Below are 144,179 nucleotides of genomic sequence, written 5' to 3'. Positions count from 1 at the left end.
CTTTTTTCATTTTAACAAGGCCCTATGGAAACATTTGGAAATGTACACCACAAACATAAAGTAGACAACCAGTAGGCATGAAATTAAGAACGTATAGCTTTAGCATTTGTACCTCATAATGAGCTAGCTGAGCCCTTTGGCTTACTCTTAGACTTACAATCCTACAGAAGAAGTGAAAAAACAAACTATGTTTCTAGTTTACACTGAAGACCTTTGGTTTGGCCACATGAAGTATTTAGGGCACAGCGGCCAACCAGGTTCCACATAAAATTATGGATGTCTACAACAGCATATTAAACCAGGAAGCAAAATCCAACAATTTATTCGAAGAGTGGCATAGCTCCTTGCAGGACACATTTTGAAGGAGCCACGGTAACCTGTATCAACTGAGTGAAATTTAAAAAAGAAAACTGTGATAAGGGTCTATGCCTATAACAATCCCTAGCACTAAAAGTATGCCCTAAACCTTTCATACAAACTAGAAACATACACTAAAGTTTGAAGGAAAATCAAGCACTACACTGCTGAGAAATCATAGTACAAACACTACTCTAACTTACACCACCCAAAACACAATAAAATGTTTATTTTATTTTTTTCCTGTCTGTGAATACTAAATCATATTAGCTATGACAGATGCAAATAGCAAAATAAAATAAACTGAAATACATACTTTACATATTTTAATATTAAGCATTTACTTATGAAAACAAACATGCTTATTATGCATAAAACCCAAACTACAACAAATTAGAAATAGAAAGGGAATGAGATTGCAATTAGAAATGTTTTCCAAGAAAATTAACTAACTCTAGCTCTAATCCCACTTTTATCTGTGGAAGGTGCTTACAATCGAGGTGGGGTTGTACTGAGTGCTGGTGGGTCAAATCTATTAGTCTACTTCCAAATCCACTTTCAGTAGAAAAGTGTATATATTGTGGGGTTGCCAGATTTACTATTCTAACTGCAATCGCACTTTTATTAAGGGAAAGTTGGATGGAGTATCAGGGGCAGATAATCTTTACTATTCTAGCGCTAATCCCACTTTAATTTGAGGAAACAGTATATATTTGAGGAAACAGTATATATTTGGGAGGTGTCAGATTTATTATTCTAACAGTAATGTCACTTTTATCTGGGGCTGGGGACAGTACATATAATTGAAGGAGTCATATCATATCATGTCAAAACCACAACACAAAAACAATTCAAGTATTATCACAACATTACATGATTGTATGTACATAGAGCAATGTGATTTACTCAGCCACCTTTGATGGGGAACACATCTTGAATGTAAAAAATAGCAAACACAATAAATACAACACATTTGTGAAATGACTAAGGTTAACATTCTGCAAGGGTAAAAAACTATTTTTTACAGTCCGATCTGAGAATCTAATAAAATAGCTGTGTACAATTTAAAATACTTGGGGCTAAAATATCATCAGTTCTCTTTTAGCAATGGCACACTTTAGAAAAGAGCAAATGCTGATACAGAGTAAGAGTATAGCTGTTGCAAATATGCCAAAGCATCGCCAATTCTTCTAGTTCCACTCTTTCTTAACATAGGTATTAAAATGTCTTAGTGCCAACAATATAAAACTGACAGAAAAGGGTAAAAATGAAGCAGACTCTGGGGGGAGGACTCATCGCATGGGCAAATTAGCACCTTGCTTGAATCAAACTGGCCAGCCAGGAAACACAGATGCCACCTCACAAAGCTGAGTCTGAATCTAGTTAGAAGGACTCTATCCCAATTACTTGGCTCTTCACCTGATCCCCTCTGACCTTCACTTACTGTTCCCTCTCTCCCCGCACCTTGAGACCCTAGCAGGTGAATAGCCGCGCTTTACAAATGCTTTGATTGATTGATTGGGGTAACAGGATGGCTCTGGAGATAAACATCTTGTGAAAGTTAGGGTCACAAAACACAGTTAAGGTTTTAGAGTGGTTGGTGGCAAGACCAAGTGCCCCCATAAAGCTAACAAATGTCTTGAACAGGAGCTTTAGGCCTTTAAAAGTTCTCCTAAGTAACATAGGGGGTCATTCTGACCCTGGTGGTCACCGACCGCCAGGGCCAACGACCGCGGAAGCACCGCCAACAGGCTGGCGGTGCTTCCATGGGCATTCTGACCGCGGCGGTACAGCCGCGGTCAGAAACGGGAAACCGGCGGTGTCCCGCCGGTTTCCCGCTGCCCCAGGGAATCCTCCACGGCGGCGCTGCTTGCAGCGCCGCCATGGGGATTCCGACCCCCTTACCGCCATCCTGTTCCTGGCGGTCTTCACCGCCAGGAACAGGATGGCGGTAACGGGTGTCGTGGGGCCCCTGGGGGCCCCTGCAGTGCCCATGCCAATTGCATGGGCACTGCAGGGGCCCCCTAAAAGGGCCCCACATTGATTTTCGGTGTCTGCCAAGCAGACACTGAAAATCGCGACGGGTGCCACTGCACCCGTCGCACGCCTTCAACTCCGCCGGCTCCATTCGGAGCCGGCTTCCGCGTTGAAGGCGCTTTCCTGCTGGGCCGGCGGGCGGCCTTCTGGCGGTCGCCCGCCAGCCCAGCGGGAAAGCCAGAATGGCCGCTGCGGTCATTTGACCGCGGTGCGGTCATTCGGCAGCTCCCGCTGGGCGTGCAGTTACCGCCGCCGGCGGGAGTCGGAATGACCCCCATAGTGTTAGACCTGACAGCCTTAGGGTAGTCACCCCTAACTTTTTGCCTGCCTCCCTCCACTTTTTGGACACTGTTTTTGCTGGTTTTTAGACTCTGCACACTTTACTACTGCTAACCAGTGCTAAAGTGCATATGCTCTCTCCCTTTAAACATGGTAACATTGGATCATAACCAATTGGACTATTTAATTTACTTATAATTCCCTAGTAGAGTGCACTATATGTGCCCAGGGCCTGTAGATTAAATGGTACTAGTGGGCCTGCAGCACTGATTGTGCCACCCACTTAAGTAGCCCCTTAACCTTGTCCCAGGCCTGCCATTGCAAGGCCTGTGTGTGAAGTTTCACTGCCAGTTCGACTTGGCATTTACAAATACTTGCCAAGCCTGAACTCCCCTTTTTCTGCATATATGACACCCCTAAGGTATGCCCTAGGTAACCCATAGGGCAGGATGCTGTGTAGGCAAAAGGCAGGACATGCACCTATGTAGTTTACATGTCCTGGTAGTGGAAAACTTCTAAATTCATTTTTACACTGCTGTGAGGCCTTCTCCCTTCATAGGCGAACATTGGGGCTGCCCTAATACATTGTTTGAGTAGTAGCTACTGATCTCAAAGGAGTAGAATCTAGAATGGTGATATAAATCCTGCTGACTGGTGAAGTTGGATTTAATAATACTTTTTTAGAAATGCCACTTTTAGAAAGTGAGCATTTCTCTGCACTTAAATCTTTCTGTGCCTTACAATCCATGCCTGGCTGGGTTTAGTTGACAGCTCCTTGTGCATTCACTCAGACACACCCCAAACACAGGATACTCAGCCTCACTTGCATACATCTGCATTTTGAATGGGTCTTCCTGGGCTGGGAGGGTGGAGGGCCTGCTCTCACACAAAGGACTGCCACACCCCCTACTGGGACCCTGGCAGACAGGATTGAACTGAAAGGGGACCTGGTGCACTTCTAAGCCACTCTTTGAAGTCTCCCCCACTTCAAAGGCACATTTGGGTATATAAACAGGGCCTCTGCCCCTTCCAACTCAGACATTTCTTGGAGAAGAAAACTGGAACCAGAACCTGCATCCTGACGAGAAGAACTGCCTGGCTGCCCAAAGGACTCACCTGACTGCTTTCTGTGAAGGACTGCTGCCTCGCTGTTGCACTCCTGCCTTGCTGCTCTCTGGCTGTGGTGAAGAAGTGCTCTACAAGGGCTTGGATAAAGCTTGCCTCCTGTTCCCTGAAGTCTGAGGACCAAAATGACTTCACTCTTGCAACTGGACTCCTTGTGTGGCGAAAATGCGACGCATAACCTGCTGAAACCGACGCACAGCCTGCCCCGTGGTGAGAAATTCACTGCACGCCGAACCGGAACTAAGCAGCATGACTTCGCAAGGAGAAGATCAATGCGGCACCTGTGTTGTGACCGGAACTTTGACAAATGGCCCACCGGATCGACTCACAGCTGACCTGGGACTATGCAGCCCGACTTCCCGAGGGGAATCGGCGCAGCGCCTGCCGTGCGGGAGAAAATTCCACGCAATGCTCACCGGATCAATGCAGCGCTTGTGACTTCGCTCCGCAAGCCCAGGATTCCACGCACACACCCCGGGCGTCTGAAAACCCCGCAACCCAATGAGGCTCCACGACCGAGCGCTGGAAATTGATGCATAGCCGTCCCTGCACAGAAACTAAACAGCGCATCGCCGTGTGCAGCCCGAGAAATCGACACACAACTGTTTGTTTCCACGCTTCTCATCCTGTGCGGCCTTTTAGGGAGATTTTTCACGCGAATCATGTACATTGTGCTTGAAAGAGACTTTGTTTGCTTTAAAAAGACTTAAGACACTTTATATCACTTTTCAGTGATATCTCTACATTTACTTATTGCATCTTTGATTGTTTTGACCTGCATTTCCCCAGATAAATATTATATATTTTTCTAAACACTGTATGGTGTATTTTTGTGGTGCTATATTGTGTTATGGTATGCACAAATACTTTACACATTGCCTTCTAAGTTAAGCCTGACTGCTCAGTGCCAAGCTACCAGAGGGTGGTCACAGAATAATTTGGATTGTGTGTGACTTACCCTGACTAGAGTGAGGGTCCTTGCTTGGACAGGGGGTAACCTGACTGCCAACCAAAGATCCCATTTCTAACACATAGCATAATTCACATACAGTAATGCTGGGACCTTTTTCTTGCCATTTAAAGGATCATCCACAGAGCTAGCGGAGAGGGCTGAGCCAGGGCCATTTATATACAGTAAAAATTAAATTGGAGCCAAAACACAGCCCTGGTGCACCCCTTTTCCCAGTTTGAAGCTAGCAGTGTGCTCACCCAAGGGCCAAACTTTACAGAAGCTGTTAATTCATAATGCAGGGCCAACAGGAAATCAACAAGCCCTGCATCCACTCCCAAATCAGTCAGGGTTCTCCAAAATGTAGATCTTACTACACTGTTAAAGGCACTAGACAGGCCCATAAAAGTTTGGCAAATAGAGCCCTGCTTAGCGATGGTATACTTGCTTACAAGCAAGTGCAAATTTAGGCATTGCTCCACGGTACCTAGCCCCTCCCAAAAACCATTCTGCACCTCCGGTAGCGCATTCGACTCTCTGACCCATGAGAGAACGCACTCCAGTACAACTCTTCCTGCAGTCTTCACTGTGGAATCTAGAAGGGATATTGGCCGATAGCAGTATGGAGATTGAAGGTCTCCCTTTTTAAAGATAGGGACAACAATAGCAATGATTCTGCGAGGCCAGTTTTAGTGAAGATGTTAAAACAATTACATAGCAGAGGGGCCCAAAACTCCGATGAGGATTTGTACGTATCCATGGGGACCCCACACAGTCCTGTGGCCTTGTTAAATGGGGACTTCATGATGGCCTCCCAAATCTCTTCAAGGGTGAACTCCACAGCTAGGGGAAAAACACCTCTGTCTCAATGCCCTCCAGGGACATGCCAAAGCCATATATAAGTTGCTAAAGTGGTTGACCCAGACCTTAGGGCTAATAGTGGTAAATAAAGAACTATTGTTCGTCTGCATTATGCCAATATCATTGACCAACTTCCAGAAGGCCCTTGGGTCTCTCTGCCTGCAAGCCAGGACCAACTCTTCCAGGAGACCATTTGGATCTCCTTACATCTAACTAGCAGAGCAGTTTTCTACTCAGTTCACTGTTGGACCTTACATCTATCCCTTGAGGTCTCCTTCAGGGCCTTAAGTATGTCTACTGAAGCCTTTCTACACACTGAGTCAAACCATTTTGCCTCGCAGTTAGCAGATCCAATACAATATTCATTCTGGTCAGACAGGTGGGAACATTGGAATATGCTCAGGCAATGCCACCAGTATGATGGTGGCTTCCTCTCCGTGAGTTTGGCGGTCAGCTCGTCCCAGCAGCCAAACTCATACTGAGGCCCTTAGTCCCAACCATAGGTGTTTAGGGTTGCTAAATAAAGTTTCCTCCATCCCACCCCTTGACACCCATCCCATCAGGACTCTAGATACAAAAGTATAATCTATAATTGATCCATGGTCCCCCCCAACAAAGGTGGCATTTATGGAGCAAAAAGGGTCCACTGCTTCACAAGCATTGGTGAGTGGAAGCGTACTGAGAAAATATTAGAACATTTTGGTCCTGCAATCCATACATTGGGATACACCTACCGAGCTAACCCTCTCAAAGATGGCAGATACATTATCCTGTTGCATAGGCCCTAGTCTGATATTGAAATCACCACCAACCACAATTTGAAACCACTAGTTGAATATCAAGTCCTAATGTAAAGCCTAACAGCCTATTTATACCGGTACTGGGTCAGATCTAAACACCCATTGTAAAAATTAATAAAAATTATATTCATGCCATTAGCCCAAATAGATTCAAAAAGCTTGGGCTTAGGGAATATCTGTACATATCACACCAATTTTGCTCTCTAGGCCTACTCAACAATACACTAATATGCCTCCCCTTGCCCTGCCAAAAGGGGAAGCAATCACCGGTACCATATGGGCGACATACCCATCCAGACTGATGACTTCCATACCCAGGTTTCTTAGAGGAAAATAATGTCTTCATTTTGATTGAAAGTAACTCAATTTTCATTGTCAATTTTACTGGCTAACCCAGCAATATTCCATTAAAGTAATTTTACCTGATGGGTAGTGTCAATGATACTAACAGGGTTCCCATACCACCACCTTCAGAATGATAGAGAGTGAAGGAGGTATAATGTATGGAGTCCACACTAAAAACTGACCCATCTTCACGCAGACCTGGACTTGACTAGCTTCCTCGGAGACATACACATTCTTTATCTCTCCAGCACTAAGTCAGTCAATATTGGCCAGAGCCCCCCGGGGCGCTAAGTGGTCCTGAACGTGAATATTATAGGGTTGTGGCCAGGCTAAATTAATATCAGGGGGCTCTCACAATTTTGTGAATGATTGGCCAATAGTCTATAGAAATACCAAAGAGGCAGTAGCTTGATATCACCAAGCTTATGCTGGCCATGGGAGAAGGCCCTGATCAAACTCCCTGCTATACCCAGGTTTCTAAAAGTAATAATGATGTAGTCACCCAAAAATTCTTTACACATCTTCTCCACTCAGCCCACCCTTCTTACCATAAGCACTTCATTAAATATTTTGGCCTGACACCACAAATTTCCACGGATTCAAAGAACCAATTTCTGTATTAGATCCTCCATATACCCAACTGACTCTGGTTGGCATGTCAGCTAGCATGATGACAAAGGGGCAAACCACTGGTAGAAGATCACACCTGGAACAGAACCAGATTCTGGTCCCTGTTTACTCTTAGATGTAACTACATTTCCAGGTGCATTAAGTGTCCCATCACAGCATCCTTGCACCTCACGTGCTGGCAAAAGGTGTGTTGTGGCTAGATTAGGCTCACTGGCACCTTTGGGTACCAAGGTTCAGGTTGTTCCTCTGTGCCTCCAATTGATTAGTCTCTTGTGCCACACTAGTCATGGTATTATCGGCTCCCGGAGAGCTTTGATCACCTTACCCAGGTGGCCCAACTTGCCTTCAATGTAATCTATAGTAGGGCCGCAAATATTTAGAATCATGTTCCCCATACTTAGGGACTTAGTAGGAATGTTGGAAACCTCATTGAGGGAAGGAACACCTTTGATAGGCAAGGTTTCATTCAATCCCACCTGGGCTTGCTCCTGTCGACCGTGGATAGTTTCACGGCCATAAATGTCCTCTGCCATCTGGCTTGGGGAGCAGAGCACGATGAGGGCATAACACCACCATAGGTGGAGGCAAGAGAGAGCCTTCTTTTGACATTAAGAAATTCTTTATTCATAGCACCCACTGACTTTTCAATGTAGCCATCAAGTCTGCTAACCTTATTCTTTGCAGAGGTCCCCTCCATATTGGATTTAATTTGCACTTCACCATCCTTCAGGGCCTTCAAGATGTCACAATAGGACAGCCAAACAAGCTTACTGGTGTGGTTCACACTCAGAGATTTCTAAACTAGGGGCCTATTGGTTAAAAGAAAATATTGAACAATACCGTAATCCAAAGGCCAAACGTGGTGGCCCAGCTTAGCCTCTTCTAGGCTCTGATGGATGCAGATGCCCTCGCTCTTGGCCTGATCATCACCTGGGCCACACCTGGGTGCATCCTGCATGGCACGCTAAAGAAATGTGCTTTATAGCACTGCCCCAAGTGATAGCTCAAAGCAGCCTGGATGTTGGAGTCCGTTCTAATGCAGCTCTCACGGCAAAGTACACTGGCATTCTACAGGGTGCACTGAAGAAATGTGCTTTGTAGGGCTTCTTCAAATAGTAGCCAAAAGCAGCCTGGATGTTAGAGTCTGCTTCATTATGGCTCCCACGGCAAAGTACACTGGTGTCCCTGGAGGAGTCAAATTTACTGTTCCAACTCCAATCATTCTTTTATTTGGGGAGAGAGAATACATGTTTAGAGGGGAAGGGTCAGATTTCTATCTCTAGCCACCCTTCTGTTTGGGAAAAGTACATATTATTTGTGGAGGGTGGGCTGAATCCGTATTGTTACACCAACCCCACTTTTATTGTTAAAACTGCTTATAATTGAGGGAGTCATATTTACTATTCTACTCCAAACTCATTATGATTTGGGAATTCAGGAAATTGTATATAATTGTAGGTGTGTCAGATTTACTCTTCTAACTCCAATTTCACTTTTATTCAGAGGGGGTATATAAAATCGAGGGGGTGGGATTTGGTAAGATTTTCTATTCCAACTCCAATCCCATTTTTACCATCCAACTTTTATTTGGGGAAGTGTACATAACTGGGGAACAAATTTACTGTACTAACACCAATCTCACTTTTATTTGTGGATAGTGAATATATTTATGAATATATTTATGCATATATGTAATATTGTTTTTTCTATATAATTGTAACATTGTATCTTTTTGTTTAAAAAAATGTTTAAATGGCTTAAGAGTGGGATTTTTTTATAGGGGCATAATTTGGGAAGGTTATCAAATGTCTTTTCAAAATGTTTACGCTCTTAAAAAATTTATAATAGAAAAGTGTAATTTCATTACAAATGAATTTAAATTATTATTATATGTTCTTTTTGTGATACTATCAGTGTGTGAATGTAGGATTTATTTATTTAGAATTGCTTTTATGCAGAATATAGGGCTTGTAGGGAAAAAGAGTATGGTGTGTTTTGTGATTTTTTTATTGATTTACAATTTTTTTGAAATTTAATTTGTTTAATGTTATTTATTATTTAAAAAATACATGTATTATTATTTGCATTTCTATTTTCTATATTTATTTTTATTTTTACAAAGGAAATGTTTTATCATTTAAATTAGTTTGTATTTTTGTCTAATCACGTTAAAAATTATAAATTTTTCTTCTGTGCATAAAAGTATTTTTTAAATGTTTCTTATTTTTTCTTTATGTTGGTACCCTTATTTGTTATTTATTTGTACGCTTTGACCATTGTTAAAGAATGTGTGTATATATAGAGATATAAATGTACATATATATATATATATATATATATATATATATATTTATATGAAACAGCAAGTTCCGGCACCACACAGCTTCATCCACCATCGTGGGGTCGGTGTGAGTCATGGATGCTGGCAACCGCTAATTATTGTTAAGGGAAAGTGCTGCGTATCATCATTCATGAGCCGTGAGGAAGATCTTTGTGAGATTGAAAAGCTTTGCTATTAAACCTTTTTGCATCAAACTTTAGAGTGTGAGTTTAGTTAGTGCACCTTCCCTTGACAATATATATATATATATATGTTCTTATAATAAATAATGTTCAGTTTTATTTTTCTTTTGAATGAATCTAAAAAGTATATTTAGCTTAACATTATTGCAAATTGTAGGCATATCTAATTGTTAGTATTTATTTATAAATTATAATTGTATTTAATTCGCTAATTATAGTTTATATTTATTTAATTTTTTTATATATATATTTTTGTTTCCCCAAAGTAGCTGAGTGGGAATAGTAAAGTTAGCCCCTTTAAATGCCAACTCTATCCCCAATGTTGCTTAGCTATTGAAGGAGTATATCTAACCCTTCCAGAATCCAAAGGCTTTCTTGATTTTGCTTACAGTGGAGTGGGAATAGTAAATCTAACCCTTCCAAAGTCCCACACTTTCCCTCCTGTTTGTTAGATTAGAGTGGGAATAGTAATATAACACCTCTAAAGTCAAATACTTTCCCTGCGTTTGCTTATGTTGGAATGGGAATAGTAAATTATACCCCGTTCCAAAGTCCAATAATTTACCTGCATTTGCATTGGTTAGAGTGGGGGATAGTAAATTTAATTCCGCCAAAGCCCAATCAATTTCCTTTTACTTATACTGAAGTCAAAATAGTAAAGGAAACCTCTCCAGAGTCCAACCTTTCCCTGCTTTTGCTTAGATTTGAGTAGAAACAAGTAATATACCCATTCCCAAGTACAACACTTCCCTTGCTTTTGCTTACATTGGAGTGGGAATAGTAAATCTAACCCTTCCAGAGACCAACCCTTTCCCTGCTTTTGCTTATGTTAGAGTATGAATAGTGATGCTAACCCCCTCAAAAGTTCAACACTTTTCCTGCTATTGTTTAGAGTGGAATGGGAATAGGTAGTCTAACACATCCAAAGCCCATCACTTTCCCTACTGCTGCTTAACATGGAGTTGAAATAGTAGTAGGAATCTTTCTCAATGCCCAACCCCTTCCCCAATGTAGTTTAGAAAGGAATCAGATTAGTATATTTAACCTGCTCAAAGCACAATCCTTTCCTCACTATAGCTTAGTTTTGAGTGGGACAAGTAAACATTCCTCTTTCCAATCTCCCAGTTTGCTCCACTTTAGCTTAGATTGGTGTGCGAATACTAAAATGGAACCTAGTCAAAGTTCAATGCTTTCCCCATTGTAACTTAGATTGGAGTGGGAGTAACAAAAGTAACCCCCTCAAAGTCCATACCTTTCCCCAATGTAGTCAGTACCATCTTTCATGTCAAAATTATTCCTTAAAGTAGTTTAGATTAGAGTAGGAGTGGTAGATTTAACCATCTCAAAGTTCAATGCCTTCCCCGTTGTAGCATAGATTGGAGAGGGAATAGTAAATCTGACCCCTTCAAAATTCCAATACTATCTCCAATGTTGCTTAGATTGAAGTTATAATAGTAAATCAACCCCCGTCAAAGTCCAGATCTTTTCCCAGTTTAACTTAGACAGGAGTGGGAATAGTAAATATAACATCCTCATGCTCCAACCTTTTTCCCAATGTATTTTAGGTTGGTGTGGGAGTAGTCGATGTGGGATTGCATATTTAAACCATGAGACTTTGCTTTGATAACATCAGTTTTACTTTTACAGCAGAAACAATTTGTTTTTTCTTTATTACATGTTTTATACTTTTTCACAATCATATATTGTATGTTTTGTATACATTTTATTACATTTTTGCACACATTCATTTATAAAAAGAAATATTTTTACATTATTTAAACATTTCTTGAACAAATATGTTTTCAATATTCTCATGCTGGACAATATTTATTATATTTTCATATGAGTTTGATAAACTGAAGAAGTATTTTCTAGAAATACATGTTTGTAACATTTTACAAAGATATGTTTAGTTCTGATCTATTTTTTTAAGTACCGTAAATTAATACAACATTTTTTATCCATGCTTTTTAATATATGTCACTTTTTCATTTCATGTATTTTTGCTAACTTTAACAACACTTTTGTACATTTTTATAACTTGTTTTATACAAACAAATCTTGATATAAAAAAATGTGTTCATCTATTTTTTCTTATGTAGTGTTAGGGCCTCATTACGACTTTGGCGATCGGAATGAGCCGACTGCCAAAGCCGCTAGGAGGAGGGTGTGGTCATACCGATGGCCTCCTCCCAGTTGTTTTATGATGTTTCCACAGTGCGCAATCCGAGGGTGCTGGTGTGATACTCTGTTGGCCTCAGTTTCCTTAAGGGAGCCAAGGCCAATACTGTAGCACTGTTCCTGCTGGTCTAACCCCTAGGAGCGTCATAATATGATGTTCCCACTGGTCAGCCCGGCAGGAACATTTTAATACAACCAGGGGGCAGCTAATATGATGGCTGCCTCCTCCCTGTGGCTTTGGCGGTTGGAGTTTTCCGACTGCCATAGTCGGAATGAGCCCCTTAGTGCTGGATTTTGGAGTTGTCTCCACATGCTTTGGTTAGGATGGTAGTACCACTCCGGTATTTATGACTTTGGGAACATTTTAAAAATGGTAGTAATCATTGCTTACTCGAATTCTATGATTATTTTTGGGAGCTACTATTTGCTATCCTTTCAGCTAGTAATTTGTGGTATGTTGCCATTTGCTTGTTAGGTAAAAGTCCATAGACTAACAATATTTTTGTGTTGCACATTTGTGTGAATGATGGAATGCATGACTTAAATGTGAAGTCTGTCATCCATGTGTTGCTCTGAGGTCATCTTACCAGGTTTTATTGTATAAATAAAAAAAGTTCTGCCGATATAGGTGTTATACAAAAGAAAAGGATATGTGTTATAGTAGAGTTTCCGGGGATATTTATATCTTGTAAAAAAAATTAGCAGCTGGGTTTTTAGTTGTTACTGTTGTAGTTCTGGCTAGGAAAATATGCTTTGTTCCACTTTGTAAATATGGTGCGGGGAAAAGGAACCCTAGCGCCACCTTATCTTAAGTGGCGTTATGCCCTCTTAAATCAGGGCATATATTTTTTTTAATTTGTTCCTGTAGATTCTGGTGAACTTGTGCTAGTTTCTCTTAGGTCTTGTAATCAATTTCTGGCTTTGACTTCTGTAACGTTTGGTGTATAGTTTTCCACAGGTTCAGTTTTTGCCGTAGCCCTCCAATAACATGCATTAGAATAATACTTTGTGTGTTTAGTCACTGCTTGCACTTGACTGTAAGTATATCCAACATCAGTCAATAGCAGGTTTCCTTTCTGAAGCTTGATATATGCAGCTATTTCCAACATTTTATCTGTAGAATTATAAATTTTTATTTTAAATAACCATATTTTATGTAGTATTCATTATTTTTTAAATGTAATCTTATGGATTTTATGTTGTATTTTGAAATTGAAGAGTGTTGAGGTTTTCATTTTTATTGTAAGATGATGGTGCAAGTGCTTGTTGATTTCTGTTCTTAGTGTTAGATGTTTGAAAACTATTAATGCATTTTTAGGCTTTATAATACTTTACTTTAATTTTTAAACTATGCAATGTTTTCTTTTACACTAAGGGCCTCATTATGAGTTTGGTGGCTGCCAAAAGGCAATGACAGGAATGACAGGAATGTTAAGGCCAGCAGGCACTGACACTCACATTCTACTCAGCAACAACACTGTCCTCTGCTACTATGACCCTTCTCCCACTACTCAGCTTTTGAATTGTACTCACGTGAGGGCATCTCCACTGTATAGTGTGTGGGTATAGGATAGGTAATGACAGGACTGCTAAAGCCACCAGGCACTGTCTACCCAATGCAAAACACCAGCTCACTGTGCATCTGTGCTAACATCCTTGTACGTTAACTCGCAATGGAACTGTAATCACCTGAGAGGATGATTTATGTATGCTGTGTGTAGCATAACATGACCAGTCCTTTAACTCCAATGACCATGACAGTGTCTACATGACATTGTGTAGTTGTCTGTGAACTCACAAATGAAGGTTACATACCTGGGATGTACCCAGAAACAGATAATGCTACACCCTGTGATGTGCCTAACCAACTAGATCCATCTTGAGTAGCTAATCCAAGAGAAAAACAATGTGGACAGGAAGGACAGCCCAACAGGTGTGGCAATTCAATTAAGTACAAATCAAAGGTCACAAGAACCATCATCTACATGCATCTGGCACAACACATATCCACAATGCACTGACCACATGATAACAACTACGAGATACAACAGCAGGGTTACTAGTCTGCATTCATAACGGTCAGCTACGTCTTAAGATGACCTAAGCCACATCATGCCCAGACACTGTTTTTACTGCACTGCTGAAAAGATATGAGTCAATGGACAGACCCCCAAGTGCTAAGATACACAGACATCCTGTAGCAAGTTGGCTTTAAATGCCAATGGTCTGTTCACCAAATGTCAGCTCTAAACTGTTGATAGCAGGTGTGTCTGTCACATAAGGGAAAAATGCAAAGCCAATGTGTACATGGCCTGAAACAAATGTCACTGTAAACTGTTGGAGCTACATATCACAATACAACCTGTAACATTCTGATCACTCCAGAGACTGCCACTCCCCTCTAACCCCCCCCCCCGAATGAAGCCCTCAGTGAGAATAGCACCCCTGGACATGTGGATGTTGAGGACAGCCGTGGTCCATCTGGGGAACCAGATCAGATTACACGTGTCAGCATCACCCTGCCCACATTGACTCCTCCCAGCCCTGTTGGATCAATATTGCAGGCAACCGGTCACCCCCAAACCTGTGTCCTGAGGACAGTTACAACCAACTCATGCCCCCATTCAGGTACCGGAGTCACAACAAGACACCCCTGACAATGAAGGAGCTGGAGCCAGTGGTAGGTGGTAAGCTGTGCCAAGGATGCATGGGAGGGATGCTGAGGGTCAGTGGCATGAGGCTGCTGGTAATAGTTCTGGCCAGGACACCATCACCCAAGTATTGGGAGCTTGCCAACAATTCCAAGGCATGATGGGCCAGGTATTTACCATACTTGGGGATATCCAGAAGCTGCAGAGAGACAACCACCAGGATATTATGCAAAAGTAGGGGGCCCACAGTGCCCACATGGCCTCCCTAACAGAGATGCTAAGAGACATCAATATCACTCTGAACAGGGATTGTCAACAACACCAGACCTCTTTCATTCGACCAACTAACAACAGCCCCTTCTACGTCTATGGCAGCCAGTGGAAGGGAGGCCCTGCTAGGGGAAGGACCTGCCTCAGGCACCCGTGCCTCTTTAGCTGAAGAACCCCCCACAAGCGGGGATGTCCACCCAAACATCCATGATGTGCAGATTGCAAGACCACAGCCAGGAAGTGAGCTTTTACTGATGGAACCCCTCTATGTGCCACAGATTCACTCTGTTGACTGTTCTTCAACCACTTTCCATTTTCCATTATAGTATGACACTGGACTTTGGACTTCAAATGTTGTGGCAGCTACTCTAAAGATTACATACACTAGGACTGGCCCCTTCACTGTCTGACTTTTGTTTTTCACATTTTTATCCTCATGTCATGGGCACATGTAAATAAACACTACTAATACACATTCAATGTATACTACTCATTTTTGATCATTGTGAGATGTTCAATGGTAATTCATGTGATGCAAATGAGGTACTCATAAGATGGTAATGTGGGGAGGGATATGTCACCGGGAGTGTCATGCTGAGGATCACTACCAATACAATGACACAAGTGACACTCACCCCACAAAAATATTTATACTGTGCAGCACATAGGCTGCAGAAAGTCTGGACTGTCATAGCCAAGAATGACAAAACATTGTTGCTTCTGGCTAGATATCTCGAAGTACTATCCCCCTGACCACAGACAAAAGGGTTATGCCAGACCCTGTCCCATAGAATAGGCTAACAGATTGTTGGATTTTGTCACCAGCTTGACCCTTATCACATACCAAAACTATGTCTACCAACTTAACATACCCTATGACACAGACAGAGGACACTACAACATTTCCTACTCGGAGGTTCATCCTCTTACAATGTCAGCCATCTGTTGGCATGTTACACACCTATGCTAGTGTTGTGGCATAGGCATTGTGGCCTACAATGAGGTAACACATTCACAGCTGAATAGAGGGCAAACAGGATCCTTGTCAATAAAATGTGAAGATAGAAGAAATGGTTTGCATAAGATGATAAGTGACAATGATACATGATCATACACATGAGACCATTGGACCAACTTACTAGGGCAAACAGGTCTATTGTGTAGCTCAGATATCTGCCCTCCCACTGTCCGGGCAGCCTGGGCATGAGACTCATGCATCCCAAATCTGCATACAACAGTACCTGGATCTATCCATGTCCACTTCACATGTCATACCATCAAAAGTCACCTGCCAATGACAGTACTCTGAAATGCCCACATGAGGATGGCATGGTGAAGAGACCTGCAAGGAAAAAAGTGATAAACAATGACTTTAGGATGGTAACACATCTTCATGGCTCCATGATGCATAGCATCAGATTCTCTGTTTCATGGTGACAGAAATACACTTCCCCACATATCCTGCCCCCTACATTACCCCATGCAGTCACAAAAATCACAAAACATCACATACTTACACTCAAGTGCAGTACTGATTGATGAGGTTAACCTGCATGTCTCTACCATCATCCTTATCAATGTCATCCTCACTTAGCATTTCAGGATTCTCACCCGGTGGCACTGTCAGCTCCCCTCATCAGGAATGTATGGGATGTTTCTCCTCAGGGCAATATTATTGAGCATGCAGATGACCACAATGATCTTACACACTTTTCCGGGTGAGTAGAGGAGGGCTCCACCTGTCTTGTGTATGCTGCAGATTCTTGGCTTCAGGAGCCCAGATGCCCGCTCCACAACACGCTGTGTCCTTCCATGTGCCTCGTTGAGGTGGACTTCCCTTGGCATGGTTGGGTTCCTCACTAGTGTCAGGGACGGTTTGGGTATGCAGAGCTCCCTGTAAGGGAATGCGACATGTGTGCCAGTGAGAGCATCATCTTACTGGCAGCAGGCATAGCATACACACACACATGACATATATTACTTACCAACCAGCCAGGCCCTCTCTGGGTATAGTGCTGTTCCACATGATGAAGGCATCATGGACTGAACACGGGTACCAGGAGATACATGATTGTCTGCTGATCCAGGTATAGATCTGAATCACATATCTGTTCTCTATGGCCTGCAAGTCTATTAGTGTACGTTATACAGGAGGTTGTCTGATCCTTCTCCTCCCAGGATAACTATGTGGGGCAAAAGGAAGATGTGGCCGTCACTCATTGTGTCCCTTGCAATTTACAAAATACATGTCATTTACGAGCTGTGAAGTGTCATGTGAGTCAGTGAAAACATGATGCATAGCACAGACCAAGGCTAACAATAGCACATCTGTATGATGTTACCCCCTTGTCTTACAAAACATGTGCACAAAGCATGTATCTTGATTGCAACGTTATGTGCAACTAACTTCCAACTCTGCTTGTGAGTCAATGCCCAAGATCATGGATTGCCCGTGGGCAAGAGGGTAGTGACTGTACCCCCAAATATGTTGCAATATGTGCTGGACAACATAACAATATGATCACTGAAATGACTAACCTACAAGATTTATCACCCTGTCAATTTGCACATGATGTCTTCAGTGTCCATTTCCATACCAAATGTGTGGCATATCTGAGCAACAATAGTACTATCCCCATGACTCCAGTGGGACAAATTTCACATGTTGAAGTGTGCATTGTTGATATAGTTCCAGTGTGACATGAATAATTCCATGTCACCTTCTCCAGGCTACTATACTGTTGTCAGTAAAATGGCATGTTCTGGGAGCATCATTTCTTATTGTTGTGTTATTGTGTATATGACAAATAAATGTCTGCATGGCCTTGTGTGCGATTTGTGGGAATTAAGTTGGCATTGGGCTACTATTGTATGACAAAATTTAACTGAGGAATGCGCCATGAGGCAAACCATTGAAGGTGATGTGGTCTTCTACTTGTTCAGTGTTTACTGTGATTGCACAACCTCAGCCATGCACTTGTAGCTGTCTGAGATCATGATTTTCCTGTGGACAACTGTTGATAGTTCAGATGGCATGCATGCATATGGTATGGTACATGTAGGGGCCACTTAGGTGGAGTTTGTTGCTGGGGCCTACTTGACATCATGGTAATGTTTGCTAATCAGAGCTGTTGTTCAAGTGTGATCAGGAACATGTGGTGACCCTTTTCTGCTTTGTATTTTCAGCATCAGCCCAGGCAAATGAAGGAGACAGGACACAACCAAGTGGGGAAGCATCTGGCCAACATACCTCCTGCCAAGACACCATCGACACTGAGGTACCCAGTGGCCCAGAGGGTGAGGGGAGTGAAGAGGAGATTGGATCTACATCCTCATCATCAGATTCTACCTCCAGTGGCCCCTCCCTAGTGGTGGCTGACCCATTGGCGCTACTCCTGTACCATCTTTGTTTGCCACCCCAGTTCTATTGCCACCCTCCCTGTTGCTCCCCACCCAGTTGGCCATGCCCACTCACCCAAGAGGGCAGGCTTCTCCTTTGCCGCAGATACCTCCACCCCAATCCCTGTTACTCCTGCTGCTGTGAGTGAGGAGACTATTGACCTCCTGAGAAACATCTCTTTGCATCAGACTGCCATTGTGAATGCCATCCAGGGGTTGGCCAACCGATTTCAACAGACTAATACTTTCCTGGAAGACATTCACAGTGCCATGCCTGGCCTACAGAAAACTTTTCAGGCTCTGGCCTCCTCACTGATGGCAGCCAGTCACCCTCCACATTCCGCCCCCACCACCTCCCTCTTCATACTCCAAATCCCTCATTCCCCTACCTATACCAAGCACACAGACTCATCCGCATACACCCACCTCAACACACACAAGCAGCACACATAAACACAAACATCACAAGACACACTGGCACACAGGCACTCAACATACACCCACAAACACATCAGCCACCACTACAGCAGACACCCCCTCCTCTCCCACAGCACCACATCTAACATACCCACAGGCACTACCACAACAGCCAGTGATGCATCCACCACACCCACCATACCCACAGACACCACCCCAAAAGACACAGAGACATGCACCACATCCATCACACTTGCAGACACCACTCCAACAGACACACAGACATCCACCACAACCAGCATACCTGCAGACACACCCCAACAAGCACAGACATCTACAATATCTAGCATACCCACAGACACCACCCCAAAAGACACACACACATTCACCACTCCCAGATTACCCAGCAACTCCACCTCCCAGCCCCCAAAACACACAAACATCCACACTCACGCATGCAACAGCCACCACCCAAACAGAAGCATACTTCACACATACACACACCCAAGACATCCAACCCCTTCTTTTGACCATCCCCATGTTCCAGAGGAGAGTTTCCTTTTCAACCTTGCCCTTTCCCATAATCCCTCCACACTCCATCTCAACCCATTCCTTCCACATCAAAGTCTTCCACTATCACATCTGCCCCCCTGCAAGCACCCATGCCCCTCAACCCAAGAATAAGCCCACCCCTCCTAAGAAGCAGTCCACCCCCTGAAAACCCAAACCCAAGCCCATGAATCCCAAATCCGCCCCCACCCTTCCCAAAGATGATCCCTGACGTACCTGTCTTCCCACTTGATGCACCTTCCTGTGGAGGTTCCTTGACAGTGATAGGAGTCAAGTGTGAGTACAGTACTGTGCAGAGACTTTAAAATGGACTGGTCAATGGGCTTTGATATTATGCATTTTTGGTTTAATAAACCCAATAGTTTATTGGGGGATACACATTTGTCCTGCAATTCCTTTTTTACCTTTATGTTGTTCCTGAGTAATTTATGTTGTCTACCTACAGCTGTGTGTGTTTCATGTGTTTCAGCCTGATTGTTGATCCATTTGCTGTTGTAATGAACATCTGACTTTGTGGACAGCGCTGGTGTCACACAGGACAAGGGTAGATGTTGACTGTATGGATATGAGTTTGTTAATGCAATTGTGGTGACATTGCATTGTGCTCGGTTTGGTATGGTAAGTATTTCATCTTGTGTGGTCCAAAGTCAGCATATTTGGTGTTGGGTGTATCCCCCTGACTTGGATTGTAGATTCATCTCATGTGTGGCAGCTTGAGTTTTCTTTGTGCAGACATGGAGGGTGTTCAATTGTGCTAGCTTCCTTTGCAATTGACTGAGCATGTGTCTATTTTGCTGTGTACCTTGCAGCTACATCATCTATATGTATGTCCCATGCAGCTGCAGTTGTATTTGCTTTCTTGACTTGCACTTCCACGTTCTGCAGGTATGCATGTCATTTGTCTCTACTATTACTTGACCCTGAGATACATGTATGGCAAGTTTGTGGGCAAATGTTTTAGGGGTGTGTGCAAAGTGTGATGTGTGCCAGTGCAGCATTGAACTTGCCTCTTGTTTCTGAAGTCTCAGGGCCAACAAAGACTTCACTTCTTCAAGAAACTCCTTGTGCATCGAAAATCGATGCAACGCCTGCAGAAATTGATGCAAAGCCTGCATTGCGGCTGAGAAATCACCGCACAGCTGACCAATACAACAAAGCATCAACTTCCCGACTGGAAATTGGATGCAGCGTCTGCTTTGTGCTGGAAAATTTGATGCATTGTCTACCAGATTGACGCTGCACCTGCTCCTTCTTCCAACGCATCAAGGATTATCAACGCATCACCCCTGGACGTCAAAATATCCCTGCATCTCAGTGAGGAACAAAGATTGTGCGCTGAAAAACGAAGCAAACCTTTGCAGTGTAGTAAGAAACGACACATCGTCTGTGCCATGCCAGAAAATCCAATGCAACACCCCATTTTTCCACGCATCTCTTCCTCTGTGGTCTCCATGCGTCGTTATTTTTCAGGCATCCCAGGTACTGTGTGTAACAAAGAACTGTTAATTTCTAAGGTTTGAGACTCTTTTAGGCATTTTAAAAGTGATATTTCAACTTGTGCTTATAGGATCTTTGTTCTTTTGACCTTATTTTATTCAGATAAATATTATCTATTTTTCTAAACCTGTGTGGTGTATTTCTGTGGTGCTTTCACTGTGTTACTGTATGATTTATTGCACAAATACTTTCCACATTGCCTTCTAAGTTAAGCCTGACTGATCAGTGCCAAGCTACCAGAGGGAGGTCACAGGATAATTTGGATTGTGTTGTGACTTACCCTGATTAGGGTTGCGGTCTCTATCTGAACAAGGGTTTATACCTCTGACAACTAGAGTCCCCATTTCTAACACTCTGTTACATAGCGCCTCAGCTATCATCATGAGGTATAAAACCACAACACTAGATCTGATTCTCTGGCCATCAAGGTCTAGCGAGCAATGGCACACAGTGCAGCACCTTATGGAGCAGAAATATGGAGACCAGGGACACTAGTGAGCTGAAAATCAAGAATAATAATTTTATAATGTCTTTATTTGGTTTACCGCAAAGCACACTTACTATTAATTTATTACCTAAAACAGGTTTTAAAAAGGTTGGAGACATAGCTTTTCTAAAACCTCTCCTTTTCTAGGTTAAGCTGTGGTCAACTCCCGAGAGAGCACAATACAGGAAAGCTCTAGTAGAGAATATGAACCTGGGAGAGGCGCATTTCATACCCTGATTATTACATATAAAATTATATATCCTTGACCAAGGAAAGGTAAGTGTTAGACCTGACAGCCATAGGGTGGTCACCCCTAACTTTTTGCCTGTCTCCCTCCACTTTTTGGACACTGTTTTTGCTTGCTTTTAGACTCTGCGCACTTTTTCACTGCTAAAGTGCATATGCTCTCTCCCTTTAAACATGGTAACCTTGGATCATACCTGATTGAACTATTTAATTTACTTCTAAGTCCCTAGTAATGTGCACTATATGTGCCTAGGGCCTGTAGATTAAATGCTACTAGTGGGCCTGCAGCACTGGTTGTGCCATCCACTTAAGTAGCCCCTTTACCTTGTCTCAGGCCTGCCATTGCAAGGCCTGTGTGTACAGTTTCACTGTCACCTCGACTTGGCATTTAAAAAGTACTTGCAAAGCCTAAACCTCCCTATTCTCCACATATAAGTCACCTCTAATGTGTGCCATAGGTAACCCCTAGAGCAGGGTGCTGTGTGGGTGAAAGGCAGGACATGTACCTGTGTAGTTTACATGTCCTGGTAGTGTAAAACTCCTAAATTCGTTTTTGCACTACTGTGAGGCCTGCTCCCTTCATAGGCGAACATTGGGGCTGCTCTCGTACAGTATTGAAGTGGTAGCTGCTGATCTGAAAGGAGTAGGAAGGTCATATTTAGTATGGCCAGAATGGTAATACCAAATCCTGCTGACTGGTGAAGTTGGATTTAATATTACTATTCTAGAAATGCCACTTTTAGAAAGTGAGAATTTCTTTGCACTTAAATCTTTCTGTGCCTTACAATCCACGTCTGGCTGGGCTTGGTTGACAGCTCCTTGTGCATTCACTCAGACACACCCCAAACACAGGTACTCAGCCTCACTTGCATACATCTGCATTTTGAATGGGTCTTCCTGGGCTGGGAGGGTGGAGGGCCTGCTCTCACACAAAGGACAGCCACACACCCTACTGGGACCCTGGCAGACAACATTGAACTGAAAGGGGACCTGGTGCACTTCTTAGCCGCTCTTTGAAGTCTCCCCCCCTTCAAAGGCACATTACATTTGGGTATAAAACAGGGCCTCTGCCCTACCTCATCAGACACTTGCTGGAGAAGAAACCTGAACCAGAACCTGCCTCCTTCCAAGGAGAACTGCCTGGCTGCCTAAAGCACTCACCTGACTGCTTTCTACAAAGGACTGCTGCCTTGCTGTTGCCCTGCTGACTTGCTGAACTCTTGTCTGGCTGTAAAAGTGCTCTCCAAGGGCTTCGATAGAGCTTGCCTCCTGTTCCCTGAAGTCTCAGGACCAAAAAGACTTCTCTTTTTCATTTGGACTCTTCGTGCGCCGAACATTTCGATGCACAGCTTGCTCCGCAGCGAGAAAATCGCTGCACACCGACGCTGATCGACGCGACACCTTCGGGGCGACTGGAACATCGACGCACGGCCTCGCAAGAACAACGCCGCTCGACTTCCAGAGGGGAAATCGACACAACGCCTGCCGTGGGACCGAGAATTCCACGCACAGCCTCCCGGAACGACGCGCAGCCGGAAAACAAGTCGAAGAATCCACGCAGACCCCGGGACATCTGGTAATCCCGCGACCCACAGAAAGAGACTGTCTGCGTGCCGGAAAACGATGCACGACTTCCCCACGTGAAAAATAACGATACAAGTCTGTGTGTGCAGGGGAGAAATCGACGCACACACCATTTATCCACGTATCTCTTCTTCTGCTGCCCTTTGCGGAGATTTTCCACTTTAAACCAGGTACTTTGTGCTTGAAGGAGACTTTGTTTGCTTTTTAAAGACATAAGACACTTTATATCACTTTTCAGTGATATCTCTACAATTTCACAGTGCATCTTTATTCGTTTTGACCTACAATTATCCTGATAAATATTATATATTTTTCTAAACACTGTGTGGTGTATTTTTGTGGTGCTATATTGTGTTATTGTATGATTTATTGCACAAATACTTTACACATTGCCTTCTAAGTTAAGTCTGACTGCTCGTGCCAAGCTACCAGAGGGTGGGCACAGGATAATTTTGGATTGTGTGTGACTTACCCTGACTAGAGTGAGGGTTCTTGCTTGGACAGAGGGTAATCTGACTGCCAACCAAAAACCCCATTTCTGACAGTAAGTCTCTGGAATAATCCTTCATGAATAAACAGAGGCTCTAGGAACTCTGTAAAACTAGCATTCTGGAACTAAAAGATTGACTTGTGTCACAGAAATTCAACCCCTTGTAGCTTGACAAACAGATTGGTTTTTGAGTCTCAAATTTCTACTAGCACTGGATCCTTACACAGAAGCCATCACTCCTTGCCAGGCTAGAACTTTGTTCATTAAGCTTAGACTGGAAACATTGCTGGCATAATCCAGACAAATCTTCCCTTTACAAGTTTGTAAAGATACTATTGAGGCTACATATTGTTTTTTGTGAATTTTGAAAGTGGGCAAGAAAGTCGTGGATTATGTTGATTTGTATAAATTTGGGTGCCAGGCACTATCAAGACATCTCCATAATGTTCTCAAAAGACAATAGCCCCATTACAGTCTTTGCTGTAAGCCACAATTTACATGCTGTTTCGATTGAAAATAAGTGGCAGGAACTATCACTTTGACTCCTTGATTGACTGATTTTAATTTAACGTTATGTACCTCACTGGATTTTGGAGTTCTCTTCTTTCGGGTCCCATCAGCTGTAGAGGTCATGGCTCATCATAATTTAATTTAGAGATTTTTTAACAAGTGCTTTCTATATTTTATTGTTTTTTTATCATGATCTTATCTTGTCATATGTGTGTGCTAAGATGTGTTATATTGGGTTTTTTAATTAGTTTTAAAGGGGTATTTGCCACAAATAAACTAGTTTACTAGTGACAATGATATTCTGCATCTCTACATTTTTATTTCAATATTTAGATAGTTTAGATATTCTTAAAATTTTTATAGTCCATTTCAGTGTAACGTATACGTATTTTTTGTAATCCACTTTTGGTGATATTTATGTTTTTTTATACTGTTTTTCACTAGCTCCTGTCCTAGAAGCAATATTTTACATTCTTTACATTATTTATCATCATTGAATTTCTTTTTTTGAATTATTTTAATTTTTATAATAAATTTTATAGCATCATGATGCATAAATGTGCATGCATAGTGATTCATATGTGTGTGTGTGAAAATATATATATATAGACAGACATTATATTCAGGACTCTGTGTTACCTGTATAAGGAAATAAAATTACGAACTGAATACGAGTGCATTGGATTTATTGGTTTTGACGATTGGGAGATATTCTACGGGATCGGTGCAGCCGTCAGATGGCTATCAGTCCATCTGTTGAAGAATCATATATATATATATATATGTCTTCATGTTGGTGCTGCTGTATGGTCATGTCACATATGTATTTGTATACACATATGTGTGATGACACATGCACATGTAATCATCGTTGTACTATTTTCCTGTAGTGCCAATGCTATTAAGCATTGTAACTACTATCATAAAAAGGGAGCATGGGCTTCTATCTGGGAGTTACACTTATTAGCCTCTTGATGCATCACATAGATCCAATGATATTGGGAGAAGACACCTCATTCACTTTTCTTTGAGGCATGCTTCATCATTGGTGTCTTCTCCCCATCTGAGCAGGTAACTACCACTCAGATGAACTCAGCCATTTACTGGGAGTCCCTAATTGTTATTTTCATGAATTAAATTGAATTTAGAAAAGACTGGACTCTGATGGTCTGGAATGGTACAAGAGAAAGGCTACTCCTCATCATTAAAATATCAAAAGATCATTAGATGCCATACTATCAAAAATAAAGGCGAGTGAAGCAGTACTAAAATCACAGCTCTCAACCACTATTTTTGACAAATAGGAGGAAAACAAAAAATAACATAACTGAATTCAATGATTTTTTAAATAAAATCCTAGATCACAAATTTTCAACAGCATATAAAATAATTCTTGCTCGAGGAGACTTTGCCGCACTTGAGTACAAACTACCAACCCTGATGTTGTAGTAAATTAGACAGCTCCTATAAGGACAGCAACTCCATCAAATCAGAGTGGAGTGACAATAAGCAACCAAAACTGAACACAAGATGTAGACAATTTGAAAAGGGGCACAATGGTACACCTTACCGTATGGACCACCTGAACTTCCTAACCCTTATTTTGGCTGGGATCTGATTCACAATTAGAGCCACCCAGAACTACAGATGCCCCCACCTAACTTTCATGCTACCCAAACAAAATACCTTTTTGTTTTTGAGCAAGGGGAATGAAGAACGAACAGAGTACAATGGGAGGAACACATAAACAATAGAGCCAGGAATTCCACTAATAACCAGGGACAAGCAAGACTTCAATAATTACCCTGAGTAAACTAACTGTCTCTGATACACAAACAAAGATTCCCAACAACATCCTGGGCTTCACCACTGCTTCTAAACCAGATATGTTGAACCTGTGATTAGAACTGTCTGAGTTCTTCCACAAAGTTTATCTCGACATGTTTTTGTCAGTTAAGAAAATATTTGAGAAACTACAGAAAAAATACAGGTCTAAAGAAAAGGTCTATTTTGACTCCACAACCTACGAAAATGCCCCCAGAATTATTGGCTATGAGCACTAACGAATGAGATGGGACACATTAATGATAGCAAAACCTGCCATTACAATAATCTAAGCAAGGAAGGAAAACAGAATTTAGTAGAACTTCCTAACTTGCACATAATGGTAATCATATCAGCCCACAAAGGGAGCTCCTCTATGCAGGTCCACCTGTTTGCAGCTACTGCTGCCTCTGCTGCAAGTGAACAGAGAGTCTGTCTGACTCTCAGTTCGAGGCCCACCTCCGCCCACAGACCCCCACCTGCGCCTCATCTCTGGTGGCCAGCTGCATGTAAGTATCTTGCTGTCTCTCTTTATTCCTGCTTTTACTTCTGCTTTTTACTTGTTTTTTTACTTCTGCTTATTTTCTGTATTTTTTATTTCTTTTTGCTTTTCTTTCCTTCTTGTCTCCTTCTATCTCCTTTCACTCTTCCCATGTTTTCCTGTACCGCTGCTCCTGTGGCCCCGCCCACTCCTTCCCTGCAAAGCTCTTTCCCGCCATCCCGAATCCTAGCTGGCCGGACCCCCACCTCCCTCCCCTTCTTAATGGTGGCTGCTGTGCGGCTGAGCACAGCGGGTGCGCCACTGCACCCTTCTGGCCTGAATCACACCCAGCGCTCCATCACTGGTTCAACTCCAACACACTACGCACCTTCAACCTGGGAAGATCCTCAGCCTGTCACCTATCGGGCCCGCGGAACACTCATGTTTAGAGAACGTTTTTGTGCAGTGTATGCTCCCGCACCCTCCACTGACCACCACACGATACCGAACCAAGCACAGAAAACCACCTCAAGTGCATATTCCTCAACACATGCTCCCTCATCAAGCACGCAGTAGAAGTCAGGGACCTCCTCAACCCGACTGCCCCTGGACGACACCTTCCTCACGGAGACATGGATCACCCCCACTGTGGCCCAGGACATTGCCACGGCCATTCAAAACATCTACAAAATCATTGACAAGGACAGAGACAACAGGGCTGGAGGAGGCCTTGCCATAGTCTACAAGAACACCCTCAGCCTGACAACTACCAACGAGTCACAGTCACAGCCAACCCATGAACACCTACACTTCCAGATTCAGACCAACCCCAAATCCTCCTTCCGTGGCACACTCATCTACAGGCCGCCTGGACCGTGAACTCAATTCTGCAAAGACATTGCTGACCTCTTCGCCCCCCCCAAACACCTGCCTCTTCCAACTACATACTACTTGTTGACCTCAACTTCCACCTTGATATACATGATGACCCCAACACCACAAATCTCCTGGACAACTTCCGAACACTCAACCTCAAACAACTTGTCAACGCCCCTACCGACAGAGCTGGACACATCTGCGGCCCCGTCTTCTCATCAGTGAACAAAATCACCATATCCCACACCTCCAAACACCTTTGGACTGACCACAAGTGCGTCCACTTTACCTTCACAAAGAACACTGCATGCCACTACGCTCCTCACCCCCCTGGCAGATGCTGGGACAAAGTGACAGAAGCGCAACTCACCAATGCTCTCAGCCACTCCCCTCGCCGGACGCAGTGAACGCTAATGAAGTCACATGTAATCTACACCTCTGGTTGTCGGAATGTGCCAACCGAATAGCACACCTCAGGAAATGTGAAGGAAACCGACATAGCAAAACACCTTAATGGTTCACAACAGACCTACAAGAGTCCAAATGCTCCTGCAGATGACTGGAATGAAATGAAAGAACCGAAGAACACATAGCCTACAAGAATGCAGTCACCACGCACCACCAGAACATCAGAGCTGCCAAAAAAGCCACCATTCAAGAACACATGAGCACCAACACTCACAACAGCAAAGAGCTCTTCGCCATTGTCAAAGAGTTCATGAACCCCGGGACAGACACCTCATCCATCCCTCCCTCCCAAGACCTCTGCAAAGACTTTGCCACCTTCGTCCACCGAAAAATCCAGGACATTTATGAAATCTTCAAGAACCTAAACCCACCCGCACTGCCCACAAATACCACCACAGACCCAGCAACACACCAGATCCTGAACTCCTGGACCCCATCACCAAAGAGGACACCCAATGACTCATAAACTTTATCCACTCGGGAGCATGCTCAGATCTGTGCCCTCATCACATCTTCAATCTGGCCAGTGCCACCATAGCACCTGAGCTCTACCAAACTGTCAATCTATCTTTCAAGACCATCACCTTCCAATCAGACTGGAAGCACGCCAATATCAACCCGCTACTCAAGAAACCCACCATGGACCCAAGGGAGCTGAAAAACTACAGACCCATCTCTCTGCTCCCTCTCCCAGCCAAAGTAATGGAAAAGGCCGTCAACCAGCAACTCACCAGATTCTTCAAGACACACCAAATCTTAGACCCTTCCAATCCAGATTCAGGAGCAACCACAGCACTGATACAGCACTTCTAGCAGCCACTGACAACATACATCCCAAACTAGGCCACTGAGGCACAGCCGCACTCCTCCACGACCTCTCTGCTGCATTTGACACTTTCTCCCACTCCACCCTCTGTGTCAGAGTCCATGACACTTGCATCTGCAGAATAGCACTGGAATGGATCAGGCCTTTTCTCACCAAAAGAACACAGAGTGTCAGACTATCGCCTTTCACCTCGGAACCCAAGGTTATTTGCTGTGGAGTGCCCCAAGGATCATCACTCAGCCTGACGCTTTTCAACATCCACATGGCCCGGCTAGCCAAGATCATAAAGCAACATGTCTCCTGAACTGACAATAGCCAACTGATCCTTTCCCTGTCCAACGACCCTGTAAAGGCCAAGAGAAATTTCCACAATGGGATGACAGCAGTCGCCGCCTGGATGAAAGTCCACCTGTCTCAACTTGGACAAGATGGAGATCCTCGTAATCGTCTCCACCCCTTCCACCTGGAACAATTCCTGGTGGCCTACCACACTGGGAAATGACCCCACTCCCACAGACCACACACGCAATCTGGGCATCATCCTGGACTCCTCTCTATCTTTGACCCGCCAAGTCAATGCCGTCTCTTCATCATGCTTCCACAGACTCTGACTCCTTCAAAAGATCTTCAAGTGAATCCCCTCTCACATGAGTAAGACAGTCACCCATGCACTCATCACTAGAAAACTGGACTACAGCAACGCACTCAATGCCGGCATCACCAAGAAACTGCAATCAAGACTGCAAAGAATCCAGAATGCGGCAGCCAGACTCATCCTGGACATCCCCTGACACAGCCACATCTCCTGCCACCTCAGAGACCTAACCTGGCTCCTAGTCAACAAGCGCATCTCCTACAAACTCTAGATCCACACCAACAAGGCACTACACAACATAGGACTGGTGTACCTCAACCACCACCTCGCCTTCTACGTACCCAACAGACAACTCTGTTCTTCCCAGCTCTCCCTCACAGCCGTTCCCAAAATCCGAAAAAGCACATCAGGAGGAAGATCCTTCTCCTACCTTGCAGCCCAGACATGGAACATGTTACCTCTCAAACTCAGGCAGGCCGCATCACTGAAGCAGTTCAGGAATGACCTCAAGACCTGGCTTTTTAATTGCAAAGCACGTCCGCAAAAAGTGCCTTGAGACCCTACAGGTGATTAACCGGGGTTTAGAAATGACTAATTGATTAATTGATTGATTGTGTCTAATGAAATGTATGGAAATTAATGTCCTAGATTACTGAATGACAAGAGGAACTATAAAAGTACTTGAGAAGGACTCAGCACCTAACATAATGGAAGACATCACCTATGTGATGGGATTAGCAAATGTGAACAAATGGGTCACTGGACAGAAGGAAGTATTCCTGTCAGGAAAATAACCTTCAGTCTCATACTTCCATATATTACCTAAGGTTCATAAAGGGAAACATTCCCTTGGGTCGACCAATCTTGCAAGGGATTGGATTAGTCCTTGAAACTTTGTCCAAGGTCTTTGACCACTTGTTTGGAGACCATTGATCAAAGCTATGCCTTAGTGTTTATGAGACACAAAGGATATGATCAACATCTTTGAAGGAATCATATTTGACCCGACATCTGAAATACTAATGACCATGGATATAAAGAAGCACTATATACCAGCATTCCTTAAGAGGACATTTCTTGCTTGCTGAATTTGTTTAAGTTGGCTTTAGGACTCTGTGCACTTTACCACTGCTAACCAGTGTTAAAGTGCTTGTGCTCTCTCTTTCAAACATGGTAAAAGGGGCCTACACCTATTGGGAACATTTAATTTACTTACAGGTCCTTACTATATGAAATGTACTCAGGGCTTGTAAATTAAATGCTACTAGTGGCCATGCGGCGCTCATTGTGCCATCCACTAAAGTAGCACTTTAAGCTAGGTCTCAAGCTTGCCATTAAAGCCTTTATTGCTGTTTTAGACTGCCATTTTTAGCGTGGCAAAATAAACCTTTTACCAGACCTAAATCTTCCTTTTTAATACTAATAAGGCATCCTTAATGTAGACTTTAAATGTTGAGAGGGCAGAGTACATTGTATTTAAAAAGTAGGACATGGGCAGTTTTTACATGCCCTCGCAATAAAAATCCCCTAAAGTAGTTTTTCACTGTTGCAAGGGTTATTGCTCCATTGACTAACACTGGTTTACCTTATTACATTTCATAAGTACTAACCTAAGATTGAGAGCAGAAACTGAGATGCTGTTTACACTCATATGAATTGAAATTTAAACCCTCTTTCATGATAAAGTTAGATTTTAAGTTATAATTTAGAAAATGCTACTTTTAGAAAGTTGACATGTTATTGTTCCAACCATCTGTGCATTACGCCAGTGTCCTGGGTCATGACTGTAAATGGCCCTGCTCCTTGGTTTATTTTTGCTTCCAGGCAGTAAGACAAAGGGCAGTTAGGTGTGGTCAGGATGGACCATCCTGACACGTTGACTGAGATAGAGCTGTGTCTAGCCTCACTTACACTTAAAAAGGCTTTGTTCACAACACACAAAAAGCAACCTGACACCAGACCTGTCCTGTGTTTTGTCACCCCAGACAGTTTGGAGTTTTGACCATGGGAAGGGAAAGAACTTTTTAGACCCAGTCTTGGGGGTAGGTCAGTGTAACGCCCCACACAAAAGATGGCACCATGTACAAATACTGGACCGTATCAGAACATTCCTGAACTTGTGGAAGTTACAAAAGAAGGACTGCCTTGCTGCCAAAGGCCTGTCCTGCTGTATGAAGGACTGCCTTACTGTCTGAGAAGGAAGACTGGACCGGCTTGCTTTCATCCCAGGATACCTTAAGGCCCATATTTATACTTTTTTAGCGCCGCATTTGTGCCACTTTTTGATGCAAATACGGTGCAAACTTACAAAATACAAATGTATTTTGTAACTTTGCTCTGCTTTTGCGTCAAAAAATGACGCAATTGCGGCGCTAAAAAAAGTATAAATATGGGTTTAAGTGTCTCCAAGGGTAAGTTAGCTACAGGAACACCACAAGCTTCAGAGGCCTTGCTGCAACTGCCCAGGTGAACTGCTGCAACTGAACCTGCCAGGGCCCGCAACTGGACCTGCCTGCTGCTAGCCTCTGCTGTAGTGAATCGTGATCCCCAACAGGTGCCCCCAGATCCTTGACTGACACCAATCAGAGCTCCTCCTAAGAGAAAAGGTGGAAATCCTGAAATTTGGGCTCATTGCAACCCCGAACATGCCCATTTGTACAGGAACGCTGCTGCCCGTGATGACCGCCAATGCAAAGCGCTGATGAGACATGCTCTTCATGCCGACACCACCTGACCATGATGACTGGCAATGCAAGACCTGCATTTTGTGTTACAGCAATAACAGCCTACAATGTACCCTAACCTAGTGTCGCAGCAACAAGCATGTATGACGCCTGACTGGCTTTTCATTCCATAGTGTGTGGGACACTCAGCTTCCTTCTCTCAGACTCCTCTAGCACAAACAAAACGCCTTGTGCCTGATTTAGAAGCTAACTGTTCAGCGCGACTGACCTAGTCTCTGTATTTGGCCCACTCTCCAACTTGTGACTTTCCCCCGGTCTTAGTGCTACCCCATGACTGTGACTGGTGCTTTGTGCTTTGAGGTACTATGTTTAACTGAAACTTTGAAAATTAATATCTCCTGTTACACTGATTGGATTTTTTCCCTTCTAACATATTTTTTATTTATTGAAAGTTACTCTCTTTTTGTGAACTGGTTTTATTTTTCTTGGGTTGTGTTTCATTTTATTACTGCTTGCGTGCTGCATCAATAGTTCAAACATTGCCTCTACTTTAAGTCTGACTATTTTTGTGCCATGCTACCAGAGGGTTAGGCACAGGTTAATTCAGTCACTTTTTTGGTTCACCCTGACAATGATTATGGTTGTTGCTTTAGTAAAACATTTCATCAACCTCAATCAATAACCTGATTACTTAAAGTAAGGTGAGTGGAAAGAAAGAGCCTCATTAGGAGTACGGCGGTGGCAGTCGAGCCACTGCAACATTGGCGGTCTCGCCTCCACATTACAATGCTGGTGGTCGGACCGCCAGCACACCGCTGCCACCTCCAGGATCAGAGATCCCAACAGCTTGGCATTTGTGCAAGTCATGGCCCGCCACTGCAGTGCCGAGTTCGGCACTGCTGTGCTGATCCCGACTTTCTTTTCCACCAGCCTTTTCATGATGGTGCCATCAGCATAGAAAGGCTGGCAGAAAGGCAGAGTTGAGGCTACAGGGAGGCCCCTGCACTGCCTGCAACAATGTTGTGGGCAGTGCAGAGGCCCCCCTGTCACCACACTCGGAATGCGCACTGTCTGCCATGGCAGACAGTGCACATTCCGAATTTGATGTGTACGGCTGCATTGGCCTCAGCTCTGTCTGAGAGCCAATGCCGTTGCACTGCTTCCACCAGGCAGCCTGACAGAAACATCATAATACGGTGGTGGGGACAATGCCTCCCCACCGTCGTATTGGGGGTTCGGCAGTTGGACCGCTGAGATCGTAATGAGCCCCTAAGTTACAAATCTTCACTAGAAGGACTTTACCGAGGGTGATAACATATTCCAATTTTGAGGTGCCCCATCTGTTACCCATACAGATAAAGTTTCAATAAGTATAGTTATTTTTACATTATTTTTTTAAATTCAAAATAGGCTATTAAGTATTTTATAATTGAATAGAAATTAACTACTATTTTATATACTGTTGAAATCAATTCACATATATATATAGTTTAACTATCTGAAATAATTTAATTGTATTTAACATTATTTCCTATTGGGTGTTATTTTAAGTCCTGAATTCTATTATTTTCTACTTGGGGATGTTCCAATACCAGTGGTTGGCCATGTGTACTGCTGGATGTACCACAAATGTGTAGATTACTAAAAAATTGTAAGAATAAGGTTGTTAATATCGAAAAGTAGTAAACTTAATCAAAGTTGTATGTTACTTTTGGCCTACAGTATCTGGGTTGTGCTGACTAATTATATTCTGAATATCAAAGCACAAAATAAGATGAGAGTTGTATTACCAGGCAATATGGATTGAAAACAACTTTATATGTCTGAATCTTGAAATCTAAGAATCCATAAAATTAAATGGGGTTGTTTACACCAGATAGAGGAATGTGTGTCCTCACTGTACAAAAGTCCCACTTTGAAGATTGACTGTCAACATCTGCAGTCACCTGGTGACAGAATCTTTCACAATAGTGCAGGATTGACTGCAAATGTGTTTGAAATTCACAGTGAAATAATTTTGATCGCCATTGTCTTTTTTGAACACAGCGAAGAAAGAGCTTTATGTATCAATGCATTTCCTATAAACACTGAATGGCTGCAACCATTTAGTGCATTTTTTGCAGTTTTTCTATAGCACAAACCTGGCCCAAGGGTATTAGAGTGCTTAACAACACAAGCAAAATATATTACACTTTTTTAGGCACAGAAAAATTAAGTGATTTGCCAGAACGATAGGGTGTTGAGTTATTAGCAGGATTTAAACTTAGGGGCATGTTTATGAGCCCCTTGTGCCGCTGTTGCATCACTTTTTGTGACACAACAGCGATGGAAACCTTGAAATAACATTTATGAGAACAAGCAAAGCCACTTTCCATTGCTTTGAATAACCTCCTAGGTATGGAGAAAAGCAGGGCAGCGCAAATCACTGTGCTGTCTTACTCTGCATGAGGGAGACGTTCCATGGGCAAGGCAATGGGTGTTCCCATACAACATATATGGATTTTGACGCATCACCAGATTTACAAGACCTTGTAAACATGGGGATGCGCCAAACCCTTACACCTCCCTAGAGCAGGCGCAACGAGGCATTCTACAGCACACACAGAGGGAAAAGCCTCCTAGGATGTTTTTTTGTGCAGGAATGTTTTCCTGCCTGCACAAAAAGAATCCTGCATCCAACGCAGGCCCCCTTGCATCATGGTGCAAGGGGGCCTGCTTTGGCACTAGGCTGCCAAAACGGCACCAGCAGAGTGGGAAAGGACAGGGATGCACTGTAAGCCATAGATGTGGCACATTCCTGCTCTTTCCATTTGATGCAAGGCAGCACAGCTAAGTGACTTGCTGCGCTGCCCGGCGCCAAAGGGACAGAAACAGGGCCCTTAGTGCCTGATGTTCCATACGCGCTGCTTGCAACCCTAGGCCACATCTCGCCAAAAGTCCCTGGTTTCTGTACCAGTACTATAGGCTCTAATTTTTGTGGGCACCCTGGGGGCGCAAGGCTCAGATTTGTTCGGGTGGGTGGCACTGAATCCTGCCAAGAGTTATTCAACATGTTAGTGGTAGTTGCAGGGGTGAGGCAGGGCCAGGACTTAGAGTATTTAGGGACTGGACGCCACCAGTTCCCTTTCTTTTGCGGACTCCTTAACCCCTTGGCAGGTCAGATAAAGAAGAACGTTTCCTCACTCTCCCTCCATGGGTCTTTTGGCAGGTTTGAGGATACCCTCCTTGTCTTCAGTAGATTTGGGGATTTCATGGCATTTTGTGCGTTTGATAAACGAATGGAAGTTCATTTTTTACCACATTGGCCCGGGCTTCTGCTGATTAGAAGTTAGTTCAGAAGGCGGCATTTTGAGATGGAAGAGGAGCTTGTGCAGGCGTTTCTACACCTTGATGGGGTTGTAGGTGAGAGCTATGGTCAGACATTTGGGGATTTCGAGCATGGTAAGACGGGGTAGGTTGAAACATTAGAGTTTGTGCGAATTACATGTATGTGAGAAAGAACGGATCTGGGTTTGGTGTATGACATGGCTATTTGCGGGTCCGAGTGAGCTGTGAGGGACTGCTGACACTGAAGAGGTTTAGCAAACTTTGGAGTTAGATGTTTTCTTTGTGTTAGTAAGGCTGAAGGTGTATTCGTACATTTCAAAATCTTAAGTTGCCTTGCAGACGTATCTTAATAAAAGTGGTCTTTCACCCTATCGCTTGGGTCTGTGGTATTTATGTGCAGTCTCGTCCTAAGAATACTGATAGCGTTGATGTCACGATCCAACAGAAAAAAAGTGTCCCTGTAACGATGAAAGGACAAATAGGAAATGGCGGACATGGCTGATAGCAAGTTATCAGTGTTCAATGAGCTCACGAGGCTGAAGGCTGCGCCTGCTTCCCTCTCTCGGTTTCCAGCAGGTGTAGCTGTGATACAGCGATGTGAAAACCCATGGCCCAAACTGCGGCGAGATTCGACAAAAACATAAACAGAAAGAAGTCAATGCGATCCAGTCATAAGGAATTCCATTATATGGGCAAAGAGTGCCTTTAGTGTAACGTGTGTCCACACTATAAATAGTTCTGCGAAATATAAACAAGAAATATTTCCACCAGAGCTCTCTGCTGCCTTACATACAGTAGCTCTACTTTTCATTCAGACTTTTAATGCTTCTTTTAAGAAGAGGGCCTTTTGTGGCGTATGAAGGAAAAATAACAGCCACCTGTATGCCTGGAACTTTGTTTTTCTTAAACAGTGGTACGCAGAGCAAAAATTAAACTGTGAGGAGATGGCGTACTTAGCGGGCTGCTCGGAACAAGGGGTGTTTGTGCACAGATCCAGGCACATTTAGTAAGTGTCGGCGGATAACACAACATTCTTGAGTGCTTTTTATTTAATTTCGATGGCGGAAAAGACGCGGGAAGAGAAATAACCTCAAGCAGACCCGCTGTGAATGCAAATAGGCAACAGTCCTATGAAGGGGATGCATGAGAAGTCGCCAGGACGTTGTACTATTCGAGTGTAACACAAGTGACACTTTTGGCACTTTATCTTCTTCAAACATGGCAGACTATCCCAGTGTTTCTTACTTCATCGGTCTAAAAAGCTTTGCCAAAGCCAATAGGTCTGGTTTTGGGCCAGCCTTTTGGCTTTTTCAATGCTTGTATTGTCTTGTTGTGGTTTTTGTAGCACGTAGTGTTTGAAGCCCCTTGCATTCCTTGCCAATATAATCAATAAACATACACTGGATCAAGGGAAAACGTTCTCACAAAACATACTTTGCCATAAAATTCCCTGGTGTAGAAAGGAACTGCTATGTGCGGACCTCCTCTTTGTGCAATAACTGGAGAGCCCCCCCCCCCACACACAGTGACGGTAGCTAATAGTTGCAGTGGGCTTACCAACTTCCCTATACTACATACTGTAGTGGGCCAATGGATGAAGAGGGCTAGCTTAAAGCCCCTGTAGGTGTATTATGTATGCATTTAATTTTAGTAAAATCAAAAGGATTTGGCCAATGTCAGACCTAACAATAAAAATCTTCACTTACTGATATCTGAAATTATAATTTGCCTTTGACGCGGGGCCGCCTTGTTTTGACTCGATCAGTGATAAAATAGGGTATAATTTGGCGACTCCCGAATTTTAGGTGTTTTCAACTGATTTCCGTTCGCCATGTAACACTGATCATTAGGGACACATATTTCAAAGTCATACTAGATCATGGCTTAGCTACCAAGCTTCCCAGGTCTGTGCATGATGTGCACTCCAGCGCAGATTTTTTTCTTTGTCTTCTGGGGCTCGTAGTCCTATTTTCTAATGGAATAAACAAGACTACAAACTCCAGAATTCAAAGAAAAAACCTGGACTGGGGTATCATATACTGGGAAACGTGACAGGGCTGTCAGGGTACGCTGTTCCCTACACTTTTCTTACCTGGTGTGGGTGGACCTTCCAAGGCTAATTGTTTAAAGTATTGCTGGCTTGAATCGGGTGACCTCAGAGAGGTGTGGTCCTCCCCAGCTGTGAGGATTTTTGCCCAGCTGCTTCCGAATGACTGCGGAAAGGATTTGCCTGGTGGGGACCACTATTGCAAACCATTTCCCCTCAAGGCCCTCACAGAAGCCTTGGCAGGCTGCAGCCCAAATGCAGGCTGCTTTCTTCTGCTTCAAAGCATTAATAAAAACGTGTCCGGCATATACACCATTGCATACGTCAGATGGGACGCTTCCCGTACAAAGCTTTGTCAGTGCTGGCTTTACTGTACAACTGCATGTCATCCAAAGTGTCACTGCGTCACACGCAGCTGTGTTGTGTTCTGGACGGTAGATGAGTCAGGAACAAGAAAGTGCATCGTTTTTTAATTCAAAACAAGGATGTTACAGAAAATAGACACGAAATTTCAAAAACGTGTGCTATTTAATCGACTACATGTGAGAGGGAATTATTTTGGAAGGACTGCCTTTTTAAACATGTCAGGCAACATAGAGTGCAGGCGGCAAATGAAAAGTGTTCTTTTTTGACTTCCACACGAGGTGAAGTTAGAATCTAACACTTATATATTTAAATATTAAGCTAATTGGCTGAAGTAAAACAAATATGGCGCAGAAACACCGGTGAGCTTTCTAATTCTCCAACAGCATCCTAGAAGCAGCACGCGCTGTATAGTGCTACGTCGAGAGGTCACTGCCTAAGGGAGATGAGAAAAGCCAACTCTACTTACAAGCTACAGGCTAAAAAGCAGATGATAGGTAGACCTTAGCTCAAAATAGAGGGCGTCTTTTCAAAAAGATATTCTAAAACTTAGATTGTTAGGATTTACGGGGTAAGTGCGCAGTACCGTGCATCCATGCTTGAGTTCAAAATGTATCACAGAAAAGTGACGATTTTTATTGTTTTTTGAATCAGAAATGCCACTTTCTGCGTCGCTACCTAGATGATAAAAGATACGGATCGACCTTGCTGGTGTTTTCCACCCTGTGAACCGCAGGTTATACAAACGCTACTGGCACACCACGCTGTTGCCCAACGACAAACAAACATCAAAACGGCTGTCTGAACATCCAGTCACTGCAAAACTAATAAATACAACCTCCCCTCTAAAGCCGCATATCTAAAACATACAACTTTTTCACACTTTCATTTAAAATCGAGGGGATTTGTTGAGAGAAACATATTTTCCTTTCACAAAACAGCAGCGACCAAGCGACGCAAACAGACAGTGCATTGTAATACAGCTGGAATTAAACACTACCTGCACTCACTGGAAAAAAGCCGTGAGAATAGTTGTATTAAGTTTGTTTTAAAGCGGTGTGTGTACGGAGCAGTCATGTTTTATAGGTTACAAAGAGTGCATCAGGAGAAATTGTAAGACAAAGTAACGAAAAGTCTGCAAATATAAGCACTATGCATTTGTTGATTCATTTACTGCGTTTTGTTAAGCGCGATAGAGTCATCTTGCTATAACTTGGGAGCTTTGGTCAGTGATGATGGCTAAACTAGGACAAGTAGTTTACGAAATGCAAAGTAGTTTGGTGTAACTAAGCTGGCAGTCACGACCTTAAATCGATCGAACTCAGTCAAAATAAACTTCACATACATTGGCTTCAGATAAAAAGATCCCTATATTCTTTCGGATGGTAAAATATGTGTTTTTGTAGTTTGCCTCTGTCGGAAAATCCAGCTGACTGCGGCGGTTTCCAGGTTTAGACAAATGACGTGTTGGACATTGTATGACCAGCGGAATAAGCGGGTCACAACGCTGTTAAGAAGTATAACATGAATGTAATAAACAAAAATAGAAATATTTTCTGGCTGCGATTGGAATCAAATGAATTGTGTACATATTCGTGTGCCATATGTCGCAAATCCAGGTACAAAAGAAGACGGCAATAGATTTTCTTTAGGGAAGAAGTAATCACTAACCAGGGCTAATCTAGCCACGTTACCGCTTTCGCATGTTCCCGATAGGCTTTGCGGGCTGATTGGAACTTTTTTTGCAAGGGTTGCTTTTGGTTTCCGTAGTGTCCTGATCACTAAATTCTGGTGACTGCTGATTGACCCGTTGTCTCTATGGGAAGGAGATGCTCCACTCTGAGCAGTTTAGGATTAAGATGCTTACAAATAAGAAAAAATAATACACTGATTAGTAAATACATAAATGAATAAATTAATATTGCGTTTATTACGCTGTATCTGTTTAGATTAACATTGCATTGGCGAGTTAGCTTCTTCCCTACCTCTTCCCTCACATCACACCCACACCCTGATTTATGACTGACATTTATAATTGTGCAAATTACACTGTGTTTATCAATGTAAAAAAGCTGTCACCGATTAGTGAATCAAGAGTGCGTAATTTATATAATCGTAAATTATGGCCCTTGTAGTGTTCTCTTTGGAGTTCACAGAGTAGTGTCAGGGCGTGGTTAGGAAAATCCCATACAAGAGCTCACCCATGCCGGCGTAACTTTCTGGGAATGCAATGAAGACGTACGTGCATTTCCCACACGCATCCACGCATATAAGCTACAAGTGGAAGGATGTTGTGGCAAGCACCACCATTTATCCTAGTATTCACAACAGGGAGGAAAAAGGAGAAAAAAATGACAAAATAAGGAAACTATGTAAAAAAATTACAAGGATTTCCAAACTTAAATTATAATGGGGAAAATGTATAGTTCTAAACGGCCTCCCATGCATTCACCAAAGAAGCAAATTTAAGGGCGTGAAAAAAGTTCTGGGTGTCTTGTTTTAGTAAATTCCATAGAGTGAAGACCATTACCTAAGACAGTCGTGCGTTAGACCTGTTTGGGAAGGGAAGGGTAGTAAATATCTCCAACAGGAGTCGCTTAAGGGCAGATGTAGGCATAATGTATGAGAGTCATATGTTATTTTTATTTTGGTAAATCGTCTCCCTTTTTCCTTGTCCATTGCATCACGTTCTTCCTTTGTGATACTCCTTGTGTTTCCCCTCTCTACTTTTGCATTATTTTTTATTCAGGATATGAGTTGCCTCAAAAGGCAGGTGACCCCTGCACATAGGTAAAGGCACAAGGAGCAGATAATTTTGAAATAGGATTCTAAAAACATACTCGGGGACATTGAATTAAAATTAAAAATACACCCTCTGGGAGAAGGTAAACGAGGGTCATTCAAAGTATTTTGTATGTTTCACAGTATTAGTATGGTGATTGGAGATAAAGATCAGTAAACACCATCTACTACATGAATACCTGGGTTCAGCCAAAGGAAGAACCAGAGGGTATCAGAGAAGACAATTGGGTCAGCGTGAGGGGCCCCACACCAAAAGAAAGATGATGGAGTAGATTGGTTTTAAGAGACAGGAAGAATCACCTATGGCAGAGTCGTTACAAGAACACAGAGGATTTGTTTAAAACAGAAAAGGGTTTAAATCCTTCTGGAAGCAAAGGAGTGATGGGGACAGACATAGACAGAAGAGCAGATTGCTTCAGAGTTTGTTGTGTAAATATGAATCATTAAAATAGTCTTACACTGAATACTACCGCTCTTCATCTTAGTATAACTTGTGTGAGGCATGAGCATCTCAGACCTTTCTTGTCCTAACTTTAAAAAAAAACTTTTCTCCCCAGACCTAAAGCAGGGTAGAAATAGTCCTATTTCTCTACACAAAGTTCCATAGTAACTTCAGCAGTTATCTATACATATAATTCCCAAACCATTCCGGCTCGTCCAACAAGACCGAGGAAAGCGTGGTCTATCAAGGATTTTATGAGGGAGAACAGGGGGGAGTGTATTTAAGGTTAAGTTATCGAATCAGGACATTGCTGCTTCTTGCCTTTTCCATTTCACAGTCATAAGGTTATGAGGCTGTACCAGGTAGGGAAAGAGAGTGAGATTTTAAAGGATTCAGAAAGCTGGTCTATGGGACAGCAAAGCCACAGTCTTGAGGTGACATTTGACTGAGCTTCCACTATTCCTAAACAGTGTGACACCCAGAAGTGTTCCTCAGGAGACTCCCTGGCTCACCCTTGCACAAGCAGCAGGGGCTTCCTAAGTGATAATGAAAATGAATGTTCATTTGCAACAACTAGTCGACGCCCAAACCATATTAGTTGAAACAACTATAATGTAGCATGTGGCATGCCACAAAAACGTTAGAATCATTTATTGCTTAAGACAACTGTATGCAGCAAAATGAAATAGTTAACTACTCACAATGGCCGCATGTAGACAGTAGTATACTCATTTGTGAAATAAGCCCTAATCAGTCCTTTAAGATGAAAAATGTCTTTATAAAAGAAAAGGAGATGTGTTTAAAAGAAAACTAAACATTTTGTTGATTTACAGCAGTCTTACCAACTCCACAGAAAAGTTTCTTGTAGCACTGCTATCTTGATGAAAATACATTATGGCGGTCATTCTGACCCTGGCGGTCAAAGACCGCCAGGGCGGAGGACCGCGGGAGCACCGCCGACAGGCCGGCGGTGCTCCAATGGGGATTCCGACCGCGGCGGTAAAGCCGCGGTCGGACCGGCAACACTGGCGGGCTCCCGCCAGTGTACCGCCGCCCCATTGAATTCTCCAAGGCGGCGCAGCTTGCTGCGCCGCCGAGGGGATTCCGACCCCCCCTACCGCCATCCAGATCCCGGCGGTCCGACCGCCGGGATCCGGATGGCGGTAGGGGGGTCACGGGGCCCCTGGGGGCCCCTGCAGTGCCCATGCCACTGGCATGGGCATTGCAGGGGCCCCCGTAAGAGGGCCCCTAAATGTATTTCACTGTCTGCTGCGCAGACAGTGAAATACGCGACGGGTGCAACTGCACCCGTCGCACAGCTTCCACTCCGCCGGCTCGATTCCGAGCCGGCTTCATCGTGGAAGCCTCTTTCCCGCTGGGCTGGCGGGCGGCCTGAAGGCGACCGCCCGCCAGCCCAGCGGGAAAGTCAGAATTACCGCCGCGGTCTTTCGACCGCGGAACGGTAACCTGACGGCGGGACTTTGGCGGGCGGCCTCCGCCGCCCGCCAAGGTCAGAATGAGGGCCTATGTCTTCAGGACTAGCTCTTCTGGTCTCAGTTCATTGTTGCAGTTGTTCAAGGCTTTTGGAAATCATAATTCAGGACCACAGTAACTTTTCTGGCTCCAACAGGTCCCCTAAATATCACTGCTTCCACTTCCCTTGCCCACAGAACCTTATGCACCTTCCAACTATGGGAGGAAAGCTCCACAGGATCCAGGAGGTAAAATGTCCAGTTAATTCACCGGCTTTCTTTTTCTGACAAGCAACAGCGTCCTCTGGCCTTTCTTCACCCTCCAGCCACAGGTGGGAAGTTCCAAACGAGTAAACAGAAGTTTGTGGTGAGCTATACCCTCTTTAGGCTTGTGAGATCAGCAGGATTCACTGCAACACATAGGGATATTGTGTTATCTTTTTTAGTTCCAGTTAGTTCTCTCCCAAATGATGGTGATAAACTGGAAATCCTAATAAAATTCCCATGCTACCCACTTACATTTTACAATGCTGTGATGCATTTCTTTCCCTGGGAGATGTTTTCGGGGCACCAAATGTATCCTATAGTTCCACACACCACAAAACAAAATGGTTGGCCAATGATCAACTATGTGGAGCTCTCCTGTCTCCTCTGCGCCTGGCATGCACAATTCATCCCAAAAAGCTTCAAAGGAGATTTTGCTCTGCCCTGCCCTGAGCCCGCATCTACGTGTATATGCTGTTAGGGAGTGTAGGAGGACTTATAGGGCCTAGATTTGAATTTGGTGGATGGGCTGCTTGCACCAAACTGTCACAAACATGACAAGTATCCCACCAATCTAATAACTAATGTCACAGAATACAATGTATTTGTGTCTCAGTAACCCATCCGCTAAAATCTAGGTCTGATTCACAAACTGCACTTTGTAGGACATTTTGTAGTACTTCAAAGTGCTCCTCACAAAGTGCACTTTTGTAGAAACTTTCACATTTGGGTAAGTTTACTACTTTTTAGTATTCACAAATTGCACATTTGTAGTAACAAACAGTTTTGTAGCAAGTTTCTATCTCCATTTTATTCTACAGGAGGGTGTTGCAGTACTAGTGGTTGGCCATGTGTAGTGCTGGACGTACTTCAAAAGTGTAAGCTACTACAAAGTATAAGATACTATAAATGTGAAGTTTGTGAATACCGAATGATAGTAAACTCACTCAAAAGTGTAGAGTTACTCAAAAGTGTAAGTGTTATACACATTGATATTATACTATGAAGCCCTGGTTGTATGGAAACATAAAACTTGCAACCATATGATATGAATTAACTTGTAGGGAAGCAAAAACATACACTCTCATGAATTAGCTGCAAGTGGGAGTCATTTCCTTCTCTCCGACATTCTAGATCTGCATTAATAGTTGTGTCAATTTAGATATAAAAAAATCAATTTGAACAGATCACTCGTGACTATTGCAGAAGTAGCAGCATTTAACCTTTATAGGCTTCAGATTTTCAGAGCACAATGTGGGTGGAGTTCAAGCTATTGCAGGAAAGATGGATCTCCCTATATAAACTCACACAGAAAACATTAGGACCAGTCTTATTTATTTATTTATTTGTTTCTATTAAGAGAGTGAAAAGAGTTAATACATGAAATTAAATATTTCAGAAAATAAATCATGATACATCTTTACAGTTGTTATCAATAACATATGACTAATTTCTTTAAATATCTCTGATGCTGGAGGTACCTCTATTTTCTAGATGTTATTAATTAATTTCATCATCTGTTCCTACCTAAAGATCCAAATTTACTGAATTGTTCTTGGTCTCCGGGCCACTTGTTCTATGAACTGCAGACTCTTTAGCATAACATTCAAACACTTTAGACCTGCAGTGCTGCAGATTAGGGGGTTCGTTCAGAGTTTATCTATTTTTTTGTTATGGACTTGCGTGCGACAACTAACAAATGTAAAGTGTTCCCATTACTTGTGTATGCTTGTATCATAGCCATAGATAATTGTTGGTGTTGAAAGTGTGTATTTTGTTTTTGTAACCTACTGAAGATAATATATTTTTGACCAATTCTGTTGTAAACTCTGGCACGTTGCAAACATATGCCTTAAGCCTATACCATAGATACCATAACATGTACAACCCCATTAAAATAATTTACACTAGTGTATGGTTGAAGTGTAGCTTTGTTGTCATAAAACACTGCATCTTTAAATTTGCAGACTATGGAAGTGATTGGCCAAAAACAACACTACGTTGGAATCGCGTTCCACTGAAGTTATTAACCCACTTCCCAATTTTATAATCCTTGTGTGTGATCACATTATCCTGATACCTTTCCCAACAAAGTATTCATTCAGCCAATAATCTTTATTCAAATCATTAAAAAACCATAAAAGCATATAAGCAACATTATTCATCAGATTTAACAGGATGGCATAAGGTTTCCTTCAAGTCCAAATAAGAACATAAAGTGCAGTTTGAAAGTATGTGTTAGTCATACAGCACCTTATTTATAGTCCTGGCCCCTTATAATACCTCTGTAAAAAAATGTTGTCCAGAGATTTTCATTTTTGACTTGTGTTTTTGTATCATTAGAGAAGTAGTTTAGTTTGGGTAGATATACCTAATCCAGACAGTTTTTTTCTGGACAACATTTTTAACAATGGCAGATGTGTTGCAGTGATGATGTAATATTCCAGGAACAATGATACCTATGTACTTCATTTTGATTTCAAAACATAGGTTTTGTGGGCCAATTAGTCTTACAGAGACAGAAAATAACTCCTCAGAGCAACCCTTCTGCCATTTTCCACAATGGAGCCTCTATAATGATGTGTTATAGCCGTCATATTAGTAAATTATATGAATATTGCTTTTGTTTCAGGTTGTCCGTTGATTCAAATTCATAAACATTAGCGAAACAGGTGGTAGTAGAGGATCTTTACCTTCTGACAGAGTGTTGCAAACTACAAAATCTGAGGACTCCTTCAACAAAGAAAAATTTGTCATATGCCAAATTAATCTGAAAGAAAAGCTAACATCAACTGCGACTGTACAGAGGAGAGTTCGAGATGTTGCAGGAACACAGCAAGACAAAGTCCACAAAAGATTGAAACTGATAGGTGAAGCGGATCAAATATTTAATCACTGTAACAGGTGCCAAAAGTTGTATATAATGGAAAAAAGCCTGGACCAACATTTTCAAAAAATAGCAGAAACCAGTGAATCACAACAAGAATCTGAATCTTCTGAGTAAGCGATGACAACCAAACCCAATGCCCATTCACTTAGCAGATCGATGGCTACCCCTTGTCCACCTCCAACAACTGATCAGAAAGCAGAGGATCTTCAATGTGTTATCTGTGGATTAGCCAGAACAAGGACCAATGGGATTGACGAAAGAACAAAGTACAGAGTATGTGAATCTCAAAGGGCAAACATGTTTTTATCTGAAGCTAGTTTTCTCCAAGTTGAAGTTTTCAGCGGAGAAGCTGATCTAAACAGTAAGGTGAATGTATTTGCAGCAGATTTGTATGCCCACCCGAACTGCAAGCATGCATACAAATGAGCTGCGAGCAGCAACGTAACCACCACCCTTCAGTTAAGTTTGCACCCTTTGAAAAGGAAAATTACGTTTTAAAACCACTCTTGAGTGCTGGCTACAGGTTCACACTCAGAGAGATCAGAGAAATAATGGTCAACATTGATGAAACTGTATTGATCTATAATGATGAAATTAAGATTTTTCTGGTGAGAATGTACAATGACAGAATTCGTTTTTTGTCAGTCTTACAAAAAGAATGAGCTACTTATGATGTTCTCAGCTAATTTGACTATTGAAGTTCTTGCTGCTTAAATAAGATCACAGGATGCAGTTAAGTCAGAAGGAACCAATTTAAGAAACGTCCTGAAAGATTTAGATTTTGGACTTAATGACAAATTTTGTGATGCCCCAGAGCTCCCCAAATCATGGGAGTCAATAAGAATGGCTGATGCTGTCTTAACATTTTTTACATCATTCTTTAATACCACCAAAGCATAAGTGTTACAAACTAAAGTTTTTGAGTTCAGAACAGAAGCCAACAACATTGATGATGGCTTTGAAGATATAAGCGAAGAAGTGGAAGACAATCCCATGAACCAGCAGCGTTATGCTGTGCAAATGTACTGTCTCTTCCAAATCATGTTTTATGAATTCTATCACAGCAAAAAGAAAACTCTGTTACACGTGATGACAGCTCACACAATCTATGACAAGTGCAAAAGTAGAGAGCTAATAACTTCAATGAATAAGATTGGTGTAGCAACAAGTTATAATGACATAGTACGGAACTGGAACTTGTTATCAGCTCATGCTGTAAAATCTTGTGAATTTGACAGCACAACACTTCCAAGTCACTTTACCAGGAAAATATTTACAACTGCTGCTCTTGATAATTTTGATTTTGAAGACAGCTATTCGTTGTCTGGAATATCCAGCACACGTTACTGCCATCATGCTTTTTCAAGACAGTACCAATGAAGTAGGTGCTGGAAAACAGACTGTGTCAGCTGAAGACATAAACAATTGAAGCTGCAAACTTACAACCCAACTACCTTGCCAACATGTGCAAAATCACTACAAGTCATCAACATGTCCCACTCTACCAGAAAGTTTCAAAGTGGCTGAGAACATGCATCTTCTACCTGATGCTGCTGTCATCAAAGCTGATTTAACTGAACGTTTCATATCGCTTATTCAGTGTGGATTGAAGGATGAAGAAACACCAGTTCCTCCGTGGGCTGGAATTCATGCTCTGATCTCTCAGAATAATGGCCACCAGAAGAGGGTTGAGTTTTTACCATCTCCAGTCACAAACTATGCAACAGTATACAAAACTGTAAAAAATTTCCAAAATGTGCGTGCTCAGCTTGAAGACCAGCCTATCCTGCCAATTGTCAGCGATAAAGGTGTTTTTCAAATTTTATGAGCAATTCAGTAGAATTTGATGATCTTTATCAAATGATGGGCATTTTCACATGACAAAAGTTGTGTTGTAGTGTGCAGGAAGTTATATCAGTGGATGTGGTATAGACAATGCACTTATTGAGGCTGGAATCTCTGGAAGCAAAAGCAAAACTGTCCAGTCAGTATTGAGCGGAACTCATTCTATTCGCTTGTTAGAAGGTATGCTCATCATATCTGAGGCTATGGAAACATTGCATTGGGATGCTTTCTGGAACAAGAATAACATATTATGTTATGCATATCTTCTCTTAGAAGTCAAAAAAGGCACAGGGTGCTCTTCACTCAAAATACACAATGAAAAGCCAGGCAATGTTCAATACACTCAGTTCAAAATCAGGAAACCTGAAAACCAAGTTCATAGAGTTTGTCAAAGAATGTGAAAAAAACAGAACTTTCCAAGTACAGGGGAAATGTTTTACACATGATAGCTGTAGTGTAAAACTTGGTACATGCTGATCATGAAGGTGATTGGGAGCTGCACATGAAAACTGTGGAGTCACTGCTTACTGTGTTTTGCAAATTCTGTTGCATAAACTACCAGAGATATGGGTCCTGGTATTTGGAAAGAGTGAAGAAACTAGAGGTGGTAAAACCATACCTCTACCGAAAATTCACCCAAAGGCATTTTGTGGTGAAAGACATAGGGATTAAGTTCAATGTTGTTGCTCCAGATAGGAAACTGGAACAGACAATCCAGAGATCACAAAAAAGCTCCAAGGGCTGGTCAAACACGTAAAAGTGAAAATGTTGCTCAATGGCAGCTAGTTTACCATGAAGTCTGTTCTATTTGCAATGTTTTCAAAGAGATGACAAATTCAAAATCAATGGACCATTGTGAAACTGTTGCTCACCTCATACTTGTGGGAAAGAGAGAGGAATGTTTTAATAAACATGTTGACAGCATTCTTCATTTCATTCAGCAGCAAGGAAATCCCTTTGAAATGACTGAGCCTGTGCGATTACACAACTTCGTGACCAAACAATATGTTAATAACCATTTAAAGACATGTCTACTATATGTCCTGGAACATGGAACAAACCTATACGCAATACTGAAGCAGAAGAGATTTTTATTGAAAGGGAAAAAGCTCTTTGACATATTCACTAAAGCTAAACTTTCACGCTTTCATTACCATAGTAAAACTTTCATCCAACCAGCCACCTCAAAACAGGTTACAAAAAAACAAAGTTCGCAAGCACATAGAGAGATGGATGTAGCAAATGAAAGGGGTGACTTTATCAAAGACATTTTATTGCATGAACTTCTTCAGACAAACACATTATTTGATGGAGATACTGCAAACAAACCAGTGAAGCACAACTTGTAGAAGAGCTAAAATAAACGTTTCACCTGAAGAATTTAAATTCGACAAGGTGTCTTCATTGAAAACTGCTGTTGTCGTCGACTATATGTCACAATTGCGAATGGTCAAGATTTCATCCATACAAAACTTCGGAGAGGTCATTCAGACTGTTCTACAGATATCAAAGTCAGTGCGCACCTTGCAAGAACTGCACATTGTCTTTGACAGATATCTTGAACTAATTGTCAAAGAATGTGAGAGAATCAGACCCATGTCTACAAGTGGAACAATTGACCTTACCTGCATCAAAAATTCAATATGTATACCTGGCAACTTGATAAATTCTTGTCATCCACATTGAACAAGATGAACTTGGAGATGTTAACTCAACAAAACATTGCTGATACTTCAGTAAAAACGGAATTTCCACATATTGCAATTGGAATGATTGTCACTGAGGAGTTGGTGCCTGCAGAGATATATTCAAAAAGATTGGGCCATATTGTTCAAGACCTTAACAGCAAATTGGAGGAAGCTGACCTTTGTGTTGTGCCTCATGTTGAGTGGGCTCTTTGAAATGGTATCAATTGCGTCATTGTACTGTCAAATGACACAAATGGTATTATTGTGCTTAGATTTGTTGCAATGTTCTTAAGTCAAGGATTGTCAGAGTTAAGGATTCGTTTAGGAATAGGCGAGAAAAGACAATTAGGCCTTCATTACGACCCTGGTGGTCTGCAGACAGCCAGTGCCGCGTTGGCGGTCGGACTGCTGGCACAGCCACTTTTTGGCTGCCTGACAGACTGGCGGTGCTTGCGGTCCCAATCCACCAGGGCAGGGCTGCAAACAGTGCTGCCCTGGGGGTTACGACCCACCTCTCTGCCGGCGTTTACATGGCGGTTGCCTTGCCATGTAAAGGCTGCCAGGGACAGAGTGCAGGGGGCCCCATGGGGGCCCCTGCACTGCCCATCCACTTGGCATGGCCAGCCCCGTCACACTTTTCAAAAAGCGCAATGGTCGATAGTGCACCCTATGCACTGCAACATCGCCGCCGGCTAATTTACGAGCTGATATCAATGTTGTGGGTCTTGTGCGTGTGTGGAAAATGAGTTCTGAATGTCACACTTTTGGCGATCTTCCGTACAGTGAGTTCAAAAGATCAGTCCAGCTAAGTAACCTTCCACCAACGTCATATTCTGTGTGTGGACACATCAAAAGAGCATTCTACTTAATCAGAAGACGTGTAAAGGTTTTGGATCATGCAAATGTAGAGAAAGATCTCTGTTAATTTCATTGGGAAGATATTGATGGCTTGCAAAAACTTGCGATAATCCCAAAGCGTCTACCCACAGAACTAAAACGTACATGTACTTGCAAAACCTGTGCTACAAAAAGATGTCCCCGTTGATATGATCTTCTAAAATTTTCAACATTCTGCGAATGTACCACAAACGATTGCTGAAACAAATAAAGAAAGTGAACTATGAAAATGTGTCAAAAACAGGAGTGATAAGCATTATTTTTTCATATTCAGATCATAAACATTGTATGATGTATACTTAAAAGGATTTAAAACCACTATTATTTCTTTAATTTCTATGTATGTCTCTTCTTCCTCTACTATAGCTGTCATTTTGGAAAATGGTGGAAGGGTTGCTCTGAGGAGTTATTTTCTGTTTCTGTAAAAATGCTTGACTCACAAAACCTATTTTTTGACACCGGAATGAGGTACATAGGTCTCATGGTTCCTAAAATATTACATCCTCAGTGCAACAGATCCACCATTTTCCAAAAAATGTTGTCCAGAAAAATTCGGCCAGGATCAGCAATGTTTAACCAAGCTAAATTACTTCTCGAATGATCCAAAAACACAAATCAAAAATTAAAATCTCTGGAAAAGAATATTCTTTTACAGAGGTATATCAAGGGGCTTTGATTATTAAGGCAGATGTGCAAAAATGCTCAAATGATGGTATTTCATATGAGTAAAAATATCATTAAAAACCCAATAAGCACAATTAAAAATCAGTCATAAAATTAATCAGAAAGACAGTTTAAATTTGTTATACATAACTGAAGTGAGATCATATTCCTACCAACTATAACTGGCAGATTCATTTCCTCATTAGTATTGCTGGGGCTAATCTTCCTCATAGCACAACCTTTCTAAATGATTAAGTACCTTCTGCCTTCTGATTACACACTAAGAATTACACAGCTGGTACGAACATCTTCCAACTTGCATAACATTTTAAAAGCCTTCTGGTAATGGATCAACCTCTGTGATAGAAATAATGGACATATAGTTTAACGTCTGTTCATAATGTGCAAAACAACATGAAGTGAATGGTTGAATGGCTGGCCTTTCAATCATATGAATACTTGGGTAGGTGCCCTGATGAAGCCTCTGATTTAGGGTATGCAACCATGTAATGAAGCACCTGGAAGCATAGCCTAGTCAAATAAAATCTATCTTGAGTTTTAGTTAGATTAATCAGGTAGACTCGTACCCTAACAATATGTAACCACAGTTATCTTAGATCTGTCACGTAGCTCTCTAACGGCCTCTTTCTTCATCATTAAGGTTGCCCTTATTTCTTTTTGGCTGTATTGCAAGATACTCGTCGGGAACTGGACACCTACATGATTGTCAAAGTCCTGCAATAAGCTACTTAAATACCACAACCATAGGATTTTCCCATAAAGGTCGTTTTAGAAAGTCCCTTATATTATCTCCAGTAAACTTTGTACCTTTCTTGGCCCAAATATTACACCATTTAATTACAGTACTGAGATGGGTTAAGTCTTCGATATGCACAACATCTAATTCTTTTTGGACAATATAAGTTGGAGTCTAGCGCGGGACTGCCAAGACCCTAAATAGGAAAGAGTTCTACTGTGACTGGACTGATTTGCTATTGTCTATACCCCATACCGGGGCTCCATACAGTGCAACCGGGAGACATTTACTTTTATATATTTTCACCATTTCTCTAATGGGTTTGAGCCAAGTTTGTGGGCAAATCTGAAAACCACGTTAGAGGCTCTTATGAACTTAAGATTTGCTGATTTCACATGTGTCCCCCAAGAGCCCTCTTGTGAAAATAATATTCCCAAATAACTACAAGTGATCACTTGTTTGAGCTTCCGTCCCTCCACAAAATAGCTTCTACCCTTGTTTTTCCCCCCTCCACAAACTACAGTATGTGTTTTGTTTAGATTCAGCTTGAGATCTGTGCCCTCCATGTAGAATACAAAATTGTCTAGCAGAAGTTGGAGGCCGTTTGCTGTCCTTGGAAACAACACAACATCATCTGGGTATAATAAAAAGGGGAGTAACACGAGTCCCGACTCTAGGTGCATTAGCATTTATCCTCTGGAGGAAAGCGTCTGCCCCATTAATATCCAGGCATGGACGTGCACAGGTGGGCTTGCCTTTGGGTCATCTTTTGTGTGCCAGCAGCGCACCCACTGCATGGATCTACAGGGCAGTAACGCTGCAGCCTGCATTAAGTAGGTCCTGGGGCAGGGGGAGCATCTTTTGGTAGGAAGAATGGGGAGTGGGAAAACCCAGGCGGGAAAACCCAGGCAGCTGCGGTGTCACTGGATCACTCTGGAGCAAGCAGGAACTGCAAGCCACAGCCAAGTGGCAGGCTAGATATTCAGGTATCCACTGATGTGGCTGCATTGTGGTCTGCATTATGCAGGTCATGAGATGGGCAGGGCTTCTGTTGGTGGGAAGAACGGTGAATGGGAAAACACAGTCAGGAAAAGCTTGGTGGAAAAACCCAGATAGCTGCGGTGTCAATGGATCAGTATGGAACACGCAGTAACTGAAAGCCGCAGGCAAGTGGCAGGCTTGGTGCCCCATTGCCTACTGTGGCAATGAAGTCCTGAAGGTCCTGGGTGTGCGGAGTCACAGCCCCCAAACTGCTGCCACACACAGAGTCCCACGCTGTGGGAGGCCGAGCATGCTATAAGGGCAATGTTGATTTGGCCTGCCCCCGTCTGCTCACATAGCAGTGCCTCAGGGCGCTAATAGTTGTGGGCACTGAAGTCCTCAAGGTCCTGGATGTGCAGGTTCACTGCCCCCAAACTGCTACCACACACTGAGTATTCAAAGTTCTCATTTTGATTTCTGTTGAGAGTCCTTAATTTAATTAGCTCTTTCATGTAGATGATGTTTACTTCAGTGCTGGTAAAGAAATCTCTGGTCTGTAAATATTTAAAGAAATATGCATTCTAATACTGTACAATAGATTTTTGGTCTAATGTGTCTAGATCTGCTGGACAGCTCTCAGGTTCCTATGCCACTTTAACTGCCTTCGCTAACTTGAATATATTATCTAGTCTAGGTGTAAATTCGTCTGCTTACTGATCTATTTTCATAGAATTTTCATCTTCAAAATCCAATTGCCTAATAGCAAAATAATCCCCCGATTTTTATTCTGTTAAACTAGTCCAAGTTTGTGTCTTAATCAGAATCACTAATATAATTTGTAGAACTGTCAGACGATGAAAAGAACCGTGCCTGACTGCCCAGGTCAGGCTGCCAATATCTAGTTGTCACAGCCAAGTATTTTCCACTGGTGAGACCCAACAGTCAATTTTTGTGATTTTGAGATTATGAAGAAACTTCACAGGAGTTGACGGGTCTTGTTTTTTATATGCCACCTAATCTTGGTTTTAGGCTGAGCACTAGGGTGTGGCCACAAATTCTAAAGTCCTGCATCATAAATTATGGCGAGAAAGCTGTCTCAGTGGCAGCATGGAGGGCATTGAACACGCTCCTTATGCACCATATAAGCTATTCTCCCTTATCCCCTTTTGAAAGACTCTCAAAATCTTTATTTTCAATCAGTAACCAACTCTGACAAAAAGCATTTAGGTTTAGCACCAAGACACCATGATTGGTGAATGTTGTGCTGCATACACATACATTGATTTATTGATTGATTAGCACATCCCTCCCAGCCAATACTGCAACGTCTCAATTTTCTTTCCAAGACTGATTTAGAGTTTGGCAGATGGCTTACTCCATCACAAGTATGACGGATATCCTGTCCGCCGCGTTACAATCTCCATAGGCAATAATGTATTGTAATATGGCAGATAGGATATCCTTCACGCTTGTGACAGAGTAACCCCCCTGTCAAACTCTGAATCAAGCCCTTAGTTTCATGTTCATTATGATCAGTTTTATAGTCAGTATTGTAAAGATGGCAGTTCTTGCCCTCTGTCTTGTGAAAATCAAATATTGACTTTTTTACAGGTGCTTTCTCTTCCCCTATTCCTTTTAATTTGTGCCAGGAATGACACTGCTTTGTGCTTCCAAGATACTCACCAGGTGGTTGTGATGTTCTACATTTAGGTTAGGATGGGTAGTGTCAACCTATAGGGTTTTTGTCTTGGGTAATTGTTGAACGTGGCCCTCTCTGCAGAGTCACCCCCAAACATTTTGCAGTGATCCCTCCTATTTTGCTGAATTTTTTTTTGTTGGCTTTGGGACTCTGTGCACCTTACCACTGCTAACCAGTGCTAAAGTCCTGTTGCTCTCTCCCAAAAACATGGAAAAATAAGCTTACACTTAAATGGCAAATTTAATTTACTTATAGTCCCTGGTAAAGTGGTACACCATATACCCATGGCCTGTAAATTAAATGCTATTAGTCGGTGTGCACTAGTTATTGTGCTATCCACTTAAGTACCTCCTTAAAACATGTCCCAGGCCTGCCATTGCAGCCTGAATGCAGTTTCAAACTGCCAAGTTGACTAGCAATATGACCCATTTGTCCAGCCTTAAACTCCACTTTAATTGCATATAAGTCCCTCCGAAACTAGGCCCTAGGTAGCCCATTGGACAGGGTGCATTGTAATTAAAAGATGGACAAGCAATTTTAAGTTTTACGTGTCCTGGTAGGGAAAAAAACTCTAAGTTTGATTAGCACTACTGTGTGGCCTAGTTCTCCCATAGCATAAGGTATGGTAAGTGCTAAGTTATGATTGAGAACAGGTTGAATGTTTGTGTTTGGTGTCTGTGAAATTGTAATTAAAAACTCTCTTTAATGGTAAAGTGAGATTTTAAGTAACCATTTTGAACATGCCATTTTTAGAAGGTTGCCTTTTTCCTGCCCTATTTGAAGTCTGCAGCCTGTTCCTGGTCCCATGACTGGGTTAGTTGATAGCTAGACTTTAGTTATTCATCCCTGACAGCCACACAATAGAGTGATTAAGTGTGCCTGGGTGGGTTATCAGCTGGCAGGATGGGGGGACTGGGAACAGCTTCACTTGTAACTGAACAGGCTGTGTTCTGCCTTCAAACAACGGTTTTGTCACCCCTGCCTTGGTCATGCAGCCAGCTTGGAGGCAGGACAGGGCAGGCAGGAAACTTCAAGAGCTTCAATTGGAATTCTCTAGAAATGTCTCCTACTTCAAAGTGGGCACCAGGTATAAATGGACCCTTAGATCCAACTCTTCAGTACAAATCTGGACATGCAGAAGACAAAGAAGAAGAAATGCTGCTCTGCTTTGCTCCAAGAAGGACTGCCACTCTTCTGCCTTACTGTGCTGCCTTCCTGGTGCCCTCCTGCATGAGTGAAGGGGACTGGACCTACATCTTGGAGCCAGGACCACTAGAGTGACTCTAGAAGCTGGTTGATTGGCCCCCTGATCAGAGCCTCAGGTACAGAAAAGGCTTCAGCAACCTTGAAACCAGCAGTGGCACTCTGCCAGCTGTGAGTCTTGCACCCCAAGTGGTGCCACACATACGTCTCATCACAAAGACTTTGCTTCACCACCGCAGCCCCAGAGCTGCCTCTGTGCAATGCATCTCCATGCAAGGACTTTTCATCTTCCACTGCAGTTCCCAGGAACCACTGATGAGTGATGCGTCTCCTCACAAGAACCTCACATCGCCTCTGCTGCGCAACGCATTCTCAACACAGGAATTTGCATCGCTCCGCAACCACGATTAAAAGTACTCTGTTCAGTGGGTGTAAGTTGGTCCCTGTAGTGGGCCTGTGGTCCCTCGCGTTCCACCTGAACCTGTGATCTGTATTTCCTCTGCAACTACACTGGGAAAGGCAGCAACAGATCCATACTTTTTGCTACAGCTGTTGGTGCCTTGAGGACTGAAGCTGACTTTTGGAGTTGACTCCAGTGCTGCATTTACTTTTGACACTGGTATTCCAGAGACACCAACAGCAATGGCTTTCCAAGGGACCTCAGACTGAGGCTTCTCTGGTCCCAAGATCTGCCAGTTATCAAGACACTACAGCAAAACCAGAACCACTAAGCTGCTGTTAACATGTGTAGGGTCAAAGGGTGCAGTTATCTGAGTAAATACTCTGCTCCCTTTTGCCAGCAGCATTGGGTGCCTAGACACTGAAGTGATAAAACGGGCATGTTCTAACTGGTTGTCATCTTAGTTTCTACCTTGACCATCCTAATTAATTTATTTAGTAGTGAAATATACACCCACCCACAGAACTAGTAAAACACATTCCCAAAGGATGCGTAAGACTGACATGGCTGGAGTCCATTGCAAGCCATATCCTCAGTTGAAAATGCTTGATCCACCCAGGCCCTAAAGTAGGCATACCAATATTCACATTTATTTCATACTTAGATGAAAATGAAAAAAAGACAGTAAGAATGAATGAGGGTGAGAGGCACAAACGCAACCCCTCTAGAAGAAAACCCCAAACTATTGATGCCCATAACAAGTGAACTCTTCCCCTAGAAGCACTTCAATATCAACTAGAAAGAGAACCTTCAGGAAAGGCTATATCATAAATACATTGTCTAGGAATTCAGGGGGAAAGTATTAAAAGTCAATTTCAGAAGGAAAATGCGAGTCCACAGATGGGAGAACAAAAACCTCTAAACATGAAAGAGAAGATATAAATTCCACCCCTCTGGTGCTTTTCCATGGTTGTCTCCATCCTGGATAAAATCTAATCACCTCAGCAGATAAAAAAGCATAAAGGGCTGATTCACAAAATGTCTATTTACTATTACACATAGTTGTAAATATACAATTATATGCTAAATTTCTGAGGGTAGGTTTTTATCTCGGGTGGATCCTCCTATAATAAGGTCTATGAAGGCAGTAGTGGTATCTTTTCACACATAGGTGGAGCTCTGTGACACCGAAGCAGGGCTCTACCTATGGAAAAGAATAGGAAAAATACTAAAGGTTAACAATGTTTAAAAACATAATACAAATATTTAAACATAAAATATAAATGTAAAATAACTCAAAATATATATTAGAGATCAAGAACTAAATGCAACTAAAATGTCACAGCATAGTAACTCAGCAAATTAAATGTGTATTAACTAATTAATTAAAATACATTTATTGAATATGTAAATATTATTTCATAAACAATAACTAAAACCCCCCTCCCACATGGACCTGGAGAGACCAAAGACAAAGAAAGGACATTAAAGGAAAGGAGGGGCTTGGCAGTACAAACACCGACACTGAGAAATGACTTCTTTTCTGTGCAAGTAAGCTGATCAAGGACTATAAGAGGAAGGACAGACCAAAAGGAAGGAGAGCAGCAGTGTAAGGAGCGGCACTTCGGGACGAAGGACAGCGCTGGAGGAACACACAGCGAGAGCATCCATACGGGAGAAGAGTCTGCCAGTCTGTACTACATGAATTGCAGTTCAGGAGAGCAGGAAGCAAGAGTGAGCAAAGCTGATCCCCTTAAGGACCCCCAGGAGACGTGGACCGAGGAATGGTGGACACCACCAGAAGATACCTGTAAACTGACCACAACTCTGGAGAGTTGTAATAGTGTGGTGAATGGCTTGCTAAGAGAGAGCACTTAAATAACTGTGGGGAGTATATTCACAGTGTTGTCTGAAGGGGGGAGGTGGAGAGCATGGGTGCAGCTTTCTCCACTGGATTTTTATAAATGTTTTGGAGATCTTGTATGCTACTGTCTAATTCAAGGCTCATTGACCTATGATTATTTCTCTTTGTTTTGCTCTTTATGTTCATTCCCGTGCCCTGGGGGGAGGAGGGTTGTTCTAGTTTAAAAATACAGCAAGGTCACAATAACCACTACCAGAAGAAGTAGGCACATTATTTTGCTTAGGGTCAAGGTACAATCCTGAGACCCCTGGAAGTGAGTGATTGATCGACTCCTGACCCTGGGTGGATGCTATTAACAACACAGGCTAGAGCATGATGCCATAGGTGTTATGGTAGAGGAACCCTAATTATGCAGTGAAGATATAGTACTTACTACCTCTTTTCCTGTTTCCCTGAGGATACTGGTGGCGACAACCTCCTCGGAAGACCTTTGGAGAAGGGAAGAAAATAAAAACAGTCTGCGTTATTGCCTGATACCAGCTTGAAGAAATAACCCTCATTCAGACAAGAACTTTTCTGTTATATGATGATAATAAACTACCACAATTATTTAATCAAATCAGCTTCTGAAGCAATATATGTGTCCATCCATCCTACCCCCTCCTTATCCCTTCCTAAAACCCACCCAATTAGAAATAAGAAATGTTCATTTTCCAACCACTCCCCCTGGTTCATCCCACATTTACTACTAAAATGTTGGGTTACATGCACAGAGACCACTGCACAGAAAAGATATGAGTGGCAGAGGTCTCCGTAGATAAGTATGTAAATTGAATTTTGCAGTGAGTAGTATTACTGTAGTGCTACTAAACGTATTGCAAAATGCAGTTTTGAATAACGTGCATAAAGTCTATTGGACATGCTTCAATCTTGTAACAATGCCAAGAACAAAGGATACCTTCTAGGAGTCACTTATTACCTTGATTGTTGCTATGCCATTGGAATCTCTTGTGGGGCAAATCAAGTCATTGAGTTTACAGAGTAAGAACAGAAATTAGATATTTGCCTAGCACCGGATCAGAAGGCACCATAGCAATGAGGAAAAACTGGTGGAACCCACTCTGGAGCTACTGACCAACAACGTAAAAGATTAAAGCAGGGCACCATTGTCTGGTAGGATATTACCATTACAACTATCAACACATCACCCCTTCTGTCCTTTTCTTAGAGAGAATATTTTACATTAATGGTAAGGAGGAAATGCAAAATCAAAGACCAAGAAGGGAGATTGAGGAGAAAGCACAATGTCCCCTCAAAAACTAAAAAGCCCATGTATTAAGCTAAAGGCTGCAAGAAAAATGTTCCCCGCAAAACAAACAGGCACAGTCACAGTTTCACTGATACTTTGGAAGATTTGACACAAGGCCTCTTCAGACAGAATGAGCACTTGGGACAAGAAATCACTTGTGAAGCATACACATAGTCACAGCTGTTGCGCCAGATGTTCCTGGACTCTGCTTAGTATTTTCTAAGTAATTTGCACAGCTCATGGCCAATAAGCTGTCTGTTTACACCAAATCTCTCTTACACTGTGAATGAATTCCTTCAGAGCTCTGAAGATCGACTCCAACTTCACCTCATTTGTTGATCTTCTTCCTTCTATTGAAGCTAAATGACTTTCAGTCGAATCTTCTTCCAGCATAGCCCCCCAACTGCACTTGCTGACAACAGTGGTCCTAACCATCAAAAGTGGTGAACAGAATTACTTTCCTTGGGCTAGATAATCAACAGACAGCCACCACCTAGGAAACATATGGATTGAGTGTATGACTGTAGTCAGCACAGTAAGCTTAAGAGAGTTTGGGTGCAATAAGAAAGTACATTACTGATGAAGGGATTGAAGCGCAGCCATGCCTATTACAAAGTAAACACATAAAAGCCCATGACTCCTCTATACTGACAAATAAAGTATAAACCAATAGTGTTTTTTTGCAAAGAGGTACATAGAGTAATACAGTAATTTATGATTTCTTCAATTAAGAAAATCACCTTTGCCATTATCAATTCCAAGAGAGCCCTGATTAACTTCAATACACTATTGACTATATTTCATGGTGGTAAACCTGACGGGGAAATATTTTTCATCTCAAGCAAAACACAGATGCTGTTGATGGGCTGATATGTTTGGACTTTGTAAGAAGACATCCTATTGATCTACCACACTCATGACTTCTCCAGCTGACATCATTGACATGATTGAGTGTAGCTTTTCCATCTTATGTGTCACAGAATATCCTCAATAGTGTGCTCATTTGAAATGGAAAATTGGATCATTGTTTCCCATTGGCTTAAGGACTAAGAAGAGAAAATTGCTTTTTCAGAGAAACTGGAACAATGTTGCCTTTTTCATTAGTAAGCCAAACACTCTCTTTATCTGAATTTGTTGCTACTTCCTATCTCTTATCAATGGAGAAATGAAGATGTTGAAAGCCAGAAGAAGCTTGGAAACTCTATAGAAAATCCATGACTACAACACATATAGGTTTGACGATGCATCTCTCCTCCAACATCTTCCCTGTTACCGACATATCAGGATTGTTGCTACCAGAACTGTACGTAGTTGACAAGGAATCTCTCTGACCCTTAGCTCATCCCTTATCTGAATAGCTGATTGACCTTGGAAAGGATATTCAGAAAATTGGGGATTTCAATGATAGCTATATCCACTAGAAAGAAAAAGAGAAGGTGGACAAAAATAAAAGAATCGCTTAACTTTCTGTTTTCTGACAACTACCATATATTCCCTTCTAGTATTACACAGAAATCTCAGTACTGATTTATAGAATGATTTAGCTTCACCCCAGTCAGAATCAACAATCAGTGGCTGACACGGCCTCTGTAGCACTCACCATAGCAGGCAGAGTGTCAGATGGGACATCAGATAGAGTTGTCAACTATTTACACAGGTATCACAACTGGGTACAATACAGTCAATTATACATAGACTTATAGGCAATTTGTAATTGTAAGAAATTGGGTTACTGGTTGAAGGTGGTGGGACACTATTCAGGCAACAACCATATTACTTATCAGACTGAGGCACAAGCAAACCCCAAATTAACCTGTGCTCAGCCCTCTGGTCGTCTGACATGGACTAGTCAAGCTTAACTTAGTGGTAATCTGTAAAGTGCAGCACTTTAAACAGTAACAAAGTAAAAATACAACACAAGAGAAATCTCACACCTATTTAGAATAATAGAGTAAATTCTAATAAATAAAAGCTACCCAAATGGCAAAACTCCAATTATTAAAACCAGAGACATGGGTTTGTAAAGATTGTAGTGAAAATAGTAGCAAAAGCACAAAGTGCTAAGTGTGGTTATCTAGTCACACTGAACTGGGACAAAGTCACAAGTTCAGGCCAACCACAATAGAGCGTGGAGCAATTTAGGCCATGTGAACAAAGGGGCAAATTTAGAAGCCCCTTGCTCCACTTTACCATCATTTTTTATGACGCTAAGGTGGTCTTTCTCCCCTGCCAGATTTTCAGTGAAGCAATGCATGCATTGCTGCACTTTGCAACCCCTTGCGCCATATTATACCTGCGCCAGGCATTTTGTATGCAAGGTGGGTGATTCAACACAGGGAGGCCCAAAAAAATGGCATAGTGAAATATACTAGATTTCACTGCACCATATTTTCCATAATTTTTAATGCCTCCCCAAGGCAGGCATTAATATGACGCACCCATTAAAGTCAATGGGTCTCCCTGTGCTTTGCTGCACTAGCGTCAATATTTCTGATGCTAGTGCAGCAAAGTGCCACAACAGTGTCACAAAGTCTGATGCTGTTGTGGTAATGACTGTCATGATGCTCTGTATTGTAAATGCGGTGCAACCCTGGTGTTGTTAGGTGGGGCAAGGGCAAAGTAACAGAAGTAGTGCATCTGCACTGATACACCACTTTCTCATAAATATGCCCCAGAGTACCTTAAATCCTGATGGGCAGTCATTCGTGCTGTTGCTTTGTGGGGCTTCAGGTTGTCCAGTGTCAGTTCTAAGGAGGCTGTTCAGTGACGCTTTGCTGAGCTTGGTGTTGCTTTGCGTCAGTTCCAGTGAACTGTGTGATGAAGCCTGATGGGCTTTGCAACACTTGGTGTCAGTTCTGACGTAACTGGCAGCTGGGCAGCCAGGCTTTGTAGGGCTTTGTGTCACTCTGCATCAATTTCCAAGAGGCTGGCAGCTGTGCAGGCAGGCTGTGACGGGCTTTGCATCACTTCCCGTTGGTTCCAATGGAGACCACAGCTTGGCTTGGCAAGGCTCCTTCAGGCCCACGTCAAAGGTTTCAGGGCTGGGGTGGCACCACTTGGGAGGGCAGAACTCACAGCTGGCAGAGTCTAGGTGCATAGTTCAAGATAGCTCAAAGCCTGTTATGTCCCTGAGGCATCTGATTACAAGGCCAGCCAACTAACCTTTGGGTGTCACTCTGGAGTCCTGGATTCAGCTTTGCAGTTCCAATTCTTCTCACCCAGGTAAGAGGGAAGTAGGCAGCAGATCAGCACAACAAAGCAGCAGTCCTTCAGAACAGCAGTCCTTTCACCAGCTTAGCAGTGCCTCTTCCTGGAAGAGTATCCACAGGTTCAGAAGTGTACTGAAGAATTGGTGTCTGAGGTACAACATTTATACCTGTGTCCTCCCTCTGAAAGGTAGGATAGGCTTCTAGAATTCCCTTTGAAGTCCCCAGGCATCCTCCCTTCCCTGCCATTGCTCCAGACTAACTACAGGGGATATGCAGTGCTTTGTGTGGAGGCAGGACACAGCCCTATTCAAGTATAAATAAGGTTGTGCCCAGCTCCTCCCTCCCATCCTGACACACCTCAGCTCTCTATTGTATTTGGCTATCTAAGAGAAATACACAAAGCACAACTGTCAGCTACACCCAGTCATGTGACCCAGAGACAGACTGTAGGCACTATGGCACTCATTCCGACCCTGGCGGTCATAGACCGCCAGGGCCGCGGGTGACGGAAGCACCGCTAACAGGCTGGCGGTGCTTCCTGGGCCATTCTGACCACGGCGGTAAAGCCGCGGTCAGAAAACCGAGTCCAGCGGTTTCCCGCCGGATTTCCCCCGGTTGCCCAAATCCGCCATGGGGATTCTGACCCCCTTCCCGCCACCCTGTTTCTGGCGGTTTTTACCGCCAGGAACAGGATGGCGGGAACGGGTGTCCAGGGGCCCCCTAACAGGGCCCCAGCCTGCTTTTCACTGTCTGCGTAGCAGACAGTGAAAAGCGCGACGGGTGCTACTGCACCAGTCGCACACCTGCAACACCGCCGGCTCCATTCGGAGCCGGCTTCAGTGTTGCAGGCCCCTTTCCCGCTGGGCCGGCGGGCGCTAACTTGGCTAGCGCCCGCCGGCCCAGCGGGAAAGTTGAAATGGCCCCAGCGGTCTTTTGACCGCGGAGCAGCCATATGGCGGTTACCGCATGGCGGATGGCGGTTAGAATGAGGGCCTAAATGGCTAAAGCAGTAAAATGCCAACTTTCTATAGTTGGTATCTTCAAAACTGTAATTTAAAATCCAAATTCACCATGAGAGAGGATTTTTCATTATAATTCCAAAGACACCGAACATGATCTGTGTATCCGCTCCCATTTTGAAAATATTGCTTATTAAATGTAACAATGTACTTCCAATGTAATAATATGGAAAAGGTAGGCTTTGCAGTAGTGAAAAAGAAATGTAAGATTTCTTCACAATCAGGACATGTAAAAGGTAAAAGTACATGTCTTACTTTTCAGATATACTGCACCCTGCCTGGTGGACTGTTTAGGTCCTATTCTAGGGGTGACTCATATGTATTAAAAAATAAGGTTTGGGCATGGCAAAAAGTTTATTTAGCCAGGTCAAAATGGCAGTTTAAAACTGCACACACAGGTTGCAATGGGAGGCCTGAGACATGTTTGAAAGGACTACTTAAGTTTATGGCACAATCAGTCATGTAGGCCCTCTAGTAGTGTTTAATTTATAGGCCCTGAGCACAGGTAGTGCCAGTTTACTATTGACTTACAAGTAAATTAAATATGTATGTCGATTTGGTATAAGCCAATCTTACCATGATTTAAGGACAGAGCGCAAACACTTTAGTACTGATTAGCAGTGGTAAAGCCATCAAAAACGGGTTCAGAAAACAGGAAGCTGATATCCAAATGTTTGAAGGATGACCCTTTAGGAAGGGAGTAGTCCAACAGTAACACCTTGCTGCAGGAACCGAATCACATAGGCTCCATGATTGATGAATTAATTGAGGAATACATGGCTGCTCATTGACAGGAAGGGTTACACATGTTCAACAGCAAATTCCAGTTCCACATCCTCTAATGCCACTAAAATGCATCCTGCAATCTTGGCTACAATGAGACCTGTAAGACATCGTAGAATTCAGTCTCAAACCCTCAGAAGGTGGGATTCATCACAGGAACTACTTAGCTAAATACGTCTGTGTGAAGGATTATGTGTGAGAGTGTGAATTATTCTAATATGTTTCATTAATAATTTAATGTTAACCGTATAGCGAATTAACATGCAAAAATGGGTGACTTTTGAAAACGGTTGCCATAAATTCATTACTGTTCTTTAGCTAAGCAAAATTCTAACTAAAGTTGTTGTTATTTGCCATGGTTCAATGCTTACATAAAAGTGTGTGTTAAATGGCTTAATAGATGCGTACACAGCTACCCCTAGTGGGCTGCTGCGCTACGTCTTACAAGGCCAAGTTTAATAGTTCTTGTATAAGGTGAATGTTCTATTATTGGAAATTGTCACTAATACGTGGTTTCTTCCTTGAGGATGAAAGTAGATGCTACATTTTAAGAAGTTTCTTACTGAGAAGAGAAGTTTAGACGAGATGGAACAATGGGGCCACAGATGAGACGGAAGAGGAAAAGTTACTGTTGTGAAAATGTCCTGGTTGACGTCGATGTTATAGCATTTTAGGATATCAGTTAGGGAAACTATTGGTTGAATCGTAAGCCACCCCATGTACTGACCAATCATAAACTTTGAGAAGATTAGTATAACAAGCTGGGTAGGACTTTCTGGGGTCAGACTCCATGACAGATTTTAGGAGAGAAGGAAAATCAGCAGTGTGGGTTTAGCGGTTGCAAGGCTCAATTTTCTGAAGTTATACCTGATGGTGTCCTTTTGCTGAAGTAGACCGCATGTTCTTGTTCTACGGGTAATGTATGAAACTGTATTGTTATATGTGTCTCTTTTGCTTTGCAGGTACCAGCTGCAACATATGGTTTAAATGCCGCATATCAAAAATGATGTTTTATAATAACCCGAGATAGTATGTTTTTCTAAATTTGTGTTTCTAAATTCTTTTACGTGAAGTACAACATGTTAATGCTAATTTGTGATTAGTGAGGGAATTAACTTTCAAATGCTCAAAATACATGTTGACACTCTTTGATTGTTTGTGCTAATGTATACTTTACCGCTATTACCATTCTTGTGATATTGATTAGTGTTATGATACTGGAGATTATTTGCTTGATTGCTTTGATTAAACTTAGATATATAAGACGTTCTAATCAGCAACTATTCATTTTGTATGCCTATCACTTGTGTTTGAGAGTTATCTTCGTGACACTAGGATTGTTAATTTAGGGAAATAAATTTATAACACTTTTTAATAAACTGATGTGGTCATTGTCTAAGGTTCAGAATTCTAAGGCCCATATTTATACTTTTTGACGCAAACCAGCGTCAGCGCTGGTTTGCGTCAAAAAAGTTACGGCTGGCTAACACCATTCCAATGCGCCAGGTGCCTTATCTATGGATTGACGTTAGCCGGCTCTGCAGCCTGGTTAGAGTAAAAAAAATTACTCTAAACGGGCAACGCAGGCGAAGGGAAGAATGGGGGTCGTGTGTCAAAAAATGGTGCAAGTCAAGTTAGAGTAAAAAATCATGGCTCTAACCGGACTTGCACCATTGTTTGACGCACAACCCCCATTGAAATGACTCCTGTCTTAGGAAAGACAGGAGTCATGCCCCCCTGCCCAATGGCCATGCCCAGGGGACTTCTGTCACCCAGGCAAGGTCATTGGGCACAGTGGCATGTAGGGGGGCCCAAGTTAGGCCCCCCTATGACACTTAATAAAAAAATAAAAAAATACTTACCTCTACTTACCTGTACTTACCCAGGATGGATCCCCCCATCCATGAGTGTCCTCCAGGAGTGGGGTAGGGTGGCAGGGGGTATCCCTGGGGGCAGGGAAGGGCACCTGTGGACTGCTTCCATGGTCAGAGACCATGGAAATGATCCAACAGGTCCCTTAATGCCTGCCACCCAGTCGTTAAAATCAGGCTGGGCGGCATTTTTTAAGGCCCCCTCCCTGTGCGTCAAAATAACGCGGGAGTATAAATAAGGAGCACATGCCTTAAAGTAATTTTTGGGGCGGTAACGCCTACCTTGCATGTCATTAACGCAAGGCGGTTTCACGAATCCAGAAAATGACGCACACTGCTGAATTTTGACATTCGCAGGGTCGGGCGTCAAAGTATAAATATGGTGTCAGGTTTGCACTGAATTTGCATCAAAAAAGGGAACGCAAATTCAGCGCAAACAGAGTATAAATATGCCCCTAAAGACGTTATTTACTGTTGATAATTTCATTGCTTATTGATGACATCTTCTCAATCCTTTGTCGTGTCGATCCATTGACCTCTAGCGCAAAATCCACTATTCAGTTAAAGTAATAGCTATGATTGTGTGGAGCTGTAGCATATGCAAAAGTCAACTTTTTGTTACAGACTTTGTAGTCCAACTACAGTATGGCTGCTGGCGGTTCTCCGTCCGAAAAAGGACGGAGAGCTGCCAGCAGTCATAATACGCTGAGCGGAAAACTGCCACCACTGGCGGTCTTCAGCACAGCGGTCCCTCGGCGGTCTTCTCAAAAGACCACCGAGGTCAAAATGACCACCTAAGTGTTGTTTTTAGGTCAATTAAAGATCTGTGTTTTTAAAGTAATGGAAGACAAAGGGGGTCATTACGACCTCGGCGGTCTTTTTTCAAGACCGCCGAGGGACCGCCGTGCGGAAGACCGCCTGTGCAGGCGGTTTGCCGCTCGGCCTATTATGACCGTTGGCAGCTCTCCGTCCCTTTACGGACGGAGAGCCGCCAACAGCCATACTGGCGGGAGGTGGGGAAGTGGAGGTTGTTCCACCTTCACCGCCACGCCAACAGAACACCGCCCAGCGAATCACGTCCTGTGATTTGCCGTGGCGGTGTTCTGTTGGCGGTGTGGTGTCGGCGGAGCTGCCCCCAAGGCTCCCGTCCCCTCCCGGAGGATCGACGGAACAGGTAAGTCGATCGTCCGTTAGGGGAGGGAGGTGAGGGGGTGTTGTGTGCGTGCATGGGGGTGTGCGTCTGCGTATGTAGAGTGGGTGTGTGAGTGCGTGTATGCTTGTGGGGGTGATGCGTGTTTGGGAATGAGTGCGTGTATGTCTGTGGGTATGTCTGTATGGATGTGTGCGTGTATGTTTGAATGTGGGTGTGCGTGTATGACTGTGTGTGTGTGGATGTTGGCATGTATGTCGGGGTGTGTGCATGTGTGTGTTGGTGGTGCCTGCATGCGTGTCGGGTGTGTGTGAGTTATGTGATGTTGGGGGTCGGGGTGGGGAGGGGGGCCCTGCCACCTTTGGTGGGTGGCAGGGGTGTTGGGGGGATAGGGGAGGGGGTTGGGTTGGGGGTGAGGGGTGGGAGAGACCCCTATCAGTGCCAGGGAAGGAATTCCCTGGCACTGATAGTGCTTACCGCCATGGATTTCATGGCGGTTGAAACCGCTGGAAATCCACGGCGGTAAGCCGTGTCAAAATACCGCCAGCGGTATAGTGACGTCCGCCGGGCATGGATACCCAGGTCTCCAGCCCGGCGGTCGTCTCCGCCCTGGCGGGCGGGACGGAGAACCGGCAGATGATCATGGCGGTTACCGCCATGGTCATAATTCCACAAGGTAAGACCGCCAGCCTGTTGGCGGTCTTACCGCCGGTTCTCCGCCTTCCGCCAGGGTCGTAATGACCCCCAAAGACTTTTGTGTTGTTTCAGAAAACGGTCAAATTCAGTTGGTAATGTCAGCTCCTGCCTCCCATCCTGCCTAGAATGGGTCTTTAGGATGTGGATGACCCCATCAATCACATCTAAGCTCCCTATGTGTGTGGCTGCCTAGAGGGAATGCACAAGAGCCCAACTGTGACCAACCCAGACGTGTAGCCAGAGACAGGCAAAAGGCACTAGATGGTTAAAGAAAGAAAATGGCAACTTTCTAAAAGGTTGAGTCTTTCCAGGTGTCCCTGTAATGCAGTTCCTACTTTGGTAATAGGACTGAGTGTTTAGGATGACAGCACTGCCGAGTGTGGGAGACTGAGTGCAACGCACACCATCAGTAGCTACCTGCCTAACTCTTGGCTAGTTCACAGTGCCTCACCCGAACCTCCAGACCCACCGGGTTAAAAGATGATTATGGCACCCTGAACATGACACTCCAACTCCCCAGGGAAGCCAAGGCAACATATCGTACTTCTTTTGCTCATTTGCTCATGCATGCCAAGGAGAGACAAAATACGTTTTCAACAATTGCAATCTAGTATAAAAAGCTGCATTAATTAGGATGATGAAAATAAGCAAGGTAATCAGCATTACAATCATGGTAAAGAGATGAACAACCCCATCATGATGTATGTGGTTCTAGAAATTCTAGAGACTTCTACCTAACGCTGTATCTGAGAGCATTGTGGTTGTGAAACTCTTCCTGGCCCGATCTAAGGAATTGGTCCCAGCTCCATACCTGGATAGAGTACCAGGAATTGGTCTTTACCGTAGATGGCAAACCTCTCAGGAAGCTGGAAGATCAGCACCAGCCAAACTGCTTGACACACAGTGCGAGTCCCAGGATGATCATGAACGGAGTGCTCTCTACCCTCCTTGGGTCAGTGTGTAGTTTATATAATAACTCATGCCACATTGGCACCACAGGTCTGATGTAATGCTGTGTCTTGGTGACAGCAGCTGGCTCCTTACATGCAACTCAAGTTAACATATTGTGTCCTGTGCTCCTTAGCCTTTGACAAAGAGTACTGATTATATGTAGTTCAATTAAATGAGTAGCGTGTTACTGAATAAAACATATATACAATGTGAATAAATCACAAGATGTAAAATCAAGCTAAAGCAGGGGTGCCCAGCCAGGGTACCTAAAACAATCCTCATGACACCCTCTCCTTGCCAGTAATAGAGTTCAGATTCTATAAACGTCTAAAAAGGATAATAATAAACACTAAAATTTCAAAAAATGTCCACACCGACAAGCAAAGCATGCCAAACAAAGGTGGCCAATTTGAACTAATTTTTTTTAAAACAGGACCAAATTAAAAGTCATTGTAGTTTAGCATAAGGTAATCAAAAACATCAGTGAAAATGGAGTCCAAGAGGAATCCTGCTTCCGCAGACGATATTACACCAAAGCCTCTTCCAAAATGTCAAAGGAACACACATGATCCAAGGTCTCAGCTACAGCTGAGGATGCAGCGCTCTGTGCTCTGTGCCACACTTAAAGAAAGGAGTCCTGGAGCCTTAGCATACTTGTCCATTGAAGATGTCTCATAAAAGGAGTCACGAAGCAACTGTATTCAAATAGGACAACTCCGGGAATTAATCATCAATGGGTACATCAGCAGATTCATGTCTGTCGAACGTACCTGTCGTTGAACAAGGCACACTTCCAGTGCACTCTTGAAAGGGCACGACAAGCAATGGAAAACAGGCTGCACACAGCAGAATAGTGGCTGAAAGGCCTGTAACCAGTCTTTGTTCACTTCCTCCAACAGTGATGCATCCTACGATCATGACACAGTTGCATCAGTGGTAGTTCCGTCACTGTTTGGCTTTGAGATGGGACATCCATTGTGGAGCAAAAAGAGCAACAGCAAGGTAACACCAATTAAAGCTAATACTAGTGGTATGCTTTCAAAAACACTTGAAAATAGTGAGTGAATGGCTCCAAAGACAGCCTTGGATATACTTATAAACTGTGACCTGATTGCCTTAAAAAAGTATACAACCCAGGGTGTTTGAAGCATGGCAAATGTGACTCATAGGTTCACCAAAGTGCCTGGGAAAATTAGTGTTTAAAAGGGTTTGTATCTCCGTTGATGACCTCACTACTTGTGGGTCATAGGTTTCCCAGGCTGATGTAAGTTCCTCGTGTTTTTGAAACAATAGTGCTTTCACCCTGCTCAGCTTATAGAAGTTTACATTGAAAGTCGCAATGTGAGGCCACAAACTTGGTACTTTAATCTCATATGTGGGAGGACATAACACATTTCCACAGCAGTTCACTATTTGAGAAACAAAAATCACATGTGGGGCAAATGCTCGCATCCCACTACAGCCTTGATCACTCAGCATCAAGTAACTGAAACACTGGGCGAATCAAGGGGACGGGAACCACTGATGCATTACATATACCATGCAATAACACCTGTTTAGAAATCATTGAATGGCTTACAGAGGTTTCACAGTCGCTACCACTAAGAAAAACTTGCTTTTCCTCACTCATACATTTGTAATCAAAAGGTATTTCCAACACTTCATGAATAAAACTTTCCCTAATCTTTCAAACTTGCCTACCGGAAAACGTTTTAATCATGAAGTGAATTGGAAGGTCGATTTTTGGCAGGGATATCACTCCATGTACTAACCACACTGACGACAGTGTTTTAACCACAGTGAAAGGCAACTTTTCAAGCTTTTCTATGTTCAACATGGTGTATGAGGCATCCTTCTTTACCATTATCTGTTGCTTGCATGTTAGGTTAAATGGTGCAAATATTTATTTCAAGTTTACATGCTTCCATGGCATGCAGTTTAATTTTAGAGCTTGCAAAGTCCAACTCAACTGCATAGTGGACTGAAACTGACTCTCTATGTTGTAAAAGTGACATGTCATTTTGTATAACGTCTATTGCAAATGACACAATATTGTTTAATGTGTAAATGCGAGTGAACAATCAACAATGGCTAATGTCTTCTTTAGGTATGCCTGATCTACAGTATTTGCCTAAACGAGCAGTAGTTTCCGCTTGAGAAAGCGTCCGTACTTCATTGTATATTGCATACAAGAACCTTTTTGAGCGTGGTATCATAGGGCCTAACAAGAAATCTTACAGATCTATGTCCTTGGAGAGAATTGAGAGGTGTTATTTAACAGTTGTCAAAGTGGAGTGTTGCAACAAAGGCAGACATAATTTGCCTACGCTACATGTGGTGACTATGCCTGCATGTTCTGTATTGACATAATGAGGGTCCAGTCTGCTTGCTTTAAAACCCTGTGTAGAGTTAATAAAATGTGCATGACAGCCATTTGTGTCCACTGGCGACAATAACCACCCGTTGGGACCTGAAAGTGTCAAATTAAATGTGCTATTCTTAACCATACCATTGAGCTGTTCTGTAAAATTCACAATATTTTGGCAATTTTCAAACATTGCAATTAAGGGAATAGTGGGCACATTCAGAAATGTACGTTTTGCTAGACCAAGATAAGTTGTCTGTTGAACCGTATCGTTCAGAAAAGTAATTTGCAATGGTATTAAACATGCTTTGAATAAGGCATCTATGGCTTCTATTCATAGCCCTGTATGTCGAGATGGGGCCACTCACCTGAAAAGCAGGATGTCTGCAGGGGCGATGATATGCTGCCCGACCTCCCAGAACACCTCTCGCCACTTCCTGGTGGACCCAGAAACCCCGGCAGGTGTCCCAAAAGGAAAGGGGGAGTGGAAGAGAAAGAGACAAAACACTGACACGCCTTGCCAGTCCAGCCAGACACCCTGTATCTTCGGGGGGGGAGGTCGTTGTTGACAGAGTGATAGTAGAGTTAGTGCATTCAACTTCCTTGAAACTGAATCTCTCTTTCTGATATGGGCACGGGAGCGGTAGAAGAATACCGGGATGCTTCAGCACTTTTCTTGGATAATAATAACTGTTGGCACAATTACTAACTCTACATTACCAAAAACCCAAACTGAGTACCATTACAATAATTACTGCGAGACTAGGGCTGGCTTCACAGAGATTCACTGTTGCACACTACAATTAGAACTGTGGTTGCACTTATCATGCACAAGCAAGACAGACAAGAGCATTACTTATATCACGTATAACTTTTCTGCATGGCACAGTTTGGTTTGGTTTCACTGTGTGTGTGAAAAACTCTTCAAAAGCAAATTCCTCAAACCTGAAACACAGGCATGAATGACACATTATAAATCCAAGCGTTATGCTATTAGAGAAAGAAAAGTCACGTAAATGCTCTTTTAAAATTGCACTGTCACTTTTTGTAGTACTTGAGCTAAAGCAGATTTCCTGAGGCACATTTAGGCAAGTAACTGCAATAATAATGTAGAATGTTCAGAAATGCATTTGTCTCTTCAAGATAAGCACTCTGCCAAAATACGAGGTCTGAAATACACCAGCTGTTCTAGGAAAGCGCGGCGCTCAAAGAACAAACTCCCTGGAGAATACTTGCCACTTAGCTGCAGTCTTTTCCAGAGTGCTGGAGGAATGCCTGGTGTCAGCTGGTACAGGAACGAAAAAAGAAGTGCCTCAAAAGTCCTGAATACGAGGATGACAGCAGGGGCTGGACTGCCAATTCAGATGCTGAGATCAGGAAGCAAAAGAAAGCCAAGCAGGGAGGAATGCTTCACTCTGCTATTTATAGCCAATCAGGAAAGCAGTTGAGTTTCCACATGTGGATGAGTCACCATACCCAATTAGAAGCACATGTCTACACCTGCTCACATTAGCAAACAAGCATTGGTAAAACAAGCATTGATAAAACCAATTGTGTAACACAGCACATTATGGTTACTTAGAAACATGAAGGTTTAACCAAGAACAGAGATATGATTTAACCCTAATCCCTGGGGATGCTGACAGATAATGCAGGAGGCACGTTGGGGATTCCTGACACTGTATAGCTAATTGGGAAACAAGTGTATTAGATTAAATTAATTTAGCATCAGTGAGCAAAATTTCTTTGCTTTTGTTGTTGACAATTTAAATTCTAGCACTCAGGGTCAGTAGCATCATGCCCAGAAAAAATATGTGAATTTGTCTATAGCTGTTTTGGAAATCCTCAGTGGTGGAGTTGGACAATGTTCCTGTCATGTGTAATTAAAACCTATACATGTGTAGGTAACGATGCCCATAATAATGGTAACAGATCATTTCAACATAGTTTGTAAAGTTCATGTACATATCTTTACTTTCAAATACAGTATAATATTCACACTCAGAGAGTATTGAATCAACTGTTCTTATATCCCAGTCATCAGACACAACACCAGGCATGATAATGTGCACAGAAACTTTGAAAACATTTGGAATTTAAACAGTTTCAGTAGCTCCAAATATATCATATGGAACTTTATCCAAAACAATCCCATCAGGAACTGGAATATGTGAAATGTTCACAAGGGAAAAGTCTCTTTGCACTGTGTTGGAAGACAGGTAAGGCTTTAATACCTCATTTACCAGGTCAACAGCAGAACATTCAGGAAGATAATGCCCATGTACAAGCAAAAAGAAGACAATCAGAAATCCAATCCACAAGAAGAGAGCAAGCAATGCCAGTGTTATCCACAGGTAGGACCATGGACTGATCAGATATGTTCATTTACACCAGTTGAAAAGCTTATGAATACCATGAACAGAAGTGGTGGTTGAAGATGAAGAAAAGTTGTCTATGTCGACAAAGTGTCCAGAAGCAATCTGGGCAAAAGCAGGAGCCAGTGCAGGCGAAAGAGAACCGGATGCCTCTAATAGTGGTTCATCAGAAACAACTCTTTTGGTTTGCAATGTAGTAGAGGATTGTAGATTTATGTCTGACACATTTCTTGTGTGTGTACTGGTAACTGGAATCAACAACATCTCTGCCCTCCTTAGCCTAGGGTAAACAATGTCAGCATTGTTTAATACTTGAAGAGGTATCTCCTGTAAAGTAGTGAGAGGGTAAAGGGGACTACCCAGGAATCCTCAAGGTCTACTGTGCAGGATCAGCCACATGATGCAACTTTATTTGATCAATAGAGACAAAGCATATGTTTTTAGAACCAGCATGCTGTGTTATAATCACAGTTCTGACACCTTGCATTTCATGATCTGACTGATGGGCTGAACTCCTTTTTCACAGCAATCTTTTCACAAGCCAGATCCCCAACTTTAGGAATCCAGCCTGTAGAATTTGGTGAATCCCTCATTCCCAAAGTTGTGGCGTCTGTGCTAGAAAATTCATCCCAGAGCTGCTATATTAATGGAATGCCAAACAGAACCTCGTATGGCGTAGGGTCTCCCAAAGATCTTCTAGGCAGATTATCTAATGTTCTTTGGACCCCATATAGGTGATGGATCCAACTACAACCTGAACCTATTACTCTAGCTGTTAAGGATTACTTTAAGTCTCAGTTTTTCATTTCCTCTATTGAATTTCCCTCAGGGTGATGGAGGAAGAATAATGCACTGCTACACCCAATATTCTCAGGCTATCACTGTAAGTCTTAGAGGCAGAAGCAGGGCCCTGGTCTGAATGGAATACAGCAACTGCATATGTCACAATGAAGACTTGCAAATCTTTAATAACAATGTGAGTGACAGCCAATTGTTGTGGCCACACCCAACGGAAACTGGAACAACATTCTACTGCTAGTAGAATGTATTTGTATGCACCACCAGAGTTTAAAACACAATCCAGGTACACACACAACATAGGTTTGTTAGACACTAAGACGGGTGTCAGCGGAGGGCATTTAATGGTGGAGCCTTTAATTTTCTGGCAGATGTCACAGCTAGGTACATACTTCTTTGTCTGTTTGTATAGACTATGCCACCAGTAGCCTTTTTGTAATAGTGAAATAGTGGCCACCACACCAGCATGGGCAAAAGAAACACCCGCATGGGCTGCTCTGATTAGTTCTAGTCTATTGATTGGGGATAACATGATCACCACCCCCTGATATTATTACTTAAGCTATGTTCTGGGCATTTATTTTGCTGGATGTGCTTTAGGAAAAGGGGTGAATCAGCCGAAGTAGTCAGGGTAGCCAATATTTCATCATCCACTCTTGCATGAGAACAAGTCATCGTAGTCAGAGTTGCAGTAACAACTGCATCCTTGGTCGATTAATTTCCTACAACATGTATTCCGACACGTTGATAGCCCAACATGTATATTGCATGAGGATGTGCCAGTATCTATTTGAGCTCTGCCACCTTCCCCAAAGCATTTTACGCTTGACAGTGTTTCTTTTGAAGTCATTGAATCCGTTAAGGTGCCAGAAGTGTAGGTCAGGGATACTAAAGAAACAGCCTGGACAGGCAGCCTCGGGTTCATGCAGTGATGTTAAAGTTTTGGTGCCCAGGGAAGATGCATGGAAAATCCAGATGCACGGTTAACAATGAAGTTGTGCTGCGCTGGCGATGTGTCGATGTCTACAGCCGAGAGGCAGGAGTTGCATAGATTTTACAGCCGCAAGGTGGGTGCTGTGTTCATTTTTCTGCCAAACGGCTTCAGTGCATGGATTTTCACTCAGGTTTTACCAGCTTCTCCTTCCAAGTGCCTAGAGACTGGAGTAATACCACTTGGAAAATCAGGGGGCTCAGCAAGAGAGTGGGGGTGCTAGCACATGAAGTCTTTGATGTCCCTGAGACTTCTTAACAGGAGGCAAGCTCAGTCCAAGCCCTTGGAGGATCTTCACAAGCAGGATACACAGCAGTCCAGTCCAGTCTATGTCCTCTCTAAGGCAGAAGCAGCAACTGCAGGCCAACCCAGCAAAGCACACACAGCAAAGCAGCAATAATCCTTCTCAAAGCTCTTCAGGTCTTCTTGTTAGAGCTTCCTCTTGATCCACAAGTGTTCTAAAATGGTGGGTTCGGCAGTCCAATAGCCACATTCTAAGGGTGTCGGAGGCTGTATTGTGTGAGGCCAGGCACAGCCCTTTCAAATGCAGGTGTCAACTCCTCCCTTCCACTCTAGACCAGAAAAACCCATCAGGATATGAAGGACACCCCTCAGTTCCTTTGTGTCTCTGTCTAGAGTGAATTCACAAACAGCCCAACTGTCAGTCTGACCCAGACGTGGATTCAGCAGTCAAGTCGAGGCACAGAATGATTAAGCAAGAAAATGCCTAGAAAATGCTCACTTTCTAAAAGTGGCATTTTCAAACTCACAATCTAACAACCAACTTTGCCAAAAGATGTATTTTAAAATTGTGAGTTCAGAGACCCCAGACTCCATATCTCTATCTGCTCCCTCTGGGAAATTACACTTAAAAGGTATTTAAGGGCAATCCTTACGTTAACCTATGGGATAGGTAGGCTTTGCAATAGTGAAAAACTAATTTGGCTGCGTAACTAAAAGGACATGAAAAACACACCAGTACACATCCTACCTTTTAAATGCACTGCACCCTGCCCATGGGGCTACCTAGGGTCTACCTTAGGGGTGACTTATTTGTAGTAAAAGGGAAGATTTAGGCCTAGCAAGTGGGCGCACTTGCCCGGTCGAACTGACAGTTCCGAACTTTCCACACAGACACTGCAGTGGCAGCTCTGAGACATGTTTATAGGGCTACTCATGTGAGTGGCACAATCAGTGCTGCAGGCCCACTATTAGCATTTGGTGTACAGGTCCTGGACACCTCTCGTGCACTTTACTAGGGACTTACTAGTAAATCAAATATGCCAATCAGGGATAACCATTCATAATCTCAATTTAAATAGAGAGCACTTGCACTTTAGCACTGCCCAGCAGCGGTAAAGTGCCCAGAGTACCAAAACCAGCAAAAATGAAATTCAGCACACAGTAAAAAACTAAAGGAAGTGGAGGCAAAAAGACAGGGGAAACCACGGCAAGGATGCCAGGTCTAACACCCAGGGTAAAAGATGATTATGGCAACCTAAACATGACCTGAACATGACACTTATATGGCACTATTTTTGCTCAAGTACTCATGCATGTCAAGGGGAGACACAAGATGCAAAATAAGTTTTCAATACATTTATTGAAACAATTACAATTTGTTATAACAAACATGTGTTGTGATAATTAGGCAGATGTAACAAAGCAAGGTAATCAACATTACAATCACAGTAAAGAGGATGAACAACACCATCTTGATGTATGTGGTTCTAGATGATCTAGAAATTTTAGAGATTCCTACCTAACACTATGGCCCTCATTATGACATTGGGGGCAAATCCCGCTTACCGCTGCGCTGACGTCCGCCAACTTACCGTCACGCTGGTGAATATCTGTTCACCATATTATGACACACACTCACCAATCTGACAGAATACAGCCACGCACACAAATCCACCAGACCAAAGGTCGGTGATAAAGTGGCGGTCTCAAAACCCACACCGTTACGTCAACAGACCAATGCCCATCACATTATGACCCACAAATCACCACAGTTGACATTCAATGGCGGTAAACCATTACCGGTACATACAGCCATACTCAGAATGGAAACTCACATGCAAAACAACACTACATTGGCCAATACCAAATACACACATCTGACACTCATACACACACCACACCCTCCACCCACACCACTATAAAACACAAACCCACATTACCCACAACCCTTTACCAACAACCATTGCCACCAGGAGACAGAGATGAAGAGTACAGAGACAACTAGACACACACACCACTGACACCCATACACCCCTCTCACACTCCACATCACACACCCCACCACATTATCTAACACAACCTCACCTTCACACATCACACAACAACCATGGCACCATAAAGGCTCTCCTGTTTCACTGAGGAGGAGTTAAGGGTCATGGTGGAGGAAATTGTCAGGTTAGAGCCACAGCTCTTTGGAGCACAGGTGCAGCAAATATCAATAGCAAGGAAGATGGAGCTATGGCGGAGAATCGTAGACAGGGTGAACGCCGTGGGACAGCACCCAAGAACAAGGGAAGACATCAGGAAGAGATGGAACGACCTACGGGGAAAGGTACGTTCCATAGCAGCAAGCCACCAGCTCGCCATAGAGTACTGGCGGTGGACCCCCACCTCCTCCCCCACAACTCACAGCATGGGAGGATCAGGTACTGGCAATACTGCATCCTGAGGGACTAGCCAGAGTTGGCAGAGGACTGGACACTGGTAAGTCAACTTTTAACAATTATCACCCCCATACCTACATGCAATCACACACCCTCACCCTCACTCCAATCACTCCACCACATCCCACACACTCCACCATCACATCTCACATCTCACAAATCCCAAAGCCAGGCCCTGCATGCTGTACCAATGAATGGACACCCCTCCCAGCCCTGCATGGACACTCATCACTAAAGCATGCAAAGCATAGGGAAACTAACATAACCACAACACACCAACATACACAAGCAAAAGCGGGATGGGAACAACAACCATATAGGGGAAGTACAAATGTTAGACACTTGAAGCATAATACATCATTTACATCTCCACAGGAACCCCAGCCAATGTTGCTGGAGAGGAGGTGCCACCACTATCCAGTCCCCCAACAGAAGAGGCCCACAGTCATGACAGTAACTCTGGACTTCTGGATCTGGATGATCTACCTGGCCCATCAGGGACCACTGGACAGCCGGCCACCCAAACCCACTCACAGACCACCACAGAGCCTCCCCCATCAGGAACCAACACCACAGCACCCACCCAGAGTACCCACACCTCTGTCCCCAGGACACGTCAATCAGCAGTGTGCCCACCTGTACAGGGACCCCAGGCCACATCTCGCCCACAAGACAATCAGGGACCTGGGGTCAGTGGCAGTGGGCACACCATTCAGGGGACAGAGCCACAGGCCAACAGGGACACTGGGAGGACTGCTGTGCACCAGGGGGAGGACAGGAGCAGGGAACTGACTCTCCAGGAGGCACTCTCCAAGATCCTGGGAGCCTACCAACATTCCCAGGACACGATGGGCCAGATCCTAGACAATGTGCAGGAGAACAGGCGGCTGCAGGAGGGACAGTATCAGGTGATCAGGGAGGACCTGCAGGCATTCAACTACACCCTGATCTCCATAGGAGGGGTGCTGGCAGACATGGCCAACTTCATGAGGGAGGCAACAGCTCACCAGCGGGCCCCTGCCACTAGCCAGTCATCTGAAGAGCCCCCCACTTCCGCTGCTGCTAGTGGCCACGAGGCCCTGCCACAGGACCAACAGACCAGCAGCATCCCTCCCCCTGCATAAGGTGAACCACCCCGCAAACGTTCCCTGCGAAACAGACAGAAGCCAGAGACACTTGCCAAGATCACTGCCAGGAAATTAGACTCTCCTGATTGTCTCCTTGTGTCCTACTCTGTCACATTGTCCACCTTGAACTGCCATTGCTCCCCTTCCTATGTCCCCATGGACAATGCACCTGTGCTAAAAACAGACTGGAACAATACCCTGGACTTTCCGCCATCATCACCCCATTCAATTGCACTTTCCCCTCTATATCTTAGCACAACAATAAACACCCTTGGATAATATTCGACTACTAGTATTTCATGTATTGCAAATTTGTATTGATTGAAACAGCTACAACCATTGCAAATGAACTGTACATAGTATGAGCATCAAATTAATGACCTGTAGCTGGCTGTTCACATGAGGACAATGTTGTCATATCATCAACATCTGTAAAATGAATATCCATAGGTAACAGTAAGTAGGGGAAAGAAGTGGGTCATGCCAGCATGCCAGTGCTACACAGAATACAACAATAGTCATAGAAATGTGAAGTAGCACTGTCTCACCTGTGTGTCATTGAAAATACTGACATATCATCAATGTTCTGTTGTCCACATCCTCATCCTCTGCCTCCTCATCCTCACTGTCCTCAAGGGTCCACTTCTGCCACAGGGGCATCTCCAGTCTCCTCCTTCTGCAGAAAAGGTACATGCCGTCTGAGGGCCAGGTTGTGCAACATGCAGCATGCCACTACTATCTGGCAGACCTTCTTGGGTGAGTAGCACAGGTACCCGACTGTCAGATGGTGGCACCTGAACCTGGCCTTCAGAGGGCCAAATGTCCTTTCAATGATCCCTCTGGTTCGCCCATGTGCCTCTTTATAATGTTCATCTGCCCTTGTCGTGGCATTCCTCAAAGGGGTCAGCAGCCATGATAGGTTTGGGTAACCAGAGTCACCTGCAAATATTGAGGGACAACATTTAGCCACACACTATCCTATATGGCCAGCAGCATAGGCATACACAAAATATACTGGGGGGGAACCAGGGCTTACCTATTAGCCACACCCTGTGCCTCTGTAGTTGGGCCATCACATTTGGGATTCTGCTATTCCTTAGGACAAAGGCATCATGCACCGACCCAGGATACTTAGCATTGATATGGAGATGTACTGGTCCACCAGGCACCCCATCTGCACATTCATGGAGTGGAAACTCCTACGATTCCTGAACACTAGTTCATTTTTCTGGGGGGTTGGAGGACAAATGCAATATGTGTTCCGTCAATCGCTCCAATTATATTGGGGATATGTCCCATTGCATAAAACCTGTCCTTCACATAGGCTAAATCCTCCACCTGGGGGAAAGCAATGTAGCTGCACATGTGTTTGATCAGGGCAGACAAGACTCTTGCTAGCGCGATTGAGAACATTGGCTGTGACATTCCTGCTGCCAAGCCTACTGTCACTTGGACATAACTAGTTGCCAGGAAATGGGGCACTGATAGAACCTGCACAAGAGGGGGGATCCCAGTGGGATGACGGATAGATGAGATCAGGTCAGGTTCCAAAAGGGCACACAGCTCTATGATTGTGGCCCTGTCCAGTCTATAGGTGAGTATAATGTGCCTGTCCTCCAGTGTAGCCAAGTCCACCAGGGGTCTTTACATGGGGGTATGTCTCTATCTCCTATTCATCCGCAGAGGTAGGTATCTAAGGGACACAATTGTGAGTAGGCTGTCACAATTTGAACAACTATACCACAACAGCAGTCCACATCATGCAAACATTGTTGGGACAGTGTCATTTAAAAAGTATGTGCCTATTTATCCTGTGATGCATAAATTATCGATACGCCTACTCACCCGACCTGAAATGGAGAACGCCTGTCCTGTGTGGAGGGACAGGTGGAAGTGAGGTAATGCCGCCAACGTTGTATGCCGTGGCGGTAGGCGACCGTGAACCGCCGTGCAATTCCTCATTGGTTCATATTGGGCTTTATGGGGTATAGTGGCCAATGGGGATCTACGCCGGTGGTGATGGTATGCACCGCCGCAGACGTGACTGCCATTTTATTTCACATTTCTCACTTATTTCCTGACCTTCCATAGGAGAGGACCTACACTGCATATGCTGCTGTGACCTGTGTCTGGAACCTACCATGGCCCGTGTGACTGGGGAATGGGCCCCAACCTTCACTTCTGAGGAGCTGGAGCGACTGATAGATGAGGTCCTACCCCAGTATGGACTGCTGTATGGGCCTCCAGACCAACAGGTGAGTACACTGTGGGCACGATGCATGTGGCATGAATGCATGGAGTTGTGTGTGAAGGCATCTTATAAGGGGGGGTGGGTGGATGTCCTCTTGGCCGTGTACATGTTGTGCACTGGGCTATCTGTGTGCCAGTGGTGATGCAAACAGGTACTGTGGGCCATTTGTGTGACAGGCTGGACTGTTTGTCTAATGGTGTTCTCCTCTCTGTATTGCCTCTGCAGGTCAGCGCCCATCAAAAGAAGGGAATATGGCGTGCCATCACAAAGGAGGTGCGGACCCTGGGGGTCTATGGCAGGCGGAGCACCTACTGTCGCAAACGGTGGGAGGACCTGAGACGCTGGGCACAAATGACCATGGAGTCCCAGCTGGGGATGGCCTCCCAACGAGGAAGGGGTGCCCATTGGACCCTGACACCCCTGATGGCCCGCATACTGGTGGTGGCCTACCCTGAGCTGGGGTCAGCGCTTGAGGGCACACAGCAGCCACAAGGGGGTGAGTACAGTGGCTATCATTACAACTGAAGGCTGGTGGGGTGGTATCAGGGTGGTGGTTGTGTGTCAGTGGGTGCCCCTAGGCCAGGCCAGACATAGCAGCGCAGGTCCTCCGGAGGCTAAGGGTTGAATGGAAAATACTGCTTACCTTGCTTGTTAGTATCCACTTCTAGGCAGGGCTGCGAGGATCCAAGGTGTGCTGCAGTTGGCGGTGTGCACTCCTCCTCATGCCTTGGTGACTAGCCGTTTCACTGGTAGTGCAATGCATAGTGTGTAGGCCTGTTCCTTGTGTGTGAGGGTGCTGTGTACGCCAACGGTGTTGTTGGTGCAGTCATTGACCCAGTGTATCCTTTGTCTCTCTCCTCTCTTTCTTGTTTTGTCATCCTGTCCTTATGTGCATTAGCATCATCTGGCTGAGGAGCAGAGGCACCGGTGACAGAGGGAGCTGCATCCCACGGGAACCTTGAGGCAGAGTCCACCGATGCTGAGGGAACCAGTGGGACGGAGGGTGGGGGGCGCACCATGGCGGAGACTGGAGGGGACAACACAGACTCTGATACCTCCTCGAATGGGAGCTCCCTGGTTGTGGTGGACACCTCTGTGACCACCCCAGCTGCAGGTACAGCCGCCACTACCCTGTACCAGCACCACCCTCCCAGTAGCCCCTCAGTGAGTTGCCTGCGCCCACTCACCCAGGAGAGTGGACTTCTCCTTCGCCCCAGGCACCTCAGGCCCTGCCCCAGTGAGCCCTGCTGCCATGAGTGAAGAGGCTATTGACTTCCTGAGATCCATCTCTGTAGGGCAATCAACCATTGTGAATGCCATCCAGGGGCTGTTAGCCCAGATGCAGCAATGCAATGGATTCCTGGAGGGCATTCACAGTGGATTGGTGGCCCAACAGAGATCGATTCGGGCTCTGGCCTCCTCTGTGATGGCAGCCATTGTCCCTAGTTCAACCATCCCCCCACCAACTTCCACTTCCCAGTCCCATACTCCTGAACCCCAACCCATCCCAAGCACACTGACAGACGAGCATGCACACAAGACAACACACAAGGGAGGCACAGGCACCACACTTCATCCCACAGGCACTCACACAAATACCATTCAGTTGCAGACATGACAACATCCAGTGTCTTCCCCTCCTCCTCCTCCTCTTCCACCTCCCACCCAGTTACATCCACACTCACACCTGCATGCACTACAACAATATCCACTACCAGCATCATCACCACACCAAGCAGAACACACACCTCACTGGCAGACCCTTCCACAACATCCATGCACGCGTCACCTGTGTCCTCTCCCACTGTGTCTGTCCACCCCCTCCTAAAGGACACAAAAACAAGCACTCAGATACCCAACAGCCATCCACCTTAAAACAGCATACAGCTCATGCACCTGCACCCAAATCCAGCAGACATACACTTCCAACCCCTGCTCCCTCATCTTCCACTCCCATTACTCCTCCCTCCTCTACCCCAAAGTCCCTAAAAAGCTTTTCCTTTCCCAGATTGACCTCTTCCCTACCCCTCCCCCCATCCTGCACGGATGGGCAGGGAAGCAAGGACACAGCCCAGCAACTCAGTCAAACAGTCCACCGGGCCAGTGGTAGCACAACCTACTCATGGTGGTAGGGATAGAACAACAACACTGAATGGGAAGGAGGCAGCACAACCTGGAATGAAAGGGAAGAGTCTGGCACCAGCTGTGAGGAAGGGGACAGAGCCTGCACAGCTAGCAAGAAAGGGGAGGAGCCTGCACCAGCAGGCAGAGAGGGAAAGAGCCCATCCACCCCTGCCAGGAGGAGAAGAGGAACTCTACGCCAGTAGAAGCTGTCAGGCAAACACCGCCACCACCACCAGCTGTCACAGGGCCCCCACCGCCAGCCGTGGATGTGCTGCCATCAGTGAGTGGGGAGGCTGGCCAGGAGCCTTCCCCAAGCACCACCAGCATGCAGCCATTCTAGAGTGCAGGGACTGCCGAGGAGCCTCCCCCAACCACCACCAGCATGCAGCCATCACAAAGTGCAGGGGCTGCCCAGGAGCCTCCCACAACCACCACCAGCATGGAGCCATCACAGAGTGCAGGGGCTGACCAGGAGCCTCCCACAAACCCCACCAGCATGCAGCAATTACTGCCAGCAGATGCCATGTAGTCCACCCTCCAGGGACTGCTGTGCAGGCTGCCGCCTCAAGAACCAGCGGAGTATTCACCCACTTGAGAGACTGTGGCCTTGCACTCCCCAGGACAAAGCAATGGGCATGTTGCCCCCTCCAGATCCAGTGGGCTTGTTCCTGCATCCGGATGAGGTGTCCCCCTCCCCCTGAGGTGCCTGCCTATTTGCAAACTGATGCCTCTGCAGTGTTCTATCCGGATGTGGTCAGGTTTTGAGTTGGCCCTTGGTGTATGCCCTGTGTCCATGTGGGCCGTTTGAACTTTGGACTGGACAGTGTCCCTTGTCTATACAAGTGTTCATATCTGTTTCATGGCCAAATTGGATTATTAATTTTGATGTTGAATTGATTACAATCACTTTAATCAATTCCTGTTGTCCTTGCTTTATTCTGCCAATTTTCAGGGTCAAATTCTTTTTGTGTTGCAGCTGGTTGTGTGTATAGTGTGTGTGTGTGTGGGGTGTGTGTTGTACCTGTGTGTGTCACTCTCGTTTTCATCCCACCCTCCCTTGTGTGCTAGGTGGCTGTACTCACCGTCGTCATCTTCGTCGGCGTTCAAGGTAGAGCATAACGTAGAAGATCATCGGAAAGACTTGCAGTTCGGGTTCCATTGTGGCGTGGTTCCTCCCTGTGTCTCCAATAGTGAGTCCTTTCACTTCTGTGCTCTGTTCCCACCAGGCTTTTGATGGCGTTGGTACCCCCCTGGAAAAGGTGGTGGTTTGCAGGGTCTTAATATGGTGGGCGGAACTTTCACTTCCGCCTGGCTGTAGGCGGCTACCGTCGTGGTGGCTGTTGTTTCTGCCCTGGCAGTTGGTGTGGTACTTTGGCTGTCTATTGGAGATATCACCGCAATGGTCATAATTTGGCGGTAATTACCGCCACTTTATCACCCATCACCAGGATCGTAATGAGGGTCTATATCTATATCTGAGAGCACAGTGGTTGTAATCTTCTGCTTGGCCCGATCTTAGGAATTAGCCCAATCCGCGTATCTGGATAGAGTATTAGGAATTTGCCTGTCGTGCACATTGCATTCCTCTCAGGAAGTCCCTCTCCTCTTCTTGGGTCAGTGTGTGGTTTATATAGTAATCCATGCCAGATTGGGACCAGAGTTCCGATGTAACACTGTGTCTTGGCAATAGAAGCTGTCGCCTTACGGGCAACAGATATGCTCAAAAGCCTTGGACAAAGAGTACTGAGTACATGCCGTGCAAAGGCTGATTAAATGAGCAGCGTGTTCCTTGTTACCCTTGAATAAAGGTAAACTGATAAAATGTGTAGAAAAGTCATTGTTAAAAAGCAGCCTTTCTGACATGAATAAAATGTGTACAAATATGAATAAAGCACTAACGGTAAAATTAAGCTAAAACAGGGGGGCCCAACCTGGGTACTAAGGAGGGCCCTCATGGCATCACCTACCATTGACTTGTGGCAGGGCCGGTTTCTTTGAAGTTAATTAAGTTCCGGGGCCCTTCCCACCAGGTCTTCCTGCCAGGAAAAGAAAACTCCTCCAGCATGTGGCCTGTGGTTTGCATGGGGCCATGGATGAGTTGGGTGAGTCCGATGTTCATGCTATTGAGGAGATTTGTAGTATTGATGTCATTGTGGTTGTCAAGATGGAAGTTAAGGTCACTGAGGAAAATGTAGTTTTTGGAGTCTATGGTGATGGGGCAATGAAGTCGGAGATGAAGTTGCAAAAGGCTGGACGTGTTCCTGGAGGACAGTAGGTGAGGGTACCCCTGATGGTGGTTTTGCTGTCTGTTTGGAGTCGGAAGTGGAGGTGCTCCGTGATTGGGGTGATGTCATTTGTGGAGGTGGATAGATTCCTTGTGTATGATGGCAATCCTTAATCCAGGCTTGTTGTGGTGTATCCTTCAGGTATTGGGGTTGTGTTGTCAGGCATAGAAGTGAGGTTGCGCCAAGTCTTTGTCAGGAAAAGGAACATCTGGTGTGAGGTGAAGGTGAGGTCACAAATCTCAGTGGTGTGTCTGCATAGTGAGTGTGTGTTGAGAAGGCTGCTTGTGAGTTTTTGTTTTTGATCAGGTGGTGTCTGTGGTGTGTTCGGGATGGGCTAGTCAGTGGGCTCTTGCATTTGTTGTGACAGGTGAAGTGGCAGTGGGTACAGGTTAAAGGTCCTACTGTGGAGTGTGGGTCGTGGTGGCAGTGTTTGTTGCGCCATCTGGAGTTGGGGGTGTTGAGCTCGGCGATGGTATGTCATTGGGTGGTTGAAGGGCGAGAGGTCATGGCACTGGGCACAGTCCAGGCATGGATGGGCCCAGAAAGATTTGCCTCTGGCATGCATTTGGCAGCCCGCTGTCCATGTCAGCCATGTAGTTGCTCTGTTGCATGTATTATAAAGGTCCTGGGCAGGGTTTCTGTTAGCGCGAAGAATGGTGAGTGGGAAAACCTAGGTGGGAAAACATGGGTGCAAAAACCTGGACAGCGGCGGTGTCACTGGATTTGTCTGGACCAAGCAGGATCTGGAGGCTCCATGCAAGTGGCAGGCTAAGGGTCCAATTGTCTTTGGAAATCTTTCATGGACAGTTGTGCTGGTGTGCTCACGGAGGTCTTCTTCTCGCCTTGGGTTCAGAAACCACAATCACGCTGGTGAGACATCATCATTTTTCCCACTACTAGAGGTCGACTAGATCTTTGGACTTAGCGAAGAGTGAGTAGTCAGATTCATTCAATCACAAATCAATGACATGAAACCATAAACATTTCTAGACACCATAAACAATTCAACACTAAATTAAACTCCAAACCAAATAAAGTTTCAAAGCGTTATTACAATCCCAAAATCAATGTTACATTTATGGTACACAAAACTAAGTTATAAACATACATGAAAACCACTGGCCTGCCAAAACGTCTAAAAATGTTTAGCCTACTAAACATCAATACTGTTAAAGACTCCAAAAGAATGACATATCAACAAAACCACAATATGCACATTAGTATTAGTTTTCAAAGCAGATGATGGTGACATCAGTAAATCATCAAAATACAGATTTAACAATCAATTTCAGAGCTGGGCCATCCTTATCTCTAACACGAATTGGGACTTGCTAACAATGAGCTAACACATACGGGCAAAAGCATAAGGAAGACAAAAATAATTTGGAAGAATCTTCTAAGTAGGGTAACCTGCTATAAAAAACATATGCTGGTGCAAGTACCTAAGCTGAAAAGAAAACAAGCAACCACATTTAGCTATACCTCTCCTCATGGGACAGCAGACAGGATAAGTAATCAGATGAGCGTTCACCTTCTGTCAACATCAGTAGACAGCAGCATTACGTCAGTGCAGAACACAGGCTGCACATTGGACGCATCACCAGTTCAGAATTAGTTGAGCATATTAGTACTGAACAGCATAAGCAAATGGGGCAATAAAGACTAAGAGGAAACTAATCAGAAGACTTGGAGAAGACAGGGGCAACAGCAGCTAACTCTCTCAGGACATTAGATTGACTGACGACAACCTAACATTAACTAACTCTCAACTTCAAAGTCTCTCACTTCAGGTGGGCTCATCTTATGCGTAAGATTTAGGGGGTTATTCTAACTTTGGAGGAGTGTTAATCCGTCCCAAAAGTGACGGTAAAGTGACGGATATACCACCAGCCGTATTACGAGTTCCATAGGATATAATGGACTCGTAATACGGCTGGTGGTAAATCCGTCACTTTTCCGTCACTTTTGGGACGGATTAACACCTCCTCCAAAGTTAGAATAACCCCCTTAGTGTCCAGTGGTTGTTGATGGCACCATCAAGTTTGCAACTATCCTGCATTTTTCCAGAAAAGGTGCCTTGTCATTTTCAATGATTTCATACGGTTCCACCAAACATTACATTTTCTAGTTATCTGTTACTTCAGAATTCTTTCTCACAACACACAAAATAAACTAAGCTTTTTCACATAGGAATTATGAGTCAACAGCTAAAATAAATATTGTTATGTAGTTAATACTGAAACATGTTGTTCGCCATCAATACAATAGGACATTCAACCTAGGGGAATAATTCAGATCAGAGGGAACAGAATAGAAAAGTAATTTTCCTCTACTGCTGCAAAAATGAATCTCTCAGGCCTAGTCAAGCTAAGGAAGCCTAAGTGCACATTAATACAATTAATACATATAAATCCTGTTGCACACCTTACAATTAAATCAAGTAAGCACAGGAAATTATTTTATTGCAAACATTATTTACGACATTATTAGAACACTATTGAAACGCCCATTTTGTTTTCTCCCCACAAGTAACTCATGCTAATAAAATTCACTTTATTTAATGTAAGTACGGTTAATTAATTTGTATTTAATAATTCACTTATAATATTCATCTAGTAAAATAGTTTTTGTATTATTTAATGTCAGTAATTCACTCAAATATAAATACACAATATCTTCATGTTAACATAATGTCAAAATATGAATGTCAGTCACATTGTCCACAATAGTTTAAATGTGCACATTTTAAATCTCCATGCTAATTTCTCTGTTAGACTTCTGTTAGACTTTTAAATGACAATCTACAAGTCGCCATATGCTAACTTCCATGCCACTAGGGTATTATAAAATATGATCTCTATCAGTTGTCATTCCTTGTGAGACAAACAAAAAAGAGTCATCATGTGGTGGGCTTACTTCTAAGATCATTGCAAGCTTAGTTTTAGGCAGCTGGTGAGACGTAGGAAACAGAGGGGTAATGAATCAGTGAGCGAGTAAGGATTTGCTAATAAATATGGAGGATTGTGAGAGAGGTCGTGGGTGGTGTGCTAGATAACTCTGGTATGGGGCATGGTCTCCTCAATTGCAGCTTTAAGTTCCCTCCTCTAAAGGTGTGATCATCATCACGTGCACCCACACACCGTGTGCTGGCTCTGCCAGCTTCTCCTGATCTCTACGAGGGCATATAGTATAGGTCGGGTGCTTGCTGCACATGAAATAATAAACCCAACCGAAAATGACATAATAAATAATATACTCCATTAAAGTTGAAAGCAAATTAAATGGTGCATTGTTGTTAAAAAAAAACAGTTTGCAGCATTACTTACTGATATGCACCTATAGGACCCCATGAAAATTTCAGAAAAATGTGCAAAATATATGTTTATTTCTAAACGCTTGACGCAATGTTACAGCAGGGTTGCTTTTTATAGCAATTACATTAAATTCGATTATTTCTCTTTTACTAAAGATCTACAGCAGAATCTACCAGTCATGCTGTGTGCCCCTCTGACAGATTCTACTTTGCCTCGCTGTTATCCTCTTCCATTTATTGGTCTTTATGATGACATATTCTGCTCAGAATTAGTCTTGGCTTTTGCTTTTTTTCAGCCGAAGAGCACCGCTCATTCTGTAAATGTTTCTTCTCACTGTGAGTTTATAATGATTAGAGAAGGGAATAAATAGATAGGCATTTTAACTAGCCCCAGTTTATGATTTATGCAGTCCTTAAATTATTGTTTGCATTAAATTGTTTCTCCAAATCCAAGTGAGGAATTTGCAGTTGTCAGATTAACTGCTGCATTTACTGGTCTGTTTCATTAGGTGAGCATAATTTTATATTCCCCCTTGGAAACCTAAATAGCAACCATTTCCTGCCCAAACAGCTCTGGAAACAAAAGCCCTATTCACGGCGGCGGGCATTGCTCTATGGCCCTTTGTATCAAGCAACAACACGGTTACTAAGCGTCTTAGCAAAGAAAGAAAAAAAGGTATGGCTGCGTTTTAGAAAGAAGCAGTGTCCAGACTATTCATGTGCGTGACCAACAAAGAAATGCGACTCTTAAGACATTGAATTGTTTATGCTTCCAGAAGGGCTGAGCTTGCTCACGGGCGTGTCCTAAAACGACTCAAAGAGAATCAAACAAAACTTTCCAAGCAAGAGTTTTGAATCTCAAGATTAGACCATGTCAACGGGTCGGAAAGCTTGCATTGTACTTCCTTCTGTCCGTGTAGCACTGTATTCTTGAGCAAGTGTAAGCCACAGATTTGTGTGACACACCTCAGTTCGTGCTCAGTTTATGACATATTTAGGCTCGAGCTACATTTAGTTATGTGCCTTTTTTATCCTTGAAATGTGCATTTCTGTAAGTCGGACAGCCTTTGTTGCAAAGTCGAATGTGTATCAAACATTCATCTGTTATTCAACCCAGACATGCTTTGTTGCAAAGACGAATACACAGTAGAAATGGATCTATTTTTGTAAATCGAGCATTCTTTGTTGCAAAGACTTCCCCTCCTCCTGATCAATTTTCTTCATTGTTCACTCCCATTTTTTGAGTTTGGTCGAGGACTGCTTTAGCTGTATTCCAAAGCTCATGTAATGGCAAAACAAAGTTCAAAGGCAGCTCTAAGAGAGGAGTGACCCACAGTTTGCTTTTGTGGATTTGAGGTGTGTGTACGAGTGAGACAGAGCAAAGATGTCGTGTGTGTTGGGGAAAGTACATGCAGCTGTCCAGGTATTCTGGTCCCGTGTTGTGTAGGGCTTTGTATGTGTGCATGAGAAATTTGAATTGGTTGTGCTTGTGAATGAGGAGCCAATGAAGCTTCCTGAGATGCAGTGTGATGATGGGCGCAGTGTGGGAGGTCGAGTATGAGTCTTTTGACTGTGTTTTGAATGGTCTGTGCAGGAGTTGTTTGGAGATTCCAGCGTGGAGAATGTTGAGGTAGTCCAGCTTGCTGGTGATGAGTGCTTGTGTGATGCTCTGTCTGGTGTTCTAAGGCATCCGTTTGAAGACCTTTTGAGACATGTGTAGGATGTGGAAACAGGAGGTGCATACTGCATTGACTTGAGCCATAATGTTGAGTTTGTACTCTAGGATAATCCCTAGATTTCTTGTGTGGACTGTGGATGTTGGTCTTAGCTGTGACAGCCACCAGGTGGTCTCCTATAGGGTAGTTTTGTTGCCAAAGACCAGTACCGTCGTCTTGTCAGAGTTCAGCTTCAGGCAGTTGGTTCACATCAAGTCTGCAACCAAGGTCATGCAGTTGGTGAGGTTGGTTCTGGTGGTGTTTGTCTCGTCTGTAAGGGAGGAGATGAGATGGGTGTCATTTTTGTAGGTGATAGTGATGTTTTGTGATCAAATGATTTTTTCAAGCAGTGTCACATATATGCTAAAAAGAGTGGGGCTGAGGGACAATCCCTGTAGGATACCATGTATCAGTTTCTTGGTCTCTGATGTAAAGGGTGGCAGCCTGACCCTTTGGGTTTTTCCCACGAAGAAGGCACCGATTAATTTGAGAGTTGATCCTTGCATGCTAATCTCATGGAGTCTTCTGATGAGGGTGCAGTGGAAGGAAGTGCTGAAGATTGGAGAAAGGTCGAGCAGGATAAGGGTGACTGTTTCTCCTCAGTCCAGGATGTTTCAAATATTGCCAGTGGCCATAATGAGTGCTTTTCTGGTGCTGTGGCTCTTTCTGAATCCTGATTGTGTGTTATCTAGAAGATGATAAAGTTTGAGGTGGGTTGTGAGTTGCTTGTTAATGGTCTTCTCAATCAATTTGCCTGGACATGGGAGCAGGGAGATGGGTTGGAAGTTGCTCTGTTGATTCAGGTTAGCTGTGGTCTTCTGGAGGAGGCCTTTGACTTCTTCGAGTTTCCATTCATCTGGAAAGTGGCCGATGTGATGGAAGTTTTGATGGTGTGGGTCAGGGTGGTGATGATTGGTGATGTTCCCAGGTTGTAGACAGGGTGAGGGCATAGGTCCGTTGGGCCCTCTGAGTGGACGGGCCACATGATTGTCGCTGTGTTGTTTCTGGTAATGGTTGTCCATTTGACCAGGTGGCTGTCTTACTTAGTGGTGGGTAGGTTACAAAAGAGTTCTATGGGGTTCTCTTGGTGTGCAAAGTTTCGGTAGATGTTTGCGATTTTGTAGTGGCATAAGTTGGATGGGGCTGAGGGCGAGGTGAAATCCTTCATGACTGAGAAGATCTTCTTGCAGCTGTTGGAGCTTCCTTCGATAAGGTCCACTTAGTACTTTTTTCTTGGTATCTCTAATTTGCTGGTGATAATGTCTAAGTGCAGTCTTGTAGGTAGTTCTGTTGGTGGTGTCATGGCTCGCTCTCCACTTCCTTTCTTGCTGTTTACCATGTTGTTTTGTGTCTTGAAGGTCTTCTGTGTAATAGCTGGCCTGATTTTGTGATCAACTATGCTTGTTTGGTTTGATGGGTGTGAGGGAGTCTGCACAGTTTTTGATCCAGTTGATGAAGTTGTTGATGTCCTTGTTGAAGTTGTCTGTGATGCTAGTCGGATCTGTGCTGAGGATGCTGAGCCAGTCTGCTTCTTTGATTTTGCTCCAGCTGTAGCTTGCAGTGCTGAACCTGGTAGGGTTGTTGACTTGAGGTGTGTTCATTTGGAAGTAGATAATGGAGTGGTCAGTCTATGTGAGCCGTGTGGTGGAATTGTAGTTGATGCTGTCGCTTGTAGCGAAGACGGGGCATAGTGTGGGACCTGTGGTGTGTGTTGGTTCTATGATGAGCTAGGTGAGTTTGATGTTTCAAGCTTTTGAGGAGTGTTGTGAAGCAGGGGTTGTTTTGGTCTTTCAGGTGAAAGATGATGTCACTGAGGAGAATGTAGGTTCCGGAGTCAATGGAGAGCTGAGCAACAAAGTCAGTGATGAGGTTGATAAAGGTGGCTTGTGATCTGGGTGGTTGGTAGGTGAAGGTTCTCTTCAGGGTGAATTTTTGGGAAATTTGCACCTTGAAGTGCAAGTGTGTCATGAATTTGGTGGCGCTGTTTATAGATGTTGTACATTTGATAGATTCCTTGTAGCTGATAACACGTACTCATACTGGCTTGTGAAGGCAGTCCTGTTGAGCAATCTTTCAGCCGGGATTGCTGTAGTAATGTTTGGAGTCGATGAGGAGTTGAGCTAGGTCTATGTGATGAAGAGGATGTTGAGTGCGTTGCTTCTCAGAAGGTCCTTGTTTCGACTGTGTGTTTGCTCAGTGATTGTGTGTTGAAAAGCATGCATGTGAGTGGGAGTTGACATGCAGGTTTGCTATGGTGTATGGTGTAGGGTGGGAGTGGTGGTGTGGTTGGTGCTTGTGTGGTGTGTGTCTTTGTGTTAGGTCTGTGAGTTGAGGACATGGTTAGTCTTTGTGTGGGGGCTGTGGGTGGGTGGCTGCTGGAGAACTGCCTGTGAGTACAGGTGAACACTCCTATTGTCGTGTGAGGTGTGGCATGACAGGAGTTGAGGGAATGGTGTCCAGATTCAAGCGATCTAATGAGTGCTGCAAAGCATCACTTTTTTTACATGTAGTGCAAGGAGCCCTTGTAAGTAGGTTCTATATTTAATTGCACTTTTGGTGTGGTGCACTTGGTGATTGTTTTTCATTTTCTTTAATAGGTTGACGTGTTTTCACCTTTTGTAATATTAGATCCTTTTCGGTCCTCCTTTAATTTGTCAAGCTATTTTATTACAGAATGTTTCTGTTCTCTTGTAGTGTCCCTTTTATTGTTTAGTCCTGGGAGACCCCATATGAGTTAGAAGGTCAAAAGACCATTGACTGTGCTTTGACAAGCCTAGTAGTGTGACCCTTTGAATCTAATTGGGTCACGTGTATGGACTCTGATTAATTTAGGTAATTTCTGCTAAATGTTGGAAATCTTTTTCTTGTTTGTTATTATTTGCACATGTGTATTCCTTTAGTATTTTTCAGGTTCCACTTCACTTGGGACAAGTCATAATTATATAGAAATCTTCTACAGAAATTTAATATATTGTTTTAAAGATTGACTACAGAGTCTGACCCTCTTTGATACTACTGTGGGAAGCTGAAACCTTCACTTGTCTTTCTACTGTTATGTTATAAATGTGATGGTGCTTAACTTTCACTGACTATACATTTATTATTCATAAGAACTGCTGCTTTCCTAAGAATAGTGACATGGCCCAGATACTTGTCAGGGAGGGCTGCCTTTGTTGGTGTGTATAAACAAAAGCAAAGTATCACTGGGCAGTGATCGGACCAGGGTTTCTGGCGCTGGGTGTGGTCCAGGCGCAGAAGGTTTTGCCTTTGGTGAGCCAGTGGTACACCTGCTGTGTGTCCATGATGCAGCTGTCATTAATTAGGTCATGGAAGAGGGGAGGAGTCTAGGGTGCTATGATGTAATTTCCTGTGCTGATGGGTGACGGAAAATCAACCCCTCTTGCTTGGCTTCTTCTTTTAAACACGGTTTTGTTGGGAAAACCAGTAATGTTAATTCCTGTCCAGATGGATGATGGGAAATTCAGTGATGTCACTTCCTGTGCATGTGGATGATGTGAGATCTATTGATGTCACTCCCTGTGCTGATGGGATCCTTGTGTGATCAGAACAGACATTGTTGAGTATGGTTAAGTCCATCTAGTAGCATAGCAATGTACACATCTACTGGATGGCCTCAGCCATATCTAGCAATGTCTGTTCAACAGACCACTAGCAGCAAGTGTAAAGACTGGTGAGCATTAGAACTATGAGGTGTCTTTGGGATTTGTGACATAGGTTTTAGAGCTTCAGTCTATCAGTGCATTACTATGATTGATTATGAAGCCAATGACACCTCTGGAAAATATTGTTAGATTTTAGTGTGACAAAAGATGTTGGGCTGGGCATAAGAATTTACCACAATAATTATGAATGAATATCTTGGATAACCGGACTGCCCATTGATAGCCATTCATCAAAATGTACCCTTACGGTTTTTTTCTTTTTATCCTCAGCCTCAGTTGTCCCCGCACAAAAGATGTGAAAGCCTACAGGCCCATTACTCAATCGATAATTCTTATTTTCAAAACTTCTTTTAATGCACTTACAAAAAGTTAACTTTTTCATCCAATCCTGGATAGTATCAAACACCTCTGTGATTTTTATTTTTTCCACTTTTGGAAACTTGGCAGCTCAAACACCAATTGGGTGTCATCAGCATAATTTTGAAAGTCGCCCCTCATGTCAGCCAATAATTAATGAAGAGCCTGAATTTAGATATTAAAACGAAGTGGACACAGGTAGGAACCTTGACATATATCATATTAAGATGCCATAATCTCTTCTTAGTGTGGACCCAGTACAAATCAGGCACTCAGTAGAGACAGAAATGAGTCCAATCGTTTTGAGACCTATTCCATACCCATGTCAGCCTAAACAATATTTCAATAAATATAAAGGTCCCAAGGATGTCACATGCTGCTGTGTAGTCCAGCAACATTAGGAACACCTCGTTTCATGGATTCCTAACGTTCAAAATGGTCGATTGGACATTGATCGAGGTTGTATCGAAAGGGACAGAAACCTATCAGTTCCCCAAAAACATTGCTTTCCATCAAATTCTCCAGAAGCTGCATAGTGGCTGTTTTTCTAATAACTTAAGGAGCCAAATGATGTCTGAGGTAGGATAATTGGAAGGTTATTTCGCTTCCAGGCCGTTTCATCTGACTAATTCACTATAGAATTCTTCGAGAATCTAAGATGCACTTGGTTCTCCTGGGCAGAAGGTAGCCTTCACAGATATCATGATAAGTATATTTTCTTCTGTGAAAGCATTTCTTAAAGAGACAGCAGTAAAACATTGACTCTCTACTGGGAAATTTACCATTTATTCCATTCTCATTGTAGGTGTTGGGATCTTTGAACGAGGTATCTCTATTGTTTCCTTGAAAGTCAGTAGGTGTTGTAAAAGATTTGGGACTTGCCAACTCCCTCAGAACCTCGGTGTGCAACACACAGAGTTGATGCCTGCCATAAAGTGAACTGAGTTCAGGTCGCTGCTTAAATGGATGGATCAACAGTTGACTGTGAGAAGTTTGGACCTCGATAGAACCGAGCATATAAATAATCTGAAATAACCAGTAGGTCCGTGCCAGTCTTTGCATCTGTTAATACTTTAAAGCAAGACCTATTGACTTTGCCAGTGCATGTTAATATTCTCACGAGGCATTCCTTATGCCAGTGAGTGCATCATGTCTTTAGTTGAAAGTTAAAGAGGAGGTGTAGAGTTGTATGCCATATTGGGTTTGTCGAGCCACTGAATAATTAAATCTAGTTGAGGATTTAAAATGATTAACAAACATGCATGTGATCTCCCCTGAAATTCTTTATAGTTAAATTGACCTCACACATATTGATTATGCTTATTATGAAAATAGGACTGTATTTTACTAGTCAGTGTCCCAACATGACCAGCCTTAAAAAAGACTGGAATTATGATATGACCATTGCCTTTTTAGGGGCTAGCGCAAAACGCTCTGTCACCCTGTAGTAATCTCCCTTTGGGCTTCCAACCACACCCATGTCACGTCAGTCACTTTCATTGGTTCATGGGCTTGCCTTTTAAAATCAGCTTGCTTTAATTTGTGAGAAGCATTCATAGGTCATGCCTTTTCCGGTGTTTAGCCCACCTACACAGCACGGGTAACAACTACTAAAAACATACGAGGCTCGATGTTTTCAGCTTGGTTTCCAGACTACTTTATCTGTTTATTTTCCACGCAGCACAATCACGCTGGAGTTTACATAGCGCGATCACGCTCGGTTTTTCTGTTTTCAATTTCAGCACGATCGCGCTGCATTTTAATTTGTGTGGGCAAGAAAAGTCCACTTAGGAGTTTACAATGCTAATAGCTCTAACTCGAGCAAATGCGAGACCCCTTGCATTGAAAATGCTTGTTTATTACTGTTGTCTGAAAGCAAAAGCCAATTTGTTTCACAAATGTAATGTATATTACACATCTGTATTAACAATGTACGTTGTGATGTGGTGAGCTAGTGCCACTAAGCAGACTAAGATACCAAGGTTCCAGGAATGTGAACTTTAAAGGTCACAGGATGGCAGCTCTATTTCTGGGCTGCACCATACACATACATATATTTATGTGAGCCTATGTTTTAAGTAAATGTGACTGTTTTTTTAAACTACTCATATGCAGTTGCAAAAAATAATTGTTTTATTACTTTTAAATATGACTTACAGAATATAATGGAAATGCAAAGTTGAAATTTGTTTTAAGAAAGTTTCATTTAACTACATTTAATAGTCACCTTTTAATCCATGGCAGCACATGAAATTAGTTTACTGAGTTTGGATCACTGATACCTTGGTTTTAAAACCACTAAGTAGAGGGTAAGCTTAATTCTGCAATCTTACGCATTTTGCAGCCTCATCACTACTTAGCCACATGTTTATATTCATTTTTTATTTTTAAGGAACAAACACACTCCTGGCATGACACAGAGGAAACAAGAGAAAACACAGAAGATGTTTGAACTATCCCTGATGCAACAGCTTCATTTCGATTACACTTTGTGTAGTTTTCACTTTCCACTGTCCACTAACGCGCTTCTAATATTATGTACGTGGTAATATAGTATATCGACCTGTGCTTAATTTGTAAATAAAAAGGTGCAGGCGCCCTAAGCCCTCCTCTTAAACATGCGGCTGCTACAATTAAATCTGCAAACACGGAATACTGAGACAGGGTAATCCTCAAGCCATCCCAGGCCACTTTAGTACATTTAAAGCCACTCCCTTCCCCTTCAGCTTACTCTTGCAGCTTTCTGCTTTCTCCCATTGAGACCGCACCGGAAACTACAAGCAACAGTTAAGTACTGATATCAACGTTATGTTTGAAACTGAATCATCCAAGCAATGTTAATGGTACTGATCGCTTAATGCACTTTCAGCAGTGCTATCAACCATGCTTGTTAGAATCAAAGTTCTACAGACTGGAGGAAATTAAATATAGCCCCACTCAACAAATGTGAAAGAAAGGATAAATGGGCAAGGGGGGTGTGTGGAGGCTTGCAGGGACATATCTGCAGTCAGCGATGGGGGATATGATAGGGAACACCCATAAAGCAATGAATCATTAGAAGTTGGTTGTGGTGACAGTGGTAGTGTCGCGTAGGCTCTCATTATCCTAATGAGACTACTGGATTTGAACTGCAGAATCGCCTGCGGTGTGGCGGACTGAGCCTAAACCACTGCAGGTGACACCTGCCGTCCCAATCGGGGTTTTTGCTCTGACTAACTAGCAGTGCCTCATCTCTACCCAAGGGCAGGGATGATTAGGTGGCCGAGCGCATGACACACTTCACTCCTCAGTTAAATTGTGGTCACTCAGATCACATCCGTTTCTCTCAGTTACATTAGTCTCACATATACAAGGACAAGCAGAGGCACGATATGTTTCAATAAGGTTTTAATGATGCAAATGCATCTCACGATAATAAAGCATGTACTGCAATAACCAGGACGATAAAGCATGACTCCGCACTTTTAACATTGTGCCCAAAAAAATATGCAAACCTTTCCGGATATGTTTTAGAACTCCCCTGTGGTGGAGTAGGACAATGTTCCCATTGTGTGTAATTAAAGATAGTCTTTGGGGTACTTGCTCTGTGAAAGAAATGGTGCCCATATAATTATAGGAAAACATATTACCATAATTCTCTTTAGATTGATCAACAGCTTCACTTTCACATTCAGTATAATACTGCAATTCAGTCATCACAGATTCGACTGTTTTCACATCCCAGTCATCAGAAACAACTCCGGGCATTATTACATTGTTCATTGAAATTTTAAACACACATGGTATTTAAATGACATCTGTCAGGCCTTATATATCAAATGTGACTTTACCCAAACAATCCCATCAGGAATTGGTATAGCGGAAATGTTCACGAAAGACAAGTCTCTGCCAACTTTGTGAGAAGAAAAATGTGGTTTTAGGACCTCATCCACTAGTTCAACTGTTGATCTTTCAGGAAGAAAATGACCATGTATCAATAGAAAGAATGTTATGACAAAGCTAATCTAAAGGAGGAAAGCTAATGCAGTCAAAGAAAGCCATAGATAGTTCCATGGAAAAATAAAGTAATTTGTTTTAAGTCCGTTTATCAGCTTACGTGTTTTTGGCAGTTCAGATGTAGAAGAGGTGAATGAGTCTGAGAATGTGTCATTGACATCGGCAAAGTATCCAGAAGCAGTTCATGCAAAAGCTGGAGCAGTATTTGTAGGAGGAGAACTGGTAGGGTTCTCCCATGGTGCGCCATCCGTCTGTGTTGAAGTTGTGTCAGATCGATCACTCATTTCTGTATTGTTTGTTGTAACAGATGTTAGTGGAACTAATGCAAGATCATTTTCCACCCTCCCGAAGCTCGGAGAAGTGTCAGCGTTGCTGCTCACAACTTGTAGTGGGACTTCTTGACCAGTAGTGAGAGGGATTCGGGAACTACTGGCTGTTCCTCCTGGTCTGCTGTGTAGGATTGACCACATGGTGTAACTTGACATTGTCGATGGATACAAAGCGGTTTTCTTTAGCACCAGCCAACGGTGGTAGAATGACAGTCCTGGTACCGTGTATTCCCAAGACTGGGACTGGTGCATGATAAAAAAGGACTGAACTCCTATTTCACAGCAACCTTTTCACGTACTAGATCCCCAACTTTTGGAATCCAGCCGATGGTTGTTATTGGTACATCCTTAATTCCTGTGGAGGCAACATTGGCAGAAGCTTTGTTGTCACAGAACTGTTGTAATTCCTGCAAGACAGTGACACGTTCATTTATGTCAAAGGGTGTTTCTGCCGCCTCCACGCCAGGGCCATCAAGATCTAGAACATACATTTGAGTTACGAACAGGCACTCGTATGAAGTACGATCCCCCAGGGACCTTCCAGGCAGATTATTAAGTGCTCTCTGGACTCCATACAGGAGGTTAAGCCAACTACAACACGTACCGAAGTCTCTGTATTATAAGGACTGCTTTAAACACTATTTCCCTCAGGATGAAATGGAGAAGAGTAATGGAGTAGGACCCCTAACGAAGCCATGACATCCCTGAACGCCCTTGAGGCGAAAGCAGGGCCCTGGTCAGAGTGGAAAGCTGCAACTGCATATGTACAGATAAAGACTTGCAAATCCTTAATAACAGACCGAGCGTCAGCTGACCGTTTTGGCCACATCCACAGAAATCTGGAGCAGGAGTCGACAGCGACTAAAATGTATTTGTATGCACTATCCGGTGTTAGGGGACCACAATGGTCCAAGTACACACACTGTAATAGTTTGTTGAAAATTAGGAGGGGTGTCTGCGGTGGGCGTTTGACGGTGGAACCCTTAATTTGTTGGCAGATGTCACAACAAAGGACATACTGCTTGGCCTGTTTGTACAGACCTGGCCACCAACAACGTGCTTGCAACAATGATATTGTAGCCACCACAGCAGCACTGGCAGATGCTATCCCCTCATGCACTGCTTTAATCAACTCTGACCTTATGTCCTTGTTGGGAACTACTTGAACCCCCACACCTGGTATCTTTACTTCAGTGTCTAGGCAGCCTCCCATTCAGTAGGAATATTTAGCAGGAAACGCCTTTGGATAGGGCATGCCTTCAGCCGTGACTTTCACGGCAGCCCATATGTCATCACACGGTTTCGCTCCTGAGCGGGTTACTGCAGCAACAGCAGCAGTAGCTACTGCTGATTTCGTGGCTTCATCAGCCAGTGTATTTCCAGTGACGTGTATTCCAATGCGCTGATGTCCAAGTGTATGTAAAACATGGACATTTGGTAGCCTTTCTGTTAGATCCGCTACTTCCCCACACAGAAGTCTGTGTTTAATGGTGTTGCCTTTGGAATCTCTGAACCCAATCTGGCACCAGTAATGCAGATATTCATTGAAGGACTGGACACAGTAATACGAATCACAAACGATCAGTGTTAACTGTTCAGGATCTGTGTGTTCCAGTGCCATCACCAGAGCCTTTAGCTCTGCTAGTTGTGCCCTAGGGTTTGCATGTATGTTTGCTGGGGACAAAATGTATTATCCTCCATATAGCCACATACGACTGCGCAAGCAGCAGAGTATTGATGTTTTGTGCCAATTGCAGGTTGTGCTGAGCCATTGGTGTGCATGACTCTGATATTGATCAATAGGCAGTGTATTTGCTGGAACTGTGTATTCTAGTTCATATTGCAAAAGTTCTTGAGTTTGTAATTTTGGGTCTAAAATGTAGTCTACATCAGTGGCTGTCCAAGACCTTGCCCATTGGATCCACCGTGGATGTAATGCTTTAGCATTAGGAATGCTGGCTTCGGGAACAGCCTCTAGGGCTGGAATTGGAGAGACGACAATAATGCATTTGCCTTGCGCTAGTGGTCTTTCTTTAATGACGTCCATCTGAACAGCAGTGAGAATTTTCTCAGTTGGAGCAAAGCGTTGTTCTGCTGCTGAATACAAATGTGATTTGTATACAATCTGAACTGTCTCACCCTCATTGAAAGTTGCATTGGTGAAACCAATGGCACCAGCAATTACTCTGATGACCAGATGTTTTTTATTGTCCCTTGTGTAAGTGTTGTGCTGCAAGCATGTCTGTTTGCAAAGCTCTGAGAATGCGTGTGTGTTTCACTGTCCAAAATTTACTTGAAAAGTCAGGACGTATTAAGCCATATAAAGGTTTTATGCACGACGCATAATCAGGAATGTAAGTTCTGCCAAAATTTAGAAAGCCCAATAGGGATTGGACTTTTTTAATGGTATTTGGAGGTTGTAATTGTGCACATTTTTCCAAGAATTGTAGCGTTAGGTTCTTTCCTTCACTTGATAGCTCATATCCCAGAAGCAGGACGCTAAGGAAGGCTTTTTTTCTTTTTAATTGAATTTGTAGCTGAATTCGGCAAATCCCACAACAATGCACGATACCCATCTTGAATGTTGCAGCAATTTATCATCCATGAGATAGAGATCATCTACATAGGACAATGCTTCAGGGTCTATGTCGTGCAATATAGAAGTCACACAAGCTGCAAACAGCCCCGGACTGTTCTTGTACCCCTGGGGTAAACTACTGAATTTTTTCTGGGAGCCTAGTCCGCTGAAACAGGTAAAGTCTCTACTTTCAGGTGCTATATTTTGGCAGAAAAAAACATTGTAAATGTCCAATGTTGTTTTATATTTTTTACGCACTATGTTGTTAATGAGTGCTGTGCTATGTGAGTTTTGTATAGCATATGTGCATGTATGACTGTTTAAATGTCTGTAGTCTAAGACTATTTTATACGAATGGTCCGGTTTAGCTACTGGGAATAATGGATTATTCATTTGTGAGACACTGTTCGATTACGCCCTTGTATTCCAGTTGTGTGAGGATTTCCTTCATGGGTGCTTTAGCATCATTTTCTGTTGGATATTGGGGTTGAGGGTGGGATTGATTTTTAATAGGAATTACATGATAGGGGGAATCTTTATCCCACCCGACGTGGTTGCGATATAACGTGGGTGCCTGGGCCAATTGCCAATCGATGGGGTAGGATTCTGCGAGCTCCTCGGGGACAAAGGGTGAGAAAGAAGGTTTGATAACATCTTCCCCATGTGGGTAGGTAAGGACAAATTCAGGTTGCCAATCCCTTTCAGCCAGTAGAATATCATATATATTTACGTTGTGGTCCCAAAAGATTGCGTCGATTGTGCGCTCAATGTCTCCTTCTAACTGTACCATTACTTTGTACACCCTATCAGGCGTGGAGACACGCATGTCCGCAGTTTCTACTTGTAGGAAGTCATCAGTTGCTTTCACCTCCAGATGCTCTAGAGGATTCCAGCAAGCTATTGTGACCTCAGCCGAACTGTCTAATTGCGCTAATGCCCACTTATTGTTCTGCAATAGAGCACTCTTCTTGAGTGGCATATCGAACTGATGCCACCTTTTTCTTTTTGAATTCGGTTTTTTGTTGGGGAAGTTTCTCTTCTTTTTTAACAGAAACTTCTGTTGAGCATTGTGATTCCTGTCTCGGTTTCACATACTCAGTTCTTCGCTCAGACCGTCCACCTCTGTAAGTGTGTTTTTCTGGTGATTCCTGAAAGGAACGAGATTGGCGTGTATCAGTATATTGATATCTGCCAGGCGTTTTTATATTATCTCTATTTCTGAGATTATATCTATTCTGTGGGGTCTCCGCATGCGGAGATTCTCCCCTCTCTTTTTTAGGTGTTTGTTGTTTTTTATCCTAGCATTTCTTACTACCCTCAGGAGCTTGCTTGGTAGAATATTTATTACATTTACCTTGGAATTGTCCTTTTGTTGGTCTGGCCCCCAGACTATCTCAACCAATACTAGAGTAGGTCTCTGCGATAATCTCACGTTCTTGGTCCTGTGGAGGAACATCCCAGAGCCGCATGCTAGTGTGACCGCTTCCCCTTTAAGGTTACTTAATATTATTGAGGATTCTGTGGCAAAACTGCCCATTAGTTGCATTCCCAAATCCAGGGCCGGGGCAGCCCCGTATTCATCTTGAATTTGTTTCAAAACTTCCGGTAAATTGGCAAGTATCGGTGTACCGTGTGCAGTAGCATAGAGCGTGGCAAATACCCTGCCCCATGTATTACATTTATCTATAATGGGAACCTTCCCAAATGGCAAGCACATAGTTAATATTCTGTGTTTATCCTGAGGTCCCGTATGTGGAAATACTGCTTCCAGCGCATTTATTTTTGAGCTAACCAAAATGGAATTTCTTCTCGTTTGGCAGGTACTTTACCTATGATTGAATGTACAGTCGCAGGATTAATGCCTGGCGTCACTGCATGTGGTTGCTCTGGTGCAGCACGTGTTGGGTTTGTATTCAATGTGTGCATTACAAACTGTACTAATCGTCTGTATATTGCCGTCAAATTAGGATATACGCGACGGACTTCAGCTACTGTTGGGTTTGCTGCAGCAGGGTGAGGTGTATAAGTGGCCAATAAAGGCCAGGTAGGACCATCATTACTTAGAGGACCTAACCTAACATGCAAAATTGTGTGGGGTAGGGCACCATCAAGCCAATTATTATGTTCTTAATAACATAGGGGTATTTCTAGATATACATGTGCTCTGCATTCTGCAGGTACGTTTGCAGGTGTATAGTGATGAAATGTATTTGTGTTCCCATCAACTGCTGGAAATGTGTCCCAAGAATAAAAAAGTTCTGTTCTATAGGCTGGGTGAGCCTCAACAACAAATGTAACTGGACCCCCCCTGGGAGTTAGGCCATGTGCCAGTAAATGTGCAGTAAGGGATGGTCGCATATTGACTGCAATTGCTACCTGTTGTGGATTCGCCATAATCAATGGTAACTTTTGTTCAGAGATAAGCACACCAAATGGGGATTATCCTTTTAATGGTTCATGCTTGAACAACCTACAGGGTTAGTTAGGTACTCCCTACTTAGCTGAGGAGGAAATCCTCAATACCCCGAACGTCTCTGTATGTAGTACTGAGGTGTCTTTGTATGTAGTGAGACAGAGATACTCAGGAGGACCCGAAAATTAGAGCCTGAACAAACGTTGGTGGCGCCATGTCGCGTAGGCTCTCATTATCCTAATGAGACTACTGGATTTGAATGGCAGAGTCACCTGCAGTGTGGGGGACTGAGACTAACCCACTGCAGGTCACACTTGTCGTCCCAATTTGGGTTTTTTCTCCGGCTAACTAGCAGTGCCTCATCTCTACCCAAGGGCAGGGATGATTAGGCAGCTGAGCGCATGACACACTTGACTCCTCAGGGAAATCGTGGTCACTCAGATCACATCCATTTCTCTCAGTTACATTAATCTCACATATACAAAGACAAGCTGAGGCAATATATGTTCCAATAAGGTTTTAATGAAGCAACTGCATCTTAGATAATAAAGCATGAACTGCAATAACCAGGACAATAAAGCATGACAGGATTAAAATTGTGACTAGGAGAGTGAAGCATGGAAATGATGCTTACATATTGTCACTAGAGTTAATATACTAATTCCTCCCTAGGCTATAATAGAGCACAGCATATTAAGCTCTATTTCTACCCTTCTGGTTCCCCTGGGAAGACATAATTCCCCATACCTGAGCAAGAGGCCTGAAGTCTGCATAAGCAGCTGTAGCGAAACGTTCAGCAATCAGCGTACAGTCGTGGTCATCTGGCTGGAATGTCCCTCTAACTTGTATGGGACAGGGAAGTGTTTTTATAATAAAACAGCTGACGTTCTAAGGAAATGTCCCTACATAAGGATTGCATGATTCTATGAATACCAGAGACAAAGGGTTACCACGTTTACCAGCAACCTAAGCCTTGAGAAAACCATAGAGTGAAAGAAATGTCTTGTTTAAGAACGCAGTGCTGGCCTAGGCAAAGAACAGATAGATAGAGAGAAATAAAACAATCCTGCAAATGTGGCTATTGTTAAAATAGTAAACGAAGGTGAACGAAACATATCTAGCTGCAGGCCTGGTTTTGTTAAAATAACGTGCATGGAACTATATCTGAAATGGCTGCATAACAGTAAATTGGCCTCATGAGTGTAAAGTTGTGTCAAACAAATCTTTTTTGTGTTATTTGGGTAAACAGGATACAAGATGGGCACAAAGTGAATTGCAGTCCACTAACATTTCCATACGATGAATAAACTATTGTGGTTATTTCTATTGGTCAACCTCTCTTAAACTGGCGAGGTTCGAACCCTTATTTAGTGTAAACAGAGCCAAAACAAACTTCAAGAGGGGCAATTAATTCGTAGGCAAATTAAAATCAATATCAATCTGGCTTCTCTGAACACTGCTCCCGTGTATATGCACCCACTCATTTTACACTGGCTTTATCAGAAGCTATTTTTGCTGTTGCCCCATCAAATGAAACAGAATGCTCAGATAAATTGCTGGGGCCTGGTGTTATTGGCAAAAAACATGGAGAAACTAAACGATTGGGGCATTTAAATGAAGGAAGTTTTACAAATTACCTCAAACCTATCTTTAATAATAACAAAATTACTTTTTTAAATAAATATATTTACGATAATCGTAATATGGGTGAAATGCACATATGCCTTACATGTGATACAAAATAATAACTTGTTTCTAGTCATCAGATTGTGAAGCGAGTCTATACCAAAAATATACATTTATTTGCAGTCAATCGGCCATAGAATTACACACACATATAGGTCAGAAGAAGGAAGTTCTTTTGTTTTTGTAACAGCAGTGCATCCAGTGGGCACTATGTGCACGGGGAGGCAGAGGAAGACCCTAGAGGAAAGGAAGCTCGAAAAGCCCTAACGCTGTGTCCTCACCTGGCCTAAATAAATATCTCTCAACCAACACAGTCCGATGCAGCACAAAAAGTCCCACAGTGGTAAACTGCACCCACTGCTCAATTTTGAATGCACACAGCTTTTGCACTGACCGATGGACCCACTTCATTCTGCCCTAGGCTTTTCGTGAGAATATGAATCAGGAATTGCTTTTGATTGATTCTTCAGTAAGTCTGCTAGCTGCCCATCAAGCCCCGGCCTAACGTTACCACCTACACATCATCTGCAGGGCTCTCGGTAACAAACATCCCACTCCATGGCTGGCTAATGAACAGGGGTCGGTTTGCACCGAGCCTCTCTTATCACCTCCTACCTCACATTATCAGTCCCCAAGGTAACCCACCCACAGACCATATTCCCTCTCTGAGAACTGAAAATTCCCTCCCTAATTCCACTGACCTGACAGTTGCATGAAGAACACCCAAGGTTCCTAGTAAAAAGGCTGCAATGCTTACGTTTTCGGGCTTTTTAAATCAGGTTCGATGATAAGCAAACCTTCGGACTTCTGTATCTAACTTCATGCAATGCTGTTTAAGAAATCAGTCTTTAAAGTATGCTTTTGGAGTAGATCCCGTTAGGTGGGCTCTTTAAATTAATCAGGCACAAAAATCGCTATGACCTGGTCGACAGTTAAGCATCTCTTTTCTGACAGCATTAGATTACTAGATGACTCCAAGACATCAAAAGGCAAAGCTTCAGACTAGGGCTTTTATTTTACACATTGTTGTTTCAGGAAAAGGCTGAGCAATAAAACAAAAACAGTACGCTCACTCAATGGCATTGGTCCTACCCAACTCATTTTACTGCCCAGAAATAAACTAGGACACTATTGTTGGGTAAGGACGTAGCAAAGTGTATTTCAAACAAGGCCATGTCAAGAAACGTCAATGTTAAGTTCTCATCAAATGGAATAACAACAAACTTGAAAATGGATACAGCTCCAGTTCCACAAACATCCTGTTTAGTTCTCTTATGGGGCAGGCAGGACCCAGTATCCGAGCCAACATAGATCCGAGCCAATCTTGTAGAAATAGAGAAACACATTCTCCATAGACAAAATGCATTTAAGCCACCCAGTAAGGAACTGCGTAGTGCAGTGTCCCTGTCAGGGCTCCTTGCGACCTCTTGGCCACCTCCCAATAAACCTAATGAATACGTAGGGCTAGAAGACCTCGACCACCTGCAGGCCAGTCCCATTACAACAAGCCTCATACACAGCATAGCCTCTAGAGAGGAGATTTACGATAGGGTACCCTAGTGCCTTCCAGGATGACAGTAGAATTTTCTGCCATTTTCTGCGACCTTCATTTTTTAGATGGATGGGTGTTCTACTGTGACCAATGTGTCACTGTGCTTCGGGGTGGGGTGTGGGCAAAAAAAGCCTTGTGGTCGTCCCCCTTATAAATCTCTAGTTTGTCCATCCTCCAACTATGACCGCTTCAAGTCATTTCCCCCCTTTGACTCTCGCAAGGATGCAGAGGGTGTATCCGGGAACAAGCTTGGGGGCAGTATCCCTGCTCCAGCCATAAACATTTGGCTGGCACACAATTTCCACTGAAGCTCAACTAATGACGCCCTTTCTTTCTGCGGTGGCTCTTATCAGGACCAGATCTTTCGAAATCAGAAGAGACTGTGAAGGTGATGTCCACATTTACAACACTACGTGGCACAGATGCTTTTCATAATATAACAGAGACATCACAAGTCTAATTTCGGGGATTCACAAACTGAGCAGTACTAAAAACTGACGGGTGAAAGAAAGTGCTTCACGGTCCTGTATTGAAAGTCTGTTTGTTAATGGAAATACTCCATCCTCTTTAACAGTTACTAATCACATTTTGCTCAATATTTTCTTATAGTAATTTACTGAAATGTTCAGTGAGAAATGCATCACTGTGAACACTCTCACCACGTACTAACCTTTTCTGTGGCTCAAGTACACAGGAAATACCAGACTCTGCCAGCCATGCACTTTATGATGAAAGCTCGTGCTTTAGTGTATCACGTTTCTCTGGGGAGTTTGATAGCTGATGCCCATTTATTCCTGCTAACTCTGTTACAACGTAGTTTCACGTCACCCTTTAAGCAGGTGCTCTGAGTGTGCTCAACTTAATGAAGAGAGTTCCACTACTTTTGGAGATAAGCCTACAGAATTTAACATGCACGTAAAATACTTCTTTTTGACAGGGGTTTGTTTTATCTTACATACTGGAAAATTTGTGTAGTGATATTCTGTTTAACGGAAGAGATGAAAACCCCCTCTGCTTACATTGTTAGGGGCCAGATGTAGGAAACGATTTGCGACTCGCAAACGGCAAAAAATGCCGTTTGCGAGTCGCAAATCGCAGTTTCCTATGCAGAAATGCATTTTGCGAGTCGGGACCAACTCGCAAAATGCATTTCCGAATCGCAAATAGGAAGGGGTGTTCCCTTCCTATTTGCAATTCGCAGTGGTATGCAATACCATTTGCCACCGCATATGCGGTGGCAAATGGTGTCGCAGTTACCATCCACTTGAAGTGGATGGTAACCCACTCGCAAATTGGAAGGGGTCCCCATGGGACCCCTTCCCCTTTGTGAATGGACCACAAATTATTTTTTCAGGGCAGGTAGTGGTCCAAGGGACCACTACCTGCCCTGAAAAAATACCGAAACTAAAGGTTTCGTTTTTTTTTTAAGTGCAGCTCGTTTTCCTTTAAGGAAAACGGGCTACACTTTTTTAAAAAAAACTGCTTTATTTAAAAGCAGTCAGGAACATGGAGGTCTGCTGACTACAGCAGGCCTCCATGTTTGCGAGTGCCCATATTCGCTATGGGGTCGCAAAATGCGACCCACCTCATTAATATTAATGAGGTGGGTCTTTGCGACCCCATAGCGACTCGCAGACGGTGTCTGAGACACCGTTCTGCATTGCAAATTGCGACTTGCAATTTGCGAGTCGGAATGACTGGCAAATTGCAAGTCGCAATTTGCAATTTTGCTACATCTGGCCCTTAGTGACTTCTCAACAGCACATTATGAGTTGGGGTCATATTTTGATAATTCAAGCATTCAGTTCTTTGCATTTAGCAAAGTTATCCTTTAAAAGTAAAGATTTCATCTGAAGATCTGAAGAGAGTTGACCAATAGCACTGGGTCCCCATCAAAAGACGCAGAACCCATAAATGGCTTCCAAAGGCTAGCAAAACAAGCCTGTAGTGATTTGCCTCTATGAGGCTTGCCCACAACATTCGATGACGATCAAGAAGCAAGAGAGGGCAACTGTCCCTGAAGCCCGAGGCACTGCATATAATCTTAGACCTCATAACCTCAGTCCAGCTAGATGGAAGGTTTTTCTTCATGTTGTGATATGACCTAGTGAATCATCGCGTTTCCATTCAGTTTGTTCTTATTCTTTCATAATGTGGCTTGACTGGAGATAAATAAATGTAAAAAAGGTAAAAGTAAGACGGTACACAGGCCTTCTCCATTATTGAGAATAACATTTCTGTAACTAACAGGCCCACCTGACCCTTGCTCAGTAAAGAAAGAAGCCGAGGACGCGCTCCTTCGAAAGCACTGCACCTTGCCTCCTTGAATGATCCTCTCTGTCGCCACCAAATCAGGAGACCCGCTTCCTTCCACCGTCTAAACCTCTGCCCAGTAGCCCATTACTAGGTTTGTGCTATATAAACACCCACATAAGTGTTTACTCGCACATTACAGGAAGGAACCCTCGAAAGATAACACCTACCTCAGCAACAGACAACGGTACATCCGTGATCTATTTACTGAATCGCAAAATCGGTTTGCGAGTTGCTATTTGGAAGGGGTGTGCTGAGGGCGTCCCTTCCCAATAGCAAGTCGCAGTGTTATGTAGGATTGTTTTGCGACCATGAATGCGGTCGAAAAACAATCACAGTTACCACCAACTTCAAGTTGATAACCCATTCGCAGACAGGAAGGGGTCCCTTTGTGAACTGAAGCGGAAATATTTTTTCAGACCAGGCAGTGGTCCTATGGACCACTGCCTGCTCTGAAAAAATGGAAAACATTTTTTTTCATTGTTTTGTTTGAAATGCATCCCATTTTCCTTTAAGGAAAACAGGCTGCATTAAAAAAAAATCAGCTTTATTTAAAAAGTAGTCACAGACATGGTGGTCTGCTGTTCCCAGCAGGTCACCATCCCTGTGAGTGTGGCCATTACCAATGGGGTCACAAATTGTGACCTACCTCATTAATATTGATGAGGTAGGTCATTTGCAATCCCATTGGGAATTGCAAAATGTGTCTACGACACATTAGTGCATTTCATTTTGCGAGTCTCTAATTGCAAGTCACAAAAAGTCACACTTAGAGACTCGCAAAATAATATTGTCATACATATAAATCAAATGCGTTACAAAGGTGTCAGCACACACAGCTCAGTTCTGTGTAGTATGATGCCTTACAAAAAGTAACCCTTGTGCAGCAAAAATGTAAACAAGTGAAGAAATCAGCCTCATCACACAGTTGAGGGCAATGCACCAACCAGACCCAAAACCCAGTGGTCTGCAGTAATTAGTGAATATCCAGGGGTCCGTGGGTTCATGGGCGAGGGGGTTCCACAGTTGATTCATGTTTGCCTTTGCAAACGTTTTCCTTTTCAGGATTGGGGTGTAGTGCAGGGTCTGTTAGTAGGGACACTAGCCAGGTTCGGATTGGGAACAAAATTAGGCCTGGGCACTGAAAGAAAAAGTGGTCCACATTTGTGGATAATGACATTTCATAAAACGTTGCTTAGTATAAAGAATAATCTTGGGAGAAAGCTCTGATAAATTAAGCTTTCTAAGCTCATGGGGACAGTAGCACTACCCAAGACTAGACACACCATTATTCCACTGCAACTCACACACAGGTTTCCTCATCTGATCTTCAGGCCTATACATTTGTCCTGCTCGGGTGCATGAATGTTTTAGTTACCAATTGGTCCCTTACTCTGTGCACCCACCCAAAGATCCTTGAATGTCCTTTATAATATTGGTCCATGAGTCAGAGAACCATATGCATCTTTTGTGTCTGGAGGTTTTTATTCACCCTCAAGGAACCATGGGTGATCTTTTGGCATTTGTCATTCAGGGGCCTCTCTGCAAGCGATGTCTTTGGGGATTGCCTACAGCTTGGGACTTCATGTGCTGTGTATTGTGGATAGAGACTTGATTTGAATCTGGAAAAGCTGTAGGAAGTCACTCCAAATGCCTTTCTTTCTGTCTGTCTCTATTCCCATTTCTTACTTGCTGTGTACACTTTTCTCATTCTCACTTTCACTTTTTGACCCTCTCTTGTTCTCCTTATCACTTTTTTGCCCCTCTCTCTATTTCTTACTCTTTCTCTCATACTTTACTTGTCTCCTCTCCTTGGTGTCTCTCATTCTATCTATATCCTTCACTCAGTCTCTTTCATTTCCCCTCTTTGTTTCTCCTGTCTTGTTCTCTCTTGTCAGACTCTTTCACTTCTCCCTGCCCCTTGAATTAATTTGTACCATACCTAATGGTATATTCTTGTGTTATCCCCGGTATTGCTTTGCTGTATTCATAAATGGAGTTCTCCTATGCCTTGGGAAGCATTTAAACCAAAGGAGAATCCACAGGGGGAATTTCTTCTACCATTCCATCCCTTTGGTGAAGAAAATCTCATTGGTGGATTGTACTCTACATTTACCACTACCTCCTACAATGCAGACAACCTCAAAACTAAACCCTAGACTAAGGGAGTGAATTAAGATAGTGCATGTGAGGTAGTAACCATCCTTCATTTTTTCTCCTAGACCAGGACAAGTTTGACTCCCTCTCCAGCCCTCGTCTCCATCATTTCCTTCGTAATTACCTTTTTTTGCATTTCTATGCAAGTGGATTTCTTCCCAAAGGTATTGGAGCATTTTACATCTCACAAGTTACATTAGACATGGTCACATTCATTTTTTTTAGGCATGAGGAGATTACTTGATTTGCCCAGATTCACAGGATGTTGAGCCAACGCAGAGGCTCACACCTGGTTTTCAAGTTCCAAAATCGGTAGCTCTGGCCATTACGCACATCTACTCCCACTATCTTGTCTCCACTGTCTCCATTTTTGCTTTCCAGCTTCGACTTTATCTTCAACAAGTTCCGACCTTATCTCCACTGTCTTTCATTACTTTTTCTCCATAATCTCTTCTCCTCCCTCTCTCATCTGTCTGCATCTGTATCCTGTAATCTCTTATCCTTTCTCATCTACCTTTTCTTTCTTCTCTCCCTTGATTACCTTTTTCCCTTCCCATATTTTTGTCATTCTTCTCCACTCTACTGTCTCACTTCTCCATTTGTCATTCTCCACATTACTCTCCTTCCTTAATTCATGTCGTTACTCTCCTGCCATGTCTATTATCCCTTACCTTTGTCATTTTGTCCCAGAATGATTATTTTTCACAGTAACGCTCTAAAAAAAAATAGTTTTGTGTTCTCAAAAGCATTTTTCTTTTTGCTCATTTTGGTTGTTTTTGTTATTTTTTTTGTTCAGTCGTGGATTGGAGTCCCCCTCCCGCAGTTTTCAAGATAACAGGGTGGCAGCGGGTACCTGGGGCTTGCCTGTCTGCTGTGAAGACAAAAGTAGAGCATCCTAGATAGCCACCCATTGTAATCTGTCCCTGCACAGCCCCCTGAAAAAGGTCAAAACGTCTCCTCGCAGTAGACTGAAATCTAGACTGAATCTAGACGTACAGGAAGATGAATGTTGTTTTCCTCATGCGTCATTGCTGTCCTGGGCAGTATGTAACTGTGAAGAGAGTGGATGAGATGGATTCACTTTTCACTGTAATGAATATTATTTAAAAATAAGTTGTTTTAACATCGTGCTTCATACCACTCTCCAGCCATCTCTAAGCACTGTGACTAAAAGCCGTCAGTAGTAACAGTGTTAATGCCACTCTATTTATCAGTCTTGGAAGGGCAGAAAGCAGAGTGGTCTTGGGCAGGAATTTGAACTTAAAACCTGTGGCTCAGAACACCTTTTTCATAGATAGGCATTTAACCCCTCTTTGGTATTTAGCATGGGTTATGAGAGTGGGGCTCACAGGACAACTATACATCTCTCAGGGATGGGTTAGGCGCAGTTCAGCTGTTATTTCTAGTTATCGCCTGCTCGAATGAACTCTTTTTTACCATGTTATACTTGGCCTAAGTGCACTGTGGCTTTTTATTTATATCTGGCTTTGTCCCCATGATATACCTGTGTTCGGCGATGACCAGTTATTTTGAGTGTTCATTTGTGAGAAAGAGGCAAATGGATACACTTTTTTCATGCACAGGTTTAGGCCCAGAGTTTAGGTTTGTCATTGGTTGGGGGACATGGCTGATACACACTCTACCATGGATTGTGGCAGGTGGCTTACCTTTCCCTCTTCCTCCAAAAGGGAAATCAAGTCAAGTTGTCTCTGTGTGATCGATATTGGTGAGTTGGCTACATTATCGAGCAGTGAGAAAGTCACCCTTTTAGCATGTTCACCCTAATGTTTCTGACTGATACTGATGGTAACTGACCCTGACTGTGCCCTGGGCTCTGCTTAACAGGGCAGTGCTCTGAATAAAAGGTATTTGGTCAAATGGCACAATGTTATAATTCCAAGTGGCAATGACAGACCCTGTAAATCCCTAGTAGATAACAAGGCAAGGGGGATTCAAACTATAAGTCCCTAGTATATAATAGGGCAGGGAAGCTCAAAGGCCCAATAGATGTGTGCCTGATGTCATTTGTAAAGGCAGCTCTGCCTTGCACACGGTCTTCAAAATGTAAAATGTATGCAAATTCAATTTTGGAATTAAAAGTACTTCCAAAGTAGCAATCTTCCTTATTTTTACATATGTTATCCCAAGATCTCCCCTAGATGCCCCAGGGGTTGTGTGCCATGTAACTAAAAGATTTTGTATATGTCCTGGTGAGCAAAAAACTGCACCTGTCATTTTCCCCCATTGTAGAAAGCTGGCTCCATAGGCTATAATGGAAATATTTTTCATAAGCCTAAATATTGCTAGGAAAAAGATAACAATGGCATAAAAGGACTCAAATGAATGCTAGTGACAAATGCAACAATTTGCAATTGTTGAATTTATCATAACTTATACAGAAAATAAGTTATGAGACTTTCTTTACTGTAAGCCAAATTCCAGCCAGCTACTTGGCCAGCCAGATCATTGGTCAACCCTAACAAGATTAGCCTGTCGCGTGGGCTCTCATTATCCTAAATGAGACTACTGGATTTCTAGGCAGCAGGATCGATAACGGTGTGGGGGACTGAGTCTGACCCACGTGTAAGGAACTCTGTCACCATAAATCCGGTTGTTGCTCCGGCTAACTAGCAGTGCCTCATTTCTCCCATGGGGAAGAGATGATTGGGCAGCCGAGCGCATGACATCTTTGGAACTTCTCAGGGAAGTCGTGGTCACTTAGATCCAAACCAACTCTCTCATTTACAATATGGTCTCATATACAAATGACAAAAGACAGTATAAGTTCTATATAATGTTTTAAGAAAACAACTGTATTTTTGAAAATAAGGCGTGGGCCGCAATAACCAGAACAATACAACATAGTAGGATTGAGATAGTCACCAGGAGAGTAAAACATAAGAATAAAGCTATCATAATTCCTAACAGTTTCTACTCTCCCTCTGCTTGTTCTATTTAGAGCACAGCATGTTAAGCTTCTAGCTTGCCTTTCTGAATCACTAGGGAACATACGCCCTCATACCTGAGCAAAGGCCTGTGATTTGGTTCAGAATCTGCAACGAGGCAGTCAGCGTCTAGTTGTGGTTCCCTGGTCGGAATCTCCCTCTTGCATGTATTGGGACAAGGAAGTGATTTTATAACTAACATGTCATCGTGATCACAAAATGTCCCTACGCAGGAATGCCAAATCTAAACTCCTACCACGTCTATCGGCAATGTACCAGACTGTATCCTTGACCGAAGCACAGAGTGAATATGTTATGAAGAACTTCAGTGCTGAAGTAGGCAAAACAGTGTGATATGAATAAAAAACAATACCGTAGAACTGGCTATTTTGTAAAATAACAGTACGAAGCCTAATAAAAAGCATTTAGAGCAAAGTGCACAGAGGCTCTAAGCTGTCAGCAAATGAATAAAATATATTTAGGGCAAAGTGCACAAAGGCCTAAAGCCTGAAGCTAATGCGCAAAATATACGTAAAACTAACCACACTACACCTTCCCCTTGTCGGTAGCAAGTGGTTCCAATAATATAAAAATATGCCCCAAATATAAACACTACAGTTCGACAAGATGAGAAGACAACAAAGTCATAAATTTAGGAAACATGTGACCATAGAGCGAAATCCAATATAGTGTCAATTTAGTCGGAAGGGAAAAAAATCCAATAGTCAGACAGAAGCAATAGAACGTAGGAGCTCCTCCACTTCGAGATATGTTAAGATCGGAAGATCCACGCCACAAAGTACCATGGAGCAGGTGTGTTCCAAAGCCCCAAAATCACTCAGGGCGGCACCCCGTGCAGGGCCAAGGAAAGAGACAATACCATCTTCCTCCAGGAAGGGAATCTCATAATCCGCCTTACGAAGCAAACGCAACCGTAGTGCACAAGTCTGGGAATGAGCCCTAATCGGGAACATCAACAGATCAGGATCGACCACTGGAGAGCGCTGCAGCGAGAGACAGAAAGCCAGTGCATGTTCAAACGAGCACCAAAGGCACCGAAACACGGGCTGTACACAATCCAAAACCGGCCTGAATGACAGAGACCAGTCACACTCCAAAGGACCCAGGAGTGTAGCTCCAAAACAGTGCATCATGCGATCACGACACAGCTGCGCTGACGGGAGCAGCAATATAGGATCTCGTTGTGGCAGGACAGCCATTGCGAAAAAATAGCAACAATAGCAAAACTCCAGCCAATAAAGCCAAAGTAATCGGGAAACCCCCAAAAATGCTTCCGAAAATAGAGTGTATAGCCGAAGGTATCAAACCGAATATGGAAGAGAAGGTGTGAGTGAAACCAACACCAACGGCTTTAAAAAAATGAGCAATACCAGCAGTGCTGGATGCATTAAATATACGTCCCACAAGTTCACCGAAGTGACTTGGAAAGTTAGTATACAAAAGGGACTGTATCTCCGCCGATGACCTTGCCACTTGAAGAGTGTAGGTCTCGCTAGCAGATGTAAGGGCCACATGCTTTTGAAACAATAAAGCTTTCAGCCTACTCAACTTGTCGAAATCAACCTTGAAAGTAGCAATATGAGGCCAGATGTCCGCTACCTCCCTAATTTCAGTTGGGGGAAACAACACATTCCCGCAGCACGTAACGGCCTTGTTGACGACAACAACATAAACTATTCCGGCACGCATGCCACAGCAGCGTTCGCTGTTAAGAACAATGTAACTGCCGTTAGAAAGCACCTGGAAAGTGTTTTTAATTACCGGGACTGGAACTCCCTTCAGATAGCAAGCTAAGTTAGCAATCGAAGCATTACACGCTCCGTGCAAGGACAGCTGTTTACAAACCATGGAATGGCTGACAGAAGCTTCGCATTCGCTACCGCTAAGAAAAACCTCCCTCAAACCATTAACACATCTGTACTGAAAGGGAAGCTCCCACACCTCGTGTATGTAACCGTCACCCAATGGTTCATATCTACCCACCAGAATGTGCTTCAAACAAGAAGTAAATTGCAGAGTGGAGATAGGCAAATTAATAACCCCATGAATCAACCACTCAGCTGACGGAATCTCAGCCACCGTGAAAGGCAGTTTCTCCAATTTTTCAATATTTAACATAACATATGTCGCTTCCTTCTTAGCCATCAATTGTTGTTGACGAGTTAAATTAAAGGAGATAAAGATCTCTCTGGCACGAATGTGCTGCCACGGAACGCGACCCGCCTTCAAGGTCTGAAGAGTCCAACCCAGCTGCATGATAGAACGTGTCTGACTCTGCCCATGATATAAAGAAGACATGTCTGATTTTATAATGTCAATAGCAGAAGAAACAATGCTGTCAATCGTGTAAACACGGTCAGAAAGGGTATGCATGCCATTATCAACAACAGACAAAGGGGGTTATTCTAACTTTGGAGGAGTGTTAATCCGTCCCAAAAGTGACGGTAAAGTGACGGATATACCACCAGCCGTATTACGAGTTCCATAGGATATAATGGACTCGTAATACGGCTGGTGGTAAATCCGTCACTTTTCCGTCACTTTTGGGACGGATTAACACCTCCTCCAAAGTTAGAATAACCCCCAAAGTCTGCAGCAGATTTTCCTGATCAATCTGTCTTAATCGGGCTGCAGCCTCCTGTTGGGAAAGTTTCCAAAACTCATTATATACTTCGTATAAGAACCTCTTCCTCCGCGGCACCTTGGGACCTGATAAGAAATCTTGTAAATCAGTACCATTAGACAGTAACTTGAGATGTGACTTAACTGCATCCAGCGTGGAGTACCTCAACCATTGTTGACAAAGCTTCCCCACGCTGTATGTAGTTATTATATCAGCATGTTCTGGTGAAATGTAACGAGGGTCTGCCCTACTAGTCCTGAACCCCCCTGAAGAGGTGACAAAACGTTGATGACACTGATTAGTGTCTACAGGCCACAATAACCACCCGCCCGGATGTAACGATGAAGCGTTAAGCGTACCATTCTGGACCCACTGCGTAAATTCATGAAAAGTAGTATTTACATAGTGCTGCCAATTATTCAATTTGGAAGGGACAGGTATACTAGGCAAAGTCAACTCTCTAATCGACGCCAAGCCCAAACAACTAGTCTGTTGTACTGTGTCATTGAGGAAAATCATTTGCACAGGGATAATGCACGCTCTAAATAATGTATCCCTGCCTTGCATCTGCCAATTTTTCGTACCCCAAACACTTTTCAAATCAACAGTCTTCAACCAGTATTCATATCCCTCGACCGAAAGTTGAGATACAAACGAATTTGAATATAGTAATTTAGTATCGGTCAATAAAATTTGCTTATTAGAATACGGTGCAACTTTAAAATAGTAAGACTTAGCATTCCGCTGATCATGCCCAGAAAAATATGCAAATTTATCATTATACGTTTTCGAACTCCCTTGTGGAGGAGTCGAGCAATGTTCCCATTGCACATAATTAAATATGGACTTAGGGCTACTAGCTTTGTGAATGAAGTGGTGTCCATAATAGTTGTAGCAAAACATGTCACCATGATTATCTCTAAATTGGTAAGCATCCTCATCGTCATAGACAGTATAATATTGCAAATCCTTCAGCATAGAATCTACTGTCTTCACATCCCAATCATCAGAAACAATGCCTGGTATAACAATATCATTCATTGATAACTTGAGGACATAAGGTATTTGAATCAATTCAGTGGGACCATATATATCAAACATTACTTTATCCCACACAATCCCATCCGGAATTGGTATTGCAGAAATGTTCACATTGGACAAGTCTCTTCGAACCATATGAGACGAAAAATGTGGTCTCAACACAGTCTCCACGTGCTCAATGTCTGATCGATCAGGAAGAAAATGACCATGTATTATGAGAAAAAAAGTAACCACAAATCCCAACCATAAAAAAATAGTCATTACAGCCATAAATAGCCACAAATAGTTCCAAGGAATAACAAAATATGTACGTTTAAGCCAACTCAGTAGCTTACGTGGACCTCGGACAGAAGACAGCGATGACGAAGAGCTGGATACAGCCGCATCCGCGTTGTTGAAGCAGCCAGAGGCAGTTCTCGCAAAAGGTGCAACTGTGAACAAAGAAGCAGATGGAGGCTCTCTCCTAGGCACGCTATAAATCACATGTTCAGAAACATCAGTAGAACGTACAGCAACTTGATCAAAAGATTCCATATTAATCGTTGACTGTGGAACAATCGCAAGATCATCTTCCACCCTCCCCAAGCTCGGAGAGGAAACAGCATCGGTGCAAATCACCCGCAGCGGGACTTCTTCCCCAGTAGTGAGAGGGATGCCGGAACTACTGGGTGTCCCTCTTGGTCTGCTGTGCAGAATCGGCCACATATTGTAACTTGACATTATCAATGGAAACAAAACGATTTCCTTTGGCCCCTTGCAGTGGTGGTAAAATAACAGTTCTCGTGCCGCTCACCCCTAACACCGGGACAGGTGCACGATAAGAAGGACCAAATTCTTTCTTTACTGTGACCTTTTCATGCACTAGATCCCCAATCCTGGGTATCCAACCAGTAGGTGTTACTGGCTCATCCTTAATTCCAGAGGAGGCAGCACTTGCAGAAGAGTTATCTTCACGGAATTGTTGTAAATCCTGCAAAACAGTGACACGATCATTTATGTCAAAGGGCGTATCTGCCGCCTCCACACCAGGACCATCTAGATCAGGAACATACATTTGTGTTCCAAACAGGCACTCATATGAAGTACAACCCCCCAGTGACCTTCTAGGCAAGTTATTAAGTGCTCTCTGTACTCCATACAGGTGGGCTAGCCAACTACGACCCGTACCTATAACTCTGGCCGTTAAGGATTGCTTTAAATCACGATTTAAACGCTCCACGACAGAATTTCCCTCGGGATGAAATGGAGACGAGAATTGGAGCTGGACCCCCAACAAAGCCATGGTGTCCCTGAATGCCTTAGAGGCAAAAGCAGGGCCCTGGTCCAAATGAAAAGCCGCAACTGCAAATGTATCGACAAAGATATGCAAATCTTTAATAACAGTCCGAGCGTCAGCCGAGCGCTGTGGCCAGACCCACACAAATCTGGAGCACAAATCTACAGCAACCAATATGTATTTGTATGCACTATCTGGTGTCAGTGGACCACAATGGTCCAAGTACACACACTGTAATGGTCTGTTTGAAATCAGAAGGGGCGTCTGCTGCGGGCGTCTAGCCGACGACGCTTTAATTTGTTGACAGACGTCACAACAAAGGACATACTGCTTCGTCTCTTTATAGAGACCAGGCCACCAGTAACGGGCCTGTAAAAGTGAAATCGTGGCAGCCACACCAGCATGTGCAGATGCCACCCCTTCATGTGCTGCAGAAATTAATCGAGGTCTCTCAACTTTATTTGGTAATTCACGTACACCAATGCCAGGAATATTAACAACAGCATTTAGCGCTCCACTCAAGCAGTAACTATATTTAGAAGGAAATCCTTTAGGGAACGGCGTGCCATCAGCCGTAGCCTTTATGGCAGCCGAAATCTCTGTGTCTGGTTTGGAACTCGAACGAGTCACTGCGGCTACAGTGGCGACAGCCGACTTTGCAGCTTCATCAGCCAAAGTATTCCCAGCAACGTGTATTCCAACGCGCTGGTGTCCAAGTGTATGTACAACATGGACTTTAGGAAGCGTTTCTTTCAGATCCGCAACCTTACCCCACAACAATTTATGTTTAATGGTGTTGCCTTTAGAATCTCTGAACCCATTCATCTTCCAATAGTGCAGATATTCATTGAAAGACTGCACACAGTAGTAGGAGTCACACACCAGCAAGGTCAAAATCACCGGATCCGCGTGCTCCAAAGCTAACAAAAGAGCTTTGAGCTCAGCCAGCTGCGCTGTGCAATCTCCCAAGGTTTTAGTATAAGTATGTCGGGGGCAGAATACATCCCCCTCCATAGTCCCGCTCACCACCGCACATGCAGCAGAATACTGTTGTTTAGTCCCAACCGCTGGTTGCACAGAGCCATCGGTATACATGACCACTTCATATTGGTCAATAGGCAATGTGCCAGCAGGAACTGGGTACTCTATTTCACATTGAAGAAATTCTTGAGTCTGCAGCTTAGGGTCAAATATGTAATCCACATCAGTGGCTGTCAAAGACGTAGCCCATTGTATCCACCGTGGGTGTAAAGCTTTCGAATTAGGAACACTCGCTTTTGTAACAGCCTCTAATGCCGGAATCGGGGAAACGACAATGATGCGTTGGCCCTGGGCAAGCGGTCTTTCTTTGATCACAGCCATCTGTACTGCAGTGAGTATTTTCTCAGTCTGTGCAAAACGTTGTTCTGCAGCAGAATACAAGTGGGACTTGTATGCTATCGGGACTGTCTCACCCTCATTAAAGGTGACATACGTAAACCCAACAGCCCCAGGTATCACCCTGATGACTAAATGTGCCTTATTGTCCCGTGTGTGTAAGTGTTTAACCGCTAAGAGATCATTCTGCAACTCTCGCAGTATGTGTGTATGCTCAATCGTCCAAAATCTACTCGAAAAATTTGGGCGAATCAGCTCATATAAAGGTTTTATACGCGTAGCATAATCAGGAATGTAGGTTCTGCCAAAATTCAGAAACCCCAACAATGACTGAAGCTTCCGAACCGTATTAGGAGGCTGCAATAAAGCACATTTCTCAAAAAAATGTGGTGCTAGGCTCTTGCCCTCACTCGACAACTCATATCCCAGGAAAATGACGCTGAGGAAGGCAATCTTCGATTTCTTAAAATTAAACTTATAGCCAATATCAGCAAACCCCACAAAACAATGCGCGATACGCGCCTTAGATGTTGCAGAATCTCATCGTCCGTCAAATATATGTCATCAACATATGATAACGCCTCAGGGTCCAACTCGTGCAGCATTTCAGTCACACGAGCCAAAAATAGTCCTGGGCTATTCTTATACCCCTGAGGCAAACGACAAATAATTTTCTGAGAGCCAAACGCACTGAAACTGGTATAGTCCCGACTTTCGGGCGCTATATTTTGGCAGAAAAATCCATTCGAGATATCCAACGTTGTTTTGTATTTTTTACGCACTATATTATTCATAAGCGTTGCGCTATGTGAATTCTGTATTGCATATGTGCGTGTATGACCATTCAAATGTCTGTAATCCACCACTATCCTATAGGAATGGTCCGGTTTAGCAACCGGAAATAAGGGATTATTCATCGGCGAGACACAAGGCTCAATTACACCCTCGTACTCCAATATCGTAAGAATATTCCTAACCGATGCCCTTGCTTCAAATTTAATAGGATACTGCGGCTGTGGCTGGGGTTCACCCTTTATTGGAATGACATGATAAGGTGATTGTTTATCCCACCCCACATTATTTCTATATAGGGCGGGGGCTTGTGCTAGAGCCCATGATGTACTGTAGGACTCCGCTAGTTCTCTCGTAACAAGCGGTGAAAAGGAAGGTGTAATAACCTCCTCCCCAACCGGACAGTCGCGAACAAAGTCAGGTGGCCAATCTTGTTCAGCCAATAGAACATCATATGATTTTACCACATGGTCCCAAAAGATGGCGTGCACAATGCGGTCAATGTCCCCTTCTAATCGTAGAGTTACTAGATATACTCGATCAGGATCAGAGACTCGCATATCCGCCGTCTCGACTTGTATGAAGTCATCAGTTGCTTTCACCTCCAGATGCTCTAGAAGACTCCGGCGAACCATTGTGACCTCTGCCGCGCTGTCTAACAGTGCTAATGCCCATGTCTTGTTCGTCAAGAGAACTCTCTTCTTGAGCGGCATGTCTAACAGAGACTGCCGCCACTTTTTTCTTTTTAAATTGTTGTTTTTGTTGCAGCGGTTTCTCTTCTTGTTTAACAGAAACCTCCGCTGAGCGTTGCGAATCCTGTCTCGGTTTCACGTACTCCGTCCTCCGCTCTGACCGCCCACCTCTCTCACTTCTCTTCTCAGAGGAGTCCTGAAAGGAACGAGATTGGCGTGTATCAGTATATTGATATCGATCAGGCGTCTTCAAATTATCCCTATTTCTGAGATTATACCTATTCTGCGGGGTCTCCGGTTGCGGAGACTGTCCCCCATCTTTTTTAGGTGTTTGCTGTTTCTTGTCCCAGTGCTTTTTTGCACCCTCAGGTTGCTGTTGCTTAGCATTATCCTTATTATTTTTACCCTGCAATTGTGGTTTCTGTGGTCGAGCCCCCAGGCTATCACGACCAATACTAGAATATGTTTCTGCTATTATTCTTGGAAGTTCCCGCTCCTGATTAATCTGCGGAACGTCCCGAAGACGCATTCGCACTGCTAGTGCTACAGCCTCCCCCTTGAGATTACTCAAAATAATAGAAGAAACCGCATCAAAATTGCCCATCAATTGCATGCCCAAATCCAAGGCAGGGGCAGCCCCATATTCATCTTGAATTTGTTTAAGCACTTCCGGCAAATTAGCCAAAGTCGGTGTACTGTGTGCCGTAGTGTAGAGCGCGGCAAACACCGTGCCCCAAGTATTACAAAGGTCCACCGTAGGAACCATCCCATACGGCAAACACATTGTCAAAATTCTATGCTTATCCTGAGGTCCCGTATGGGGAAATACTGCTTCCAGCGTATTAATCTTTTGCGCCACCCAAAATGGAGTCTCCTCACGTTTAGCCGGTACCTTACCCATAACTGAGTGTACAGTGGCCGGATTGATTCCCGGTACCACCGCTTGTGGGTGCGCTGGAGCAGCACGCGCTGCATTAGTATTTAATGTCTGCATCACAAACTGAACTAATCATCTGTACGTTGCAGTTAATTCCATATATAAACGACGTACCTCAGCCACTGCCACATTTGCCACTCCAGGATATGGTGTATATGTAGCCAATAAAGGCCAGGTTGGACCATCATTACTCAACGGACCTAACCTTACTTGTGTTACTGAGTGTGGGAGGGCGCCATCAAGCCAATTATGGTATTCTTGATAAGATAAAGGAATTTCCAAGTATGCATAAGCCCTGTATTGTCCAGGGACATTCGCAACAGTATATTCGTGAAAAGTATTCGTACCCCCATCAGCCGCTGGAAATACGACCCAAGAATAAAAAAGTTCTGTTCTATAGGCTGCATGGGCGTCCACCACAAAAGTGACCGGACCCCCCTGGACTGTCAGTCCATGTGCTATCAGATGACCTGTGAGCGGATATCGCATATTAAGCGCTATATTCACCACAACCGGATTCGCCATTTGTAGAAAAAATAGCTCTAGGACAGAGAAGGCACACCAATATCGGGGATTTTCCTTTCAAAGTTCAAGCTTGAACAACCAACCACTAAGCAATAGGATGTACCTAACCCGTGGTGGCGGAAACCCTCAGCCCCACGGACGTCTCCGCTTACGGAACCGAGGAGTCAAAATATATATAAGACCGAGAGAGTCAGCCGGACCCAAACATTAGAGCCAGACCAATCGTTGGCGGCGCCATGTCGCGTGGGCTCTCATTATCCTAAATGAGACTACTGGATTTCTAGGCAGCAGGATCGATAACGGTGTGGGGGACTGAGTCTGACCCACGTGTAAGGAACTCTGTCACCATAAATCCGGTTGTTGCTCCGGCTAACTAGCAGTGCCTCATTTCTCCCATGGGGAAGAGATGATTGGGCAGCTGAGCGCATGACATCTTTGGAACTTCTCAGGGAAGTCGTGGTCACTCAGATCCAAACCAACTCTCTCATTTACAATATGGTCTCATATACAAATGACAAAAGACAGTATAAGTTCTATATAATGTTTTAATAAAACGGCTGTATTTTAGAAAATAAGGCATGAGCCGCAATAACCAGAACAATACAACATAGTAGGATTGAGATAGTCACCAGGAGAGTAAAACATAAGAATAAAGCTATCATAATTCCTAACAGTTTCTACTCTCCCTCTGCTTGTTCTATTTAGAGCACAGCATGTTAAGCTTCTAGCTTGCCTTTCTGAATCACTAGGGAACATACGCCCTCATACCTGAGCAAAGGCCTGTGATTTGGTTCAGCATCTGCAACGAGGCAGTCAGCGTCTAGTTGTGGTTCCCTGGTCGGAATCTCCCTCTTGCATGTATTGGGACAAGGAAGTGATTTTATAACTAACATGTCATCGTGATCACAAAATGTCCCTACGCAGGAATGCCAAATCTAAACTCCTACCACGTCTATCGGCAATGTACCAGACTGTATCCTTGACCGAAGCACAGAGTGAATATGTTATGAAGAACTTCAGTGCTGAAGTAGGCAAAACAGTGTGATATGAATAAAAAACAATACCGTAGAACTGGCTATTTTGTAAAATAACAGTACGAAGCCTAATAAAAAGCATTTAGAGCAAAGTGCACAGAGGCACTAAACTGTCAGCAAATGAATAAAATATATTTAGGGCAAAGTGCACAAAGGCCTAAAGCCTGAAGCTAATGCGCAAAATATACGTAAAACTAACCACACTACAAGCCGGGCTGCTTTGATAAGGTGATAAGTGGCCTGCACTGAGCAGAGTTTATCTGATGGGGGAGGTAGCCAATGGTGAAGCCAGGCCAGGAAGGGGACTGGGTGAATCAAGGTGAGGCTTCAAAAGGATACTATTCAATAAGGAATTCAGCCAGGCCATCCCTCTCCCCCTGTAACCCACAGATGGATGGTGGGGTTAGGAAAGCAATTTGCAGATGTCCAGAGGGGAAGTTAATGGAAATGAGCTACACCAGGGGGTTAGTTTAGCAAGATCTTACTTCTCTGGAGGAAAATCACCCATCTTTTGAATGTTAAAGCGCAGTGCTTTGTGGGACAAGAAGGTGCCACACTTTAGAAGTTGTCATACTGCTGCATAGCACCCTGCAGCTCATTGGACAAGGATGTCCACTGACCGCCCCCCAAGATATAATAACAATAACAAGAATAAACGTGGCTGATCTGCATTGGAATTCAGACCTGCTGCCTGAAACCACAAGAAGAAGGAATGCCCTGCTGAAACCCTGGTTTGCAACCTAGAGACCTGCACATTTAAGGACTGCGTCTGCTGCACACTGGAAACCACAGCCCAAAGGACTTTGCTTTGTTTCAAAAAGTACTCAAGAAGAACTCCCTTAAGCAACAGGTTAAAAGAGATTCCCTGCACCAACTTCCACAAAAGTACCCAGCCTGGAGTGCATTTGGTAGACTTGCAAGTATTTGGCTAGGTGCATCGTGGGAATTTTATTCCCAACGTGTGAAGGATCAATTATGGGATTCTGGAAACTTGGCTTGGGGTTATGGATCACTTTCCTGCATCTAGAAACACATCTGGAAGTAAGTGTAAAAGTGTTACATTGCGGACAGCTGGATCTCTTGACTGTGTCTCGGTCCAGTGCAACCTCCCTTTTGAGCGATATTTGCTTCTAAGCACTCGTTTTACTTTTGATCTGTAAAAATTCATACCTCTGGTTCCCTGTATTGGATTTTTAACATTTTAGTGTCATTGTAAAAATAAAAAATATTTAGTATTTAAAAAATTGGTGTGGGATTTTTGTTGTGTGTTGTGTCGTACTTATTTCCTGTATTGGTGTATTTAAATCCTTTACATACCTGTCTCCTGAGTTAAGCCTGACTGCTCGTTGCTAAGCTACCAGAGGTTGAGGCAGGGGCTACTTTGTGGGGCCATGACTGGGCACAACCCTGTGTTGGGGGTATATAGCTAGTGGCAGGTGTGCACTTACCTGTATCAATACACAGCCTCTAACACCATCATACTGGTTTGAAACCCATAGAAAGTGCAATTATGGGCATGGCATGTCTGCACTTTTCCCTCATGCTGCTTTTTGGTGAGCGAAAATGGCAGAATTTACTTCAAGGCATTTACAAGATGTGATCTAATTATTGACCAAAGGTGACCTAGCAGCCTTTACTCTAATTACTCCTGTATAACATTACAAAAGGAAACTGCAACAAAATACTGTAATATATCCCACTCAAGGGGTGCGTTCATGGCATGGCAAGTTTTGGAAGCTCGTGAATTCCACAAAAACATAATTGTTTTTAGTATTCACAAACTTACCTCCAATTCAGTAAATCATAATCAGCAAAAGAAGGGGAATAGAAATACCCCCAAAATTTATATGATGGGGTGCGTTCATGGCATGGCAAGATTTGGAAGCACGTGAATTCCACAAAAACATAATTTTTTTAGTATTCACAAACTTACCTCTGATTCAGTAAATTCATATTCAGCAAAAGAAGGGGAATGGAAATACTCCCAAACTTTATATGATTGGAAGAAACGGATTCTCCAGAAGTAAAAATATTTTCCTCATAGAGAAAAAATAACTAAGGGCCTGATTTAGATTCCGGCGGCGAGGTTATGCTGTAATGTGTATATGTCTTTAAAGATATAAATGGTCATGACAAGCATAAGATTTCTATGTTCTATGATGAGCTGAGTTCTCTCTGTAGTCAGTTGACTGCTGGCTGGAGAGGGAGCACCATCTGTGTCAATGCTGATCTACAATAAATCTCATAACAAATCAACACCAAGTGAAACAGGCTTTATTTATGACACTGGCAATGAGCTCCAGCCTTGAAATCACCTGTTGACACCAGAGGAAAGTTGGTGTAAGAATCCATGTGAGCTTCGTGGCAGAAAGACTTGTGTGGTACTGAGGCAAGTTATTAAGTATACAGCGCTGCGAAATCTACATTATTCTGTGCATATATTTATGTTTAATTTAGTACCTAAGAGTGTTGCTCTGCATTTAAAACGGAAAATGAAACAATTTGTTTTTACCGTTACCAGGGCATGGTGAGTTTCTCTGCATGGGTACACTGTACTCGCGAAGGATAGTCAGCCGCATGTGATACAGCTCTTTTATTTATCTGGCACGAGTGTGGGACCAGGAATTCAGGGAGAAAACAAGCCGTAGTTCTGCATGGAAGTCACATTCAGCAATGCACCGGCAGCCATTTTGTGATGTTGGGATCCTAGCAGAAAACAAGGCCTAATTCCTGTCAAATTTACGTCCAATGACGTGCGGGCAGCCATTTTGACACATCGGGAAGATTGTTAATAGTATAAACAGCGGTTAAAACAGTGAACTTCACCATCATTCAACCATTGTTAGCAAAGAAGTCTGGGCAGTATGAGCTACATCACAATGATAGGCATACTGCTACAATAAAGATTTTCCTAGTAGATTATGACGGAAAGTCTTAATTTTATTAAAGACACGGAGGTGAGTATTTTGCTTCTCTAACTTGCTTTATTTTTAATAGCAGCAGTCAAGAAACTTCAATTCCAATGGGGCTGGGAAACAGGAAAGCCAATGGGAGAACAATAAATAAAACTAATGCACCAATCACAATGTCCGGGCATACGTGACCACTAAGCTTGACTGCCACCAACCCTCTTTCTTGATGCGAGAAGTTAATCCATGTGTGAAAACAACGGAAAAATAGTGAGAACAATTACAACTGCCAAAATTAAAGAACAAAGTTCCTGGATAAAGTTCAGGCAAAAGAAGAGACAAGGAGAAAGTCGGGGAATGGTCAGGAGACTCCACTGGAAAGAAGCTGGATATTCAGAAGGAGCTTCTGGGATCGGCAGAACCAGGGTCCGATCAGGTAGATGGTTGAGATGTCATGGCTGTTGCTGTGAGGGAGGGAAAAGAAGACAAAATCAGGAAATTGTCCTACTTAAGGTGGGATAATACTCGCCTCCGTGTCTTTAATAAAATTAAGACTTTCCGTCATAATCTACTAGGAAAATCTACATTTTATGTCAAGAACGGAGGCTCGTATTATGCTTTTTTAAAGCATATTAATCACCACAGAAGTTGCAGTATGTACAGGTTTACAATAGAATGTTCTGAAAACATTATCATTAGACCAATCGGCTGATCTCAGAATGTCTTCCAAACTGGAACCAACCCAGAAGGCCTTAGAGGCCATTACCCCTCTAGTGGAATGAGCCCCAAAAACAGAGGTATCTATAACCGCCAAAGACATTACCCAGCGAACCCATCTGGCAAGAGTTGCCGAAGAAACAGGCTTATGGGGTTTGCGAAAAGAAATAAGTAACTGGGAAAAGGAAGACGTTCTGAGATTGGCTGTGCGTTCTTCGTAACATTTAAGACATTGTCCAACACATGACTTAGGTTGATTGGGAAAATATGGGTAAAAAACTATATGCAAATTAGTTTTGGTGCGTTTGTGAATAGAAAATAATACCCCCGTAGGGGCGAACTGTCGAGAGGAAAGATCCAGAGCTCTAACATCAGATAACCGTTTGATGGAAAATAAACAAAGCAACATAGTGAGTTTGGCAGAAAGCATTTTCAAAGACAACTCATAATTATCTTGCCAAGATAAAAACAAATGTAATACTACATTCACATCCCATAACTTTGAGTATTTAGGTAAAGGAGGACAAGAAAATTGTACTCCCTTTAACAAGCGGCAAAGAAGGGGGTGTTCCCCCACGGGTTTCCCATTGATGTAAGCATGGTGCATGGAAATTGCTGACCAATATAGGTTGATCGTCCTTTATGATTTACCTGTACCAGCCTGTGCGGCCAGGAAATTAATTACATAGTTTATATCTGTTGAAACTGGATCGAGGTCCCTTCCCACACACCAGCTAGACCAAAGAGACCAGGCGGAACTATATGCCTTCCTGGTACCTTGGGCCCAGGCCTTGCTGATGAGGTCCACAGCTTCTTCCGAAATTGGGATGGGAGGTCGGGAAATCCCGACACCTTCCAAGCAGAAAGCTGGAGAGAGTTGTTGATGACAAGGGGATGAGGGTTCCCTAGCGGGTCTAGAAGAAGAGAAGGGAACAAGGGAAGAAGAAGGGGGGAGTCGATTGCCAGTTCCAAGAGAGGGGGGAACCAAATTTGCGATTGCCAGCAAGGGACCACCAGCACTGATGTTGCCTTCTGGCGCCTGATCTGGGCCAAGACCCTGGTGATCATTATAAAAGGAGGAAATGCATAATTGATTGTTTGGACCAGTCCTGAAGAAAAGCGTTCGAGGCCAAAGCAGAGGGGTCTGGACGCCAACTGAAAAAGAGGGGTAACTGAGAATTGAGACGGGAAGCGAAAAGGTCTATAACAAGAGGACCCCATTTGTGAAGAATAGAACGGAAAACTGAGGGATGAAGCTTCCAATCGCTGTAGTCTTTGAGGAAGCACGAGTGCCAGTCCACCGTTTGGTTGAGGGAGCCTGGGAGCTATTCTGCTGAAAGGGCTATCTCGTTGAGAAGGCAATATTCCCATAGGCTTTTTGCCAGGTCTGCTAATGGTTTCGATCTGGTTCCTCCAAGATGGTTTATGTAACGGACAGCCGAAACATTGTCCATGCGGAAGAGGATGGTACACTGCACTCTGTCCTTTGCCAGACTTTTAATTGCAAAGGACCCCGCAAGCATCTCTAAATAATTGATGTGCAATTTGGAGTCCTCGAGTTATCATGTACCTCCAGTCGAGATTGTACCACAGCGGGCACCCTAACCCATCAGGCTTGCATCGGACTCTAACACAAGATCGGGGGCTGATGGAAAAATGGCCCTGCCGTTCCGGGCGTCTAAATGGTCTATCCACCACTGAAGTTCTAAACGAGACTCGTGATCGAGAGCAATCATTTCTGAATAGGCAAGACCTCTTCTGAGATGACGGATTTTGAACCTCTGAAGAGCTCGGTAATGCAGCGGGCCAGGAAATATGGCCTGGATTGAAGCGGACAGAAGACCCACAATCCTGGCCAGAGCTCTGAGAGAAACCTGAGATCTGCTGAGTGTTTTTGGAATTTCTGTCTTTATGGTATGTACTTTTTGTGAAGGGAGATGGAGAGTAGAGGAAGAGGAATCTATCTCGAACCCTAAGAAGTCTATCCTTTGAGATGGGAGAGCATTTGACTTTGCTTCGTTGAGAAGAAAACTGAGTTGTGAAAGAAGGGAACAAGTTATTTGCAACTGTGAAAGGAGAGTAGAACGATCTTGATGTAATATGAGAATGTCGTCGAGATAAATTAAGAGTCTGATGCCCAAAGATCTGAGATGAGCCCTGACCGGTTTAATTAACTTGGTGAAACACCAGGGTGCAGAAGACAGGCCGAATGGAAGGGAAGAGAACTGATACGTCTGACCTAGCCATTGGAACTGAAGATACTTTTTGTGATTCGGATGAATGGGGACTGAAAGATAGGCATCCTGAAGGACCAGACGAACCATGAAATCGAAGGGGAGAAGAATGTCTCTGAGATGTATAATGGTCTCCATTTTGAAATGTCGATAAATGACAAACTGGTTGAAATCTCTGACATTTATCACAGGTCTGAACTTCTTGTTCTTCTTCTGAACCAGAAAGAGAGAACTGAGGAAACCGGAGGGATCTAGGGGAGCTTTTTGAATGGCTCGTTTTGTAAGAAGAGATGCTACTTCCTCTGAAATGAGAGTGGACATCTCCGTGGAGAAAGGTGGAGGAGGGGGAAGGTAACTTTGGTAAGGAGTGGAATAGAATTCTATTTGATAACCTAGAATTGTGTAGAGAACCCAAGGATCTGAAGTTAGGGAGTACTATTTTTGGGTGAAAAAACGAAGTCCGCCCCCGATTGGAGAAAGGCCAGAAACAGGGCTTACCTTGGTTGCTGTTGGACCGGAATCCACGTTGACCATGACCCCTGTAGCCTCTGCCGCGTTGTGGATAGAATTGGGGCTTGTAGGATTGAGATCCATAGGTGGAATGTACGGAATAAGAGGAGCCTCTGTTTCCCTGGAAGCGGCTCCTGCCTGTACGGGCCCTGGCAAAAACACGCTGGTTGAAGACCTTTTTAATGTTCTGTTGCGCCTTGTCAATAGAGGCAAATGTGGAAACAAATTTTCCGAAGTCTTGAATGAAAGAATCGCCGAAAAGACGACCATCGGCTTTGATACCGGGGTCCATGGTTGCCAGATTTGACAACTTGGGGTCCAGTTTTAGGAGCAATCCTTTTCTTCTTTCATGAATCATGGAGGCATTTGCATTGCCTAGAAGACAAAAGGCTCTCTGAGTCCATAAGGAAAGTTCTGCAGGATCAATTTCTGCCTCATCCATTTTTGCAGATTCTGCCAGATCTAAAATACGGGCCAAGGGCCCCACCAAATCCAGGAGTTTATCCTGGCAATTCGACCAGGTCTTGTCTACCCCTTTACGAGGGTCATTACCAAATTTGGAGAAAAAAGTCAGAAGTGATTCGTCAATGGATGGAGTCGCTGTAATAGGAGAAAAAAGGGACGGTCTGGGGCACTCCGACCTCAATTTGGCCCTTGTCTGCTTATCCAGAGGAACCCTTAATCTGGAAGCAATGTATTTGCCCACGTGGGATGACGGGGACCACTCTGTGGAATTAGGGTGGTGAAGGAGTGAAGGGTCAAACATGGGGTTACCATCCGCATCGAGAACAGTTTTGGCGAAGAACGGGTCCGAAACATCTAGTTTAGGCTTTTTTAGCAGGGGAAGCCTGAGATTGCGAACCCCATATATCCGAGACGTCATCCGCCTCATCCGCATCACCGATATCATCATCGGTATCCGATATGTGAGAAATCACAATTTGATTTGTCTTGGATTTACATTTACCAGAAACTTTAGAATTCCCCTCCTGAGAAGGAGGCCTGAGAGGAAACTCGTCCTCGGCCATGGGTGAAGAAACTTCACCAGTCAGAAAAGCGCCATTGGATGGTTTTTGTATATACAAATCCTTAAATTTTCTTTTTCTGCTATCCCCCGCAGAATGGGCCAGGAAGGATTTGTAGACCATGTTCTGGACAGTGGTCTCAAAATTCTTTGACATTTTAGACATAGAAGCTGAAACAGCCTTGGCCACGGCCTCATTAATGAGGACTCCAAATTCATTAGTATCAGGTAAAGAAGAATCCTGACGATCCATAACGCTGTACAGAGTAGGCAAAAAGGAGGAAAAACTGTGTAAACTTCGACAGCCAAAGCCCCTTACTGAAGGGGTTAAACAAACCAGGAAATGCTGTGAGGAAATAAAAGTACACACCCCCAGGGCGTGTCCGACCGAGGAAAGGTATTTCTCACTGAGCAGGAGAGCGAGGCAAAGGAGCGGCACGGCTTGGAACAAGCAGCCAAGGCTCCACAAGTATTAACGACGCGCGAGTTCAGGGAAAGAAGAGCAACGGTAAGGAGCGTTGCCTTTGGAATGTTGAGAAAGGAGGCAGACGCAGGCGGCGCGCAAGCGAGCAGGGCTTCCGAGCCCCGAGGGGTGGAAGCAACGCTACGGAGTGTATAAGAACAAACAATTAGCATAAAAACATCGCGAAAATAAATACTAAACAAGCGGCATCGCTAGGTTATAGTAATTACACAAGACACTATGGAAATATTATAGAAACACAAGAGAAGTAAATAACGCCACATATCTTGACTGCGAGCAGCAAGAAAGAGGGCTGGTCGCAGTCAAGCTTAGTGGTCACGTATGCCCGGACATTGTGATTTGTGCATTAGCTTTATTTATTGTTCTCCCATTGGCTTTCCTGTTTCCAAGCCCCAAGGGAGTTGTAGTTTCTTGACTGCTGCTATTAAAAATAAAGCAAGTTAGAGAAGCATAATACGAGCCTCCGTTATTGACATAAAATTGGACAACAGTCTACAGTGATACAGTGATAGGCACACTGAAGTAGTGCCTGACACCTACATCATGGTGATAGGCACGCTGGCATGGGTGGTACTGTCACTGCTGCTATTCAACATAAATCATAAAGAAGACATGTGTAATAGTGTATACTGCCTACAGTGACATGGTGATGGGCACACCTCAGTGAAAATAAGGTTGTTTACAACTATACAATGATAGGCACACCAATAAGGTGGGTACTGTCATTGGTATTATTCAATAGAAGTAAGAGCCTGATACGTGTGACTTATATCACTATACAACTTATTGATTGCACTACCATTGAGAGTTAAAAAAATAATAATGGAGGGAGCTATCATTCCCCCATTATTATTTTTACCTCAACCTGGAACCTCGCAGACTGAGTGGGAAGAATGGGTAGAGATGTTAGAGAATTATATAGAGGCCTTGGAATTCTGATCGACGAGTTAAAAAGCATTATTGTTAAGCACACTAGGCAATTAAGGTCAACATGTTTTTAAGTATTTATTGGTAGCTTTAAGTGATGATGGTTAACCTATAGCAAACGTATATTTGGAAGCTGAAGTGAGATTAGAAAAACATTTTGTAAAATATGTTAATATAGTCATGTGTAGATATAAATTTTACAAGCTACCACAGAAAAGCGATGAAACCGTGGACCAATCTGTGACAAGGTTTCGAGAATTGTTGGTAAGATGTCAGTTCAGTAATATGAGGGATTAGATGATACAATTGATAGTACAATGCAAAAACAAAAGGATGCAGGAAAGACTGTGGGCTGCAAAAAACCCTAATTATAAGAAGCTATAGAAATATCAAAGGCTGCGGAACAATGTGAACAATGTATGAGAGAGGTAGAAAAGAAAACTACTAGCAATAATATATCATATGTTGAACAAGATAAAAAAGAGGTTTTGGGTACCAATAAAAAGGTATTTTAGGTACATAAAGAAAAGTATGGTTTACAAGAAAGGAAGCAATTACAATATGAATGTAAGTAAACAAATGATAGTGCTACCTCGACTATCATATTATTTTGTGACTCTACCCCTATTCATTCCAGCTTCTTTCCTCCGGTCCGTAGAGCGGGATGGGAATAGTTTGATTTGGAATACTTCCTGCTGCAAAGTGGCCCTCTCTAAGCTTCATCGCCCACTGAATCAGTGGGGTTTGTCCCAGCTGAATTTAGAACACTATTATCTGGCTGCACAGCTACAGTGGGTGACCTATTGTCTCTCTTCCAAGCAGTTGGCAGACATGGCCACTGACCTTCCAGCGTGGTCACGGTGTAAATTGCTCCACCTTTTTCATCCCTGTGCTAAATCCACAATGCCAGTGCCCATATTGCTGAACCTAGCATATCGCTACTTCCGAAGATGCTGCTACCTCATGAGGTTCACTACGCCCTATGCACCAGCCATACCGCTCTTGGGGACACCACGTGGCGCATGTGGCACGTCGACTGCAGAACTGGCAGCTTGGCATGAGGTGGAAATATATACTCTAGGGGACCTTTACACGGATGGCACTCTCAGTACTCATGGTACACTGATGGAGGCCACTGGACTGCGTCCAGGTACCTTTATGCTATACAACTCCCTCAGACATGCCTTACAGCATGCATGGGGTGACCTCAGGGAGGAACCCCATGTGCACTACACGCTACATTATACATGTACTTGGGGAAGGGAGGCATTTAATACACTGGATAGCAGATTCTCTGAGTCACCACTTGTGGCCCTCCGAGGGAGATGGAAGGGAGACATGGGGGAACTTTTCACATACGGGGAGTGGGCGACCCTACTGGAAACCCCCATATATGTCCCTCACAATATGCGTTTTCAACTCAGTCCATTACTATGTTACTCAAAGAGCCTATCTTACCACTGACAAGATCAACAGATATTTTAACCGTGCAGATGCCGCTTGTCAGCACTGTCAGTGCTTGGGAGCGGACTTTCTGCACATGATGTTTTTATGTCCTACTTTGAGTCACTATTGGACTTCAATCCTTACATGCTTAATGCACTGTGTAGACTGGTCCTTACTATTGAAATGGGAGACATGTATGCTGGGATTATTTCCTAGGGGTAAAAAGTTGAAGGCTACGTCCCGTTTTTTGGAGCAGGGGTTTTTAGTGGCCAAATGGCTTATAACCCGTAAATGACAGTCTTCCGAGCCCCTGACATATGAAGCATGGGTACGTTCATTGTCTGGGCAAGAGGGAAGTGCACAGCTCTTCAGAGCGAGGATGTATTGGGACTGCACAAGTATCCCCTTTCGGCACAATGGGAGCTAATATTAATGGACCTCTGCACGCCGCTCACATCTGAGCCCACTCCACTTTGATTCCCCTGTTATAAGTGATAGAGAGTTGATACATGCTGTACCCAATTCAGTATGTTGCATGACTGTACACATGACTAGGGCAGATGGGCGCTCCCTTCGGATTTCAGGATTCTGAGCCAGTTACAGGCTGCATAGAATGGATGTGTAGGGACAGTTTACAGAGCCCATGTGAGTTGTCTCACAATTTTACTAACTGTACAATGTAAGTAGTTGGATCTGTTTTGCCAGCGTCTTCCCTCCCATATGTTTGTTGTTGTGAATTGAAATTGATTACAAACATGTAGGTCGCATGTACTATTATTCTACAATATGTCTTGTTAAAATATAAATGCAATAAAGAAATTGAAAAAAAATTAATGTAGGTAAACAAACAATGAGAGAAAATATGCATGAGATGTGGGAGCAATTACCACACATCTAAATCTAAGAATTGTTTTGCCATAGGCAAAAACTGTAAACAATATGGGTGAAGGGCGCACTTTGCACACATGTGTAAAGCAAACAATAAGTCAAAGGTAGCTGCCATTGAAGAAGATGTAGAAGAAAAAGACATAAATGATAATAGAATGTTATGCGTCTTTGATGGTCAAATGGAGAATGGAAGGCAGAGCAGACTAAAAGCCACATTCCTTATAAAATATGAGAGTGTCTAATTGATGATAGATTTAGGGTCCCTATACACAATTGTACCTAAAGATTTGTTTAGGATACATTGGCCCAAAGTACACCTTCTTCCAAAAGATATTAACCCGGAGGATATCAAGAAGAAAAAATAGCTATTATAGGATACATGTTAGCGAAATTAAGTTCCAGGACAGGAGCGCACATGGTAAAGTGTATGTGGCTTAAAGTGGACCTCCGATTCTACGGTGGAAACATCAGTACGATCTTTATTTGATTATTAACCCTAGATCATCAAGTCAGGCTATGATCGTGGATGAAACCACAGTGGAACTAATCTTGGAAGGGGCAGATAAAGCAATTTCTGAGGAAATAAGAGAGCTCAAAGGTTGTGTACACAAGATAATGCAAAAAATTACTACTGAAAGTACAATTAGAGTTCTAGAAGAAGAATTCAAAGAGGAGGGATATCCAGGTCAGATAATAACAGATAATAGTACTCAATTAGTATCTGAAGAAATGACAAAATATCTGAATTATTGTTTGTGTACTTCGTTGTATAACCCCCAGGCAAATGGTATAGTAGAAAAGGCCAACCACATGGTTAAAGGAGTGACTCAAATGGCCATAGCAAGAAGGAGTGATGTAAAAAAAATGGTGAGTGATTTAGTATGAGCATATCATACTACTGAATATGGGGTTACGAAGATGATTCCCTTTCAAATAATGAGAGGAAGGAAAGCCAATATGTAGTTGTCTTCAGCATGGATGAAGATCGTAATGTGTCAAGGAAATACTGATTCACAGAAGGAAAGAAAGCAAGGAGAGAATGGAGTGTGGATAAGAATGGAAGACTGGGGGAAGGTGAAATCGGGCTGGAACATTGGAGGGTTAACCACATTTCGAGGTCCATACCGAGTCAAGGAGATACATGGGTAATTTGCAGTTTTAGAGAATGGGGAACGATGGAACATGCGTAGGGTGGCGTTATTTGAAAGGAAAAATAACGATGGGAAAGGAATTCCTAATGAAACAGTTGAAGAGAAGTGTAGTGGGTTTATGATGATGAATGACAGAGAGATGTTGAGTAAGAAAGGGAGAGAACAAGAAGCAGATGCATAGTAAGACAAACGGAGAACAAAGCAAAAGAGAAGGAAAGGCACCAAGGGTAATGTGACAAAGAATGCCACTGTAATATTTAGAAGATTACATATGTTAGAGTGACTAGTGTATCCCTCATGAATAAGAATATTATATGTATATGTATATGATGCACTGGGTTCTCTCTGTAGTCAGTTGACTGCTGGCTGGAGAGGGAGCACCGACTGCTTCAATGATGATCTACAATAAATCTCATACCGAATCAACACCAAGTGAAATTAGCTTTATTTACAACGGGTTATTCCGTCGCAACAATTGACGGATATCCCATCATCCGAAATCTAAATAACATAGGAAACAATGGAAACAATGGTATTTAGATTTTGGAGGACAAGATATCCATCACCATTGCGACGGAGTAATCCCTCTGCTGAGATCTAAATTAGGCCCTAAATTTGTAGTCGAACAGAGTTGCTGGCTTCACCAAAAGTGGAACTGCACTATCCCTACAATTTCCACACTGGGGGAATATCAACATGTGAATAAGTCATGAATTTCACAGGAGTACGCATGGAAAGATGTAACTGGTTCAGCTGTCCATTCATACATCTGTGATTTGTGTTAATTGCCTAAAATGTAAATCTACAGTAGTAGTATGTGCACAGGTGTAGATGTACTTCTTTTGTCTGTGATTTAGGCCCTTGTGTGAAGTAAGCTTTGAGCCTCAGCTTTATTCCTTGTGATGGAGTGGGGCTAAGTACATTATTTGCGGTGTAGAGATCATGACTCTCATTTGTGCATAAGTAATTTTACCATAAATCTTTCAATTTTACCAATTATCATGTATATTTAGCGGTTTAATGGCTATGCATTTGACACGCTTCAACAAGTGTATAACTGGCTGATTAAACTTTGGGCATTAGTAGTAAGAAGGGATGCACTACCTAGCACCAAACTTCTCAGCAGTATTGAAAACTCATTTATAAATATTTTTACTGGGGAGGGGAGTGCACGAAAATTAGTCCTCAGTACATTTAGTTGTGGGCGAATTTTTGAATTGCACTTGTCACTATTACTGTTGTGAAGATGTGTTTTTTAATATTGCTGTAGCAGTCCACACAGTACAGACACTCAGTAGAGGCAGCTTGGGTTATTAAGGTAAGTATTTATTTGTTATTTCAAATAAATGATGTATAGGATTCTGTAAAGTGGTTTAGAGTCTATTTCTTCTTTGGGTGGTGAGCTTCGTCTTCCTAACGTGCTTCTCTTCCTCTTTTCCTTTTAGGTGGCGATTTGGGTCTTCCTCATGTGATCCCGGGTAGCATACAGGGGAAAAAGGATAAATACCGATGGTGAGTGGAATGAAGGCCTTTACATACGTCCTTTACTTAGCTGCAATACTGGGGAATGGGTTAAGGAGGGGGGGTGCCAGTGAGGACTGTGGGCTATGTGTCTATTGCCTTATATCCTAAATGTGCTTACTTTTGGTGCTTGTTACGTGCCCCCTTTTGGTGCCCTCTGACTCCCTCCCTGTCCTCCCCTCACCCTGCTTCCCTCCCTTCCCCAGCTTGTCTCCCTTTAAGGTGCCCCTCTGTTTGTCCACAAGGACCGTACCTTCCAGAGCCACGACCCTCCGGGGCCGTGGCTGGCTCTGTGGAGGTCCTCTCGTTGGTCTCCGGTCCCGCTGTCGTCTGGTCTGGTCCCCTTGGGCTCCGGTACCACTCTGTTCTTCCTGGCGTTGTCTCCGCAAGTTCCCGGCCAGTGGGACTGCCCTCCGTCCACGGGGTTGCCTTCCGGATTGTGTGGCTGTCCTTTCCGACCGCCGCCACCTTTCTCCTCTCGTTGTTCTCTCCTTCCGTCGTTGCCGTCGGCGCCGTCTTCGTCCTCGCTCGCCGCTCCTCCCCTCTCCTGGGGAATCCCTGGCCTTTGGCCTCCCGCTGGCCAATCCGCTGTGCCCTCGTCATTGGAGGTTGTCGAGGCAACCTCCGAATGCCGGCCTCGCCGTGAAAGCGTTCCCATGGCAACATGGGAACGCGGAAACAACTCTTGTCCTGCTGGTGCCTCGGTTACGATCGGGCCGACCCGGTCACACACCCTTCCCCAAGAACTGTCCTGCTCTAGGACAGTGGCAGACAGGGGAAACCGAGACAGATAATCCGCGGGGGCTTGGCGAGATCCGGGCACGTGGCGCACCTGAAAAGAGAAGGGTTGGAGTTCAAGGAACCAGCGGAGTATCCTGGAGTTCGAGTCCTTATGTGCAGCTAACCACGTAAGGGGAGCGTGATCCGTGAATAATATAAAAGGTCGGCCCAGGAGGTAGTATTGTAGACAGTCTATGGCCCATTTGATAGCCAAACATTCTCTCTCTATAATCGGGTAATTACGCTCCTGAGGAAATAACTTCCTGCTGATGTAGACTACGGGGTGGTCAAGCCCTTCTGCATCAGGTTGCGTTAGAACCCCTCCAAGCCCAACATCCGAGGCATCGGTGTAAAGGTGGAAGGGTTTTGTAAAATCCGGGCAGCGTAGGATGGGGTTGGAGGTTAAGGAGTCCCTTAGTCGTTCAAAACTCGCATTTTGCGTCTCCGAAAAAGGCAAAAGCCGATTGGGATGGTGTTTAGCGAGGAGGTCCGTAAGGGGGGCTGCTATGGTGGAATAATGCGGAATGAAACGTCGATAATAGCCCACTAATCCTAAAAATGAACGTAAATCCTTTTTAGTGTGCGGAAGAGGGGCATGTAAGATAGCCTCCACTGTCGGATTTTGAGGTTGTAGGGTACCCTGATTAATCCGATAACCCAGGTAGGAGATGTCTGTCTTACCTATGATACACTTCTTGGGATTGGCTGTTAAGCCGGCTGATTTGAGGGCGTGGAATATCTTCTGTATGTGTACCAAATGTTCTTCCCATGATTTGCTAAAAACGACTACATCGTCTAGGTATGCGGCAGAGAATGTAGGAAAGGGTTTTAAAATCCTATCCATCAACCTCTGAAAGGTTGCGGGTGCTCCATGAAGCCCAAAAGGTAGTACGGTGAACTGATACAACCCTGACTGGGTGGAAAAGGCTGTTTTTTCCTTATCCTGAGCGGCTAGGGGAATCTGCCAATATCCTTTTGTTAAGTCGATAGTGGACATGTATTTTGCTCTTCCTAGTTTTTCGAGAACGTCGTCTACTCTCGGGATGGGATAAGTGTCGAAGAGGGAGCTTGCGTTAAGTTTGCGGAAATCGATACAAAACCTGACACTACCGTCAGGTTTTGGTACTAGGACTACCGGTGAATACCAGGGACTATTGGAGGGTTCGATGACTCCTAAGGATAACATCTTTTTGATTTCCTCCTCAATTATTTGTTTTCTAGCTTCTGGAATGCGATATGGACGCTCTCTAGTGATTGTACGGGGATTTGTTTGTATGTTGTGGTGGATTAGGGAAGTTTTTCCTGGCTTCTCTGAAAACAGCGGTTGCCACTGTTTCAATATTGTACGTGCTTGTTGTTTTTGCCCCTTAGATAAAGTATCGTTCACTGAGGGTAAAATAACCTCCGTGGATGGGGTGGTAGGGTAGAACTCGATATCTAGTGTCTTGTTGGGACACATGAAGTGACCCATTTCTATGGTTTGGTTAGGCTGTTCGGGTGTTTCCCATTTTTTTAGCAGATTTACATGGTATATTTGTGTTTTTCTCGGATGGGAGGATATTTCAATAAGGTAGGTGACGGGGGAAACTGCTTTGATAATGCGATATGGCCCTTGCCATTTGGCAAGGAGTTTGTGTTCGGAGGAGGGCCTCATTATGAGGACCTGGTCCTCGGGGTGGAAAACCCGTAGTTTGCTTCCTTTGTCATATTGGAGTTTCTGAGTTCGTTGGGCCTCTTCCATGTTTGCATGTACGTCGGCCCATAAGCTGTGTAGGTGTTTTCTCAATTTTTTTGCATATTCTAATAACGGAGTCCCCCCTTCCTCCGCCTCAGCCTCCCAGGCTTCTACCGCCATGTCTAGTAGGGAGCGAGGTTGGCGTCCAAACACCAACTCAAATGGGCTATGCCCCGTGGATGCTTGTTCGTGTGTTCGTAGGGCGTACAGAACTAGTGGCAGCTTTTGATCCCAATCTTTCCCTGTCTCATTGATAATCTTTCTAAGTAGCGTTTTAATGGTTCGGTTATATCGTTCTACCAGTCCGTCTGTTTGGACTGCCAAGAAGAGGGGTTAACGATCCCACTTCTGACACCACTGTAGCAGTCCACACAGTACAGACACTCAGTAGAGGCAGCTTGGGTTAGTAAGGTAAGTATTTATTTGTTATTTCAAATAAATGATGTATAGGATTCTGTAAAGTGGTTTAGAGTCTATTTCTTCTTTGGGTGGTGAGCTTCGTCTTCCTAACGTGCTTCTCTTCCTCTTTTCCTTTTAGGTGGCGATTTGGGTCTTCCTCATGTGATCCCGGGTAGCATACAGGGGAAAAAGGATAAATACCGTTGGTGAGTGGAATGAAGGCCTTTACATACGTCCTTTACTTAGCTGCAATACTGGGGAATGGGTTAAGGAGGGGGGGTGCCAGTGAGGACTGTGGGCTATGTGTCTATTGCCTTATATCCTAAATGTGCTTACTTTTGGTGCTTGTTACGTGCCCCCTTTTGGTGCCCTCTGACTCCCTCCCTGTCCTCCCCTCACCCTGCTTCCCTCCCTTCCCCAGCTTGTCTCCCTTTAAGGTGCCCCTCTGTTTGTCCACAAGGACCGTACCTTCCAGAGCCATGACCCTCCGGGGCCGTGGCTGGCTCTGTGGAGGTCCTCTCGTTGGTCTCCGGTCCCGCTGTCGTCTGGTCTGGTCCCCTTGGGCTCCGGTACCACTCTGTTCTTCCTGGCGTCGTCTCCGCAAGTTCCCGGCCAGTGGGACTGCCCTCCATCCACGGGGTTGCCTTCCGGATTGTGTGGCTGTCCTTTCCGACCGCCGCCGCCGCCGCCTTTCTCCTCTCGTTGTTCTCTCCTTCCGTCGTTGCCGTCGCCGCCGTCTTCGTCCTCGCTCGCCGCTCCTCCCCTCTCCTGGGGAATCGATGGCCTTTGGCCTCCCGCTGGCCAATCCGCTGTGCCCTCGTCATTGGAGGTTGTCGAGGCAACCTCCGAATGCCGGCCTCGCCGTGAAAGCGTTCCCATGGCAACATGGGAACGTGGAAACAACTCTTGTCCTGCTGGTGCCTCGGTTATGATCGGGCCGACCCGGTCACAATTGCACTTACTTTTTTTTTTACTATTACACTATCTGTTTTCAGGACATTATTCTCATTAGTTTTTTGAAAGAAGTATAGCCAGAAATTTAAATCATGATTTTACCATGAAAGGGTAAGTATGTATTTGACAAGCGAACAATTAGCACCCGATTGTTTTTTCACTGCCCTTAAGAAGTGACTTCATCGTGAATATAGACAAAGAACCATACCAGAATTTATATTAAGAAATCATAGCTAACAATGGGCATCTGTAATCCTCGATGAAGTAACACAATTTCACTTCCACTTGCTCGGGGGTCTTATTGAACCTTCGTTAATAAACAAAAAACTCACAAAGGGTTGAGGAGTTTTATTAGGGATGCCTTAGTATGTTGTTCATATAAACTTCCTACCGAATTGTGTCATCCTCTGCCTTCAAGTGTTCAACGCAGCATTGACAGCTGCAGCTTCAGAGACCCTCAGGATGGCTCCTCCATGGAGACACTGCAGAGCATTCTAATCATCTGCTGCCACGGATATGTCCTCCCGAGGACGGGGCAGCAGCCCCGTGTTTACATTCAGGATGAACTCACTTCTTAAGGGCTGTGAAAAAACAATCGGGTTCTATTGAAATATTTAGCTAATTGATCGCTTGTAAAATACATACATACCCTTCCATGGTAAAATCATGATTTAAATTTCTGTCTATACTTCTTTCAAAAAATGAATGAGAATAATGTCCTGAAAACATATAGTGTAATAGTAAAAAAAAAAGTACGTGCAACATTAAAAAACAAATCTTCACAATGGTAACAGTGACAAGTGCAATTTTAAAATTCGCCGCCAACTAAATATACCGGGGCTTATTTTCGTGCCCTCCTCTCCAGTAAAAATATTTATAAATGAGTTTGCAATGCTGCTGAGAAGTTTGGTGCTAGGTAGTGCATCCCTTGTTACTACGTAATGCCCAACGTTTAATCAGCAAGTTACACACTTGCTGGAGCGTGTGAAATGCAGAGCCATTAAACCGCTAAATATACATGATAATTGGTAAACTTGAAAGATTTACGATAAAATTACTTATGCACAAATGGACAGTCATGATCTCTACACCGAAATAATGTGCGTTCCTCTCATCTAACCCCAGGGTCCTCAGACCACCTCTGTGGCTTACAGCACGTGATAACACCTGTAAATACATAACCTAGAATCGTTTTACTTTTTCCATTGCAAAATATCTGCCAAATATCCGTGCTATTCCGGTATTTGTGACACTGGTGTTTCTCCTGCGCAAAGAATGTAAAACAAACCATCACTGAACAGAACGGAAAAATGTCTGCGCCATAAAAAGAACGCAAATACATGGTCAGACAAACGTCTTTTCATAGTAGACAGTGAATATTGAGAAACCGTGAAGGCACAATACATCTTTTCATAAAAGGGCAACAAGTGTCTGCAGAAGAGTTTCATTTATACTTTCCCATGTGTCAGAGTTTTGTCTGGGACAGGACAGTAGTTTAACGAAACCGCCAACAAAGACAGCCACTTTAACACTCCGACCGCCACAGCGGTACAGACAAACATCTTGGCGGTCACCGCCAACAGACAGG

The 144,179-nt window shown here is 43.6% G+C and overlaps 1 long non-coding RNA gene across 1 annotated transcript; it reads right to left on the bottom strand.

Annotated features, from left to right (window-relative positions):
- Positions 1 to 50,112: 50,112 nt before the first annotated feature.
- On the bottom strand, positions 50,113 to 118,607 carry LOC138288519 (uncharacterized). Its single transcript, XR_011202430.1, has 3 exons — positions 118,591 to 118,607; positions 58,003 to 58,054; positions 50,113 to 50,197 (listed from the first exon to the last, which is right to left on the bottom strand). It is a non-coding gene; the product is annotated as an uncharacterized lncRNA (long non-coding RNA).
- Between the last annotated feature and the right edge of the window lie 25,572 nt (positions 118,608 to 144,179).

This window comes from Pleurodeles waltl, chromosome 4_1, assembly GCF_031143425.1.
Source record: "Pleurodeles waltl isolate 20211129_DDA chromosome 4_1, aPleWal1.hap1.20221129, whole genome shotgun sequence".
Classification (NCBI taxonomy): Eukaryota; Metazoa; Chordata; class Amphibia; order Caudata; family Salamandridae; genus Pleurodeles; species Pleurodeles waltl.
The sequence above is the reverse complement of the archived record's forward strand: the minus strand, read 5'-3'. Positions and strand labels throughout refer to the sequence as shown.